This window comes from Nymphaea colorata, chromosome 10, assembly GCF_008831285.2.
Source record: "Nymphaea colorata isolate Beijing-Zhang1983 chromosome 10, ASM883128v2, whole genome shotgun sequence".
Classification (NCBI taxonomy): Eukaryota; Viridiplantae; Streptophyta; class Magnoliopsida; order Nymphaeales; family Nymphaeaceae; genus Nymphaea; species Nymphaea colorata.
In genome coordinates, this window is record NC_045147.1 from 14943465 (window position 1) to 15086469 (window position 143005).

Here is a 143005-nt window from a genome sequence, read left to right on the forward strand (position 1 = left end):
CGCTTTCTAGAAGTACATTATTAACTCCACAAGATGCAGGGGAGGAGTCCAACGCAGTTAACAATGATAGAAACATTGGGGGAAATGGCCCAAGGGAGTAAAGCGATGGGTTTTCTGTACTCTAAAGACTTAGCAAAGTGACCTTATAGAGCAATGTAAAACTCGATCCAAGTTGGGGGAGTTTGGAAAAACTCATTGATGTCAATTGACCCCTTCCATTCATATTGCGAACTTATAAAAGAAATTTGATGCCTCAACTTTTCGAAATACATTCAGATTTATTTTGCGTCCCGAAAGTCACCTGTTCAAAACGAAAAAAAGGTTTATTTGCAGCAAAGTTGGAACAGAAAGGGAGATCAACTAGGTTCTTCAAGTTTCTCATCTAAATGAGAACAAATTCTTGCCCTAGCAAGAAGAGAAAATTATAACAGCTGGATATTATTGAGAAAAATATGATCACACTATATGGTAGTCATTACGAAGAGAAAATCTTTGGCAACGTTTGCATATTAATCTAGAGCTAATTATGCAAACATCCTTTCGGAATTGAATGAGAACGAAGTCCACACAAGGCGACCACAAGAAATTACTCTTTCAATCATCGTCTTTCAACATTTTCCGGTCAGTTAAAAAACATTATATAATCAAGAACATCTTCATGATTCATAGATGCATGATTCAAAGGAGGCGTGTAGTTCAATAAAAATATAAACAGGAGAGGCTGGAAACCTCATTGTCACCCCATGCCAACTCCAACGATTTGTACATCAACGGATAATTTACTTAACAAGTATGAGTGCACGAAAAATGAAACAAAATGAATAAGTCGACTTTCCACTTAATTGACTGGCAGTTAACAACCACGTACTCACATGCCGAAGTTCTGGTTATTCCTCAAATTTCAGAACTTCCTTTGTGGATCTAAGAAGACCATCGACACGGGCGAACTTACTCCGACACAAGGGACTTGGACACAAATAAGACAAAGCCAACGGAATACATATATTGCTGAATTAAATATTTACAGTTTTCACAGTTAAATGAACAGAGCATCATGACTAACTGGAAACCAGCGATCCGGAAGCTGTGATAGGAAGCAAGCATATGACAACAATTGATCGTGTGTTCTATAAGAGAAAGAGAGAGGAAGAAACAGAGAGTTGCAATTACAATAATAGTTTTCATATAATTTACAGTTACATTCGCTTCCAAGGGCAACTTAGGTTACCCAAACTGTGAAAGTACATCAAAATAAAACGGTTTGAATGACGAATACAGAAAATATGCAGATTAAATTCTTTAAAAAATTTCCTAAGATACACATCAGGGAACAGATCTTCAACTGCTATACAACAACAGCCGTTACACCATGTTCAATAGACTTCTCCCAAGGCCTTCGTCATATGGTTTAACAATGGATTTCTTCTATACAAGGTCCATCTGCAAAAGGACCGTACGGGATATGTACAATGGGGAGCTGCAAAGCGATTACGCCAACATTTGAACCCACTTCTCAGTGATGTAGAAGGAGATGAAGAGATGGCATCTCATGCAAAAACGATGGCATTTCAACATCTTCAGGTTCAACAGATGGGATGGCTTGGGATAGATCTTCGGCAGAGAACGGAATGCTGCAGACGTAACATCAACTTGTGAGAAATAGCTGCGATCAACTAGCTCAAGAGCTTAAGGTATAGATTAGACACCTAAACACGAAGATATCCTTCAATGGAACTATATACTTCATTCAAAGATTTGACTGTAGAGCCCAATTTGCCACCAGAACCTTGGACGAGGATGACCAAAAAATGTAGAATGAATTTTATTTCGTTTGCTTTCTGTCAAAACCCTTTCATTTATCTATTTATCCTATGAACTTCCATTGAAGAAAGGTTATCCTCTGGAACCAATTATGGTTAGGAGTGAATTTTATTTATCACTTCAACATGAGAGGTAGAATATTTTACAGGCGCACATCAAACTACAGCATATGATCATGGTACTAAAGCATACTAACTTCAGAGTTGAGGAAAGTAATTAAACCTGGTTTGGACTGACCATACAGGACGAAACAAACTTGACCAACAAACCCCTGACATCCCCACCGCCAGATAAAAGTGGATACGATCAAATATTTGCACCAGTGCATTTAGGAATAAAGTAGTATCACATTTCACAATAAAAGTGTGCCTCAAAGAAAGAAAAATTAGCCAACATTTTCTACGTGAAGATTTCATCATGAAAATATGCTATTGTCTTTGCGTGTGGCCAAGGGATCCACAGATTTGGAAAGATATCATCCCTAACCAAATGTTGTCTGGCCTATCCAAAAGCAGAGCTGCGTCAGAGAAAAGTGATGGATGCAAGACTATCAGAGGCGAAAATGTACAGCAGTACCCAAACCACTTGCATCAGGTATGCAAGAGTGCATAAACAGGTAGGTGCATGATCTTTAATCATGCAATTGAAGGATGCCATAAGTTTCGCAAACCTACAACATAATAAGGTGCACTTTGGACCACATACCTCAACACGTTTGTGCAGAAAGGATACACTGTAGACAAATTAGCAATTTTTTCCATGATAAAAGAGTGCCACTATGCTTGAAAAATGAAAAGCTATCTCCATAAGTCTAAACATTACAAGACAAACCCTTCTATTATTGGCATCTGACTGCAAAGTAGAAAAGACAAAAAGAACATTTCACAGATGTGCATGTGAAGACAAGTTTGCTAATAAAAATAACGAGACTAGAATGAATACACCTAACCCTTTCAGTTGGAAAAGAGAACAAAATAGAAAGAGACATGTTAAAACAACTTTTGAACATCACACATAAATTTACAATAGAAAACTAAGTGTTCCATAGCTGCAGCCAATAGATGCGGTTGCAGAGAGACAAAAAAATCTGGATGCTGGAAAGATAAGTTTTAATTAGATAGGAAAGAAAGGGAACCACATATTCTGAATTTAAGCAAAATACATCCATTTCAAATCTTCCAGACTAGAAGGCATTTTAAGCACATTTTAAAGGTAGCATAATCAAACTTCCACAATGCAAAAGAACATATCCCTATTTTGCTCTGTATATGATCAGTGTTCAATTGTTCCATCAAATGCCTCAGAACTTAATTCCAATGAATTATATATCAAGAAAAACAGAATACCAGGACATCAAAATTTAAAGATAAGAACTGCTATAGCTATAAAAAATTTTGTTGCAACTGACCTTAGATCATCATCCAACAGAAAAGAATTTGTCATGAAATTTGAAGAGTCCTTGCTCACAATTTCTCTCATTTGAGCAACAACCTTAGCCACAAGCAAGCACAGAATAGCCTTTTAAAAATGACCATACAAAGAAAATTGCAACATAATATGGTATCTAGATCACAAAGAGTCACCTCGTTTGACACACTCTGAGTTCCATACTTATCATCCCAGTACAAGGTGCAGATTCGATAAAGTTGTTGGATGGTCAAAGCCTACGCAAGATTTCAACAAACAACTTTGGTTGAGTTTAACAGAAAGCAGACAAACAATTTCAGCCAAAAATCAAAGTAAAATATGTATGTTGCAAAATGAAATTCTGGTCAAGTATATATCATACAGGACAAAGATCCTGTCTAATTTCATTGAGTGTCTTCCTCCTCTTCTGATGTATCACCTGCAGCAATCCAACTTCAATCAGATAAAACAAAAACTGATGTAGATATAAATTCCTAGGTAGACCTCAAAGAAAAAATTATGAACTTACCAAAAATCCAACAGCCTGTCTGATGTATTTGAGCTCATGCCAAGAGGTTCCTGCATACTAATATTAAGTACAAGTCAGTGAAATAGGTCAATTCAATTTAATTATTTAAGTCAGTACACTAGATTTCCTTCATACTTCTTCTGTCACATCAGAAATCCAACGCTCCAGTTCCGCAAGACCAGACTTTACATATTCCCCATTGGAAAAAGTGCAGCATTCACGCCGCAACAAAAGGCTGTTATCAATGATAGACATTAAGTGACAATTAAAATTGTACATAAAAGAGCTACGGAAATGTTTTTGAAGCACTGATGACCATACCTGTTAAAAAGTTGTATATTAATGAAAGAGAAGACTTGAGTAATTAGTTTGCGTATCAGAAAAGAGGGCACCTGGTTACATTCAAATTAACGCCCAATTCTTTCAGTTGGCATTTTCACCATGAACAAATACAATGATTACAGATAGACACACTATGAAATAAAAGCTTTTAACTGATTACTGACACAGCCAATATACGAACATTGTGCACGCACTACATTAAAATAGAACAAGACATGAATAAGTAGGGACAATACACAATTTAACTAAGACTCACATCAGGAATGAACTTACCAATTTATAAACAATAAAAAACATGAAAAAGCATTATACCTTAAAATGCAACTTTTGCTTACATTTAAAACAGATGCATACAGACATGCATGCGTGCACACATTCTCCCATTCTCCCTCCCCCTGCCCCTAAGATATATAACTATTTAATGTGTCTAATGGCACTCCCCTTTACTGTGTATACATGATGTAACAACCAACTCCTCTGGATTTTCACTAAACCTTTAATGAAAATCTAGATATGGTTGAATTGATGGTCAATGCTGTATCCATCTAAATTATAAAAGAAAAGCATAAGTTCCCGATATCAAAAAGTAGTGCTATGAATCAGCAAATTCTATTATTAGACAAATATCTTCCATATTCTGAAAGTATTTCAATTGTTATTCCCATTTGGAAGGCCGCTGATGATATCAGCAAAATATAGAGAAGCTTTTAAGATATAACCAGAAACAACAAATATCATGATATTATCACGATGTCAACTCAAGATTTTAGAAAGGATCCACTTTTATCAAACCTGTAAGCATGTCATTTTTTTCCTTTTTGTTTATTTTTATGTTTTCAAAAAGCATTTCTGCTAGTTTCTCCAAAAAATTACTAGAAAGCCAATTATAACAAAACCTTTTCCTTAATACTTTTCCAACTTAGAATCTTCCAGGGTTTTTTCCAATATTTCACAAGGACACTCATACTATTGACAAGAACCTCCAAAAAATTTCTTGTAGAGAAAATGCCAAGAACTATATTTGTGATTGCAGTTTCACTTTCAGTATAATAAATACCATAGCTATTTAATGAACAAAATGTTCCACAAAGTGGCAAACCGCATTAAAAAATGTGCAACTAAGAACCATAAAGCACCAAGTAGCATTTTCATTAACTTGGTTGAAGACACTAAAACTGAGGTGTGCATAGGTCTAGTTACATAGGCTTAGGCACTATATATAGATACAGACACACACAGCGAGAGAAAGAGAGAGAGAGTGTGTGTCTATTGTTTCACAAGTTATAGTGTGCCTTGCATGCTCTAACATAAGATATAATTAACACAATATGATCATATAAATAGAATGAACATAAATTTTTCTAACAAGTCATGCTCCAAATCACACTTTCAAGAAATAAAATTATACATTCTGAGTCATTGATTTGCTATGTCCTTGATTTTCTCCCCTACACATCGAAATGATCCAAGGCATAACTTGGATATGTTAAATGGACTATGTGAATCACATCCATCAATGTTTTTTCTTACCTTATGAAACTGAGTTTTTCGCTAATTTTCCGACAGAAGCACTGATAGAAATTCAAGAGAATGTAGAAAGAAAACCCAAATAATTGAATGTATATATTCATTCAAAAAAAACTCAAGGCAGTAGCATGATATTTTCATTTTGGCAATTAGCAAGATTTTCAACATACGTTTTTCTCTGTTTGCTTATTTTTGACATTTTTGCAATGATATTTCATAAATATCACCACTTTCAGGGTTGAACTTCTAGGAGATTAAATAGGTTCAGAATGTGAAAGGAAAAAACATTTGTTAAAAGAAGCAAGATTGAAAAGTGTTTCCCACGACACGCAATTTCCAATTCTAGATGGAATTTCAGTAACCCCAGCAACAACTGCCAAGGAAGTTGGTTAGCAAGAAAATTTAGTCTATGAGAGATAAATGAAAGTTGAAAACGCAAAGATGCTTCCACTGAACTGCCTCAAGAAACATCAAAATGAGCATACTCACATAATTTTCCCGTAAACTATCCATTAATGAATCCAAAAATTTGATGATATTGTCCCAATGACTGCTGAGAGACTGCTGAGAAGAGCCAAGTGATGATCTTGATGTCTTTCCAGGAGGTACCTTTGCAGTTTTAGGTGCCTTGCAGACAAAAGGAATCGTAAGAAGCTCATTGTAATATTTTGCACCCCAAAGACAAAATGATTTAATTTTAAGCAACATAGAAGTAATCTAATATGTAGGGAAATTATGCAGTATTAGAGTCAAACAATGAATTTTGACTTTAACAACTTCCACTACAGATTATTTATAGTTTTTTCAGGAAACTTCTTCAGCACAAGTCACTTGGTATTACTATTGTCAAGCCACATATAGAACATTAAGAACATGAATCAGTAAAGTCATTGATTAGTATTTGGAGCTTACTATTGTTATCAAGCCTCTTGAAAAAATATCAAAACATGATCCACAAATTATATGTATATTTTCAGTGAAGAGTGAACCAAATTTAATAACCGGAAGAGAATGGACTCTAGAAAAGGTTTTAAATGGTAATCTTTGTACCAAAAAAAGGCTCTTATGGCTAATGAAAGATTCAAAATTATACCATAAATGGGTGCGAAAGGATAGATAGATACAATACAATTTGAAGAGAAAAATGAAAATACACCTTCAAAGACCAAAAAACAGACGTTTTTCAATTGAAATGCATGTAGGACAGTAGGATGCTTTCCAAAGAAGCATCATACTTGGGGAGCAAAATATAAAAATATGCAACTCAAAAGTTTATGAATCCATCCTGGAAGAACTTGCACGTAAGAAAATGTACATGGATGACAATAATGTCAATATACAGATCCGTAGTTTAGAGTCTTTAGACAGAATCTTAAACCAAGATTTGGTCGTTAACCCAGTCCAACGAATTAGGCCATCAACTATGGAATAAAAGACAAACAAGAGTTCAAAAACCAAATGTTCGTGTGAAGCAATAAGCTACTAAAAAACAAGTCACTCACTAATTACATAATAATTGACGAGTTGCTCAAGAGCAGATTGTCAAATGTCCATAAAGCTAAAATAGCAGTACACCCACAATGCCATCAAATCAACTAATAAAAAAGCAGTAACTATGATCAGGCAAACCAATAAATAAAAAAAATATTACCTGAATGCAGAGACTTAACATAGGCAGTATGTCCTTTTTAACATTATCACGAATCAAGCCAAAGATCTTTTCTAAGCAAGCAGTAAGTTGTTGCTTAAAGAGTATAGCAGGATATCGGGCCTCTACATGAAATGCACAATCACGAGTTCCATTAAGTAGCAAAGAACTAGCATTTGAAGGAGATTTGAAGCTCTGCGAAATTGGAAAAAAATCATATTCAGCAAGGTGAAGCCAACTTGCATTAAACATATTTTATCTAAAGCACCAGATACAGCTTCAAGTGGTGACTTGAGCATGGCACCTAGGCAAAACTAGGTGCATTACACAGTCAACATAAAAAGGAAACCAATAATCTACAATATCAAGTGTTAAAATTAACAATAAAACTGGACTATTTTTCAATTTAAAACCTATGATGGTCAACTAACAACAAAAGAATCAAAGTGCACAATGACATTGACACATTAAACATTCCATAACACGATAACCAACATAATTTGAAGTGTGAAAAATCAAACTTAATGAAGTTGAAGAATTAAAGTTTCACGGCTGTGCAGCATAAGAAGAGCAAATTTACAATTTTTTCAATGTTATAGAGAATGCAAAGTCTTCTAATTTCCTAATTACCAAATATTAAATCTCTAACTACAATTTTTATAACCACAAGGCTTAAATAAAACTTAAAGTACAGATCTAATGTTAAAAAAAGATTGAAGACAAATCCTCAACACAATCACAACTTCCATGTTAATATTGCTTGTCATAAATTGGTTCCTATTATAACTCTTGCAAATAAGGAAACCTTAATACCATAAATCCTTGACATCAAAGTCTTGCATGCCCTCAATTTTTTGTTTCACATTAACAAACCTTCAGTTGTAACTCTCTCTCTCTCTCTCTCTCTGTGTGTGTGTGTGTGTGTGTGTGCGTTTTGGGTGCATATTCATCTCATTCATTCTGCTTTTTCCTTTTCTGCTTTGTGAAGCTGCTGTTAGGACCTTCCAAGTTTCCAACAGCTACCCTTCTAGGAGTAAGAAGGTGTAACAGCTCGAGAGGCCACGCCTTGTGTAAGATTTGGGACTATTGTACCTTGTTTCACTTATTTTATAGCATTGTTTACGCATTATGCTTGTCCAATTAGAGATTCATCTTCCCGTTGGTAGTGTTTTGATCTATGTCACACGGACACGGCAAAATAACCCACGTATCCGTGTTGACACACGGACACGGGTGCGGACACGGCTAGGACACGGCAAAAAATAAAAGTCATTAATTTAATGTTTTTTTTTTCATTTTATCAATTTTTTATGATGCATCCAATTACTTCCATGAACAATCCTTTCAGATATTCAGTACTTTTGTGATAAAACACATTTTCTAACAAGATTGTAAGAGTGAACTATTAATTTAATGTTTTTTTTTATCTTATCATTTTTTATAATATTTAATGTAGCCGTGTCTGCGTATCCAAAAAAATGAAAATTGCTGCATCCGCACCCGTATCCGCACCCATATCGCATCCGCACCCGTATCCCCATATCCGCACCCGTATCGCATCCGCACTCGTGTGACATAGGTTCTGATGCACATTGAGTGTGAGACAGCCCCTGTGAGATTGGTGATTCTCCAACATTGATCTTCTAGATGGATTTTTCAGGCGTTCCAGTATAGAGCTGAGCTATAACAGCATACTCACTGAAAGAAGTCAGACCGTATCAAGCGCTAAGACATGTTGCTGTAAAACAGTTGAAAAATCAAGTAATTTTTATAAGGCAACTATGCAAGAAATTCACGAGGGTTCGACTCTTTCCTACATTATTATGTTCAAATGCGCAACATTAACAAAACTAACATAAACAAGAAGACAGAAACTACCCAAGAACCAAATGGACAGAAAAAAAAATACAGTAATAGAAGACAACTCACCTGGGCCATCCTTCCAATCAATCCTGTCGAACCTGTTCGACGCTGGGGAGTTGAAAGAAAGCCATTTGTTTTTAAGTTCTTTTGCAGGAGGCACAAAAGAGCCGAAGCATTGGACAGCCAGTAAGGGAGAATTTTCTTCTCATCCTCAACCTGGTATAGATGAAACTAATGAGGTACATGGTGAATAATAAACAGGATGTCAGGATCAGATGCTTGTGTCAGTGCAATACTAAGTGCCTTAACAGAATGGTTATCTAAACTTCATCCAAGTAAAGGAAAAATAACACAGTTGGTACATCTGGTTGATTGTGTCATAATGCTAAATAATGAGAATAAGAGGTGAAACCCATGAAGAGAAGCATAACCACATTTGCAATACAAGCAATAAAAACCAAGTATGAAGCTCAAAATTAAATATAAGAATAACAAAAGGAACAACTATCCACCTCAAGGACATCATTTATGGCCTCAATTATGCGGTCAAAAATAACGGTCCTTTCTGCTTCAAAGGCATGCCACCGTAGAAGGCATTTGAAAATGCTGCAAGCTGCTACAGGTTTGCCATTTATATACCCCAAATCCTCTCTAACACACCTCAGAACAAACTCCTGATTTTCCTGGAAAGGATAAGCAACTCAAACATGGATTACATTCTTGAATACACTAACTACTTTTATGGTTGCAAGAGAGATGGATCTGTTCTGAGGGTTTCCCCACTTTCCATTGTACCAGTCCAACTGTGACCGGACATTTAATGCATTTAGCTGTCCCTGATCCATCTCGGTTGCAAGTTCTTTTTTTACTCAAAGGAGAAAAGGTTACCTGATGCCTCTCACTGCCCACTTTCGACCGTCTGTCTGTCTGAGCAAGTGGAGCAGCTCTAATAATTCGAGAAGGGGTTGGTGATTCCTACAAGAGTGACAGATCATAGATGATGAGTTTTACCTGCATAAACTTACAGAGCACACCATACACAATATATTAATCAATCAACCTGACACAGTAGAGCCCTAAAATATGCATTTATATTTTATATTCACACCAATCCTCCATTTTTTAGAAATTATTACTCTCTCCATTTTGAAAAGAGCACAAGGAGATTGGCAAAATATTGTGACTTTTTCAGAACAATGCCAAAAAAGTATATTTCATAATATTATATCAAGATATTTACAATCATTTTCAGGGACTCTAAAGATGCCCTTTTCATATTTCTACCACTTTTCTCGCTTATTCTATGTTTTCAGAAAGTTATTCTACTTATTTTTTTATATTTTTTCAAGAAAAATAGTAGAAAACATATTATGTCCTAATTTCAACATTCTTTATATTTTGCCTGTCTTAGATTAGAAGTTCCAGAAGTTCCTAATTTCCTTCCGAATAAAAAAAAAATACATCTTGTAAAGAACTTCCAAAACAGCAGTGCCAAACAGTTGCCCCTTTCGCAAACAATTAAGAAAGGATATCAAATGAACGGACAAAAGACTTAAGCTAACTTACAAAAAATTCCTTCCGATCTACCATTGGAAGTTCATGCTTCTCAAGGTACCCCTGGTTCATCATAATAAATACACTAGGTAAATGAATGGCTCCAAAGAATATTCTTCCCAAGCTATGACCAAGTACAAACAAATCATAAAAACTAAAAGACAAGGAAACCATAAAAAATCAGTCTTCATTAATTTGGAACCAGAAAAGTCCGACAGCAAGTAGGCAATGACTGCAGAAAAAGGAAGACACAATAGGCTTTAAGAATGATGAATAACCTCTAGAAAAGATTTAGCAACTCCAAGTGTTGCCTGCCTGGTACCAGGAGAAATGCTCAATGCTTTTTGACGCAGGACACGATTCTCATCCTCCAGGTTCAACAACTTCTCCTCAAGACTAATATGAATTGAGGGTAAACAGGAAAAACACACAAAACAAGAAGCATATTAAGACAACAAAAGACAAAAACTCACAACATGACAATCAGAATATTGCATGAGAACAATAAATAGACAACTCAATCACAGGATAAGTTTCATCATCAGCAAGTTGCACTGATCACACTTCACATGAAGGTCCATAGCCACATATATTGTGTCTTTTTTGAAAAAGAAGCGATAAAAATGTGAAATACATATTTAACGATGAAACCTGCTAAATATCGCGTATTATTTAAAAATTGGCACATTAAAGAAGACACGAAAAAGCATGATAAAATCGTGTTTATTTCGCGTCTTATTTATACTTCATTTGAAATTTTGTAAACGGTAATCGTGTTTTCTCGTGTCTTATTTATAGTTCATTTCAAATTTTGTAAACAGTGGCATGACAGTAAAATTCAAATGTTTTAATGTTAAAGCAGAAAGAAGGAAACCCTCATTATTTTAGAGACAATTATATCGTAGAGTTTTAGAGGAAACGAGTTTTGGGGACGGGAAGAGGCGAAGTTAGGTTTCATAATTGATTTGGGAGACTGCGTGGGTCGTGTCTGCTGCATTTAAGAAGGTAAGTCTATCTTGTCTGTGCTGATTGTTCTTTATTTGTTTGTACTTTGTAATAGTTTATTAATCAAATGGAAGTAAATATATGTTATTTTGACAAAAACAACCATGAAAACACCGACATACTTGTATTGGGTGAACAGGAAAGACATTGCTTCTGCAAACAATAGAGAAGAGCTAGTTTCAGCCTCGCAAGAACAGGTAATTTAAGCCTTTAAGCTATCATAGAAGTGCTTCACAGTATACCAGTTATGGAACTACCAGGGGAGTAATGATCAAAAGAACTAATTTATTCTTTTAGGGTTATTTATTAATTTTTTAAAATTTACCTTTTTTTGGATGAAAACAACTCATCGTATTATACCCGAGAAAAACCTTGCCGCTTAAAACCCGAAAACAGTATATGTGACTATGTGAAGGTCACAATATCAGACTTGCGACTAAAAGTCATAAGACTAAAGAGCATTCCTTGAGGCAAACCCTCTTGTACTTTTGCATTGTTTGCATGAGAACTTTGGTAGTCAAAAGATGCAAGTAGGTCCCATCTAGGTTTTCAGCGCACAAGTCTAGCATCTGAAGAGAATGTGAATATTTTCTTTGTTTTTTTATTTTCTCTGTAGAAAAAAGTATCTTTGTTTCTTCAATTGCTCTAAATTATATCACTAGTTTAACTGTCATCACTTTAGAAGTCAATTTCAACAATTTTCAGTTAATTTCCAATTTTCAGTCATGACTAGGCTGCTATATAGACAAAAACGTGTCTGATCTCCTCAAACATACATGTGTTTAAAATATAAGATTTAATAGTGAATTAACATAATGTAGATCAGGTCCATGTACTCAAATTCAACAACATAAATGTGAAAAAATAAAAAATCGCAAAACAGAAGTAGCCTCAATTGTCCTATTTCAGAAAAAAAAAAAAAGTCACTCTTAATACCCAACTCCTGAGGCTTTTTTCTTCTTAATTGTGATGCCGTACCCTTAACAAACAAACTTCTATTATATATTGTGGGTGTGAAACTTTAACAAAGAGAGACCCAAAAATGATCTAAATAGAAGAAAAAAACTTCAATATTTTGAAAAATAATAATTTCCACCTATCTAAAAAAGAACAATGGCTTAAACTTAGCAAGTAACCCACGCAGAGGTAGTGCAGGTAGGTGCCTCCTGTTGCTTGAGTAACCCAAACTAAGAGGAGGAGGAAGAAGAAGATGGGGTAGGATGAAGACGAGGACTCAGAAGAACCCACCAGGCAGTAGCAAAGGGGAAGGGAGCTGACGCGACAAAAGAGGGAAGGGTGGCTTACAGGTGGAGAAGAGAGAGAGGAAGGGTGAAAAAAAAAAAGAGACGAGAGAGTTTTATCAATTTCCGTCTCTACTTTTATTCTATCTACCACTTTGTAGCTCACAAAGAGACACTTAATCTACCAAAACCTTTACAATCTACAAAGCCTTCTTTTACAGTTTACAAAGTCATTCTTCTCACAAGTATGCATAAAAACACATACAAACATAACATCCTCACCAATGTGACATAGCTATTAACAGTTCCATTTTCAGTGAATCCAGTTAACTCAATCTATAATACACAGCAACAAATGCAGTCATATATACGACGTTGAAGCAGTAAAGCACAAAAACCAACCCTATGAACAAGAATTTAAACCATAAAAACATTACTTACATAATTTGATGTCATTCCAAAGAAAAACAACACGTGTCTACATCCTAATCAAGCAAAGTTGCATTCATGGTTTAACCTTAAATACTATGTTGCTTTGTTAGGATGCAATGTTTTGGTTTCAAATTGTATTCCTTATAGCTACCAACAAAAGCATACATGGTGAATAGACGAGGAACAAAGGCAGAAAAGAATGAATATGAAGGTATCCTCACAACATTAATTAGCTGAATATTCATAAAAGTTCGAAAAACCTTTGCATGTTCTGCTGAAGTTGTAAGCATTTGGACTCTGCTTCATGCATTTTGTGTTCTTTTTCATCAATATTTCTTTGAGCCAGAAGAAGCTCATTCTCTAAAATCATATTTTTCTCGCGCAAAGAGTCAACCAAACCCTGCAAGAGGAAGAAGCATGAACTTCATGAGAGATTGTGATAGTACGAAAAGAAAAAGGTCAAAAGAAGATGAGAGCTCTACATTTTAATAGCCTTACATACCATCTCCACCAACAGAATATATTTGTTTATCCCATTAGTGAAACTTAATAAGCAATACCAAAAGGAGAAAAAGCCTTACCGAGGAACAGAAGAAATCCATGCACTACGGAATTGTATTGAAAATGTGTTGCCTTTTATTTACTATGTATTAGTGCCCCTTGGCTAAATATTTCTAGCTCTAGCACTGCATGAAAATGATTTTTCTGACAATAGTTCTTCTTTTCTCATGAGTGCATTTTTTTATGCTATTAAATAGATGACATTACAGTTATGGGAAACGAAATGAGTGTTCTAGTCTCACTTAAACAGGTTAACTGTTTATTTGAGTCTACTCAATGATGAGGATATATTTACTAATTCATTGAACCGTCAGCCTATCTGTAAACCATTGGGGAAAACTTGGTAACTTCCAAAGCGACTTATTGGCCTTTCTGAGTAGACTCAAGACTGATTTCAACCAGGTCTCTATTGAGTGAAGCAGGTATATAAAGTTATAAACTGATACATACATTTACATGGCATGATTCTAGGCATGTATATTTACATGCAGCATGTTCATGACATACTAACATATCCCCAACCACCCCTATTCTCAAGGCCTTCTCAACACTCATCTTTATTTCTTTCCTCTTAAATCACATGCCCACCTTTCTTTTTTCTTCGATGCATAACCTATACGCCTTCTTCTCCTCCTCCGTCTTCTCCTTCCTCTTCTTACCCTTATTCTTCTTCCTCTTATCCATATCCCTGCTTCTTCCTCCAATATCCTCCCTTAAGTGTTTCTTCACCGTGTCCCCCAAGGGCCCAAGCTGTTACCCCTCGTATTCTTCATCTACTTTCTTGTCCTTTTTCTTAAAATTTATTTTTAAATGCAACTAATTTTCTGTTAGATGTGCTTTTACAGATTCTGCACTTGCTCTTAGTATAATCAGATGCCTGGTTTGTCCTTTTCTTCAGATCTATTCCCTGTAGAACTCAAATAACATTCATTATCAGGATTGTAGATTGGCTATTATTATCACAATTTTTTTACCACCAATTTTCCCTCCAGGCATCTAGGAAATGGCACCTAGCATTCACCTGGACCAAGAAGATCCACCAATTAAATGCTTAGTACTTTTGATTTAATAAAAGATTTTCACAGTGATGAATCTATGTCACACAAGTGCGGGGTGTGAGTACAGGTGTCGCATTTTTCAAATAAACATGAGAGCAGGTGTATCTAGAAACAACAAAACTAAAAATTAATAAGGTACACTCAATCAATGATTTAACGGAAAAGAAAGCATGCACCAGCAATAGGTGGCAACGGTTTTGAAGAGTCTGTGTGACCTAGATTGAAAGTTTAGTAACTTTACATAAGTGACACAATAACATCCGTGCATGTCAACTATCCACAGTCCAAAATATCAGTCTTGGCTATACATCAGTAGTGGGAAATGATTTGGATCTTAAAGATTTATTTAACAGATCTCAAGAAAGTTGCACATTAAATTTCTGGTACCTTCACTGTCTCACAAGATCTTCAATCTCTCTCGATGTCTCACATTAAATTCATAGTGTCTTCAAAATCTTGTTTGTAGTCGTAACTAGGTCGCTATTGTGTGATATAAATAACATCACATGGTTGAATGAACTGGGATGACGTGTAGACTTTCCTAGAAATCAGCATTTCTAATTTTGAGAGTATAATTGTTTTCAGGGAAAGAACATTACATAATCCTACTCTTTTTGTAAGTACCATGATTTCAAATTGTAGAAACACGAACCACAGAGAGAGAGAGTGGAGAACAAACACACAATCTACGTGGAAAACCTCAGAGAGAGGTGAAAAACCACGGGGAGGCTCTGACCTAGGGGCTCACCGCAACCCTAGGAGAGAGAAAATTATATTTCACATAATCCAACACTAAACACAAGTGACAATATAAAGAGGGAGAGAGGAGAAGCCGCCTAGGGTACCGAGCCCGCCTCGGTACCCGCGCCCCATAGAACCGGGTCCAGATATGGACCCGGTTCCCATAACAACATATTCTAACACTCCCCCTCAAGCTTGGCATACATGTCAAACATGCCAAGCTTGCTAACATTCTTTTCAAATGAAGAAGTACAAAGCCCTTTAGTTAAGACGTCTGCAACTTGATCTTCAGACTTCATATATGGCAGAATCAGCTCCTTTGAGTCAATGCGTTCCCGGATAAAATGACGGTCAATCTCCACATGTTTGGTCCTGTCATGTAGAACTGGATTATTGGCAAGATTAATCGCAGACTTGTTGTCACAGTACATCTTCATTTTATCTCCCAGTTCCACACCAATATCAGTCAAAAGAATCTTCAGCCACAGCATCTCTGTAACCCCCATTGCAACAGCCCTGTACTCAGCCTCAGCACTAGACCTCGAACATACTTCTTGCCTCTTACTTCTCCAAACAACTAGGTTACCTCCAAGAAAGATACAATACCCTGTAGTAGACCTCCTTGTGTCAGTACAACCTGCCCAATCTGCATCTGAGTAGCCCTCAATAGTAAGTTTGTCTTGTCGAGTATACAGCAGCCCTTTTCCTGGGTCATTCTTTAGATACCCCAACACTCGTTCTGCACTCTTCCAATGACAATCCGTGGGAGCATGCATAAATTGACTTAGCACATTTACCGCATACGTGATATCAGGGCGAGTTAGAGTAAGATAGATAAGCTTACCGACTAGCCTCTGATATCGCCCTTTTCCTTCCTCATCCAGAGTGGTGCCCGTCTTGATACTTATCTTAGTTCCCGACTCCATAGGAGTAAGATAGGGCCTACAACCAAGTTTACCTGTCTCCTTTAGTAAGTCAAGAGTGTACTTCCTTTGATTCATAACCAGCCCTGTCTCTGATCGAGCAATTTCTATCCCCAAAAAGTATCTCAGCTTACCCAGATCCTTGAGGTCGAATTCTTTAGCTAATCTCTCTTTCATCTTTCTGTTTTCTTCTTCATCACTGCCCGTGACAATCATATCATCAACGTAGACAAGGAGAAGACTCACCAGACCATCTCTCTGCTTTATGAATAGGGTATGATCTCCATTTCCTTGCTTGTACCCAGTAGACTTCATAACGATCCTTAGTCTCTCAAACCAAGCTCTAGGCGACTGCTTCAAGCCATACAAAGCTTTCTTGAGGTGACAACATTTTCCCTCTTGAACATACCCGGGAGGCATGCTCATATAGACTTCTTCCTCCAGATGGCCGTTCAAGAACGCATTTTTAACATCAAGCTGGTCCATGCGCCACTTCTTGTGCACAGCAAGAGCAAGAATAACCCTCACAGTCTTCAACTTTGCAACAGGGGCAAAGGTCTCAAGATAGTCGATCCCATACTTCTGGCTGAACCCCTTTGCAACCAGACGAGCTTTATATCGATCTACAGTGCCATCAGGTTTGTACTTCACGTTGTAAACCCACTTAGAGCCAACTAAGTGTGTCCCTTTAGGGATATCAACAACTTCCCATGTTTTGTTCTTAGCTAACGCACCCATCTCCTCCGTCATAGCATGTAACCACTTGGGATCATCCTTAGCATCATCCACCGACCTGGGAATAACAACTTTGGATAAGGTTGTGATAAAACATTTGTAATTTGTACTGAGCTTAGCATAAGAAACAAATCTCTGAATAGGGTGAGAAGTACATGACCTGGTGCCTTTGCGCAAAGCAATAGGGAGCTCTTCATTCGATGGACTTGGGTCATCCGGAGAGATCACAAGATTGGGATTGGTTCTATCCTCATCACCAACATCTTCCACAGTAGCTTTCTCCTTTCTGACATAAACCTTGCCAAACAAGTGATCCCGGGCAACAGTGGGCTGAGCATCCACCGTGACCCCTTCCATATGACTGCCCTTCTCATTACTGACCGTGACCGTGTCAATCACACTGGGACTAACCTTGTAATCCAAAAACTCCATAAACTGAATCAGCTGATTAGAGGAATACTCTTCCCCTTTGTTCCCAAGACACTCCCCCTGAAGAGTATTCACCGGAAAATACGACTCATGTTCATAAAATGTGACATCCCTCGAAACATATACTTTGGAAGTAGTGGGATCCACACATTTATACCCCTTCTGAGTGGAAGAGTACCCCAAGAAAACTCCTTTAATAGACCGGGGATCAAGTTTTTTGAGAGTAGGGCTATGATTATGCACAAAACAACTGCACCCAAAGACACGAGGAGTAAGAGGCCACGGATTCTGAGTAGGCCACAGGGTAGAATAAGGAGACTGACCATCCAGCACTCTAGTAGGCATACGGTTAATGAGATGTGCACTAGTGAGAAGTGCGTCACCCCAATACCGCTTCGGGACATGACGTTGGAACATAATGGCCCGTGTAACATTCAATAGATGACGATTTTTACGTTCAGCTATACCATTCTGAGGAGGGGTATAACTACAAGAGGTTTCATGAACAATACCCTTTCCTTTCAAGAATTCATCAAGGGATTGGGAGACATATTCTCTTGCATTATCCGTACGGAAAGCTTGAACAGTAGTATGGAATTGAGTCTCAACAAAGGCAACAAAGTTTTTCACAACTGCTGGAACCTCACTACGTTCTCGCAACAAGTACACGAACGTGCATCTAGAGTAATCATCAATAAGCGTCAAAAAATAGTGACAACCACCACACGTGGGTACTCCAGAAGGACCCCAAACATCGGAATGAACTAAGGCAAACGGATGAGTGGATTTATTCAAAGAAATAGGGTATGAAGCCCTGACATGTTTAGCCAATTGACACACTTCACAAGCGAAGGAGTCAATGGAGACAGAAGCAAACAAATGAGGAAACAACTTCTTTATTAACTGGAAGGGGAGATGTCCAAGACGCTCGTGCCATCGCAGAACAGTAGATCTATCATTCACACCAGACAAGTGACCACTCGTGGCAGAAATCAACGCTGAAGCAACTTGTACCGGCAGCCTGTAGAGCCCATCAGTAACCGAACCAATCCCAATCTTCTTCCCCGTCACCAAGTCCTGCAGGGAACAATGATCAGCAGAGAAAATTAGATTACAGTTTAATTCTTTAGTAATACTGCTGACAGAGAGTAAGTTCACAGGAATATTTGGAACATGCAGGGCATTGTGGAGATGGTATTTGTTCAGCAGGGACAAGCTCCCTTTCCCAGCCACAGAGATAGAAGACCCATCTGCCATAGACACGCGTTGCTTGCCAGAGGAAAGTTGATATTCTTGAAAGAGTTTAGAGTCCCCTGTCATGTGGTGAGTGGCTCCACTATCAACAATCCAATCACCAAGAGAAGGGTTACCTTGATCAGTCGAGGCAACGAGGGCTTGGGCTAGCTGAGCCCCTTCAGACGTGGAGGACTCCTCAGGGGTAGTAGATAGACGGCTGATGTACGCCTGTAGCTCCTTGAGTTGAGCAGGAGACAACTTGGACTTTGCACTACTAGAAGAATTGCTCTGACTGGAATCAGACACAGTAGGGCTACGCTTGCCAGAGGGAGGACGACCTCTGACCAGTCTCTTCTCGGGATGAAGATCCCAACAGAAATCCACCGAATGCCCCAACTTGTGGCAATGAGTGCAATGTCGGGCAGGACGCTGCCCAGTCCCTGAGGCACGGCTGACAAAGGCAGAAGGGCCATGACCGGTGTCAAGATGCATCACCTGGCGACGTTGTTCTTCAGACTCAACACGAGCATATACTTCCTCTATCCCCGGAATCTCATCACCATTAAGAATCTGGCTACGAATAGACTCAAATTCATCCCGCAGGCCTCCCAAAAACAGAAACGTACGGTCCATCCATTCCTTTTCCCAGTAGAGGGAATGATCTGAACCGCACGTCCACTCATCAGTCACATGATAATCTAGCTCCTCCCATTTGGTCTTCAGGGCAGCATAGAAGGCAGCAACAGACAAATCACCCTGTGTCAGAGAGTAAATACTGCGTTTAATCTGATAGGTACGCAGATGTCTCTTCTTGCGACCATACATCTTTGCAAGCACAGTCCACATATCAAAAGAGGTCGGCTTCCGCAGAATGAGGGGCTGGATATCGGATGACACGGAGCTGATGATCCACACCTTCACTTGGCTGTCCTCCAACGCCCACGTTGCCCATTGAGGATCAGATTTGATGGGCGCAGGTTTGTCGCCAGTGATGTAAGAGAGACGCCCACGGCTAGTAATCCCAATCTCGAGAGCGGCAGACCAAGATAGGTAATTGTCCTTGGTCAGACGGATGGAGGTGACCTGGAGCGGCACGTTCTCAGTCTTGGAGGCGCTGCCCGTGTCAAGAACGGCATCTTTTTGAGTCCCCATCGCTTCTGCCATCACAAACAAGCACACAGCAACAAGAGGCACAGCAGCGGGAATGAGGCAACGGCGACGGGAAGGAGGCAGCGGCGACGGCGGCGGGAATGAGGCAGCGGCAACGGAAAGCAGGCGACGGCGCAACACAGAGGCCACCCACGGTGGCAGAAACAAAGAACGGCCGAACGGAGGACCGCGGAGGCGCAACAGAGGACGGCGGAACAGAGGACGGCGGCGGCGGAACAAAAGGACGGCGGCGGCAGAGCAGGGCGACGTCACAAGTGCAGCAGCGGCGCCGGAACAGAGGACGGTGGCGGCGGAACAAAGGACAGCGGCGGCAGAGCAGGGCGACGTCAAACGGGCAGCAGCGGCGCCGGAACTTCAACGGCGTCGGGCGACGAAAAAACTTGACGATCCTCGGAAAAAACGCTTCTCCAACTCCGCGGGCTCTGATACCATGTAGAAACACGAACCACAGAGAGAGAGAGTGGAGAACAAACACACAATCTACGTGGAAAACCTCAGAGAGAGGTGAAAAACCACGGGGAGGCTCTGACCTAGGGGCTCACCGCAACCCTAGGAGAGAGAAAATTATATTTCACATAATCCAACACTAAACACAAGTGACAATATAAAGAGGGAGAGAGGAGAAGCCGCCTAGGGTACCGAGCCCGCCTCGGTACCCGCGCCCCATAGAACCGGGTCCAGATATGGACCCGGTTCCCATAACAACATATTCTAACACAAATTATACTACCACAACAAGGTCAAAATTATGCATAAGTGTGTCTTTGTGTGTGTGTTTGAGAGAGAGAAACGACTGGAAGACAGAAACATACCTTCAAGGACAAGTTCTCTTTCCTTTCTTCTATCATGGAAACAAGTTTTGTATCCAATGATTTCTTTTCCTTTGCTACATACTCTAGATCTCTTTGAAGCACCACGTTTTTCTTACATTCTTCAGCTAAATTTAATTTAGCATCATCCAGTTCATGTTTCAAATCTTGCAAGGCATTCTGAAGCTTTGTCATTTCCACCATCTTCACCTCTTCAGTTGAGGCCTACAATTGAGATGAAAACAAAGACATCACAACTACTTTCTCTAATAAGAAACACAGAAAGAGAGGAGTTTGACATCCACATGCAAATAAGAGGGACGATAAAAAAATCCATTACGGATATATGCACTAACAGTTTCCTTGCAAGATTAAGAACATAAATGGATGCATGAAATGTGCAAGCAAAGCAGACACCAGGAACAATACCAAGCAGAAGTAATCAACAATCAGACAGTCTGGAAGCATAAGTTAATATAACTCAGTTAAATTAGGGCTGGTCATCGGGCTGGACCAGACCAAGGGTTATGAAGTATGCCGCCTACCAGGCAGGCCGGCAGCCTTCCCAGCAGTAGAGCCCGAAGGCAGCGAACAGTGGTTTTCTCGCTGCTTAATTAGAAAGGAAAAGTAAAATATAACAAATTAGACTTCATTTACTTGTACAATGTACATACATGGACATGAATACATTATCAAACATAAAAACAGATAAACATCTGTTTGCTTTCGTGCATCTCACATGCAAATGCATTACACATTCAATCCCAGAGGTTCATTTTATTTATATCATTGACAGGTATTAGCAATGAACAACATGAGCAAGAGCAGAACTTCCTACATCCAAACTCCAAAGTGATTGTTGAGGAAGCAGGTTATTTCCAGATTCTAAGACAACCTCCCTTAGCAGCAGCCCAAAGACAAAACAAGCTTATATTAAGCAGAGCAAACAAAGAGATCAAGTCCAGATGAAAACAGAAACTTGATAGCACTGGACATAGAAACATGAAGTGAGGGACACCTAGGCACAACTTTGACTCACAATTACTAAAAGCTCATAGTGAGGGCAAAGCAACAAAAACTCTTGGAAACAGGAAAAGAAACCCACTCGCAATCTTTTCTCCAGTTGAAGGCGCAAACTAAGGTCTTCCAACCGCTTCTCAAGCTTAGTTTTAGCTTCACGCAGTGCACCGGCTTCATTTGCTTCCTGGAGAGTTAACCAATTTACCATGTAAAATGGCAGGACATTATAAAAGAACATATTTTCTTAGAAAACAGTCATGTAGACCACAATGTATAGGACTCTAATTGATCAACAAAAAGAGAGCAACTGCATAGAACGAAGCCATCAAGGAATAAAACGAAAGTATTTATATTTTAGTAAATAAAATGATGTGATACAAAAATCTCACAAATATGAAAAGAATAAATTTATTAAAAGGGAGAATCAAGGCATATGACAAAATTTTAACATTTCAATGAACAATAACTATTCTCAGCAAATAAAAGAAAATCATCATGAAGTCAGGAAGGTGTATTGCCAATATCAATTCTAGAATCAGACAAACCAATATGCTTAATGCATACTCTGAGTTATGTTCCAACTTCTAAGGACCTTTAGCAAGTCTGCCATCTGCTAATAAGGCTCAGAAGCTCATGACTTCACATTGTCTCGAGATGATCTTCCAAATAGACTCAGCAACAAAAGCCCAAATCTTACACATATATAAATGAACAACTAAGTCACAAGGGTGTGCCAAACGTGGTGACGCACCCAAGCCGACATGGGTGCGAGTGCGCCCCGACAAGGCACCAGACTTTCTTAAACCGAATCGGGTGCTGTTGATCGCACCCGCTCCCTTTTTTATCTTGTTTTTCTTCTCCCATCTTTTCCCTCTTTCCCTCTCCTCCACCCTTTTCCCTTCTCTCTCTCTCTCTCTCTCTCTCTCTGATGAGGGAGAGATTCCTTTTCAAAGTATCAAAAACTTGCAAGTCCTTTTAAAGGACATCAAGTTTTATTGGTCTATATCTTAAATTTCTTACTGAAGGTTACAAGCTCGATCATTGTTTTTAAAGGACAACTAAGACAATTAACTATCCTCCTATAAGGAGGAGGACCAGGTCTCTCATCCTTTCATTATTTTATTTAATGAAACTTTGAATTATGTATGAGATTAAGGTAACCTTGATAAAAATTAAAAATATAGACATATAGAAATATAGAATTACTTACATGACATATATATATATATATATAAATTGGTAAAAACCAGACACTTAGGTCAGGGATAAAACCAGACCCTTTAATTTTTTGCTAAAAAATTATTTTCAATAGAATATAAACATCCTAATATACAGTTCACAGGAAGCAATGCTACCTCAGAAAACAAATCAATTATAGGGAGTTTGATTTCCTTAGCCAAGGGCTAGCAAGACATGAACCAGAACTAGTATATGAAACAACAAACCAGGAACCCATTCATTCCTAAACTCAATGCACCTACCTACAAATGTCACTTATACTAAGAAGTCAGCAGTACAAAAAACAAGTTTTTCACAACCCAGAATGAGCATAAGCGGCCACGTCATCGAGTAAAGCAAATGAAAGAAAATATCCCAGCAATAATCTTCAAAAGAAAGGTGATGCAAAAATGTAACTATTACACAACAGACACCTATACACTGTAAAAAAAAATACCATTTAATACACGTGATTTCTGGAAACTTATATTATAGACCCTTCCTCTGTTAAACATGTTATATATATATATATATATATATAAAATCCTCCAGCATACGGATGTCTCACACACACAGCCGAATGCAATGCAGATGCGTGTGAGACGTCTGGATAGACAAAGGATTTCAACCTTTATAGAAACTAGATTCAATACTCAGACTAAGGGTCTCACACATGCAGACACGTGTCCCTTAAAAGGGTAGATTGTAACACCCTTAAAGCTTTGTCCCGTATTGAGAATTTTGAGAGATTTTATGGGCTTATAAAGGGTGTTATTAAGTGGTTGGTTGTCCTGATTCCTAGGTTGTCCTGATTCCTACCCTTTAGAAGGCTGAAACCGAAACTGATACGGGGCTGGTCAGTATGCGTCGCACCAAGGGCCCGAGCCTAGTGTGTTACATGTATGTTCTCTTGTTAAACATTATTTCTTTTTTTTTTTTGTATACGTAATTTTGTTTATTAGGTGAGCTAGTAACTGCCTGAACTGAGCTAGCCATCAGCTAACTCCACCTCAGCTTGATACATGGCCTGTAATGTCTGTTCTCTTATGAATTACTGACAGTTATGAAGTGGTTGTTCTTTGGAGTGCTCTGGCTTCATGTCCTAGGTTCATGTGAGCCTACTGTTTCATTCGGAATCCAAATCTCTTTTTGTGTCTCCCCATATGAACTGATTACCTTACCAACCTAGAAAGCTAGATATCAAAAAGGTGATGAAGATGCCACTCCATGCTAGTTGGAATATTTTACAAAGAAGTGTTGCATATACCAGTCTAAGCCTTCGAAGTTCTCTTTTAGAAAGCTTCCGCCTCCAAGCACATTGAATTGCTATTACTGAAGTACGATATCTGTGGAAAAAGGAATAGGCTTTCCTCATCCTCCAAGCACCCTTCATTCACAACAAACAAACAACCGAAAAGTCAGTAGCCAAAAAATTCTTTCATACACACTAAACAAACGATTAAGATGTTCATCAGCTACAAGTCAACTCAAATGCATATAAACAGAAGCTAAGGTACAACGAACAGACTAAGTACTTGAAAGAGTATTATTTACAACAAATAGAACATGCAACCATGTTTTCATCCTCCAACAAAGGAGAACCAATTAAAATTTTGTATTTTGCAAGTAATAAAGCATTTATGTGTTATCTTATAAGTGCCAACTTGATAAGAAAAATGAAGATTGGGAGACAGAAAAGCAAAACAGATCTGATATTATTACCATACTTTTGCTAACTACCTGATCTTGAAATTTGAAGCAATTTTTTTTCTTTAAATATTCTCCCTGTGTTTCATTCTCTTTCTAAGTCTGCCCACCTATCTAGGCTATTAGAACAATATTTCCACGGCCTTATTGTAAAAGCAGGAGAATACAACACATTGATATAATCATCAAGATAGAAACTTACCCAAAAAAAAAGTTCAGGTTAATGATTTCCCAGAGATGAAAACGTGGTTAAGGCAGTACTCAATTGTTTTCGTAATACATCTAAATATCTAATCATAGCATGAAAATTTTCAACTATAATGAGAATGTCAAGACAAGAAGGAGCATCACTCTCAGTGCTACAAAAGATTGAAGGCATGACACACTTGAAGAACATGAAGTGAGGATAAAACATAAGCATCAGGAGAACATGCCAAAACTACATAAAAAATGTTTTAAAAATAAAATAGATGCAGTAGCCAGAAACAATTAAGAAAAATGGTTACTAGCAAAAATGATTACTGACAATTCATCTGCTACCTTGTTCCTGCCAAATACAAACAGAAACCCAACACACACACACGATGCTCACCCTAATCCCAGATAAGGGTTCCCTCCCAAAGGGATCAGTTACACCCAAAACTCAGCCATAACCCCAAATTACTCTCCCGACTCTTATTTATACCCATTCCCAGATCAGTCCATTGGACCCGATCTGCTACCCAGACTCAGAGACAAGGTACAAAAAGAGGGCTAATCACCAAAAATGAATCAGCAAACTATAAATATAAGAGAATAAGGCCTTACAAATGCATGCGATACAATATGTCACTCAGCCTCACTCCACAAACCACAGCATACATCCAATCACCAGCCGTCCACAAACGCCTACCAAATGTATACAATCCCTACACGAGCAAATAAGCCTGGGCACCGGGCCAGGTACCCGGTACCCAGCTCGGCTCGGGAACGGGCCCGGGCCTTAAAAATTTCAATTTCGGGCTTATTGTGTCGGGCCCAGCCCAGCCCAGTAATTACCGGGTCGGGCTCGGGCCCGCGTCTGTAATTGTCAGGGGCCCGATAAGCCCGACAATATTTTTCTTTAAAAAAAAAAAGAACTTGGCTTAGGTCTTAGGGTTTTCTTTTCTTCGCCCTTCAAAGACTCACTCCGCAGTCCCCACTCGGCCACTCCCCAGAGGAAGAACAGAGAAAGAAAAAGTGAGAAGAAGGGGCTCGCAGAGTTGCAGCCCCGGAGGATGCAGGGAGAGCGGCCGGAGAGCGGCAGCGTCGGCGAGGAAGGGTCTCGAGTCCCAGAGGAGGAGGCGCTGGCCAGTACGTGACAAGAGTCTTGACCAAAAAGTTTTTTCTTTTTTTCCACTCCCTCTGTGAGAGGAGCGAGTTGCCTACCTCCTCGTCACCCATCAGCTGCCTCCTCCGGTCCTCCCCATCGGATGCCTCCTCTGGTTCTTCAACTTTTAGGAAGGGTGATGGGAAGAACACAAACGGTTCAAGGTGCTTCAAACTTGTGGCGTTGTCATCTCAGACGTATCTAGCTGTCGAGCAAGGATCTAACAAAAGCCTAGGTGTCTGGAGATCCTCCCTGCACAATTTCAGAATTTTTGAAGTTCATGGGAGAAATCTATACATTTTTTAAGTACCGTCTGTCTTCAAGAAGCCAGCTGCGGACTGCTTCCCCATTTCTGTTCATATTTGGGAATTATTGCACCGGTGATTCGTTTCAAGTTTTCAACATTATCCTTACTTTGTAACATCTGTGAACTCAATTAATATGTGAAATGTGTTATTCTTATTAACTATGAGAGACGATTGGGCTGAAGAATCACCTATCCTCTGTTGTGGAAGAACCAGGGAGCGTTACAGCAAGAAAACCCGGCCCTGCTCGGCAATAATCGGGTCGGGCCGGGCCTCGGGCATACACTCAAGCCCGAGGCCTGACCTGGTTAGAAACGGGCCGGGTCTCGGGCTGGCCTGATGGCAATAACGGGCTTGCATTTGAACATTCCGGCCCGGCCTGATGCCCAGCCCTACGAGCAAACCACACCCAATACACTGGGAAGGCTAGGAAAAAGGTAAGAGCTTGGACTCGACCTCCAACTCTGGAAGTCTTCGGCCAGTCTCACAAACTCAATGGCCGTAGCCCCAAACCACCCGGAACCCATGTGACTATAGGGTCAAAGGATAGTCTCACAGGCCGGTTCCTTTCCCAGCGACTACTCCCCCCTTTAAAAAAGACACCTTGTCCTCAAGGTGTCAGAAGAGTTCTCTTTGTGGTTCGGCACCCTTTTCAATTGTCATTTGCTGAGCACTTGATGACTTTCTTCTACAGCTGTTAGTTCGCTTGTTAGTTTGAGTCTCAATCCACACAATAGGGTACCTGAAAGTTTCAGTTTGAATCCCACAAAATGATCGTTCCCTCTCGAGAACCTCTGCCACCAGGTAAAAGTTTCCAATCAGCTTCTATTGTTGACATTCCCCTAGAGAAATAGGTCCACCTGCTGCAACACGCAAGAGCTGCCTCCAAATCACCAACCACAACAATTGGTGTTAAGGATGAATATCCAATCATTTTCTGTCGCATTTGTTTTTGGTCCCAAGTCTCCCAGCCAACGACCAGCATCAAAAGAATCAGAATGGATGGCAGCAAAATGAGATGAAGGTCACGAACTTGATCACCCAGAAAGGAAGATAGATTTGTCAGCTCATCTCTTGTTAACACATTTAGGAAATTTGTGAATGTATCCCCATTGCATTTCTTTGTTATTATATAAGGCCCGAATTTGATTGCTTCACTAGCGTCATTCACTGATCCATTTATTCCAGCTGTCCTTTCAAACTGTTTCATGCTCCACAGACCAAACTCAGAATCAAATAGCCTAGAATGACCAGATTGTCTGACAAAATTTACAAGTGCCTCTGAAAATCGTTTCCCATTCCGTGGCAAAATTCTATAGGCACGATTTTCACAAAAGAGAAAACCACTTACTAAGCTGCTAACCAACAGGAACATGGGCCTTCAGAGGCGATTAAACTCTGCACAGTTAGTTGTAAAACTCAAACTATTGACTGAAAATTCCAGTCCTCCTTCAACGTATATCTTAATGACATGATTAGCAGTGAGATAGACTGGGATGCTACCAGTACCAACAGGAAGCTTTTCATCTTCAGAAGGGAGGGGCATGTTATGAAATGAACAGATTCCCATCAAGCATCAAAACCATCTATCAGTGTCTAGTGCTATACACGCTCCCTTCCATACTAAGTCCCTCAGCCCTAGCTTTTCAATCCAAAGCCCATGCAACCATTCTCTAAATTCCCACTGTCCTATGCAATTACTTGCGCACCAACATGAGTTGTAATGGTCATTGTCTTCACCTAGAAAACTGGATAAGTAATTGATATCCTCAATTTCTTTCATTCTCTTCAACGCCATGAAGTCCAAGCCCTGTGATGCTCGTTTTTGCTCATACACAATATTCCAAATGCATCCCATCTCTTCTAGTGGAATGTGTGCTGACTTGGCCTTGTATGCTGATTCTAGGACAATGGATAGTAGAAGGCGTTTTTCTATAGTCAAAGTTATGGGAGTACCTCGATCATCATACTCAAGCAACTCATGCTCAATTGAAACATCAAGGTAAATAACGTGCATTCCCAATCTACTATACAGTATACACTCTGTCATTAAATTTCTCCTGCAATGAGTAACAATTTTGTTAAAAATTGAAGACAGGAAAGTAGCTACCTTCCAATAACAACTCAATATAGCCTAGGAAGTAGAGAACAGGGAGGCGATTTTGACATCTGCCAATTATCCTTCAGCATTTCCAACATTTCCCCACTCTTCAACATGTACCAAGACAATTGTTGACTTCACAGAGATGTCATCCATGCAAAAGTCAACTCCAAATTCAAACTGCAACCAAATTTCCTTGAGTAAGAAAAGCTGTATCTGGGTTGGAACTTTGTTTGGTGGAGCGTTAATGCATAATAACATCAATGCTCAAAGAAATCCTTCTCTATTGTATGAGATGAGTAAAAAGGAATATAGTTGTATGGCTAAAACTGGTTGTGCATCAGCACTGCCGAGTGGCACACTTCCTCACATTCTTGGCCACTAACCCATCGCTCGTGAGCATTAGTTCCAAAGTCCATATCTCTTCTATAGCTGAATGGAAACAGGGTGGCAATTTTCATTCCATTCCAAAACACCAGGGGTGTTGTATTCTTGCAGAAATCACTTTATATTTTTCCCTAATAACAGCTGTTGAAAATTATCACTCAAAAGCATAGTCAGCACATGAACAACATAACCATACATTCGCCACTTTTCCATTTCTCTTGTGTAGCACTCAGACAAAATCCAGCATGCACACCAAAGTCCCAACTGATTGCTTCTCCCTCCACATTCAGACCTCTTGGTGATGTATCAGGTGCAATTAATGCAACATCCTCGATAGGAGCTGCACGTTGAGCCCCAGACTTGATGATAAAGTTCTCATCTGAACATGTAAGTCGAGACAACCAATAGAGCACAGGGAGCTTCTGAGAGTCCGGAGAAGGAGGGAAGTAGATATAGAAGGTCATAGAGCAGCCGAGTGTTGGACTGAAACGGCGGTACCTCTTGTTGTAACCCCCAAAAATCTTGGAGCTACCAATCTTCGTCAATCCTTCCATTTCCAGCAGAAGATATCTCGAGGATTCATAGAACCCTAAACCTCCCTCTCTTCCTATGTCCAATCCACTCAACGCCCCACCAGCCATGGGGGTTGGTCGTTCGTAACTTGTTGGTTTCCCACTTTTGTGAGCATGTTTTGGGAGTTTCCCTCATTTCACCCATGGTCTTATGTTTGATCTTATTTGCAGGGCTATTGCCATAAGAGCTATGCAGTAGTCCTCCAACAGGCTCTTCTTACTCATGAGTTCAGTCCAAACGTCTATGATTATCCTCCAAATCCCCTGGCTTTATCTGCCCTATTCATTTCACTCATGCACCATACCCTTTGTGCAAGGGTTTCTCGACTCCCTCCCCATCCACAAGAGAATTCCCAATTCCGTCAGGGTTGCCTAAACATATCGACACAGTGGCCAAACCAGCCATGAGGGTTTTCCTGGTTGCAATACGCGCTTTCATCCTTGCGTAAGGCTGCAACTAATGTTATCCGTATCGTACGATACGGACGCGTATCGTACGATACGTATCGTATAGGTCGAAGAAACCTATACGATACGTGTTTGATAAGCGATACGCGTCCGTATCGTACGCGTATCGTCCGTATCGTGCAATACACCCCCGTATCGTACGATACGGGTTAAAACACATTTTTTTAATTTTGAAAGTTTAAACACTCCTCCCTCTCTCTCTTCTTATATTTAAAGACTCCAAGAGACATAGGAGGGAGAGATTTTGCTCATTTTCATAAAAAATAACCGAGGATTCATTAATTTGAGAGATATTATCGTTGAATCATGAAAGATGATAACTATATGTTTTAAACTGTGATGTAATCTAAGTCCTAAAACTCCAAGTCCTAAGATTCTATAAAATTTTCAAGTTTAAAATTGTGATGGATGCTTATTATGTTATTTTGTATATCTAATTTCTTATTTTTGAATGTGTTGTTGATAATTTGATATACATGAATGTTTCTTATGAATGATGATCTTTTTTATATTTGAATACTTTTTTCTTGGTTTCTATTTTTTTGTTCATTTTTTCAGATTTTTAATGATTTTTCTCTATTTTTTCTGATTTTTAAATATTTTTTAAAATTAAAAAATTAATTTTACGATACGCTACGCTACGTTTGCGATACATTACGATACGGCGTATAGGTCGGCCCGACCGATACACGATACGCTATGCCTTTTATAACATTGGCTGCAACCAAAGCGCCCTGGCGCTCCACCAACAACTCCTCTCTTGAGGGAGCTGTTTCTCCTGCAACTTGTCCATCCCGACACAAAGATTCCATAGAAACGTCAAAAAAATGGTGTGTACATTGTCTTTTTAATGTTGGCTAGGACAATGCCCCCATAGCCTAATCGATGCTCACCAAAACTGACAATGGCTATCTCCAGCATGAATGGACAGGGGCGGAAACTGAAAAGAGGTATGGACCAGTTCTTACAGGGTAACAACGGAATCTTTGATTTCCATCCATGTCGATTCATGCTGGAGACAGCCATTGTTGATTTTGGTGAGCACCAGTCCCCCCTGCATGAACTGATCTATACCTCTTTTGGCAGCATCAGCAATTTCTTGGCGATTTTCCTGTAGGTCCTCTTCTTCGTTGCTTGTTATCGCTTGCTTAATGAACTCCTCATGAGGAGGTTCGTTGTTGCTATCGCGAAACGCGAGCAAATAGAAGATCTATTTAGCCGTCTCTTCATCTCGAGGGACCGGCGCTATGGTTGCTTGGTGCATCGTTTGCTTTAGTATCCATGTATAGAATCTCTGAGGTATTCTCTGTTTTGTTCCCTGTTGAGCAATTGTTCCAACAAGTCACTGAAAGCCTTCTATCCAGTCATCATCATCCCCAATCTCCGATCAATGGATTCCAAGGACTGCTCAATCTTCCCAAAGCTCCTTTCCATCGCCTCCAGATGATTGACCATCATTTGGCACTCTTCATCGATTGTTTGCGAAAGGATTCAAGAGTTGTGAGATCCTCAATAGTAGACATTATGAAGAGGGTGGTCCAGCTTGGTGAGAAAGATGACTGGCTCTGATACAAATTGATAGCGTTTGTTACCTTGTTCCCACCAAATACAAACAGAAACCCAACACACGCACACGATGCTCACCATAATCCCATATTAGGGTTCCCTCCCAGAGGGATCAGTTACACCCAAAAGTCAGGGATAAAATGAGAATTTGGAAAATACTATTAATAATACGAAACCCGATAATAGAAAATGAACGCATATCATAGTGAGCAACAAAAGCTTTTAGAGAAAGTAAACAAATAGAAACAAATTGCAGTATTTGATATTTTGCACATACGGAATATAAAACTGAAATGTGCATATGTGTGCACGCATAGGTTGTGTTGCATGTGCGTGTTTTCCTCTATGTATACAGATACAGGAAGAGGGAACAATAGTAACAAAGGGGTGAGAATGTAGAAAGAAAACAAAGTTTAAAAGTTAAATTAAATTAGTTATCTCTACTCTATAATTACTAAGATATCATTTTTATCATTTATGTAGTTAATTTTTTCATGTTTTCTTATTATATTTTGATTTATTTTTTAACTAATTTTCAACATTATTTTCTTTTAAAAAAAATTGCAGAGATTTTTTTTGAGAAAAACAAGGTTGCCAAAAATTTACATGAGAAAATGACATAATGATTAGAGTTCCTCACTCTAATCCCCCAGGAAAAACACCAGAAAGCAAGAACAGAAGGGGAAAATACAGAAAAAGAAGGGAGATTGGATAACAAAAGGGGAATTAGGGTTTTTAATCAACAATTAGCCCTAAACAAAAGAAATAGACCGTTTCAAGAGGCCTAACCCTTAGATCCGAATTGGATCTTGGGTCCAATAACTAAGAAGATCCAAACCCAAAAATAACATCAATGTTCAAATAAACCTAAACAGATTCGAATATAAGAAACGATCTGCTCAAAACTATACTGCGTCAGCAAAGTTGTCTTTTAAAACCTGAGAACCATTGTGACAATTATATACATACACACACACACACATATATATATATATATAGTGTGTGTGTGTATAAGAATGCAAATGCAAAAAAGGAAGTATACATTGCAATATCTATGTCCTGGCAATCTTTTGAGAACATTGGTATATTTTGTCAGTATTTTCATATATAGAGATACTTTGCAATAAAAACATGCTGTCTCAATATAACGTTTACATTTTATGACCATGGGACAAATATGAGGTACATTTCCTTGTGGCATGCGTTCACGAAGTGCGGACATGTTTCTTTTTTTTTTTCCTTTTTTCGGAACTCTGAAACAAGACATTTTTTTGTGTGTCTGCGTGCATTGAAGCACAGTTTTACTAATAATGGATATTTACATTTCTAAAAGTCTATAGGAATCAAACTAGTTTAATTTGATTAAAATTTCAAATGCCTTAGCATCTTACTCAAGAACTAAGGAAAGAAACAATGCACTACTGGGTTATGTATCAGATTGAGGTTTTGTTTCAATATCAAGATTCTGAATCATACTTAACCAGTTGCACTACCACCCCACTCACAGATGCTAATTGGCCCTATTGCTAACAGCATGTAACTTTTTATCATCCTCAGATGTAGACTTTTTACCTTTTCCCAAGTACTCTTTCTTGGTGAAAGTTTCCATTTTATGATTTCTAATTTTTTTCCTCCCCTAAAATTTTCAGCAAATTCTTGCTACATTTTTCTGATGTCATGAGAAACCAATAGGATATCGCTAATTCTGGTTACTAGAGTTTATGACATCACATAATCTATATAGACCATAAGTATGGATGGCAGCCAATTTTGCCAGAAAAAGAAAGAAAAAAGGCGTCCATGAAGGAAATAAAATTCAGAAATTGCCAAACCCAGAAAAAATAGCAATAAAAGCAATCAATAATAGCCACACAATAAAATAAACGACTTAAACAATGTCATGCTAAGAGCACCAATCTGCCTAAATGCTGGCAAAAATTTAATGTTTCTGAAGGCATCAAATAACTAAAAGCTAATCATCATATAGAACCAAAACTGAAACTAGTTAGCATGTCACCTAACTGACATGGATACGGCAATTTAGCCGCTGTGCACATGTCAACATGCTGACATGTGGGCATGGGAACAGCAACACACTTGGACATGGTTTCTTAAAAAAACATATTATTTTTTGCATTTTTTTATATTAATTTTATCGTTTTGTATATTATTTTTGCATATTAAATATTAATTATCCAAAATGTATTTTTCACTTGTTTCACATTTTTCTCACCTGCTTTTTATTGTGAAATTTTGCACACACATACATGTATATGCATATGTACTTTTTGGCTTCCCTGTATCCATAATTTTGCCGTGTCCATATCCACTTCCCTATACCCGTACCAGACTACCAGTATCCGTGTGACTTAGCTTGTCACAACTGCGGAAACCAAAGGGATGATGCAGTAAACTGTTTGTTGAGAGTCAAGACAACAACCTGAATCAGTGTAGCCGCTCTTTGCTCCTTTACAAATAGGAATTTTTGGCGCACAGACAAAGCACGAATACAGGCTTGTACGACAAGAACAGATGAATAAACTTGCAAATAGGCATTCCTGAGCAAGTAACCACGAACATATTTCTGAATTACAATGGATGCAAAATATTTTCTCTTAGCCACATAAATGCTTCGTGCAACAAAACCTGCAAGATGAAAGACAGCAAATTCATGCTCTTCTCATAAATGATCCAGGAGAAAAGAAAAACAGGTATCTTGAAGCAGCATGACTATCTTTTTGTTTAACTACAAAGACAGAAAATTGTTTCAACCATTGTCATAAATATCTTTCCCAGGTATTATTCAACGAGTTATTTTTCCCAAGAAAATCTCAAGTGTCCACAAAATTAAAAAATATATAAAGATTAAGGCACACACAGACATATATATATATATATATATATATATATATATATATATAAAATTAATACTTTTTTAATTTTCTACAAACTTATCAATAAGTATTCAAAATAGTTTTTAAAATTTTAATGTAAAAATGGAAATATACACTGGAAATACATTAAAAATAATTTTCATAAAAAATAGAAATACATCACAATGACATTATGATGTTACAGCAAGAAATATTTTCATGTGATCATTTGACAATATCATAAGATTTCCAAATAAAATGTCTTTCCTCTTCGTGGTGACAAAAATGCAATACTTGCAAAAATATGTGCATATCAATTTGTGACTATCGATCCAACTCAAAATGGTACAGGTGCAAATGGAGCTAAAAGGAGGTGTAACATAAAAGGGAGCATACCACGACATGCAGCTTGAAGCTTAATGGCAGCAGATTTCTTCAACATAAAGTCTTTGTATGCAACAAATGTACGCCAACACCCTTGGATAACTTTCGCTGCATTATCCAAGACCTCAGCGCGTTTACCATCCAAAACAGCAATTTGGCCAGCTCTAAGAAAAGCTTTACTTCTACCCAGCTGCAAATGTTTTTAATTATTGCAAGGTCAATCAGTAAAAAATATGGAAGAATTTAATAGTAAGAGCAACTTGATACCCCAGAATGTTTTTTAATTGAATGAACCTGAACTTACTTGGTAATTTTCAAGTCCCAGCTTTCGAAGAAGCTTGTCTGCCACATCCTTTTCATCATAACTGATAGAAGGTTTTATACAACATAAGTTCTATGTGTGGTAGCAGTACAATGAAACCAGAACTCATTTAAATGAAGGATCTAGACATGACAACAACAGAACAAATACATCATACATGAGCTTGATTGGACAAGCCAGCAAACACAATCTTGGTACATCAGCACATGCAAATAGATGACATACATACAAGGGAGTGACAAGCAGCTATCAGAGACAATCAAAGGCAATAACCACTACCCATACATGTCTGCATATACATGTGCACATAGATACATACTCATAAAGCACCATAGCATCAAGAAACCAAAAAAAAAGAAAGAAATGTCCAGAAGATGCATAGAGATGCAAGTATAAAACACAGTAAATAAAAATACATAAAAATAATGACAAGAATATGTACAGGTACGATTACACAAATGCATGAGATCATGTTGCATAGACACTCAGACAAGAGCATCATAATAATGTGAAACCAAAAAAAGAACTGAACATGCATTACACCTGAGACAGAGAGATGGGAGAGAGAGAGAGAGAGAGAGAGAGTCTGTATGTGTGTTAATAACGTGAATCAAAAAAAGAAAAAAACAAAACATGCATTTGCGTGTGTATGCCTGAGACAGAGATAAGAAGGAGTGTGTGTGAGAGAGAGAGACAGAGACAGAGACAGAGACAGAGATAGGACCATCTAAACTCTTTTAAACGATATACAGAATGCAGCACAGAAAAAGAAGATCGATTTGATTTTGATAGGTGATTTAAGAATAGAAAAGGGGCTGAAGGGACAGAAAGGCAGTTGGCATGACACAATCATCACAAAGTTTACGATCTCAATTAGTAGCCAAGACATTTTTACTGATAAATTTAGTTTTTAGCAACACATGAACAAAAGATCCAATTTATTTATAAGAAATTGTGCTGTAAACAGCCTACAAAATGACACAAATTCAGTACCATACACAATAACGCTAAGTTCATCAAGATATTAATCATTCTACAATTTCTGGTCATGTAAAAGGAAACTTACAAAAGTTCAAGCATTACCTTCCATCCAGAAATTCTGGGCCCAGAATTCCAAATCGGTCCAAAAATTCTGCATAAGTCCTCCTGGTTGGGTAACCAGCAAGACTTATCCGCACAGCTTCAAGAACACCCTGGCAAGGAGGAGGAAAAAATGTAGTCTCATGGTAAAAAGAAACTAAGTCATCATCATCCAAAGAAAGAGTAGCTGTAGCATGTCAAAAGAGCCAGAAATTGTTGGAGCAGTAAAAGTTATAGATTTGTCATAGATAATTAAAAGAAAATGATGCAAGATCAACGTAATAAACCACAAAAAAAGGATATGAAAAGAAAAGCAATGTAACAACTCTATCCGATCAATAATCCCACCAAATATCCAAAGCATGCACATATCCAATGGAGGAATAACGTCAATGAAGGTAAAAAACAACTCCAGCAAGTAAATAACTGCGTCATTTCTAGACAGATAGCTATTATTTTGCCCTCACATTGTCCGTAACGAGTCACAACAAAAGTAGAAGAACACCACAGAAGTAAGTCCACCGTGTCATTTCTAGACAGATAGCTATTATTTTGTCCTCACATTTTTTTAACTTAAAACAGATTTTGTAACATTGTCCTAAAACATTTGCATCAGTTGATCAGCTTGTATACTAGCAAGGGATTTCAAAAGTACTACAACGTTTGCATTTTATCCTTCACCTAACACTTTTTACAATGCATACATCAACAACCCACTAATTCAGACTGCAACATTTATGCCTCAAGCATATTAACACATACACCTCGTTTTTTCCATGTGTTACACTTCGAAGCAATGCAAGTTAGTTTGAAATATAAATGAATTCCAAGCATTATTAGTATTGATATGCAAGTTACATGCTTCATAACGCATTTCCTAACTCCTAGTCGTCCAAGGAAACTTCAATATACTTCTACCATCAGCTTTTCAATTCACCAAATATACAATAAGCCAGAGCACTAGAGATCTCTAATGCTTTAAAAGGAGAGCAAACAGCCTATCCAAAGTCATCATGCTTAGTTCCTTAAAATTACATTCACCAAACTTTTGCACTGATCCTATCAAGATCAAGATGTTTATGCTGATTTGGAGAGAATCACCTTTTGAGCCAACCTTTCAAGAAAAGAAGAACCATTCTTATTAGTTCAAAAACTTGATGTCTAACTTCTTGATTGTCGAAGAAAACCAGACTCAGAGAACTCAAGGATCCAAAAGTTAATTTTCACATAATTGACAATGTAAATATGTGTAAAAGGTCAGTTTACAAATTAGGAAATTGAAAAAACAAATTCATGTTGTATGACCAACAGATTTGCATGGTATGTGCCAACAAGAAAATCACACCCCACTAAATTTTGATTCGACTGCATTATTGTGAGTTTATATGATAGCTCTATCATTTCAATATGACATACAAGTTGTTTCAATGTCATGAAAATAATATAATCAACGCAAGGAGAAAAGGCTGTCAAAGTTTTTTCTGAAGTAAAGAAATGATACTAACTCAATCAGCAAAGATCAGAGTTTCATTTTCATCTCAATATCTGCCTTGATTGGAAAGGCTTAATACAATCATATAGATGTGGAAATGGCATCTTACCATGCTATCTTTAATGAATCAGAAGAATCGGATGTTAAGACTACAAAATATCAATAATCAACAATCCAAGAACACAAAGCATGCAAAATAAGTAATTAACCAGATCAAGTTTAGTTTAACTTTAATGAATCAGAGTAAATACAGCTAAATGGAAAAGGTTTAAATGTGGTACGTCTCTCTGAAGCTGTCATATGGGCATGGACAAGTTTATTTAGTTACTTTTAAGTCTGTTCATCTTACCATTCATTTACAAACGAAACAAAAGAAACCAAAAAAAAAAAGAGTGTTCCAAATTCATGGCAAATTTGGAAGCTGGACTAACATGCCTCGGGTGTGTTGACTGCACCAGACACCATCACAGACATGTCTGGGCTGTCTCTGAAGCCACACTTATGTCTAAGCATGTCGACACTGGTGTGGCTCCTCTGTAGAGGTGTCTGTGACTCATAGCACTGAAGGTGGATGATGTTAGTGTACTCAGAAAAATGGTGACTGATGATGGGGCATGCTGTTGGATATGGTTCTACAAGCACGAAATTAGTGGTAGTTGTTGCAATGATAACGCTTTCCCCCTACCCAAGAAAAAAAAAATATAGTGGAACATGATAATGTGTTCAAGACTGATGATGGATATGCTGTTAGAGATGGTTCCACAAACATGACAACAAGGTTTCCCAACATCACAACAATAGCGGTCATCACAGCTCACAATGCAAGGATAAACTGCTAAGCATTAAAAAGAACCACCAATATTGTGACGCATTTTATTGGTCACATATAAGAAACTGGAAAAGAAAATGCTGCATTGCATCCAAAGTAAATCTAGGTAGTCATGAATAAGAAGCCAAAACAAAATACAAAGTGACAGCACCTTCAACATAGGACACTTACCCCACATCGCAACTGATGGAGTACGCTCTGATTCTCAAATTTCTGAGGCAGACTATAAGAGTTTGGTTTAATACAGCGAACATAGTGAGGCTCTGTAGACTTCAATGTTTCCATCAATGCTTGAAGTTGTTGCTGCAAAAAGGTATTATAGATTAAAATCATTGTTTATGTAAAAAGCATACATCACTAAAATATCAGGGCAAGTGACAAGCTACATCCAAAAAATATAAACAAACAAATGGACATTCATATATCTGATTATACAAGAAAGGCTTTACAGAAGCCACTGAAATAGCAAATATTTTTAACTCGGACTCTGCATTACCAAAAAACTGAATTTAAATGTCAAAAGTAATATTGCCAAAAAGCAAGGTTGCATAAATATCATAGACAACAAACAAACGTGAACCTCATAGCACACTTGTGTTTTCCAGATTATAATGCCGCTCATTGATGACGAAAATTTTTTCCAACTTAGAGAACAAGCATGCTATACACCTATGCATGTAATTATAAGGATAAGAAAGCAGTGGGAAAAGAGACAGGAGAAAAGTAAGATAGCGCTAATCTTTGATAAGTTTATGAATAACTATGGTATGGACAAGCTTGCAGAAGTTGGCAGCAATTATAACAAGAGTAAAACATCCGACTACAGCAGAAACCACCAGCAAGCATCTCAAACCCTGAACAAATAACTCGATGATAATTGACAAGGGGGGCAAAAAGATATGGTGTAAATAAAGGTTCTTAAATAGACAATTATTTATATGATATATTGGATGCATTTGTCAGTTATGAACAGTGCATATATGAATATCAAACAGTTTAAAATGAATTACAGTAAATACCTTGAATTTAGTAGCAACTGATGAGAATTTGTAAGACGACTTGGAAGATTCTTCCGGTAATGAAGGGAAAAGTCCAGCAATAAAAGTGCACTTTGATGATGACATTAGGTTGTGATGCTCCACAACAACATAATCCCGATTCTTATCAAGAAAAGATTCAGTTTGATATGTCACCTACAAAGCCAAAGTGACCTTTAATAGTGAGAAAATGTCAGCATACTCCTATGTACTTCAATAAACTTAACAACAATGATCAGCAACAGAAGACCTACTTTGCCTGCATAGTGAGAGATAGTAAAATCAGTAGGTGAATACTTTGGCTTTTCAATCCTAGGGTTTCCACGAAAGCTTTGGAACAGCCTGGTAGAGAAACTCTCGTGTGTTGACTTCGGAAACATGCTGCAAAATCAGCATATAGCTTGAGGCACGCAAACACCGATAAGAAAAATACAGAAATACATATGAAAAAGTTTATAGTACCATGCTTCATTCAGTAGAGATATGATCCCAATAGGTTTCTGCATGTGAAAAGGCAAGAAAATAAATAAATAAGTATTAATAGAGAATCAAATAATGATATTGCAAAACCAAAGTAAACTAATTTCACAGTGATGGAGGTCCATAAGAAGGAAAAAAAATACTAAAATTCAAATGTCTTGCAATAATTCAACACTGTGCACATTGTATTTCTCGCACATTCAAATTTTCAACCAACATTCATCTCCCTCCAGCCATCTTTCATGTCCTTGAGCAACCAGCATTTATATATAACTCTCTACATTTTTTATAAATGGTCCACGCTGGAAGTATGTGGCCAACTGGTTAAAAAGCAGAATTTACATCTTCTCATCCATTGAGGAACCAAGAGGCTTTAACAAAACATAGACATTAGACAGCAAAACAGATCAAGTGCATAATCAAACTACTAACACCGATACAGTGCAGCTGCTAAAAATATGTTTCAGATGTGCTGGCACACAATATTCCTTAGTTCCTTCTAACTCCTAAGGCTATTGCTCCTGATGGACAATAAATAAGTCCAACATCTAGATCCATATCAAATTGTCAATTCATGTACACTGAAATAAAGTACCCTCGGTGTATGATATACATTGATTCAACGGACAACCCTTGCCAACTTTATTTTTCACATAAAAAAATAATAAAATAATAAAGTGTCCTAAAGTTTCTTAATCTCTATTTCTGCCAAGTTACTTGATGACATCAGCGTCTCCCTTCCTCATCAAGAAAATGCAAACATCAAGAGATGCCTTTCTAGCAGGCAAGAAGGTTCCCACAACTCTAATTATTCTCAACATCTGTTAAAAACTTAAAATGTAACCTTCCTATATATGAACGTCAATTTGTTGAACTAGCCAGTAACTAGCTGCTGACTTAATGGTAAGTGGGATTTTGGGCTGAAGGTTAGTTGATCGACAGTTAAATAAACTGACTGGCTAGTCGAGATTTTTACTACAAAGGACACCAAAAGGACTAGGAATTATCTTGTAAAGTACCAACACAAACTTTTGGAATTTAATAGGCATTTTAATCTCAAATTAATTGAAGATTAGGAGACTTATTTGCATTTAATATTGCAATGATGAAAAAACTAAGCAAATACATAATGCATTTGTGATGACAATGTTTGATGATTATTAGTAGTCTATGTAACATGAGCACATGTAATAGCATGCCGCACATGTGTCGATACACAAACTGGGACACAGGTGCAGCAACACAAGCAGGTGGGTTTTCTTATAAGGTATGGCTTAGACCAGGTCCAAAAGGTATGGCTTAGACCAGGTCCAAAATGCTACCTTTTAAAAAGAAACAAACTCTGGAAACTGCTCACAATTTAGGAAAGAGGGGAGGAAAAGAAAAAACTTTGCCTGCTGCTCATGATCCTAGAGAGAGAGAGAGAAAGAGAGAAATACCAACTGGTGTTGCTACAGCTGCACAAATGGTGCTCCATACAGCAAACACTGGACCACCAATGGAGAAGAAGCATTCCTCCATATGTTAACATGGTTAATACACGTCCCTAACAGTGTCCTTTTTTCTTTCCTCAAAAGACATGGGTTCTTGCAGGCACAGATAAAGATCATAATCACAAATGCCCAAAACATCCAATCACAACGGTCAAGAGGGGAATGAGAGGGAGGATGGGAGAATGCTTTCAATAGAGAGAGAGAGAGAGAGAGATTAGGAAGTTCCTAATCCTTTTAGTACTTAATTTTTGCTCATACTAAAAAAAGAAGCTCGAATTTTGAATTATGGTCACTAAAAACTGTTGCAAAAGGTGCCTTTGTGATGATACTTGGTAGGCCATGGTTTTTAGCAATGGAATGCACCTTTTTTTAGCGACACAAAATTTTAGGGAAAAAAAACATCCAACCACAGAGGTAGCGGGCTGTTTTCAATTTTTCTATGTATGTACGTATATGTGTGTATGTAAACAATCTAAATTCTACACTAAGTATATATCAAAACTTAAACAATCTCTATGTGTGTACACCCCCACATTTTTAGAATTTGTTGTGTCTGCACCGGCACCCATGTGACTTAGTACCTCTATCATAGTGAGGACAGCCTTGGAAATTGATGCAACCATCATGCCTGAAACTAACACATATACCCATGCGGTGGATCCTAACCCACTGATAGCCCACTTCAGATTGCACCTGACTATAAACCAGGATGCAAGGTTGTCCAAGACCATGGACATTAATATATTTCAAGCTTTTAAGTACATAACCATTATTGTGCTGATCGCAATTTCACCCCCAAGGACCACATATCACCATGTACGGATCCCAGGTCTGTATGTTGACCATGATACCAACACCAACTATAATAACTCGGCTTAAAAGTAAACTGAGTGCTATGCCAACCCCGCAACAGGATGTCACATTCAGGAATTGTGCTTTTTATGATTCATAGTGGGGCAAAAACACTTATATTGAATAACGTGTAGAGCCTATTACAGATATGGTGAGGGAAGCTGATGCACACCCACTTGGAACGCAGACAGGAGCAGTTGAGAAGGTTGCCGAGGGCGTTGAAAATGTCTCGGTCACGGTTGCAATCGGGGCAACGGGAGACCGCAAGCGCCAGTGTAGTGAGGATAACGGATCAGGTGGGCAGATCACAGCAGAGGGACTACCACAGAGTAAGGGTATTATACGCACGTACAACCGACGACGCCGAGGGGTAAGCGCACAACGGGGCAGTAGTAGCGAGCTATTGCGGACCGAAGTAGTCTAGGATGGACCAGCAGGAGAGAGCACAGACCAACTTGAGAGCGTGGCGGCAGGGACCAACCTGGACTGATTCTTTCTATTTTCTTTTGGTTTGTGTTTTCATTGTATTTTCTTTCGATTTTGTGTTTCGATTTTGTGATTCGTACTGGCCTCAGACTGAGACGACGGGTTATGACATGGGACAGTCCAGTGTATATAAGCTGGAGACTGCGCACAAATTGTATTCTTATGATTTTGATATCAATGAAATTGAAACTTTCTCTCCCGCGCGAGAGTTCTTGCTGCTGGATTGTGGCGCCTTCGCCGAAGAAGATGAACAACTGTAGAACCAGAGGAGAGGAGCTGGGAGCTCTACCGAAACTATAGGCAACGGAATTTTGAGCAGCTGGGCGAATCCAACCGAGGTGCAGATGTCTTCCATCCCAGAGACATCTAGAGGCCAGGGCGGAGGAAGGAGACTCGGTTGAGGAGCGTGGATGCCGATCATCCGAGCGCTTTTCTGAATTGTTGCACGATAGTCGAACGATCATCTCTAGTGGTAAGATCCTTGTCTCTGTGGATTCTCACCGTGAGGATGACTTGTTGATCCGATCGAAAGAGAAGAAGATGTTGACGCTCTGATCGATTCAAGATTTCTCGTACGAAAGGAGTAGCTCGGTCTGATTCATCTTAGATCAAAGGATTGGAGGAGGAGTTGAAGTGCTGGCAAGAACGATCCCTGTTACAGGCAGATCGCCTAACGTCTGGCTTAGATCGGCTTAATTTCTTCTAAAAATCGGATCTTTCATGTCGCAACTGATGCTTACTTGTTGTGGATGATTTGCGACGAGCAACGAAGCTGAATCTGTCGAGGAATTGGAAGATTGAAGACGAAGAACAGACGCTGAGTTTCTATTCTGAAGCAGTGACAGAAATCTCTGATAATCTGTAAATTCCCGACGATCGGAGACTGATATGAAGGCAGAAATGGCTCAGATGTCTTCGTAATCATTAGAGGATCAATCTGGTGAAGTTTTGGAAGAATCCGAGCTGATTTGGATAGTTCACCAAAGCCGATCGGAATCACGGCGGCAGATCGCAGAAATCGACGGCGTTGTTCCTGCGATAACCAGACTTTGGCCGAATTTCCTCCTCAACGAATGGCCAATTGGATACGAATTTGGGGCTGGTTTTTGAAGCGTCTAACCTCCAGATCTTAGCTTCCTCCAGACCAAATTTCGCGATTTTTGAAGAACTGTATGCCGAGATATGATTTTTTGAAGGAGCAGAGGTCTGAACGCTGGTTTCACACCTGCGAGAGGGATTCTTGCCAGTTTCCCCTATTTCTGTTACAGATTTGGGTGAAATCAATTCTCTGGTGCATTATCCATGACTCAAGCTTTGATTAATTGAAGAATATACATCTACTTGATCTCTTGATTCATTTGCAGCACCAGATCCTTTGTTGCTAGCTAACGCGGTGAGCTGGTTCCTAAGCAAAACCTGTATTTCTAAAGAGCGCGCTGCCGGCGCTGAACGGGGCACCTGTTTCCCCCTTTTTCAACAATCAACAACGGTTCAATCGATCCTTGGTGACGCTCCTAACCTCCTGAGATCTCCAGATTATCTCTGTGTCAATTTCTGCAGTGACTGCTAGTTTCTATAAGCTGCTGTCACAGAATTCTCAGGCGAGCAGGGACTGATCAGCAGGAAGACGACGAGCTGTTGTAGAGTTGATCATCGAAGGGATGAACGTTGGCGTCTAAAAAGCGTCTGCTACCCCCTAATCTACACAAAACAAGGGTTTCTTACACGATTCGGTGAAGTGCAGAACCACCTTGAATTTCTGTACTTTTGGTTTATCAGTTCTTGATCTGTTGTGTTCTTGTTGAATTGAGGTGAATCCGAAGAAGGCGAACTCAGCTAGAAGATCACTGCAGCTGCTGATCGAGGAGGCGATTGCAGTGGTGAATTGCTGAATACCAAGGATTATTTGGCCTTCTTCCTCGGTGAGTGCTGGACTAGCTCCAGCAAGGTACACACAAACCCCCCTATAGCTGTGTGGGAGGGTAAATTTCATTTCCAACCAACCTGCGGGTTTGTAGCTGATCGGGGATCCTCCAAGGCACGACTTGCCAAAGAGACATTCTCAAGCTACCAGACTTACCTAGGGCAAAGGTTGTGGTTTGCTCCACCTAGGGATTGTATAAATGGTTTGGCATGGATGTATATGATGGTTGAGTGAGTGAGAGAACAATTTGTATCGCTAACACTTGTAAAGCCTCACATTCCCACTCTTGATTGTAGTAGGTTGAGACTTTTGGGAGGGAAAATCCACTTGTATTCCAGTCCTAAGGGATGTATTCAGTCGGGGATTCTGTCCGACTTGGGATCGAAATTTGTATTCCCTATTCTTTTAACCTCCCTCGGCGTGTCCATCCCCAATAGATCTTGGGAAGCGACTGCAACTTGGTGATACTTCAGCAGCTGCAAGGGCAGGTCGCATCAAAAGCTAACAAATAACCAGGCTTCACAGAAGATTATGAAATGTGAAATAGTGCGATTAAGAAAGCAAACTCAAAGCAAGAGAAAAAGAACAATGCAAACTATATCAACAAGCTTGTTCAACCCAAAGAGAAGGTAGTTGCTTTTAAGTGAAAACTTGCGAGCACATAACCTATTTATGATTTACAAATGATGGCAACTAGCAAGAGTTCAAATGCAGAAAAGAGCAATTATGCGCTACTGAGCATCCTATAGCAGAAAAAAGCATCACCGCCCTTAAAGGGCATTCTACAGTATCTTAAATAACCAGGACCAACAGTGTCATGAACCAACCCTCAACAAATGCATCAATAATATGCAGAAGTGAATAGCCAACAATGTCTTATCCAAATCAAACCATAAATTGCATGTCTAAAAGCAAGATGACATTAAAAAATAATGAAATTAGAGAATAAAGGAGCCATCAGTGTGGAAACTAGTGAACACCTTTTCAATCAAATCTAAGACATCCTGATTGTCAATAAATTCAATATAGCTCCAGTTGATCTTCTCATTTGAGTACTCCTCTTGCTCTGTCTTAAACACATGCTGCCAAAAAGGAGCAGAAAACATCAAAAAATGTGAATAATAAGCAAAGAACTTCAACCATAATTACAACTCTGGATGTCCGTACCTCATTGAAATGCTGCTGAAGTTTTTCATTGGCAAAATTTATACAAAATTGTTCAAAACTGGAACAAAAAGAAATTTAACTTATTAGAGAATGATCAAGTCTAGAAATTTTAGAAAACACTCATGAACAACAAAAGCAAAAAAACTTAGAAAAGAAGAAACTAGGAAGATAAGGCAAGAACTAGAAAAGAAAAAACTAGTAAAAGATGCATCAAGTAAACTAAGATGCCATTGTAAAAAAATTCATTAGCTGCAACAGTATGCAGATAAGAAAGAGACAAAAAAGGACCAAACTAAAAGCAAGATGAGATCATTGTGCTTCCACCCTAAGAAAACATAAATGATAAAAAGTATAACTTCATTCAAAATAATTCTGAGTACCTCCAGTCCCCAGTTAAACCACCACCGTCAATTGCACAAGGCCATAAATCAGTTCAAAATGATGCAGGAAGATGATAAAAGAGAAAATCACACATTAACTAAGTGCATATAATGAGAGGAATCATGGTTTGGAAGCTTAAACACCAAGCTTTTTACAAAGAGGAAGCTCAGGGAAGCTCAAGCTCAATTTGACGGAAGTTCATTCCCTTCAAAATGAGAAACCACCTTCTCAATTGGCACACTTTTGCTGATTAATCAATTTCCTCATTCTTTCCGTTGAATTATCCATGCTTCAACTTACATTTTATATTTTTTCCAATATCACATATGATACTCTATCAATATCTAAGCTCTCAAACAAGCACCCAGGGCCCCCTAGACCTCAAAGCTTGACTAGCAGCCTAGGCTAGCACACTTGCTAAGCAACCAGCTACACTAGAATGACTGGGCCATCATCTAAGGCACCTAGTCAGTAGTCACTCGAGAACTAGTTTTTTTCCTTCAATACAATAGATTTTTTTCCTTCTTTTCCTTCTGCTTCTTGTTTTTCCGTTTCTTCTTCTGCCATCTGAGGCAGATCCTTCTTTTCCTTCTTTTTCTACTATCTAAAGTATTTTTTTTTCTTTTTTATGAATATTTTTTGAAGCAGATCATTTTTCTCATCTTATATGAGACTGCATTATGTACATAGGTGTATGTACTTTCAGGTATGGTTACAATTACAGCTCGTGTTATTTTTTTGTCATTTTAAGTCTGTATTTGACACATACATATATGAAAGACAATTAACACGCAAGGCTAACATAGAAGCTGTGAGAATTTATTTTCACTCTTTTTCTTAACTAGATTGGCATTTTCAGGCTTAGTTTAGGCTTTTAAGTTGCAAAGAGTCAGATAAAGGGTTTACAAGCTGGTTTTCAGGAAATTAGAAGATTTTATATGCTCTATAACATCGAAAATTGCTGATGCCGAATTGCAAGCTTGCTCTCTTTGTACTACAGAACCATTAAAGCGTAATTATTCAATTTCATTTAATTTGATATTTCAAACTTTTGATTATTTTATCATCGTTTCATGGAATGTTTAATATGCTAATGAAATGTTATCATGCATTTTAATTGTTTTTTAGTTATAAGTTGGTAGTTGACTAATTGTAGTTTGTTTATTGAATGTGTTTCATTGCTAAATTTTAACAAACAGCATAGCTTTTGATTGGGTCTAGCTGCTTATCCTTTAGAGGGAAGGAAGGGAGGCTAATGTGCCTTGTGTTGCCTAACTCCCGCTAGGCTAACCCTTAGCTCTTCTACCAGCAAATATTATTTTAATTATATACATTATTCTTTGGGTATCAGACTTTTACTTTCTTTCACAATTTTAATTTACCATTTTCACTTGTACAAATTTTTCCTTAATTAGCTGTTTTATAAACACATTTGGCTACCAGCTGCACACCAATTTTTTACGCTCAATTTGCAGAGCATTTCCTGTTATATAATATATATATATATATACACACACACACACACTTAGGTGTGTGACTTAACCTGCATCGTTGGGCCTATAGATACAAAGTCATATGATACCACCAAATTGCATCACGATAACATACTGCAACATAACATCAACATATTCTAAATTTATTTCTTTAATTCAAAAATCTTTTTTGAAAAAAACAAAAATAGCAATGAAATTCAGGGAAAAATCAAGAAAAATATGTTCTCTACAAAAAACATGTCATACATAAATATAGGCTTATACAGCTATGAATATTCATCAATTTAAGTATTCAACATAACATATTCTAATGTTGTAAGCCATAACACATCAAGAAATAAGTTTTACAGCACCATAGATCACAAGATGAAATTGTTTAATGGCAAAGAACAAATGAAAATATCATCATGATTATTCTTCATCTTCATTATCGTTCTCGTTGTCATTTGCACCATCTTCTTCAAATTGAATATCTACACCGAAATATCCAAGCACTCCCTCAAATCGACAATTCCTCCCTCAAAACACTGATTTCTTCTGGAAACCAGCAAGAATTCTCTCTCCTTCAATTCCTAAAAGTGTTTACAATTGAGCGGAGGAAAGGGTTTAAAACCCAATTGTAAAAGAGGTGACTCGACCCCTATTTTTGTGTGTTGTCCTGTATTGTAAGTTACAGTAGCTTGTATCCTACGCTATAAGGTATGTATCATATGATATGTATGACACACATGTAATACACTACTGTTTAAGATGTGGGTGGTATTTTAGTTTGTACTTCCTAAAAGATATTGTACATCTGTATAGTAAAATATGCACGACACTGCATATACATGTATTTGTAACATATGCGTGTTTAATTGTGTGCATTTATGTGTATGGCTTGCCTGATTCATAATCACATTGTTTTTACTCTTTATCACATTTCATATTCACAAATATTGTTTTTGTGTTTTAAATGGCAAGGTTTTTCTTGGGTACAATATGGTGAGCTTGAAAAAAAGGGTAAAACTAAATTTTAAAAAAAATATATAAAACTTAAAAATCGGGGGAAAATAAAATAAATGATAAACTAATAAAACAACATCAAAAACTAAGTATATAAGCAACAAATAAAAATTAAAAAATAGAAATGAGCAGTCTGGCGTTAGAAAACATAAAAAATAGCCTAAAACGAAAAAAATGTGCAAAAAACATTTTAATTGCATTTTTTCGTTTTGGCACATTTTCAAAAACAAAAGCCGTCTTTTTGCTGTTTTATTTGGCGGACTTTTGTTTTGCATTTCCAATGTGTTTAAAAAAAACATTTTTTTGTGACTATGTTACATTTCACACTTTAAATATACAATTTAATCAACCATCTGGTCTCAAGTAGTCTTTCTAGGGCACTTTGACCCACTTGTCTTTGTCTTCTGCTTTTGACAACATGGACTTGGCTTCAGTTTTCAAATAAAAGATGTGTGCTTGTGCATGTAATACACGTACATGTACACGGCTATATATGTAATTATGTATATGTGTTTAATGTGTATATTTGTATATGTGGTTCATCTTCTTTTAATTTCACACTGACATTTTATGTCTTCTACTACTTTTGACACTTCAAAGTTCAAAAATCCTTTAGTTGATTTCACTTCAGTCAACCATTTGGACAAAGTCCCAATTAGTCCTTTTAGGTCACTTATCAACTTACTCTCAGACTTCCCATTTTAACAACTTAGAATGAGCTTTTGTTTTGTAAAGTAAAAGAAAGTGTGCATGTTCATGTGCACATATCTCTGCGCGCGTGTGTGTGTGTGAGAGAGAGAGAATGTTCCAATAAGATAATTCAAATACCTGTTCTTCTTGAAGCATTCAAACCCATATATATCCAACAATCCAATCTGCACCACAGAATCAGGATCTTGCCCGACTGACTTGTTGATTTTGTCAACTAGCCTGCACATCAACAAAATGAACACTTGAATACAGAAGGCCAAAACAGTACCCTGGGAACCAAATTTGAAAATCTACCAACCAATCAAATAAGCGAGAATAAACTGTCTTTGCTAATGCATCTCGACTGGCCACTGCAGCATTACAATCAAGAGCTTTTATGATATTGCCTTCACGAGTCTGTATTGAGCGTGTACACAATGTCGCAAGCAAAAGTTTGGTATTACACCTGAATCACATAAGGTGATAAATTTATAAATTTAAGAGAAAATTGGTACGCCAGAGATGGTAGATGAATACTTTAAACAACTCGGAACCCTGTTAGGAAGGAAAAACAAAATGGAATTATGAGAAAATAAGTAAACAACTGAAGGACACTAGCAAGCAGCATGAGGAAAAACGCCATGGCATAGTAGCTCTCGAATAGTTATGATTCAAGGCAAATATACTTGTAATGTTCAGCAATATGAAGAGCTGACATGCAGCAGAACAGGGACCAAAAAGAAAGGAGGAGGTTAATGGCACTGCCATGAAAAAAAAAAATAAGTGGCAACAAAAAGTCATTGCAGCAGTATTTTTACAACTTGGCATGGTGGTAATAAATCCTTTCTAAAATAACTAGTTAGAAATATTCTATTAATACTGCATAAAACAACATCATCAACAGTTTGACATATGTATTGTTATTATCAGCTACCGACCAGACATAGATACATCTGTATTTAGAGGGTTCCAGAATCTAATTACTGCATCCATTACTCCTCTCAAATAAGTTCAAAAAATAACACTTGCAGGCACTACAAACATATGGAGACTTTCTATTGCCTTCAAAATCTCTTTATTTCTACTGTATTTTGCAGGAACCACTAGTTTTGTATACAGGAAGCATAATAAACTAGTAAAATACCATTAGTTTCTTGTACTTCTAACCACCGGCTGGCTCCCCTTCCCTACTAGTCGATAGTTTATCTCCAAGAGGACTTTATCATGCACATCTTGCAAATAAGTAAATTAGCAGAAGTAGATATGATGTATCAGCATATCTGACGTAAAATACCAGGTCTGAAACTACTTAGCTTGTGCAGACAGAAGAATAAACCAAATATATGCTGTGTTCTTTTTGTTTTCCGCTCTTTAACATTGTGTTACATTGAAGTAATGACCAAAAGATAGCCATCCCAAAATAGTATTGATCGTACATTTCATGGTTGTCTTCCAAGTTAACATGGGGAACCTCTATGAGCTAAAAATTAGAGAATATTCTTAGAAACAAAATGAACATTTCAACCGTAGCCAAAAGTATCATTCATGGCTGTTTCTAAGGAAGAATATTCAAGGGAATTTCTTCAGAAATAGTTTCTCCTTGAATAAGCTCTGGAGGTTTAACATCTAACAATAAATAAATATATAAAAAGATATTCCCAGTTACTATGAATAGGTATGGAAGAACGCAACAGCATACAAACAGTAGTGGTACATTGGAAAATGGAGTAATGAAACCTACACACAGAAGCCAGTGATGAATCTTGCACAAACCATTACCACCAAATACAACTTGCTAAATGTAGCGCACAAGTTTAAGACCTTGCTCAGTGGAGCCAATTGAAAAACCTTAAATGAATTACAACACAGTTGAGACATCCTAAGTTCCTTACTTAAATAGATCAGCTGCCATCTGCAAATGAAGGCTAGATTTGTTATCCTTAATAGTTGACGAATCATGCTCCCTACCAGGAGAAAATTGAATGTTTCCAAGATGTAGGATAGCAGCCAGAGTTCGAAATATTGCTTCCTGTCAAAAGCAAGAATGACAATTTTGTAAATATATCATATCCTGCAACTATTTTTAGTAACCAAAAACAGGCAACCTTTTCAAGCAGACCTGATCTTCAAGGCTAATGCCCACGATATCCATTGCCCTCCTTGTCTTCAAGTACTCTTCTGCATTATTAACTCCATCTAGCTCATAGGTTTTACTCTGATTCAAATAATAAAATGAGCTGGGATTTCCAACCTTGTACTTTTCAGCATCCTGTAGGAGAGCCCCTTTAGCCTATGTATTTTGTGTAGCTAGCAACATGTTAACCTTTAATTATTGTGTATAAATTGTTGTTAGCAGATTATACGAAAATCAATATGGCCTTCCTTATCATTATTCTATAAAAGCTAAAATGAGTCAAATGACCACAATAAAATAAACAAAAGTGATATTTCCCACCCTAACAACAGTTTGAATTTAAACAAACAAAGACCTGTCTAAAGCTTTCACAGGATGCATCTTGAGTACTTTCATCATCAGCCGAACTTGCACTGGACACAGATGGATCCGGACAAGATACCAACCTTTGACATGCTGCACCAGACCCAGATCCATGTATTTGCAAAGCTACTACAGAAAGGAGATCCACAGCATATATAACATTCATGTGTGCAAGACAGTAGACCCAGTCTATAGATTATACTAGCTAAAAATAATATTTTACAATTTTACGTTAGAAAACTGTGAGACTCACCGTGTCAGTTGAACGTGGATCCAATATCAAATGTCATAACAGGTAAAGCACACTTGGACTCAAATAGCAGTGTTGCGAATATTCATCAATGTATGTGTTTGCTCACTGATAAGGCATATCAGCCGATATGGATCACTGAGCATCAGTCTGTTTTAATTTTTGGATTTTCAAAAAAGGGATATCTTAAATTGATTAAAAAAAAGAAAAATACCTTGTATTTTGTTGTCAATGGATCGTTCTAGCAATACATATACAGACAGATATGGAGCAATATTAGTAACATCAGGCTTATATATTAGTAAGTCAATCCCTTTCATTGTAGTCAAACTTATATTGCAACAGGCTTTGTATAAGACAGCTATGGGTCGGACTTGAGCCACCGATACCAATGCATATGGCATTATTTGCTTGGTCCCAAATTTTGATCCAGGTAACCGTTAAGAATGGAATTGGACTAATATGTCCATCTTATTCTGAAACATAGTCACAAAAAACTTCCTCATATTTTAAACAACAAGGTTTTTCTCAGGTATAATACTGCGACTCTGTGAGCTTGAAAAAAAAGGGGAAAATATGGTAAATTTTTAAAAAATTAAAAAGAACTAAAAATTAGAAAAAATTAAAATAAGTGAGAAACTAATAACACAAACATCAAAAACTAAGTAGATTTGCATCAAATAAAAAATAGAAAATGAAAACAAGCAGTTTGGCATTAAAAACACGCGAAAATTTTGAACACTTTTTTTTCGTTTTGGCACTTTTTCAAATAAACTGCATTCTTTTAAAGTTTTAAACCACTGACTTATTCATCATGTTCTTTCACATTTTTTTTCTGAAAAAAGCACATTTTTTGTGACTATGTTTCTAACATTTTTGTATTATTTAGGGGTAAGATTTTTCATGAATCTAGTGCTTTTGGAGTTCAACAGATCCAACCGATCAATCATCCAAGACTCTGCCAGACAACACTGATCAGGACTAGTTTATCCAACTCGGTCCAAATTGGTTCACTATAGAGTATAAATAAATAAATATGTACATGCATGATTGAAATAATACAAGGACACATACATCTATACACATCCAAATATGCAGGTGGACATTAGCACCAGTACGGATCATAACAGAAAAGGTTTATGTTGAATAATATGTGTGAGGTGGTATTTTTGAATATTTAAGAGTTTAGGAAGAGCTCTTTATAAATAAGTGTTTTATTTGTAGACCTCTTTTGTAATTTGTTACTTCACCCTAATTCTCATTTAACATGAGATTAGGGCAGCTTTAGTGAATACGACAAAAAGCTCTCTCTCTCTCTCGTTCTCTTCTCTCCTCTCCCTTGGCTGCACGTAACATGGTATCAGAGCCCAACCTTCCTTGGGACTGAAACCTCTCTCACCGTGTTCATCCTCTGTCTCTTTCTCTTCCTCTTCTTCTATTCTCGTGGATAGTTTTGAGAGCACGACAGGCTGAACGTGCATATTAGGCTCGATCTAGGGTTTTCTCAAGCAAAAGATTAAAAACCCTAGATCGATACCTTGTTGAAGTGGACGTGGATGGAAGTTGCAGGTGTCTCCCTCACGTGGCAGAAGTTTCCTTTGTGGTCGGTGGTCACTACTTGTTGAATGGAAGTCGCTGCAGCCGTGGATATTGCAATCTTTTTTATTAGCCGTGGATCTGCCCTAGGTTTCTATCAGGTGTGGATCTGTCCTTCCTTTTGTTGGATGTTGCAGCTGTGAATATGAATTCTTTTTTATCGTGGATCTGCCCTTGCCGGTGTTGGATGTTGCAGCCATCGATCTGCTCTAAGTTTCAGTCAGCCGTGGATCTGCCCTAGGTGATAAAAAGGCCGTCGATCTGCTCTAAGTTTCAATCAGCCGTGGATCTGCCCTAGGTGATAAAAAGGGTACATTTTTTTTGTCTATCGTAGAAAACCCCTTATCATTTGCATACTTTATCATCCCTTTCGGCGGTATATATTAGTGTTGTTCTCTTTTTGTGGGACTTGCAATGGAGCCTGGACAGCAGTCTAATATGGGAGACAATTCTAAGATCGAGTCTCATACTGAATACAAGGTGGTTGGGAATCCTTTCTTCTATGGTTCTACTGTGAAATTAGATGGTCACAACTATGAATTCTGGTAACGAATGTTTATGATATCTGTAGTAGGACATCAGAAAGACCACATCATTGAAGAAGATGAACCGAGTGTTAAAACTGGGAAATATACCACATGGAAAGAAGATAATAGTATTGTTATGTCATGGATCATGAACAGTGTGCAGACGGATATAGCTCCAACTCTTGCCTACTATACAACTGCCAAACATATGTGGACGTTCTTGAGAGAAACATATTATCATGACAAGATTGTCTCAAAAATTTTACAAGTTGAGGAACAGTTACTCAAACTGCAGCAACGTGAATTGGAACTATCTCAATACTTTGCTTCAATTGAAGTTGGGTATGAACAATTGAAAGCTCTTCGACCTCCATACCAGGCATGTTACAAGACGCATTTTGAGTAGACTATGGTGGCTAAGTTCTTGGCTGGTTTGTCCCCTAAGTATGAGGTAGCAAAAGTTCAGATGCTTACTGGAGCAGAAATTCCAGATCTTGCTGAGGCATATAATAGACTCAGTAGATTTGTATCTCTCTCTCAGCCCCAGAGTGAGTCACGTTCTGCAGCCTTAGTTGTGTCTGGAGGGCATGGACAAGCCACTAGGGGAAGAGGCTCAGGTCGTGGTGTAGGGGGCAAAGGAAGATTTCAATGTACATTCTGTGAAAAATTGAGACATTTGGAAGATAGATGTTGGGAGTCTGGGACAAACATGGTAGACCGGCTTCTACTTCCCATGGTAGGGGATCTAGCACTTTAGGGGGGCAGAGGGACCTTCTCTTCTCATATTCCTCTAGGGCCTGCCCGAGCTGCTACACCACTTGGAGACACTCCTTCCTCGACGAATTCTGAGAACTCCACAGTGACTATGAGTAAGGCAGAGTTTGATCAGCTTATGGCTCAACGATCTCTTCCTACCACGATGTCTACAGCTACCTCCTCGGTCATGGTGGATTCCTCTTTATCTGTTGGTAGTACTTCCCATGAACCAGGTACTATGTGGATTATTGATTCTGAGGCTTCGAAACACTTTTGTAGTCAGTCTCACATATTTACTTCATTGTGTCGTTTTCCACAGCCTCAACATGTTAGGCTTGCCAACGGAAAGCTTTCTTCTATTATGGGAATTGGGGATGTTAAACTTCTTGGTTCTATCCTTCTTTCTCATGTTTTATATGCTCCAAAGTTTCCTGCTAACCTTCTATTTGTTACTCAGTTGACAAAACATTTGCATTGTAGAGCCATATTTGATCTTGGTTCATGTGTTTTTCAGGACTTGCAAAATGGGAAGACGATTAGTGGCGGCCATGAGGACAAAGGAGTTTACCTACTGTCTGAACCAGTGGAGAGCATGGCATCTATGGCTCTATCTAAGCCTACTCCATATCAGTGGCATCTTCGACTAGGCCATCCTTCATTATCCAAGCTGCGCAGTGTTCTCCCTAATATTTCTGTGTCTGAGTCATTCCAGTGTGAGGCCTGTCAATTGGGCAAACACACTAGAAGTAATTTTCCTTCTAGCAGTAGTATGTCGAGTCATGCAGTTTTTGATCTTATTCATGTTGATGTTTGGGGGCCCAACCGGGTTGTAAGCCGGGCCAAATTTAGGTATTACCTTGTTATTGTTGGTGATTTTTCTCGTCTTAATTGGGTGTTCTTGTTAAAAGAGAGGTCTGAAGTTATTTGTATTCTTCAAAATTTCATTATTGAAATAAAGACTCAGTTTGATTCCATTGTCAAAAACATTCGCACTGATAATGCTTGTGAGTTCAAATCCAATACCTTGCTACAGTTTTACACCAAATATGGAATATGCCCTCAATTCACTTGCCCCCACACTTCTCAACAAAATGGTATTGCCGAACGTAAACATCGTCAGCTACCTGACATAGCTCGTACTCTAATGATACATAGTTGTGTTCAGGCGCAATTTTGGGGTGATGTCATACTCACTGCATGTTACCTAATTAATCATCTTCCATTCTCGTCTATTGGCAATCAAATTCTCATTCAAATTCTCTATCCAGATAGACCTCTGTTTTCCCTTCCACCCAAAGTCTTTGGATGTACTTGCTTTGTTCACATCCTTGGTCCTAATAAAGACAAACTTGGTGCACAATCAATTAAATGTATTTTCATTGGTTATCCAAAACACCAAAAGGGTTATATTTGTTTTGACTCCCACACTCATAAGCAGTACATCAGTGCAGATGTTACATTCTTTGAGTCACGTCCTTATTTTCACTCTACTCCATCACTATCAGACACGTCGTCGTCTATTCATTTACCTATCCCACTGGTTCCCCTACAGTCTGTTCCTTATGATTCATTCCCTAGTGTCAGCAGATTCCATGATCCCCCACTGGTATACACCCTCCGACACGTTTCTGCTCAGGACTGTCCACCAGTCGCTTCTCAGGATGTAAGTATTTCTGATGTATGTTACTACTCCTGCCCAAGATGCTCCTGACGTGTCTTTAGACTTAGCCATTGCTTTACGCAAAGGCAAAAGAGTGTACTCTTCATCCTATATCTCAGTTTGTTTCTACTACTGGTATTGGTGGGCGTCTACAGCAATTTGTGTGAGCCTTGTCAGTACATTCTATTCCCTCCAGCCACCAACATGTGTTACTTGATCCTAGGTGACGGCAGGCTATGCAGGATGAAATGGAGACTCTAATGCAAAGGGGCACATGGGAATTGGTTGATCCTCCATTTGGTTGTGAAGTTGTGGGCTCCAAATGGGTATTTACCATCAAGTACCTATTTGATGGCTTAGTGGAGCGCTACAAAGCTCGTCTTGTAGCAAAAGGTTATACCCAAACCTATGGGATGGATTTCTTTGAGACTTTTCTCCTGTGGCGAGGATGGGCACCATACGTCTTATTGTCTCCGTTGCAGTACATTATGATTGGCCCTTATATCAGCTGGATGTCAAAAATGTCTTCTTATATGGAGATCTTGATGAGACCGAGTATATGCAACAACCTCTTGGCTTTGAACGTCAGGGGGAGTGTTGTAAAGTGTGCAGGCTAAAGAAAGCTATATATGGCTTGAAACAAAGTCCTCATGCTTGGTTTCATAAATTTTCAAAAGTTGTATTAAAATGTGGTTTCAAGAGATCTCAGCTGGACCATTCATTATTCGTCAAGAAAGGATCTAGAGGTACTGTGGTGTTAGTGGTGTATGTTGATGATATTGTGTTGACAAGTGAATGTGAGCAGGAGGTAGCTCATACAAAAAAATTTCTACAACACTTTGTTACCAAAGATCTTGGCCAACTACGATACTTCCTTGGCATTGAAGTTGTTCGTAGTAAGGAAGGAGTGGTGTTATCACAAAGGAAGTATGTTCTTGATCTGTTACAGAACACAGGGATGCTGGGAGCTAAACCTGCAACTCTTTCTATGAACCCACGGGTACACCTATTTGATGTAAGGTGGGAGTGCACCTAGGCTCATGCCCAGTCATGCCTATATAAGACAAAGCATGCCTGCGCCTAGTCCATAGAAGTTGAAAAGACACTCAGTGATGCAGCGGGGTTCTTAAACACTCTTTAACAAGGACTAAATAGCGCTTGTGGAAGCTGAAGAGATAGTCTTCCACTCTTTCTTCAACATGGAAATGGCTATTTAAGCAAGCGGAACGCCCACATTTCATTCATGTTCAACTTCAGCCTTCTGTTCCTAGCCTCCTGCTCAGTTCAGCAGGTTTGCAGCCCTCCAATGCTATAAACTTTTACACTTGTCTTCAACATACAAGTATAATATAAATCATATAATATTGACTGTCATAGGTTGTCGCTATATATCACTATTAGTCATATTTTATAACTTAATCATTAATAACTTGATAATTAATTTATATAATTTCGGTGGCATCCTTCTGCATTGGCGGTGAGTGGAGTGCCACAATCCCGTTCTGGTTGGGCAGTGTCTGTCCTTTTCACTTCGTATTACTCTTTTTGTTCACTTTTTCTAACTAACCTATATATTAACTATTAAGTTATATATGACAATGTGACATATTATATAATATAAATTATATAAATGTAATACACACAGTCATATAACTCATAATTAGTGTAACAGTCGCTTAATTGCCCCTAGGCACACCCAGGCGTTAGGTGCAGCCTGTTGCCCAGGCTGTGCCTAGCAACTTTGATAACATTGTCATCCAGTGAATGAATGTCCTCCAAGATTTGAAACTCAATCATATAATGAACTTATATTATTTGAAACAGATTTAAAAAACTATGTTTATTAAAAAAACTATGCTCCCTGCATAAATAACTTAGTAATACATAAATCTCAATGCACATAAAAAAAGTACCTTTCCAGAAGCACATAATTGGTAAAAGCAATGGTAATTCCTTTCAGGGTCTGTTATTTGCACCACCCGTGATCGCTCCAAGAGGTAGGTTCTTATTGCAGCACCAGAGATTCTACCACTTAAGTCAAATTGGATTTCAACAAATTTTCCAAAGCGACTGCATAGAAGAAATTCAGGGGAAACGTAAGCGTGACAACTAACAACTGCAAGCACGAGAACTCAAGAAACAAAATGAAAGGTATAAATGATTATTACATCCAACATCAACAAAACAAAGCCAAAAGCATGAATCTTAGATGAAAATTCATCAAAAGGAAAAGAAAAAAAAAAATACTACCTCCAATTTAATCAACAATTGACATTACAAACTTATATGCCTATAAATAAGCCTTATCACATATTAGTTAAACACACGAAGAGTAAAATAAATACGGAAACAAACTCAATTCAGAGAGAGAGAACAAAAATCATTTACATTACAAAGATGCACAATTCACCTTGAATTGTCATTCCTGACCGTTTTTGCATTACCAAAGGCCTCTAACAGGGGATTTGACTGCAAATAGGAGCTTTAAATTAATTAATGAATGTTCACAATCAGCCGTGAAACTAATGCAAAGTTCATAATATGATAAAGAGAAGATGAAGAATCTGACTTCAAGAACTTGCTGCTCCACTGTACGATCATCACCAGCAGCACGACCACCCACATAAGTAAGATATTGCATTATCAATTTTGTAGTCTCCGTTTTCCCTGCCCCACTTTCTCCACTAACCAAAATTGACTGGCTCCTCCCTTCATTCATCATAGCTCTATTCTCATAAAGTCAATAAGGAAGCAAATGAGTGTCATTCGTGGAAACAGGTGAATTCCAACATGTGCAAAAAAATAAACCTGTATGCAGCATCAGCTACGGCAAAAACGTGAGGACTCAATTCACCGAGTGGCTTGCCCTTGTATTGCTCCATCATATGCACATTATAGAGATGAGGAAGCTTTGTGAATGGATTTACAGCAATTAGGATGCTACCAGTGTATGTCTGTCCAAAGAAAATTTCTTTGAAGCTCATAAAGGTCAGACAATATTAATATATTCATATGAATATATCATAAAAGGAACAATTGACATAACTTTGTTATTGATGGTATAATAACAGCAGCAAACAGCATTGTCACCATTAAACAAAGATGCAACAAGAATCTCCTCTTTTAACGGCAGGTTAGCAGTAAATTTGCCAGTAATTTACTTACGTAAATATCATTCAGTGCATATCTTCTAGCAAGGTTATGTAGAACACCAGGTTCATTCAAATATGCTAATTTGGTCATATCATCAACTCCACCAAATTCAGTTTCTGGATCTCTCAGAAGCACCTGCTTTAAAGAAGCAGAAACCTGCATAACCAAGTCATATCCATATTATGGTGAAGAAACTTCTAAAACAAACAGAAGGGAAAAGATGAAAACAGAACAATTTACTAACATAAGGATGACACAGGAGCATGGAAATGAAAATCTCCCACCACAATCTTTGAGAGTAAAATAAGTAATAAGGGCATATATGATGTGTAAATGTTGAAATACCTTGCTTCCAGAAACTGTCACCAAGGAGACATGCATACCACTAACAGTGAGAACTTCAGCTTCCACCCATGCATGTTCTCTATCTTCAACCCAAACTTTGGATCCCTTATGAATATTTGGCTTAGCATCCTAAGATCAGTGATGATATTTACAAAAGTAAGAACCAGAATTTTGACTAATTGAATTGACTGATAACAGAAACAATATGGTTCATGGACCACTTATGTCAATAACAAAAGACATGCAAAACTGCCAACTGAAGTTTTGAGTAATTTATAATCATGAAAACGAACTATAAGTAAGAATAAAGAATTTGCAGTCTGTTTATGATTTCCACACTTCAAAAAAAATAAAGCTAGATATCCAAAAGAATTCCATGCTGAGGAACTATAATTAGTAACACTGATTAATTATGTGGGCTGACCTTATCTAGGAGAAATTAGTGTCTTCTGATTGAAGGTCATTTTAACTTGCCAGTTTGTCCATAAACATTGGCCTAAATTTATTTGAGATAAGCTCAAGAAAATCAGTGCGTTCTTGGCTGTCCCTTGTTCAGTAGCAGGCCTTTGCAACTCCTTCTCCTAGGAGCACTATTGCAACCCCCTACCTCCATTCCTTAGCAAAAGAAAAAAGACCAACTAAAGAAAAGTAGGGCACATGAGATTCTTTTTATACAATTTCAGCTGATCAGTTGGTCTACATATTGGAAATTAGTATCCACGGTTTGTGAGTCATCTGATTTTTTCTTTGTGTACTTACAATAGATGAACATAAAAAATTAAAATCCAAATATTTATTTTCTAACATCTTTTTTAAGACATATGAGTGTATCCAGATTCTGAACAGCTTTCCATGGAAAAATCAAACGTCCAACTGTCTTTAATGGTTTTTTTCCGTAATGACTATTTTTCATATGCTACCACTGCAAACCATCTCCTCATCCTATCCAAATATAAGCTGCACCTGGTCTTCCCACATGAATGCAGATTAACTAACAAACACCTTCATCACAGCTATTAATCGTGCATCTTCGCCCATCAGACATCAGCTACGCCATCATACTTTGTCATTCATTATCGCTGATTGATTTCCAAATCTATTTTAACAGAAATCAATGCTGTGCTTCTCTTAAATAGGCAGCAAGCCTATTTAAACCCTTTCCATCTTTGTCCCTAGTAAACTCGCTGGGGACTGTAACATTTCTCCTTTTCTCCATTTAGATATAATTAATGTCGTAAAAATCATTAGTTACTGGGCCCACTGATCAAATTAGGAAACAAATAGCCCCTCTAAAAAGTCCACACCATGCATTGCGGCACGGATCGATACTTAACTCATCAACGACATGCTTAGCATTTTCAAGTATTTTTTCCGCAATAAATCGACGAAAAGGAAAAGAGAGGGCTTCCTAATTTTAGTAAATAAAGACGACCGACCATTAGCCATGCACACTAATGGCGACGTCCACTCAAGCACCCGATATTCCTATGCCTTCTAATCATGCAGCATCTCATTAGATGCAATTCAAACCAAAAAGGAGAAGACCTTTCACTTTGCAAGCCCCACAGGCAAAATGAAGAAAGGACCAACGGCAAGAAGCAGTAAGTTATGCAAATAGAATAAAAAAAGTAAAATAGAAAATGAAACCGAAAAGAGGGGGGAAAAAACATAAGCCGCTCCTCCAAATGACAAAATTAATCATAGTCTTCAATAAGACGCCAAAACGAACCAAATTCTAGTGTCTGAAATCGTAAGAACCACTCCGAGAAGCGATAAACGAAAAGAAATATTCGGAGTAATCATACCATCGCCTGGACGCAATTGCGCTGCCCGTCTAAGGACGCCATTGAGCGCCAAATTCAAAACGCTCAGCAAATCGCAGGGAGATGACCCTCAGGTCTCAAGGAAACTCCAACCATGGCGTCATACGAGCACCAATAACTGGAACAAGCGACGTGGAGGAGCAGCACCGACCAGGCCAACAAAAGCACGCTTCAAGAACAAACGATTCCAGGATCTCCAGAACAGGAAGGAAGAGAAACCGGAGAATAATCTCAGAAACCCTAGCAAGGGGCTGTCACGGAGTTCCCGACACAGGGAAGAGGATCTTCGCTAATTTTCAGCTTCCCGCTCTAGCGGGCTACTTGTACTCGACGCAAGCCGAAGTAACCGCCCTCGTAGCGGGGGAAATTTTCCGATATACCTCCTCCGGCTCCCGCCCACGCTGTTTTGTCTTGGGCGTTCTAACCGCCCCTCGTTTTGAGCGTAAATCTCAAGCATGCCACTTTCGGGAGAGATGTTTTTGCGGGAGACAATGGGCCAACCGTCACCAGCAAGGGGATGAAAGTCCCATCGCTCCAAAGCAACAGCACCGTCGTCCTCTTCCCTCGGCTCATGGAGGACGACGGTGCTCCCAACGTTCCTTGTGGACATGAAAGGTAGATCATACTTCTTTCATGGCCGCCTGCGTGAGCTGCTTCGCCCAATCTAGGTATCATATCATGATTATTGTTGAGAGTAGCATCACTGTGTCCTTACAATAACCATTGGTTCCCTAATATAAACTTTGGAGTGGACCATCCTGTCGCCCACTGCCTCACATCCAGTTTGTAGTGAACTCTGATGCTCTTGTGGAACAACGAATTCACGCTCAATGTTATTCTAATCATTTAGTTGTCCGATACACCTCACAGCGTACTCTACTTCATTCATCTTCCGGCTGCTCATTACCTTCTTATGTCATTATTTGTTTTGAGTATGCTTAAATACATGGAACTTTACTATAGATCTGGAGCTTTAGTTCAAATTCGATAGAAAGTTTTACCTCTAGACAAACACGAGACTTTAGTGTGGGAGTCGGGAGTTTTGGAGCCATTATGGAGCCTTGGTGTCAGCATTAAAGTTATACGAAGACATTTTTTGTCTGTTGACTTCTCAATGCTTATAATAAAAGTTCCATGATATCAAACAATTTGGGTAAATGAAAGGTAGAACAAAAATTCCATGATAAAGGTATATCGTATTAAATACCCAACCGGCATTTAGTTTCAGGTATTCAAATGCTACCTTAGGAACCAAATGCGTGTTTGCAAACTTGGAACTAAATACCTGGCTAAATGGAGGGTATAAAAAATAATGTTTGTTTTAGCATTCACATTATGACACCGAATTAAGCCTTTCCTACTTGCGGTTATCCTGGCTTTCAAACACATCCTAGTTTTATTACTTTTTCTTGGCTTGCATAGAAGTGTGTGGTCTTTCACCTAACATAGTAGCATAGACAAAATTAGTTCTTTGTCATTGCCATCATTATTTTCAAAAGCTCCTCGCCACGTGACTTGTTTAACATATATTACAAATGCATTTGTACCGAATTAATTGACGTACTAAAATAAAGCACGCAAATATTAAAACAAATATACTGGGTATGCTTCCAATGCACAAGATCTTGATATATAATATAACTAAACTTTGCTCCATATATTGTGATACAATTATTTCGCTGAACTCCAAATGTCGTGAACCAAGCATTCACACTGCTTTCATTTGGCTGCTATGTGGGCATTTACTTCCACATTAAAAAAAGGCCAGACAATATATCAAAATGATATATATTTATACAAGATAACTATACAACTTGTAGCATATCATGGTGGGCCATAACCCAAAGGTTCCATGATTGAAACCTGGCTCTTATACCAATATAACAATCTGATCTACTCTCACATCGGACCTAGCCTCCTGGTCTGGTGGATCTCAACTTGCTCTAATACAGTTTTGATTCTAATATAAAAAAAAAATGTTAGAAACCAGGACAACAAATCACTTAAGTAACCCCCTTATAAATTTCATAAATTTGTTCACAATTTTAGATACATTACTAGACAGTTTGAAGTGGGGTGTTACAATTCATTCCCTTAATGCATATAAGTTCGCACATGTAAAACCCCAAGTTTGAATGTTGAACATACTCTATAATGATTCAATTCACTCCCATGGTTTCTAGTTTAACATATCTAAATCCACCCCAAACAACTTCAGTTATAGTCTAAATAAAAATTAAAAATCAAGACAACCAATCACTTAAGTAGTCTCTTGTAAGTTCCTTAATACTTCATGTTCTTATATAGAGTACTGAACTTTTCAAAGTGGGGGTCACAACTACACTAGTTGTTTACTAGCTTGGAAGAATCCCAATAAGCCTCTAATAAGTTTACTAGCTTGGAAGAATCCCAATAAGCCTCTAATAATCGACTATCATCTTATGTAACCATCAGAACTGATTGTAAAGATGTGATAGTGAAACAACATTTCGTGCATGTTAATTATCAACCCTTTTATAGATCTTCAATAAAATAAATTAAAGGCGTCTTACATGCATCTTGCCAACCGTAGTATGGTCTTTGAAGGCATTGCGACTAAAAGAATAATATTAGAAAGACACGCAACTCCTAGTCATGACTAAACAAGGACACTGTAAGGACCCGATAATTCCCCATAGAAAGAGTATATTTTAGCAAAGTTCTCATGTCTATCCTATTAAAAATCTGTTTTTTTTTTTTAGTGTCACTATCCGGCATATTCCTCACATTCTCCTCACATTTCCAAGCTCACCTTATTATACTTGAGAAGAACCTTACCATTTAAAATTCCAAGACGTTATTTGTGACTATACTTTTAACTTGCTCATTCGCCACCCCCTATCCGCTGAACCCCAACGCCAGAACTAGTGAAAACTTATTGTTCATGATCCAACTCCGGCGACCACGTTGCCCGCTACTCCAAAATATATTAGATCTAATAACATGCGACGAAAAGCATGCCTGTAGGCAGCCAAATTATATTTAAATACGTTTCAACTCAGATCTACACCAAAAATTGTTCATATATAGAACATCGGAACTTAGTCAGAGCCCGGATTAGATTGGAATCCGATGAATATATGCAAAAATTATATTTCTTCATTTTTTTATCCGGAATGATGCTATATTCTGAGTAGAGTCAATAGCAATTGTAAACCCAAAAGACTTCAGAAAAATCAGAAAATAGCAATTGTAAACCCAAAAAACTTCAGAAAAATCAGAAACTTGAAGCTCATATTTAAGGCGATGGCCACATTGCAGCTTTCTCCGTCCGCAACTGAACACTGAACGCTCAACCCAAACTCCGACGGCCAGTCGGCGATTGGCCCCCCGGTGGCGTTTTAGTAAAATTTTCAGTGCACAACGTCTTTCTTTCTATTATCTGAATTGAAGGGCCGGTAGTTAAGAACGCCACGTGTCGTCGCGGAAGGCCGCGGCTCTTTCTTCTTCAATTAAATGAAACTAATGAAACGAGTTAAGTGCCGTGCCCCTCCACCAAGAAAAAGCGTGCGAGGGAGAGAGAGAGAGGAATTTATTCGAACAAGAAAGGATGTATAAGAAAATATAAAAGAAAAATGAATGCTCGAATAGTTGGTTGGTCCACACTGACTTTAACTTATAAATAATGCTAATCGGTGCAAAATTTGATATATAAATATTTTTTGAAATATTACCGAATATTTTTTTATAGGAATAGAAAATAAACAGTGAGCAAATCTATATGATGTGTAAGTAAGTACTGACAATACCGATTTTAGGGTTTCTAAAGAAAGCCATCAGTTCAAAATGGTCAGCATGCATTCAACCGCATCACAAACTTAAGAAGGACTTTATATAATCACAAAATTCAGGTAGCATCAAATATTAATGAAATCACCATAGGTACAATGGCTACTGGGGCACCACCGGATCTCGATTTGAACTTTTTTTTTTTTCCCCAAAGATTTGCAGCGGGAACACGCAAACTCCAACGGCTTTCTTTATTAGATAAAGCCGCCGATGGTTCGCTGCCTCAATCAAATGGCTCAGGATGCGTTTCTCCAACGCGTTACTTGTACGATGCTGTTAATTTAATAGTTTCACGGAAGAACTGAATTGATGGGGGTGAGAGAGAAGCGAAGGGGTTCGTTTTCTTCTTCGCCAAGAACGTCGATGGATGGGCAAGCCCGTAACTTCCTTCCCATGGCCGCTTCCCCTTCGAGGGTGAGGTCGAGCCTCTAGGGTTCGGTTCCGCGACAAAAATGGGACTCGAGCCAGAAGGCATCAGCTCGGTAACAGGTGGATTCTCGCCGGACGCCGCGTGGGCGGTGAGGCTTTGTACCTTTCTCTCTCGTGTGCCGTCAGCCGGCTTCCGTCCGGATGCCAAGTTGTCGCCTGGTTTTGTGTCCGCCGACTTGCTGCCATGGCTTTTTGTTCCGGCGTGGAGAAGGGAAGCTCCCTGTATTGGAAGAGGAGCTTGGTCTTTAACTCGGGTTGCAGAAGGGTCCTGAAATGGTCGAGTCTAGATTGGATCCTGTACAGCCAAGATAAGATGTAAAAAACGATAGGAACCAAAGAAGTTTTGAAAAATATTCACGATAAAATTCAAACATAAAAAGGGGTCAATCAGGAAGCTTTTTCTTCGGAGAAACAATTTTCTGGGTAAGGGTGCTTTATGGTAAGAACAAGAACTTGTTTGAGTTAAGTTAGGAACTGTTTGATTTCCCACCTTAAATCTCTGATTCTAATAAGTTATATGTGTTTGAGAACTGTGAATTTAAGATCGCCATTATACTTTAACATGGATCTCAAGTCATAGCGAAGTGAGGTCTGACTTGACGCTTTTAAAATGGAAGTCGTAATGTAATTTTTTCATCTTTCAAACGTAAGCTTTTATATTTTTGTTACAAATAAAGATCTTAAATCCTCGAATTTAAGACCAAAACTATCATAGATCCGAAGTAATCAAGCACACTCTTCTGTCATTTTGATATGCCAAACAAATGGATAAAATGGACGCCATGTCCATTTCGAGACGAGCCCACATAGACATGAGATGATAGTCTTCATGCAAAAAAAAAAAAAACATCGAAGAACGCGGTTCATGTGTTTCCTGCGGTTATTCCATTAGCGCCAAAATGGTTGTAAATTGTGTTTAATTCAAGAGGGCCCCTATTACCATAGTCTGGTATCTAAAAAATTAAAGCCAACATTCAATTAAAGTATTTACATACATTTAGTTGATCGAAGTCTGGTCTGTTTGCACTTTGCACTTTCTCTCTTTATCAGGGTAAAGGCGAAGCTGACTTCCATGAACATGTGGTTTTAAAAGCTCGAACCTTCATTTTTTCCAAAGCAAGACAACTTTATTTTACATGCTTGAGAAGCCCATTTTCCAGGACTATGAAACTTCTTTTTAATTTTTTTTTTATTTCCGATCTTATTTCTTGATCAAACATGTCAAGAGTTTCAAGAATAATTAAGGACAACAAAGTATGTACAATTGATTACTATAGATGATTGTTATGGTAACATGAAGTGTCACAACCAACTGCTTGGACTGTATAAGCATAGACGATGCACGACGGATGCAGCTCATTAAAAAACCTGCGCTCATTTGAGAAGAGAATAAATTCAGAAGAAAAAGAACCCTGCAGGAATCATTTTCATTACCTCTATCTGCTTATGTAGTCTCCTTTGTACCTCCATTTGCATTCTCCGGGCTTCTGATATGTGCATACTCCTACCTAGCAGAATACCATTTAACCTGATCACTGAATTTCTTATGGGGTTGCTTCCGTAGCCTGAATCACTACATGGTAGAGCCACTCAAAATTCAGGTATAACAAATTAGTGATGAAGAAGCAGGTTAGTTAATATCTTGAGAAAATCACGTCCAGGAAAAAAGTGACAGAAGAATAGCCAATACGACCACCACCAAATGCAAAGAGTAAAGCAAGAAAACTAACTGGAGTTTTCAACTTTTACTTTGGTGATTCTAGATCACTTTCAAAACTCATGCCATGACCTGCAAGCAAAACTCATTGATTAGCAGGAAATCCTGTTTACTTTGGTTACCATACATTAGAAAAGCCAAAATAGGTTAAATTACCCTTCTGAGAATGCAGCAGAGATGCATATACCCATGAAGAATGTGAAAATCATGGATAAAACTTGGATGATACACTTTCTCAAGAAAGCTGTAGTATATGGTTGTTGAATATAAAAGCAACATTCACAATCATTGAATCTTTCTTGTAAACAATTGCTTGACCTGAATTGAACAAATGGCTGTAAAAAATGCTTTACCTGGTTTAGTTCATCAAATGATTCAGTGAACAAAACACATATTTGACATGTTTAACAGATAAAATTAGACTTATTTTGCTAATATTTGACATTCTTCTGCAATAGGATAAAGCTACATATCACAATATTCCTCCTTAATCTATGCGACTGGTTTCACTTATTTGAATCTAGTGTCTTTGAGATCATTGTAGTTTTAATACCCATGTTGGAAATTCAAATCTCTATCACCAATCTTCTTAATTGCCTCAATATCTTTATGGATTTATGCATGTCTGCAAACTTCAGAGTCTACTGCATCAACTTAGGCGAAGTGGCAGCATGTAGTCCCATTAGAATTTCCATCAACATGCCTTTGACAGAAAAGTGGAACTTGTTCAAAGTTTTTCATTTTACAGACCAATATGCACAATGTATTACATATTTGGTCAGTTGCTGCTGCTTCTGAAGAGATATCTTGTTCCTTCTTTTAGTATTGATAGGCCCTGGCAGAGGGAGAAAATGAAGGACTGAAAGCATTTGCTTATGTCTGATGTCAAGACCATGCAGAACAGTGCTATTAAATTAAAAGGGAGACGAGGAAAAAGATCCATTTATCTAGTCACTGTCTGACCTTTGATGATATTAAGCAAAGGTGGAACGGTGGATTCCTTCTTCCATTTAAGAAAAAGGAAGGGTTTGAGCTAGTAACACTTTTCCAAGAAGGCTTATCCATGTAAAAGAGTTATATATATAAATACACACACACACACACACACACACACAAACAGAGTATGGCATTTAGACGGATTAATATATAGCATGAGACTAAATTTAAGCCTTAAACTGTGATTGTATTTGTATGCAACATTATTAAGTGCTTCTAGAAAACTACCACATAGATGACAACATTAGACAGTTATCATTAAAATGTGTTACGTTTTGGAAAACAAACCTCTGCTCAGATTTGGGATCAATGGACCGAATAGTCAAGAAAATAGGGTAAGAAAGATTCGCCATAGAATCCCCTTCACTTCCTGCATGTCCAATGCCTTTGCACCTTCTCCAGCCACAGCCTGTGTATGAGAGGGCGAAGAGATAGAGAGAACTTGAAGGATCAATGGTGAGTAGTGGGGAGGAGAAGACTGGGGTAGAATGGTCTAAGGAGGCAGGACTCCACCATCATTTTTCTTTTTTTAGTTTAGAACATCTTCCTTGTCAATATCATTTATCTTTTGGAGAAAGAACCGAGCATGATCATACCAACATTAACAGTTGCAGCCAGATACAGTCGTTTCCTGTTGCAATCCCTCAGATTCTACTGCAGTTTCATAACCTCCCTTCTAAACCAGATGGTTTTCCACTCTTCTTCTAAACCTGTGGAGGATGGGTGCAGATGATACTTTTAGTGATTTACGATCATGTGAGAGAAACGGTCTGAAAGGAAGTGTTGACCTGAAAGAACAGGCCCTGATCATGTTATGGAAACTGCAGAAATGAAGGCAAATAGCTCGCTATTATTATAATCTATCTATGGTGAATATCATTGTTGAGAAGAATAAGGGCACGCCACTGTCAGATCTACTTTGTGCTAAACATAACCTTGGATCAGGTTGTCACATTCAGTTCTACATTCAAGCAACAGAAGCACATGGAAATGTAGCTACTAATTTCACTGCTATGGGAGAGAAAGTACTCACGAGTCATCTTTGTTTTCTTCAAAGGGTACAATCTCAATCCTCATTGGTAGATATATGGGTGAAAGTACGTGCATGGCCTTATATTTCTTAAAAGGTTTCATAACAATTTCGTTAAGTGAATTTTTCAGTAATTTGTGGATCCTATCACAGTAACAATATAGCTATGGGATAAATTGATAATAGCTTCTAAGGCAAAATGTCAGAAACTGAGAGTACAAAGGGACCTTGATTCTTAGGAGCTGCTAGCAGAATCACTCAGTAGGTCTGACGTCTAAACACAATAACGATTCCAGCTGCGGATCTCATTTCTCAAACAATACTACTTTAAATTGCACTTAGATACCACTTCTTAATTGTGGATTTGTATTGATTTGTCAATAGTTCACGTAATTTCACATCACTTTTTAATAGTTTTCTTCTTTACTTCTCATTCAGTTCAAAGTACGTTAATTGATGAAGTGAGAGGGGCACTCGAATGATTTTCTCAATCCAGGGGGCAAGAAACAATACAGTCCTCCGCCATTGGCTGAAGGAGGGGACACAGATTCCCTGCACTTGCCAAATGTGTGTGTGTGGCGATCAGGCCTGAAGGGATTTCAAGTGTAAATGGGCCAAAAGATGCTGGAGATTGGACTAGCCAATGGTTATTTGGTGGCTATAGAAGAAGAAAAATGCTGAGCTTCATGATAGAGGGGAAAAGAGGCAGAGGAGACTGATGGGACATTTACAGGGTGGAGTGATTCGTTTTCTCTGATAGAAAGTTTGTGGGGCAGTCTCAGAAAATTGCAGTGACACTGCGATCGGCTGCTGCGTACTCAAGGGCTTCGTTGAGATTTGGAACTTGGAAGTTGGGAGGCAGACGAGCTATTCGATGGCCTATTGGCCAACTTCTCTTGCTAAGTGGATGCATTGGAGTGCAGGGAGCGGGGAGCCCCTTCTCATTGGAGGCGGAAACTGAGAGATGCCATTCTACTCAGCATGGAATTGGGCTGGCTGGTTATTACACAGCCCATAGATGGAGTTTATAAATTTGTGATTTTGGAATCAAGTCCGGATACTAGGACAATGCAGTTGCTGAATTTGTGTAAGAGCTGGTTCATTATCAGATCTTCCAGCGTGCAGGGGTTCTTCATCTGTTGTACACTGCTGGTTTTTTAGCTGCAACAAAAGTCTTCTAACCTCATAAGCATGTCAGCTAGTACAATACTTTTAACCCCTTCTTCAATAAAGTTGGTTATATATGTCACCTCAATCAATACACGTAATTTTATGCATCATTTTAAGTATAAAAAAACCATGATTATTATACAACAATCTTTTTGCATGAATAAAAAAAGACAAAAAAAAAAGGATTTGATAAAGGAAAAATTTGTAGTTCATATATATCTCGTTATAACTAATATACTCATTTAAATAGTAAAAAAACGTTTTTGCTTTTTTGTCTCACTTATACCGTTATCTCATTATCTCTAAATATTTTATTATCCCATACTTATGTTTAGTGCTATCTCATAAATCCATCTATTATCTCATTGTCTTATAAATATTTTATTATCTCATAAATATTATATCATACTTATGTTTAGCGTTATCTCATGCATATATCTATTACCTCACAAACATTATCTTATACTTATGTTTTGAGTTATCTCATACATTCATCTATTTGTTATCTCATTATCTCGTAAATCTTTTGTTATCTCATAAACATTATCTCAAACTTATTTGTTATTTAATGTATATTTGTTATGCATGCACATGCAATGTTTAGGTATAAAAGTAAATGTACATGTTGGTAATAGGGTCCACTCTTAGCTATTTTTGTATTGTATGTCTAGGTGGTGCACGTAACTCGATCTCCTTTTTCAACTAGAGATCACCTTATACCTATGAGAATTCAATCAAACACGAACACATGTCCGAACCAACTATCAGCTTGTCTAGCTATGCTACACCTCTTATTGGAGCCGGTGTTGCGTACACTTTATTTGGAAGGAAACAAGTTGAAGGGACAACTAGCCTAGAGAGAAAATAATGTCCTTCCATGGTTTGGACTTTCAACTTTTTCTTTGACTTTGGCACGTTAGGATGGTCAAGTGGTAGTCGAGATAGATTCATATGCAAAGCAGGTTATGTGTATGTTCCTGTGTGTGCAATAACCAAAGCAACCTCATTAAAATAAAACAACTTTTTAAGAGGGTAAAAAAGAAATGGTCAAAAAGTGAAAAGCCTAACATGTCTACTTATTTTATAAAAAAAAAATCAAAAAATACCCCCACCCCCCTTGGGTACATAAGTGGTCTAAATCACCTGTCTACATTGCAAAGCACCATTACTCCAAGTTGATAAGGTGGAATCGTATTTGGTTCATGGAACGGAGATTGTATAAGCCAGCCTTGTATACATAAACTTTTAGCTAAGATGCATCAATAGTTTAAATTAAGTTTGGGCGTTGGGCCGGGTAGGAAAAAACCTGGCCTGGGCAAGACCCGGGCCTGATAAGCCGGCTCGGGTCCGCCCGGCCGGGCCCCACCCGTTAAGCCCGTTTAGATTAAAAAATTAATTTTTAAAATATATTTTATATTAAAAAATTATTTTATAATTAAAAAATATTTTTAAATTTTAAATGGGTCGGGCCGGGCCAAAGATGAGACCCAAGCTATTGGATCTGGCCGGCCCTTACCAGGCCGGATCGGGCCAGCCGATGCCCACCCTTAGTTTAAATTGTAAATTTCAAGGGTCACTTATTATATAGATAAATAAAAATGAAAGAGGCAGCCAGATATAAACAAGCCAACTTTTATGAGCTGGTTGGCCTGCACCCGCCTCCCCTACTGGTGCATGTCATCCTGGCTGCCACCAACAGTGAGTGCCCTATTTTAGACTACCACGTGCTACTGTCATTAAATTTCAAAATTAATTATTAAAATTTTCATTATTTATTTATTGTTATAAAAGAAAAGTCTTTAAATTTTTTCTTTTTTTAAGGCCTATTCATAACGACAAATCAATTAGTTGGAACCAGCAGCCTTACCGATTTAGCTCAAAAACCCTTCACTGTTGAAAAATGATTGAAAAACAATATGTGGCGCCTCTCTTGAATCGCCCCACAGGAGTGAACTAGTTTTTGATCTCCATTCATTCAATCCCCGGAAGGTAACCGGGAACAGCAACCTAATTCTTGCTAATCCAGACAGCTCCTGCATCAAGTTCAAGTTTGTTGCCTTTTTTAACCAGCCGAACTCGAGGCATCGACATCCCAGATGATCTCAATGATGCATTAAAAGAAAAACTGAAACATAGAAAGCTATTTATTATTACATAATTCAGAGTAGAACTCGAGAATAGTTACTAGGACAAAGAACAGAGTGGATGGCCTCATCTAACAATTAAGGACACCATCCTAATGAACCTTATTTCATAGACGTGGACACATTCATGGTTTGGAAGCATACAATTTTCCAGACTTAAGCAGCAGTGAACATCAGCGCTGCCTGCATGAAGAGCTCATATGTGAAAGTAGCGGAGCCCGGGCTTCTCTCCTGCTCCTTGAACGTTTCAGTCAGCCCCTGCGTCAATGGACAACCACTCATCAGTTTGCAGGTTGTCAATAGAGTGCCTTCACGACAACCACCGTGAAACTCTCTCTTTCTTTTTTTTTTTGTGTGTGTGTGTGTGTGTGTGTGTGTGGAGGGGAAAGGTCGGGACAAGGTCCGCATTAGGCCACACTGTTGCCTAACCACATTTTTTCTGAATTGTCAAGATTGTGGATGAACTGCTGAAGAACGGAAAAGTAAAACTGGTCTAGAATTAATAAAGGCCTGACAGCTAGTAGAGCGCCTGCACCGTAGATTGTGAATATATGATGATACATGAAGATGCTCTTACCTTAACAATGACGCAGCACCTGCAAAAGAAAGTACCATAAACTTATCAGTAAGGCACATATTTAACCCACAGAATGCTGTGAACAATTTAGGGAAGGAAACAACAGAAGCTACATGAGCTTGAAAACCAGAGCTAATCCAAGCTCCTAAAGTGGGGATCAATGGAAACGGGCATCAGCAGGGGCATGGCTTAAGTAAGCAAGCGTTAGAGTAAGCACGATGAAAGGAGAGCAAGAGCATATCCACTATCTGGTGTTTTATGTAGTTGGCAGTATTAAAATATCCTTGTTTTGGCATCTCAGCAGTTCATGGCATGCATTAAGCAATCCTAAAGCCAAGAGCAGGCGTTGAGATGTCAAAACACAGAAAATGCATGCCTTGCATATTGCTTGTTAATTTTTCCAAACTTCTAATTTAATTTTCTGGCTACTGTTATGGGACTCTACTTCACCTAATCAAGGAAAAGCAGAGGGTTCTTCGTTTAAGTCTAGAAGATGAGAGTCAGATGATGAGTACATACTGTATGAACTTGTCGTATGGAACACCGTTGCTGCGCTTCTCGCGAATGTACGTAGCGATCATGAGATTGACGGCCTGGGGAGAAACGGGGAAACCCAGGCTGTTGAGAGCGGTCCTCAGTTCATTGCCGTGTATGACTCCATCCCTGTCCTTGTCCGCCTTGCAGAAGACATCCTGCAGATCGAACCATACCGAAACAAAATAATTTGTTTGCACTGAAGGAGCACTAACTTAAGTACTTCAATGAAGCCATTCATGAATATTGACGTACCCTCCATCGCTTCAGACTGTTGAAAAGAACCACAAATTCCCCGGGCCCTGCAAGTTGAACACGTAGAATAATTAAGCAACTCAAGTTTTCAGTTCGTACACGCACAATCCTTTATAGATTCTGATGATATAACTCACATACTGCCTATTTAACATTTTTCTGAAGAAACAGAAGGTTTTTCCTAAAGTGGATTACATAGTGGATGAGTTATAAATCATTAAATGAATTATTCAGACGATCGGGCGTCTAAAAGGAGAAGAGTTGTACAGAGCAGAAGGGGAGGGCGAGCTAATTTACCAATGCGGCTGCGGGTGGCGTCCTTGGAGAAGGTGCACATGAAGAAGCGGACGGTTCGGTCGGTGAAGGTGTGGTTGCACTTGGTCAGCGCCGTCCGCAGCTCGCACTCGTCAATGGTGCCACTGCAGTCCTTGTCCACGGCGTCGAAGGCCTTGATGACCTTCTGGTCCGTCCCCGGCGGGAAGGTGCAAGGTTGCGCCGCGAAGCCGAACGGGTCGTACTTTTCGCCGTCGCGTTGATTTTGGCAAGAGGCCATCTTGGGAGTGGCTGCGGAGAGCTTTTAGATCTGCCTGTGCTGTATCGTGAGAGGAAATCGGTTGCTAACTCTTGTTGGTTCAGCTGGTACTCTGTGTTCGCCCTGCAGCGCCTCCTCCCCTTTATATGGAGGAGAATGCGGCCACCATGAATCGGCGTGACAGACACGCCATTGCGAATTCTCTTTCTCTTCCTTTCCTTGCGGATGATAAGGCATTGCAGACCAGGGCCGGAAGTACTTTGAGCTTTTCTATCTTATCGTTTCCTTCCCTTCCCTAGTCAAATTCGGCTGCCATTGTTGGCAGCTGGTTGTTTTAGGCAGATCAGATTGTTCACATTGCAGACTACACAATAATAAAATACCAGAGAAAGGAAATCTCATGACCTTTGCACTATGGTAATAAAAGTAATTTCCTCTCAACTTAAAGTGTAACACTACAATTAGTTTTTTCATTTTTTTTTAAGTCAACAGGCTGCTAGCTTTGATCGCCTAGATTATTAGCTTCCATGCACTTTTTTTTTTAAAAATTATATATTATCTTTCTTTTCTCTCTTCATAAAAATTAAATATTTGTCCCAGAAGGCACTTTGCATGCCCCACCTAGTAAGCTAAAAATATAAAATTGTCCTCAGAATCAGGTTTAGTTCTATATTTGAAATGTGAACTTGTCAATGTTTTTTCATATGCTTCTGAACATATTGAAATATCATAAAATTTATCTATATCCATATTTTTCTTAAAATAGAATCCTGTAAAATGAATTTAATTTTTCCTCATGAACGAGGAAATAACAATAATTTTGTCATTTTAGCAATAATAGATTAAGGAACTTTGGTTTTCTTTTCTTCTAATCAACAAAATAACAAATAAATTTGGATTAGGTGAGGTTTTTAAAATTCAATTTGAATTTCTTGTGGTCTTGGCAAATCAAAAACAGGAGCCGAAATTTAGTTTGGGAGGCACTAGACTACTAATGCAAAGAAATGAAACTATTTGTTTGAACTGAAACAGTAACATTCAGCATCAAGAACCATTCAATGAAAATAAAATTCATCAGTCAAACCTTGATTCTGTAAGAGCTTGACAAGTTCTCTTCTTTCTTTCGAAAAAGTACTCATTTCAATCTTGAAGGTCATTTTCAATGAAATTGTTGAAGCTTATGAGGGTCAGATAAATTAGATAAGGCCAAAGCAAAGTCAGCAAAACCTGCTTATAATTTGTGAGCTCATCACTTTTCGTAAGCATACTCGCAAAGCTATGTTACTAATTAATTTTATCATATTAAAAATATATAATATACTAATAAAGTTTCCTCTTTCTGGATTTTTTGTTGCCCCTTGCTCCATCATCTCCACGACTAAGAAGTAGCACTAACAGCCCAACACTTGTTAACTTTTCCTTTCGCAGACAATATCAATCGACTTTCGTGCAAATCTTTGTTTGTTCTTCAAAGAAAGTGTCGAACGTAAGAAAATTTTATTGCAGCACCATAGGTGGCAGTAGATGCCGCCAAGAAATGGACAGCTCGAATTCAATCGGCGCGCTTTTGTTCCATAAATCATAGCATTCACAACCCCATGTAATTAATTACGTCTAATGCATGAACCACTGGTTAAATAAATTCATGAAGACATAGACAGGGACACCGATAAAAGACTTTATTCGAAGGAGCCAAGTTGAAAGGAGCACTGAGCCTAATTGAGGAGGGAATAATCCATCCATCGTTGCGATCTTTGACCCCTTTTTCTCTGATTTTGGCGGTATCTGGACGGGCCGAGGAATCGATGCCTGTCATTCCACCCTTATCAGAAGTTAACTTTATCGTCTAAATCAATTATCGAGGTATCCACGTTGCCAGGCAGAAGGTGGAAGATCTATGAGTGCAGGTGGCAAGAGATGAGGCGGAATCGAATTCGATTCCATGAAAGTGAGACGACGATGATGAGGTGCACGCCTGATCCATCTCTTCTTTAGTGCAGCGCCTCACAGCCACCGTCAATGCGTGGATAAGAGTCAGGTGGTTTTGAGAGCGGAATCCCCAGACAGGAAGAATGAGCGGCGAAGCTAATTTTTCCTCGCAGAGTCGAGAATACCAGGCTTGTTGCCGTCGAGCACGAGAAACCTCTGTGTGCTTCGCTCTTCACATCATCGACTCTTGAGAGTGGGATGGTTTTACTTTTCTAAGCTCACTAGAGAGCAGTTAACAACTTAACATGACAAAGAAGGGGATGTTTTTGTAATTAAAAAAAAATGTTTTTTTGTAGTTATTTCATTCTTTTTTGTTTATTTTGATTTTTATTTTACTAAAAACTTGTTTTCTTTAATATGAATGAGGGGTACTTTTGTCATTAATTATACTGACGCAAAAAAAATTCATGAACACATATAACAACCAGGTTTGTAAGCTCACTTGTTACAGTTTGGGCTTTGAGTGTTTTTGGGGATCCTTGAATAATTTTTTGTATAATACCCTTTTGATCATTTTAAAACTTTTTTTTTTCACTTTATTAAAGGTATTTTATTCATTACACACTCTCACATCATGTGCACAACGATGTGCGTATAACCAGCTTGAGTGTTCGTTCGGTAAAAGTGAGAACTCTACTTATTGAATGGAAGCATGGTCACATATACACTCATGTGCATTTTGTGTACTTATACATATAAAGACCATGTGTATGATTACTACTCTACCAATAGGCATAGGCTAAAAAATTTTAAAATTTTAAAAAGCACCAATATGTAAATGAGAAAAAATATTTAAAATATCAATATAAAAATAAATAATTTTTTTGAGGTCCAAAATACATGCACGGGGGGCGCTTAGGCCATGGTCCCACCCTAACTAACTTTAAAAAAATAATTACATTAGAAAAATAAAAAATTGTTAGTTATGCAATGTATTTTTTTTTATTAGGGTTCGGTTTGGTCTTATCCAGATCGAAGGTTGAGCTATTTGGCCCGTCTCAAAACAAAATCCTGGCCCTGCCCCTACCTGAACAGAACACACACCTACCTCCACCCATGAGAGTGAGTTAGATAGACATATGTCATGGGGGTTAGCGCTCTTTCATAAATTTTGATAGGGGAAAATTAAAACGCAAACACAACTCTAGATACTCTCGGAAATATTCAAACAATTACATGCTTCAACTCTAGATACTCTCGGAAATATTCAAACAATTACATGCTTCAAGATTTTACGACAACTCCTTCGCAGATTTTGACCGTAAAGCCAGGTAAAGGCAAAGCATTAGGAGAAAGGGACGTCGACACCGAATTTTCTCACAAACGGTACTGCTGGTGTTAGCGGAAAGCGACGGCAATATCGAAGTATCGTCGGAAATTATTCTCATAACCAGTGTGTATCACTCATAATAAGATTGTCATGATAATTTTCTGCTTTCTTGAAGCTATCCTTCATATTCTTTATCATGTTAAAAAAAAATGAAAAGAGGTTTAAAGGGAAACATGAATCTTTCACGGGTTATTATTCTTATGTGCGAATCTAAAGCTTATCGGAGAATAAAGAAGGGCCATCGGTCGGCCGCTTTCCGATACGGAAAGGACTCCTTATACTGATAAATGCTGCTTTTTCCTGAACCGAAAGGGGCCGTCCGAGGGCCCAGAAAATTGAAAAAATGGAGCCATATGAAACTGTAAGCACCCCTTTTCACTTAGATCTTTCTCTTTTCCCTTCATTATCGAATAGAACTTTGTATCTGCTTCAGAAAACTACACAAAACCTATGCCAATCCAAAGAGAACTTTACCACCCCCATGCTAGAAAGGCACTCCTATGACAATGTCTCTATCTTCGTCCTCTTCAATCCATAGGCCGCAGTTGTGGTTCAGTAAAATTTCATTTCCGAGGAAGTGAAGTATATGCTAGTTTGACAGAGATTGTCATCAGTCCGTAGAATCCCGTTAAAAAAATATAAAGTTATATTGTGCTATAGTCTCAAAAAATACGAACAAAACGCAAGAAATACGTCAGCCATTTAACAAAACGCAAAGGACGATTTTTTTTTTTAAATAGCAAAAGTTTGTTTTTTTTCACTTTTTTAAATGCTAACTAGTTTTTTCAGTTTCTAACTTTTAGTTGTTGCTTATTACTTATTTTTTTTATGTTGTGTTATTAGTTTCTCATTTATTTTATTTTTTCTTAATTTTAAGAATTTTTTAAAATTTACCATATTTTCCTTTCTCTAAAGGTTGTCTTATTATACCTGAGAAAAAACCTCGTGACTTAAAATGCAATAATGTTTGTGACTATGTATTATATACAGTGGGCTAGTACCAGAGGTAATTGCATATTTATATATGAATCCGGCATGGAAATTTAGTTATTTACATATTGTTTACCCCTTAAAAATAAAACTTAAAGACTTAATGCCCCTTAAAATTTTCAGGCTCCACCACTGACGTACAAATATTATAGAGTTAACATCTTTGTCAAGTACCGTAAAGAGTTGAGATCCTGGGAGCTGGATATTATGTTGAATCGAATATGAAACCTGAGGTAATCAAATGAACCTCTTGGATAATGGCAGAGATATATATTTATGTCTATTATATATCTATGTCAAAAGGGGCTTAAGGTGGGATGGTAAGAACTGGATCAGATCATTTTTCACTTAGATAATGGCAGACATAAATCAGATTATTGGGAGTAGAAATTTTGTAGCGAAGCATGTAAAATGGAGTTTGTTGATTATGAAAAACACACCTTGGTTTTCTATGGTTAACTAGTTGAAATGATGCATAAGTTTATTTCTATCAAGCAAAAGTCCTATGTTACCTTCAAAAGGAGCACTTGAGAAATATACCTAACTTCATGGATGCACCAGATTTCCCACTGCATAACTTTTGAGCAGAAACTAACAAATAAAACTAATTGGATGCTATGAAAGAAAAAATTAACCAAGTTAAACATTTGATATTATAGGTATAGTTAAAGAGTCAAATTCAAGCTAGCATCTTAATAGTTATCTTATATATATGACTAGTAACTGATTTAAGTTAGTGATTGACTTGCTTTAAATTGACAGAAATGATTTTTTTTTATTAAATAGTGCAATGGTTAGGTATCCTTTGTTTCACTGGGGCGCCACATCAAAAAGTTAAGCGCGGTATTTTGTCATCGTGTAGCCTTTGAATGTGAAGTAAGCATTTTCTGCTTAAAAAGACGAAGGACGAACAACCGCAGTGGAATTTGAAAAGGAGAGGGAAGGAAGCGACAAGACAGAAAAGCTACACGTTCGATCCGCCCCTGGTCTGTAATGCATTATCATCGGACCCGGATAGGAAGACAAAGAGAGATTCGTAATGGCGTGTTTGTCACGCCGATTCATGGCTGTCGTTCGCGTTCTCCTCTATATAAGAGGGAGGAGGCCTAGCATGGCGAACACAGAGTAGCGGAAACAACAGGAGCACCCGATTTCCTCTTAGTGTTCCCAAGATGGCCTACTGCCAAAACAGCCGCGAAGACGAAATGAACGACCCGTTCGGCTTCGCCATGCAGCCTTGCACCTTCCCGCCGGGGACGGACCAGAAGATCATCCACGCCTTCGACGCCGTAGACAAGGACTGCAATGGCTACATTGAGGAGTCCGAGCTGCGGACGGCACTGTCCAAGTGCAACCAGACCTACACCGCCCGAACCATCCGTTTCTTCATGTGCGCCTTCTCCAAAGACACCACCCGCATCGGTAAATTCGCTAGACAGCCCCTTCTACTGCATATAACTCTTCCTTTTAGACACCGGATCGTCTTAAGAATTCGTTTAAGATTTGATCCCAACTCTCATCTATTATATGCATAAGCAAACTTTCATTCTATTGTGTTTAGGCGGAATAGACACCAGGAAGGTGCATCGATGAGAAAGTAATTAACCATCGATCATTTGAGAGAGTTTGACAATAGGAGCACTTTGTTAAATCTGTCTTCATTGATAGACCTCCCACCCAGCTAGTTTTCCATAAATGTTGACGACAAATTCGTGGAACACTGCAATGTTCGTGTTCTCAAACATCCCTTTTGATTTCACGTAACCTTACATCCCATCTCGTGCATGGGGGCGTAAAGTTGAGCAGGAATTCACGTTGGGATGTGGTTTATGCTTCTTATTTATTGATTAATTTCTTATGCGACTTCAACTTGCAGGACCCACGGAATTTGTGGACCTTTTCAATAGTCTGAAGAACTGGAGGGTACGTCAATGTGAATAGTTTGCATTAAAAAGTACTGAATTAATACTCATTTAGTGCAAACACATTCGTAGGGTCTCATAATTATGTTGAAGATTGGTTTCGTTGGTTTCTGCAGGATGTGTTCTGCAGGACTGACAGGAACAGGGATGGAATCGTTGATGCCAATGAACTGAGGACTGCTCTCAACAGCCTGGGCTTCCCTGTTTCTCCCAAAGCCGTGAATTTCATGATCGCTACGTACACTCGCGAGAAGTCCAGCACCGGAGTTTCCTACGACAAGTTCATAGAGTACGTGACATCTGACTCTCTTATCTCCTAGACTTCAAGATCAGGAAGCCTTTGCTTCAAGTTCGAGAGGTAGATTTGTTTAGATGAAGTAGAATCCCTTAATAGTTGCCAAACTACATATAGGAAGTACGTAAGAAGCATCAATATGCAAGGCATATATTCAGGAGCGGAGGCTGGTGTGGGTACTATGTGGGCAATTGCCAACACAAACTAACAAAAAAATATTCATTTTTATATCGATACTTCAGGGTAATTTATCTTTCTCATTTACATATTGGCGCTTCTTAAAAAATTTAACAGTTTTTAACTAGTGCCCTTAGCCAGATTTTTTTCGCTCTATCTTAAGTACATGCCATACTGATAAGATTGTGGTAATTTGTTTTGCAGGTGCTGCGCCATTGTTAAGGTAAGAGCATCTTCACCAATCAACTATTTACGCATAAACTGACAGTCCAGATCCGGAGGCGCTAATAACTATAAGTCCTGCACTTCTAGAGAAGTTTTTCTTTTCCATTAATCCTTTAGCTGTTCAAACAACAGCTTTGAGAATCTATGATTTCTTCAATGTTGTTCCATAGGATCTTAGAGCCATCACTTAACCCAACTGAAATCAGGATACTGCTCCGTATGATAGACCTCATAATATGGACCATACAAATAGTTACCACTCTTGATCTCCCTTGATAACCGTAGCAATGTAATTGTATCGAGGCAAGTTCCAATTTTTCACTCGATCGTTGGCGCATCAACTTGCATCTCAGTAGTATCAAATATCACACGACTGGTCCTAACTCCTTTAGTAAAATAAACTGGTTCCAAATAACTGATGGCATATATATACACATACATATATTCAATTGATATACATTCTTTCTCTATATAATCATTGTCCGCATTATTCACATGACTGTATCCAAGTATGTGACAAACTAAAACAATCTCATCTTAGGCTAATCTTACTTTGAGTCTAGATAACCAATCATCACCCAAATGAATTGTATGCAGGGGTAGGGCTAGAAATTTTTAATTGTACGTGCCAAACTATAGTTTCAAAATTTTAACAGGAGCTAAAGTATAATTTTTTTTATATATACTAAACTATTTTTTTTTAAATTTAAGTATAAATTTTTAAAGTTTTTAAAATCTGAAGGGGAGCCAAGGCCCATGCGAGCCCTCCATTCCCTCTGCTCCTGACTGTATGTGGTCCTATTCTAGCGGCCTGAAGCTCACCTCAGTGCCTTGTCGAGCATATTCAGACTCACCTTGTAGCTACTTTGATTTGGAACCTAAAAGGACTGGATGAAGATTCAACGACTAAGTAATGAATTCTAATTACATAAATAAGACATTGTCTTTGATGGGTGTTAAAACTATTTACCAGTCAAACTCAAACATGTGCAATTGCTGACTACTCTCGGGCTGATTACGATGTTTGTCTGTTCGTTGATACAGGGACTCAGCGAAAGGTTCAAGTGGCAGGAGAATTGCCCGGGATCCGCTACATTCACGTATGAACTCTTCATGCAAGCAGCTCTGATGTTCACTGCTGCTTAAGGCCGCAAATCTCTACTTTTCCAGGACATGAAGATGTTGAAGTGGACTAGCTAGGATGGCATCGACATTTATGAAATAAGGCTTATTATGCTATACTTTCCTTATAACAAAATGTGGCTATCCAATATATGATGTTTGTGGTAGTAGCAACTTTGGAGTACTATGAAATTATGCAATAATAAAAGGCCTTTTTATATATCATAACTTCCATGGTCATTGAGAATTCGAGATTATCAGGGATGTCAATGTGCACCAGGGCTCTGGTCAAGAAGCATGGCTAACTTGAATTGGTTAAGCCAAAGTCTTGTTACATTTTCGTTTTTTTCCCACAGTCTTAACGAAATCCAAATTCAAGCACCTGGTCAGGTTAGCTTCAAGTTAAAACATTCTTCTTCATATTTGACAGACGGGGTCAAATTTGTTTATAGAAAGTCGAACCTAAGACTGAGATGGACCTAAATCAGGTTAAGCTGAATCCGTATGAATTTTATTCGCTAAGGCACAAATCCAACCTATGGCTGCACTATTTTCATTAATTGCTAGAGGCGTTTAAACATATATAAAATATGCTGCCATCCAAAACCATGCCATCAATTAGTCCAACAAGCCTCTTGTATGCATGAACATGTGTTCCCAGTACATATTCACTGGTTCTTGTCACATGGAACTAGCGTCCAATTTGTTAAGAATGAGGCACTCTCACATTGTCTTCATGCACCAAGAAAATAAAAATCCGAAAAGAAAGAAAGAACACACAAAGATTTATGTGGTTAGGAAACACGGTTCTCTTACATCCACAACCACCACACAAAGCAGTTTTCACTATCACAGTAGAATACAGAGTTTAAGGCAAAATCCAAAAAAACAAAAAAATAACATAAATGCCCTTACAAAAAAATCGACTTAGGAAAGCCTATCAAATATGGATCGGGCTCCACAGCCCAACACATATGTCCAGTGCTTGTTTAACATCAGCTGGACACACCTGTAAACATGTCCAGTGTTTGCCTCTACTGCATATGGAAAACACGGACAACTATGTATGGTCATTGTATGTGCCGGCGGCCTATCTGACTTTAGTTTTCTGGTCAGTTCATAACTGTCTTCAAGAAATGCATTTCACCATGACCAAAATCAAAATGCAAAGTCGATACTTTCCACAGAATTTTGGCACGATCCACGTTGGTGCTGTGAGCAAGGGCAGCCTTTTATATGATAGCATTCAGGTATGCGCTGCTTTTTTGTGTATGTTATGGTATAGCAAGTGACCTTTCAGCATGACTACCTGGTCGAGTTTAGTCATTCTTCTTCCATTATATTTTGTATTTGAATTCATAAGTTGATCCTTTCTGCTTTTCTCATGTCTGTCATTTACAAAATTTGCTATATAGTTTATATTTTGTTTGGCATGTATAGATGGAAAGCATACGTTCTTATTGGAATAAGGTGCTGCGATGGAAAAGAAGACTGCTGATTTTGGCAACCGATTACCTGAATAACCCTAACTACACAACTGAACCTCTTAAAAATAAACCACAGTAGGCCATCAGCTACAATTGCAAAACGCTGTTGATCAACGCTGGTGGCATTTGGAATTTTTTACGTCGTTAAAGTTCAATGGATGTGAGCTATTGTTTGTTGATGGCACAATGATATGCCATTAAATTCACTTTAACATCTGAATATTATAATCAATGATGGAAACCATGTTGTACTCATCAAAGAACTCATCCAAATGAAGCATAATTATGTCAACCGGGAGTTATTGTGATTTAATATGACATCTAAACACCCCATTTTTGACATCTCCAAGCAGAGACACACACTCTCTCTTGTTCTCTCGCTTAGGTAGCAAAAGAAAAACTATGCATATTCATGCGAAAGGATTGGGCTGCAACTTTGATTCGCAAATTGAACATCATGTCGCGTCTGTAATCGAAAGGGCATGCAGTCACCCTTAATGACGACTGTGAGATAAGTATTAGACTTGCAACCCCAAGATAAGGCTTAGATTTAGAAGGCGCCAAAGTCCAGGTTGGAATCTTCATAACTCATAAGGATAAACATCACCACCTCCACAGCTTATCCATAGAATGGGAGAAACCAAAAAGCTACGGTCAGCAAGCTGCGGCTCGCCTAAATATGGGAATAATCCAGTTTGCCTTTAAAGACGTAGAGAAACTCCACTTTTTCTTTTGCCATCAGATAGATTATTTAAAATTAGATGCCAAAACTGCTTCCGCAGGCATGGGCAGGTAAAAAATTGAGGTTGCGTTTGGATGACAATGAAAAAAAAAGGTTTATGTGAAAACTTGGATTTGTAAAAACCAGGTTTTCACTTTCTAAAACCTAGTTTTTGTTTCACTTTCACTTTTTAAAAACTATATGAAATCTTTAAATATTATCTATAAGATATTATTTCTATATTCTTATCATTTAAGAATAAAAGAAATGGGAAGGGGCTGAAAAGTACCATGGTGATGCCTAAAGGCACCGTACGCTGCTCAGAGTTTAGATGTCGAAGCTATGAGGCATACATAAAATCCATCTCAAATACTCAGACGATGTATGCAAATTAATTAAGAAAGAAATTAAACTTTATGACATCAGCAACCATTAAACTTCATGGCGTGATCCTTCATGGCATGGATCAGAGGATTTTTTTTAGGGGATTTTTTTCAGGGGCGAGCGAAACGGTCTATGGGTCGGGTCAAACTAAAAAAATTGATTTTTTCAATATAATTTTTTTTTTTCCTGTGCTCACCCGAGCCATGGCCCAAGCGGCCCCCCTCCCTCTGCCCCTTTGCATAGACAACCATGATGCATTAGTGAGAAAACATTACAAAAGGCTCATTAGATCTGAACATGTTGGAGCGTGGAGCTTGATCCCTTTGTAACTAAATTCCACCTTTTCTGTAGACACCATTAATTTAAAGAGGGCCAACATTTTTTGTACTTGTTCAAACCATGTAAATTCGAATGATAGAGGGCCTTGTCTTTAAACAAAATACACACAAAGGTCAGCACCCTAATCAGTAGCGGAGCTATATGCAGGTTGGTGTAGATCACATTTGCTAGATGTATTGATGCGGCCCATAGCAATTTGCACCTTTGTATATATCGGTACCTTTAAGAATCTAAAATTGTTTGGATTAATACTCTCATACCAAAATTTTTGACTCCGCCGCTGACTAATCCGGAACCTGTCATTTACTAATTTTAACATTTGACGGCCAAACTATAGCCTACATGTATAATATATTTCCTCAAATTCATAGCCAATGATCCGATCGACTACCGGTTGCAAATTATATATAAGTTGTTGAACCCATTTTGCTTGTCCTAACGGCGACTTTACTTGGAATACTTCTGGTGACACGAATCTAGCGATTGAACCAATTAGTGTACATTAATTCTTTAATTAGAACAGCGAAAACGGCGGACACATTCGTGTATTCTTCAGAGATTGAAGGAAAAGGTACTTAGAACACTTGGTTCGAGGGGAACCCCAATCGATCGCAAAGGGATTGCTCGGGTGCCGGAAAAGATCAGAACTTCTTACCAACGGCCTCCTTATAAAGCAGAAAAAAGTAAAAGTGATGATACAATTGGAAAAAAGGTTGGAGCCAGAGTACTAAAAATGGTAACAAACTAATGTTAGGAAGAAGCCCACTTTTTCTTTCCCACTTACAATACCTGAGAAAAAAACCAAAAAAAAGAAAAGAAAAGAAAAAGACAAATATTTTATGTGGTTTGGAGACAAATTCTCCTAGGCTCATGGCTGCATAGAGTTTTTTAATATCACAGAAGCATCAAAGAATGCAAGAGACCGTTAAGGTTATGGCAAAACCCATAACAAGCAAAATTACACAAAAGTCTTTATAAAAAAATCATCAATAACAACTAAAATAATGATAAATCAAGCTCCACACTCCAACAACTAAAATAAAGAAACACTACGCGTGTAAAAGCCAAAGGAGTAAATGCGGCACCTGGCCCTTCCCTAAGCATACGATAAGGTCTACGATTCCCAGAACGTAACGTCCTTCGTCGTTCCTGGTTGGTGATACGGTTGTTACTACAAAGTAACACTGCGAATTCACATTGACAAGTTGCCATCTCTTACATCAGCGGATTATAGATCGATGCAAGGGTTTCCGAGTCCTATCACCGCTTCTGAGTTGAAAAATGATGAAGCTCAAATTTAGCTTCAACTACCTAGTAACTTATGGGCTGAATGTAATTGAAGAAGGTTGGAACTGCTGATCATGGTCAGTGAATTTTATCACCCATATATAGACATGCACCACCAGCTGTTCTTGTCATTAATTCATGGAGGCTTGGCACCTGCTGGTCGTGAAATCTGTCATGGACGTTATGTGATGTAGTAGTTACACAAACAGGACGTGGAAACCCGACCTGATCAACTTGGAGGGCATTTTCCTGCTTGGTTTTTGGGCCGACGTCAATTAATATAGTTTCCTTCTTATCTACATTGTACTCTTCTAACGATAGCATTAAATTCACTTTGACATTATAAAACGGCCTGCGCAGTGGCTACAGAAAGGAAATCAACGCCGCCTTCGCCCGTTCTTTTTTGTTTCGAATATGGCTTCTTACCCCCTGCTCACGTTTTTCCTGCCTTTTCTCTTCCTTTTCATTGCTCGCCTGTTCAATGTTTCTGATGCTCAACTCCTCTTTCAGGTGAAGTCATGAAGCTGTAGGAGAGAGCTCCAATGAGTTTAGAGTCATGCCTACATTGCTGGCGTAATGAAACCTTAATTTAATTTGTAACCTGGCACATAAGCACTATTAAGCCTTGATGCCTCTTTCTTTATTTCTTTTTGGCAGGACTAGTATTAGAAGATGCGGATATGTTTAATCAATGCTTTAATGGGAGTGAGTTACATGCCGCAGTTAGGTGCACGCAACCCATATACGCCATAAACACGGAGGGGACATTTTTGTATTTAAAAAAAATGTTCTTCCTTGTCTTTTTACTCTTTTTCTTTTCATTTTTATTCTTACAAAAAAGTTTTCTTTTTTTGAGGGTATTTTCTTCATCATAAATACACTGGTTCATGAAAATTTGGTGCCCTGCCTTGCTAGATTAGTGTGGCCCTAATGCTAAGCAAGGGGAAGATATCATGAGGACTCTGAAATCCCTTCTTTTTTTTTTCCTTGACGTCAGGGTTGAGGGTCGACATGAATCATTTACTGGACTTTCACCAGTTCACCGGTTTCATCAGCTAGATTATGCCCATAAGGCAATATATATATATGTGTGTGTAGGATTTTCTATTTGTTAAGATATATGTTTTTGTATTAATTGATACCCTTCCAATTTGCCCTTAAAAGGGGTTCCTTTTTCTCTTTTTCCTTTCAATTCTCTTTTTTTTGGCTTCTAGTCTTCACCTGAACCTTTTCTGTTGTCAAAGGATGCTGCATGTTCGCATAGAACACTATTCATGTGCTCGACCCCTCACAAAGCACCACGTCATCTCTCAAAAAGAATGATTTTATAGGCTTTTTGATTTTGTCCTTATAAATGGTGCATTTTTTGTGTTTCTACATTCCCGAAATTCGGTGCTTGTGACGTGAACAGCATCTACGCCGGATTTTGCAGAGAGAGTCGATTGGGTTAATAATTTCCAGCGACAATTTGCATCTAATTTTTGACTGCGTATAAATGTTCTAGAATTGTGAGTTAGGATGTTCGTCTTCGGTAGAAATGGAACCATGCACTTGAATTAATTGTTTTCAATGTCAAAGTCACGCCTGGAGGAGGAGAAGTTCAAAGAAATGCATACTGATGCAAGCTGCATGCTGAATTATACTGATAATATGAACTGATATTTTACAAGTCGATATTTGTAACATCATATGTCTCGATATAAAGATGTACAGAGAATGATCAGTACAAGTTCACACGCTTTTGATCTGCAGGGGTTCAACTGGGAATCATCAAAGAACCCACAAGGATGGTATCGAGTTCTCAAGAACTTGGTGCCACAGATAGCAGAAGCGGGCGTCACTCACGTATGGCTTCCTCCACCCTCGCAGTCTGTTTCTCCTGAAGGTAACCCAAATTCACCTACCATTGTTTTATTCTCTCATTTTCATGGTCCGCAAAACTACTGCATAGTTGCTTCTACAATTTGAGGCCAATTTTGCTTCTTTAGAGGGGACCAACTTTAGAGATTGAATTATCACAGGCCATCAGTCTTCAAATTACCAGAATTCAACCTGCAGAAGCAAAATACTTTTACAGGCATCAAAACAAACGGCTATATGCATGTATACATCCTTAATTTTTCACACAAACAGTGTCTGCCTTCCACTTTCTCATATTTTTTTACAGCTCAAGCCTCAATTCTATCGCATGCATTAATTAACCTTGTAGAATTCCTCCCATAATTATAAGTTCTTTGTTATAAATCATCGACATAGGTTACCTGCCGGGCCGATACTACGATCTTAATGCATCAAAATACGGCAACGAAAGGGAATTAACGGACCTCATAAGGACATTCCAGGCATCAAATATCAAATGCATAGCCGACGTCGTGATCAACCATCGGACGGCGTCTCGGAAGGACAGGCGCGGCGTATGGGCTGTGTTTAGTGGTGGGAAGGGCGACAGAAGCCTCAACTGGGGGCCCTGGGCCATATGCAAGGATGACGTTGAGTACTCCGACGGCACCGGAAACTACGACACAGGAGATGGCTACGGTCCGGCACCGGACATCGACCACCTGAACCCCAGGGTGCAGAGGGATCTCACTCAGTGGCTCGTCTGGCTCAAGACCCAAGTGGGGTTCGACGGCTGGCGGCTGGACTTCGCAAAGGGGTATTCGACCGCCATAACCAGAGGCTACATACAACGGGCCACGCCGCAGTTCGTGGTGGGTGAGGTGTGGAGCTCGTTGGGCTCCGACCCAATTCAAGGCCCCGAAGCTCACCGGAGGGAGCTGGACAACTGGGTGAAAGAAGCCGGCGGAGTGGCCACTGCATTTGATTTTACCACCAAAGGAGTGCTGCAGTCTGCTGTGACGGATGAGCTATGGCGGTTGAAGGACCCACAGGGAAGGCCCGCCGGTCTGATCGGAATCTCGCCAGAGAAGGCTGTGACGTTCATAGACAACCACGATACAGGATCCACACAGAAAAACTGGCCTTTCCCGCCGGACAAAGTCATGCAAGGATACGCCTACATTCTCACACATCCTGGAATCCCTTCAATTGTGAGTACTATATTCACTTCTCTTTGACCGCAACCTCCTTAATGTTTTCTTTTCACCAAAATCAGCATGACGATCCACAGTTGCATATCGTATATGCTCCAAGCAAAAATCTTGTCAGTAGTCAAGAAAGTCTTGGTCGAGTAAAACACAACAAAATTTATGGGTCTCGAAAAATCATGTGAACTAAAAAGTTTTGCATTTATGAACATGTAGAAACAAGAAGATGCTTCAGGTCGTGCACACCTTTTGAAACATATAATGCTTTTGTCTATACCATACCACCCTTTGTAAATTTTGCAGTAATTATGAGTCCTAACTTTTTGAACAATAAACTAATATTTGTAAATTGTACACAACCAAAGGATGTCCAGACCCTTTCAACTATATACTAGCATTTGTAAATTGTACACAACTAAGATAGTTTGGCAACAAGAACACTATGTTCCTGTTCCATGAATTCACCCTTGGGGTGTAACACTAAAACAAGTATTCCATAAACTTACTCTAATGATTGAAATAGATTAATGAAACACCTACATAGTATTCCTTTTGCCAAACGATTTGCAAAGCAAAAAAGAAATAATGGATGACAGGTAAAAGATGTCTCGCTAACTGGCATATGCTTATACAGTTCTATGATCATTACTTTGACTGGGGTTTGGCTAAAGAGATAAAGATGCTAAGCGGGATCAGAGCGAGGAACGAGATCAAGCCTCAGAGCTCGGTTGAGATACTTGCTGCAGAAAGAGATATCTATGTTGCTAAGATTGATGGGAAGGTCATCACAAAAATAGGGTCAAGGTATGATGTTGGTGGTCTGGTGCCTCCAGGGTTCTGCTTGGCTACTTCTGGGAAGGATTATGCCGTATGGGAGAAAATATAGGCAAAAGAGATTTGCTACTTACGTGTTTGGAGGTTTCCATTTCTGTTCATGCAAGTGAGGAGACACTTCGTTCACTCATTCATGTAGTTGTGTTTTTTATGAACTACTGTCAGCATCATTTGAAAGATTGGATGAGTGAGTTAGTAAATAAATAAAAGAATGTTAGACTCAAACTTTGCAATGAATGTATCTACAAGCATTAATCCTCCAAAACGGAGGACTTTGGAGATTCAAAGAGTTGGCCTAGTGGCAGCGACCACAGCTGTTTGGCGGCAGTTAAGCTTCTGTTCTCATAAGCGTCAAACTCATTATACCAGACAAATTAAGGCGTATTTTTTAAGATAAGGAACATACACATGGGTTTGACTACCATGTGTATAAAACGCACGCGCACACACACATATTCATAAATGATGAATTGGCGTGGTTTTGCTAATTAGCAAGTCAAAATTTCGACACTGAGATCAAGGTAAAAGGTCTGACCTAAAATTAGAGGAGCATTTAAGAGTAAAGTTCATGGATTCCAAACGCCCATGAGGATCATAGGACTAATCAAACCATGAGAATCTCAGGACTAATCAAATCAGAAGTAATTAATTCCCCCTAAGTGCCTTAAAATGAGTCGATAGTAGGACACTGCATCCTTCAAAACCCCTCTTCACTCTCTCTCTCTCTCTCTCTTCCTAAGAAGAGAAAAAGAAGCACAGACTTCTGCATCTCTACTTGCACATTGTGAAAAACTGGCCTGCTACTTATACGTATGGGATGCAAATTTAAGTCAAGCTCACTATGAGGAAATGAGTCCTTAGCAGACCAAACTACTAATTGAAGATCATTATAAACATTAACTTTAGCCATATGGTAGGGCGCCAAAGCATAAAACAAACCCCATCAACCACCGTTTCTTCTTCTTATGACTTCCGCCTTTAAACGTTGAATTTCTCCTGATCACAACCTATGGAATTTGACAACCTAATAACAAAAAAGTGTAAGCAAATTAATTTCCTGCCTGATCTATGGACCAATTTGAAATCGAGAACGTTCATTTTACCTTCATGATCAACTTCACGTGAATCCGCTTTTATGATATTCAAACAACAAAGGTGTTTTCATCTACACTACTATCAACAAGAAAGTGAAATAAATCAATATTTTAATATAAACATATAACTAAAACAAATCAGGTTCTAATATAATACAAAACGTATGTCCTGATCCGTGCCCTTTTCAATAACAAAAGCTGATATAGATTGTTAATGATTACTTTACTTCAACAATCGGCACTTCAAAATCTAGTCAAATTGGAAATTGTACATATAGTTTGACCGTGTACCCATTCCGATGGCGTCAAACTTTTCCGATTGTTAATTTCCCTGGTTTCAGCAAACAGGTGGTGCGTGGGAAGCGTGTTCAGTAATCGTTAACTTTCCTGGTTTCAGCAGCTTCCAGCATGAGAACGGAGGCCTTTTCCGTTATAAGAAAAGTTTGAATGACAAGAGGAGGCCAAATTAAATTAATAAATGTTGAAGTTGGATACATACATGATTAAGGCCCTGCCATCCAAGCATGGCCGACCCCATGACCAAAATGCCATTGAGCTTATAAAAGGAGCCACTCCATATGAAGAAAGATGAAAAATATGCCTTTTTGCAAAATCTTAAATTTTTAAACATTTTGAGAAATCATAAAAATTAGAGAAAAATAAAGTACACGAGAAACTAACAAGACATCAAAAGTAAGTAGATAAACAATAAATAGAAAATAGAAACAAGTAGTTTGACATTAACAAAAAAGTAGAAAAAATGCCTACAATGAAAAAAATTTTGAAAAACGAGTTTTTTCCGTTTGTTTTTTTGATATATATATATATATATATATATATATATATATATATATATATATATATATAATGCCTTTTTACTCATCTTGTCGGCTGACTTATTTTTCATATTTTTAACTCAATTAAAAAAAAACACGAATTTCATGACTATGATTTAAAGTGCCACTTACTCTACTTGAGGAGAGCTGTTTGACAGCTGTAACAATTATATACTTTTTCATGAATCTAACTAGTGGACAAACTGGTCTACGTTAACTTTAGCTATTTTTTTTTTCTTTTGTTGAGGGAGTACTTTTTATTTTGTTTAAATGTATTTCCTTCTTTGTTGAGAAAGAAATTATTTTGCTTTTTTATTTGGTCTTTACACGAGCTTTCCTTTTTTTTTTCTTTTTCATTTGCAGAAGGATGATATAAATTTACTACGATCATTTTTTTTAGAAAAAAATACATAATAAAATTTAACCATTTTCTGATTTGAGGCCATGTTACAAGTTTTTTTAAAGTAAAATTAAGTGTGTTTAGTACACATTGTAAAAATTAAGAGAAACTTTTTTTCTAACAGTTAAAAATTATTGTTTTATGGTTCTCCTCAATAAAAATTTAGTTGAGCATTCTTTAACCGTCACCACGAAACATAGCAAGAAGAAGCAATAGCAAGAAGAAGCAAGAGGCAATCCTGCATGGCATCTCTAAACTAATCCACGGTCACTACTGAAGCAAAGCATGAAACAACCAAGAAATGAGCACAAAGCTCCTTACACGACGGAGAATGAAGCATTTCATAATGATGAAAACACAACATAAACCAAAACAGCAACAACTTTAATCGGTAGAAAAATAAAAGCTCCAAACAATTGAACGCGACAATGAAAAAAATACAAATATGAACCCATCGAGACGTCAACTAAAATCCGCAATGAAAAAGGGGCTAAAAGAAATCCCAAATCAATAATCAATTAAGTCCCCAAATCAAGAACCGAAATGGGCAGATGCAAAGAACCAAAGAAGAAGAAGGGGACGTGGGCGAAGGCGGCTACATGGGGACGAGATGTGAAGTTGGTTGCTTGGCGTCGAGGATTTCTTCAAAAGGAATCGACGGTGAAGGCGGAAGGGATGGGAAGGCAGCTGCTTGGCGACGAGAAACACCATGAGAGAGGAAGATAGAGAGACGGGGTGGGGAAGAAATAGGGTCAGATACAGAGATAGAGAATGAGATGACGTTGCGGAAGCAGGAAAACGTTGCCAATGGAGCCGGAAAACGTCCAGTTGTCGTTGTCAACTTCCGGGAACCCTGTGGCTGGAGCAAGGCAGCGGTGAGGCATTTATCATCTGAGGTAGAGACGAAATGAGTAGATGCAAACCCCTGAATCATAGACGATGACGGTGAAAGTTCATCCGGAGGTCGGACTTTTGAGCGGGTGAACTTTCACCACCCTATTGTTTGGTAGGTCGTGAGTACAGCGAAGTAAATTTCACCTCACCGTATAGTTTTTCCCCTCCCCTCTCGTTTTATCTCAGCTACCCATTCAATATGATTTGCTTATGTTTCTGGGCCACAATAAGTGGTTGAAACCTTATCTGGCTATAAATATACATAAGGCCCGTCCTCGTGTGCGTTACTTTAGTCATCAGACACTTTGAGCATATACAGAAGATGGATTCAACGTGGAACGATTCTTCTTATTCATTTTGACTTATCCTTGACCCCTCTCAGGAAACTTTTGGTGCTTTGGTTTTTTTCTTTTTTAATCTCTTATGATACCTTGGCATTAACTCAGTTCGTTTCACATTATAAATACCCCTTTGTAGAGACCTAATGCAGGGCAGCCCATCCCATTCAACAGCTTTCCTTTTCTTTTCCCATGGCTCCCCTAAACAAGCGATTCTTCTGTTCACTTCTTTCTCTTTCGATCTTAATATCCTTGCAGTCTTCCTATGCGCAGCTTCTCTTTCAGGTATAGAGATGTTGCAGAAAGGAGCGGCGCTCAGATTCATCTTTGGTTACCTTGTTTTTGGCTTTTCGTGTATATAATGACTTACTGGCTGATGACTCTTTTTATGATGGTGTCTACATATTCTACGGCTTTTCTTTCTTACCAATAAGTTTTTACGTATCAATTTGAGTAGTAGACTTCGCCACCCACTTGAAGGCATTCCATGTAAGCAAAATCATAGATGCCTTAAGTTTTGACATGGTCTACGCCCTCGCCGGTCAATGGGTTTTTCATTATGACTATCACCGAGAGCTCGTGACATATTTTACACGCCGTCCTAGACGAGATCAAGTTGAGTGCACTGGGTGGAGCATGAAACAGAGTATGATAGTCATTTTCAAAAAAATGTCATTTTTGGACTTTAACTTTTTCACCATCTTTTTTTGTCTTGTAAGAGGCTCTCCTTTCTACATGCTAAAATGTATTTTGGTCATTACATACTTTCATGCGAATTTTTTTTTTTTTTTTATGTACAAAGATGTGCACACAAGTTTCAATCTAAGCAGTGGGGGGAGATAGGTGGGTGGGGCATGGGCGGTTTATGCCCCCACAGAGCCTATTATCTAAAAGCATAACTTGGTTGAACCTGATAGACCTAGGTCGGTCTAATTATACAAGACTCTCAGGTCACTATTTCATGAGACTCGGGTCACTGTCACACAACCAATTAAAATTTTATTAACTATATATTAACGTCTCATAGACTTTTTTTTTTTTAAACTTGACCCCTGGATCTATTTGGTGTTCCCATTCGTTGAAAAAGCAAAAAGTAGCTAATGGGGTATACGTCCTCTATCCATTTAATTCTCTCCCTGCGAATACATATGGGAAAGGACAGGAACTTTGATCAGTCGATGTGTTAAAACAAGTAATTTATCTCTTTGCTTAGTGAAACCATCCATAAATAATCATATGAAATGAACCTTCACAAGTTTTGTCACCAATGAAGGCCACCATATCACAGCATCGTCGGGCTAAATTCCATGGTCCTCTCTTTTGAATTTAATTTTTCTCCCTTCCTTTCCGTTGACGAGTTAGTAGGACTAATCCGTCCATGTTGAAACCTTCTTTATTTTAGTTTAGGAAAGTAACCACGTGTTATGTCTGATGGAAGAAAATGCTGAGCACCACTGACTAATTGTATGTAGATTCTTTCTGAGATTATTCCGTAATAGTTCCACACCTTATTAATTTACTTTAAGCTCATCCTTCGTGTTTTATGCTTTCTGAATTCGTGTTCTTCAAACATAATGTATCCGTCCTTCCATCTTTTACCTTAATGGATTGCCTAAAATTCAAATTTTAATTATTATGGGTTTGTGGGTAGAGAAATTAAAATCTGTTCACCCTGTACTGCACTTTAACTTTGTTCCCTGCCCTGCATGCATCTTGTGTATCCATATTTGCATGTGCTTTTCATAATTCTGTCGTGCAATATCAAACGGAGTCCAGGAGTTTTGACAGAAACACCATGCATATAGATTTTATACTTAATTTGTTCTCCAGTATTTGCATGAAACTCATATCTCAAACCGTGCATGAAATTTGATTAGTTCATTTGTTCTCCACATATCCGTGTTGTTGGTTCAGACCTTCAACTGGGAATCGTCTAAGAACAGCCAAGGGTGGTACAATGTCGTGAAGAAGTTGGTGCCTCAGATAGCGGAGGCTGGGGTCACTCATGTCTGGCTCCCTCCACCCTCGCAGTCGGTTTCTCCTGAAGGTAGCCATTCCTGTTCTTGATCTCAGTCGCTCACCTTCATTTGTTTAAATAGCGTATCTGTTCATGATCTTTACGTTCTTTGTGATCTCTAAATCTTTTCTAAGATGAAACAGATCCTTCTTTTCACTAGAAAGCGTTCGCCTTATTATCTATAAGTTTACCATCCTTTTAAGTAAGATCTTTGAGATAATGAAGCTCTTCTTCGATTGTAAAGCTGCTATCTTAGCTTGACTTGAAACATAAAAATGGTAAATCAACTAACTATGTTTTGAAACGAAAAGAGAACAGTTACAAAAATCAAGCAATGACAAGTTGTTTTTTAAGTTATGCAGGCTACCTGCCTGGAAGGTTATACGACCTGAATGCCTCAAAATACGGGTCGGAGTCCGAACTAAGAGAACTGATAAGCGAGTTCCATGCATCGAACATCAAGTGCCTTGCGGATGTGGTGATGAACCACCGGACGGCAGCCAAGAAGGACGGGCGAGGGATTTGGTGCATCTTCGATGGAGGGAAGGGCGACGGCAGCCTCGATTGGGGTCCCTGGTCCATCTGCAAGGACGACAGAGAGTATTCCGACGGTTCCGGCAACAATGACAGCGGAGACGGCTACCCTCCGGCACCGGACTTGGACCACCTTAACCATCGAGTGCAGGCCGAGATGACGGAGTGGCTCAACTGGCTCAAGACAGACATCGGCTTCGACGGCTGGCGTCTCGACTTTGCCAGAGGCTACTCACCGGACGTGACCAGGGGCTACATTGAGCGCGGGGAGCCCCAGTTCGTGGTGGGCGAGGTCTGGACCTCGTTGGGCCAGGACCCTGTTCAGGGCCCAGAGCAACACCGGCAAGAGCTCGACAGGTGGGTGAACGGCGCCGGCGGGGTCGCGACGGCGTTTGACTTCACCACCAAAGGGGTGCTGCAGATTGCTGTCAACAATGAGCTGTGGAGGTTGAAGGATCCTCAGGGAAGGCCCTCCGGGCTGATCGGAATAGCACCGCAGAAGGCTGTGACGTTTATAGACAACCATGACACAGGATCCACTCAGAAAAGTTGGCCCTTCCCGTCGGACAAGGTTATGCAGGGATATGCTTACATTCTCACACATCCTGGGATACCATCCATTGTGAGTATGATATAGTTCAAATTCGTTTACTCGAATTTAGTAACGAAATTTGGATTCCATCAATGACCAACTTGGTTAAATATATATATATATAATATGCACTTTCATACCAAACATGACTCTGAGCTCCATGTTCGGTTAAGTCCAACCAAGATCTAACCAGATTACATATAAAGACAGATCTTATGGTAATTGGTTCTGTATTCGAAGCTCAACTCTGAGATCGGTCAAATTTTGGGGTTTCTTTGGACTTAAAATAAAGAACGGGGCACCTAATTGCTGATAATGCAGTAGCCAATATCTAATTAGTTGCCATCAGATGTCGGACCTGATAGTTGAATGTCATTTGTGCAAGGTTTCTTGTGTGAATAATCATTAAACTGGGAAATCTTCATTTTGCTCTTAATTTGGGCTTTTGCAGTTTTATGATCACTACTTTGACTGGGGGATGGCGGAAGAGATCAAGAGGCTGACGAAGATCAGGGCTGAGAACGGGATTGAGCCGGGAAGCTCATGTGAGATACTGGCTGCCGATGCAGATCTTTATGTAGCTAAGATTGAAGGGAAGGTCATCACAAAGATCGGGTCGAGGTACAACATGGGGGGCTTGATACCACCTGGGTTCCAGTTGGCCGCTTCTGGCAATGGTTATGCCGTCTGGCAGATGAACCGTTAACTAGGCAGACTGCCTCCAAGTCCCGCACCCATTGCGTCATTTGCGAGGAGACTTTTCTTTTTTTGCTTTTCCAGCGTCCTTCTTAGTTTCGAGGCAGGATTTTCTTCATTTACTGCATCTCTGTAGTGCGGTCACCCTATACACTCGATCGTTAAATGCTTTTCTATGTTCGAAAATGGTCATCAGGATAACATTTGTAGGGATGTAAGTGCAGTCAGAATCAGTTCAATTAAGGAATTACATCTCCAAATATGGCTACAGATACATCTTCATTAGGTCTGGATTTCGGTTTAGAATTAGGAGTTAGTACTTGAAAGCTCATGAACCATTTATGCGTGCAACTTTAACGTATAATTAATAGGCTATGGGCTTCATATATATACGGTGTCGAGTCACTCAAATTTACTGACAACAGTGCAGCCTCCCTGCATCTTCTCACCAAATGAATACTCCTAGTTCGAACACTGAAATTTTAATTTGAAGAACCCTGTGCTTTACACCGTTACGTACAGGGAAGGGTAGTACACGTCAGATGATATATCTTGAGGGGCGCCATTTAAAACACTTCCTCATTTGAAACACTGTCTCACGAGATATTTGGCATCCCTTGTATATTAAAAGCTCTGAAATTGGTCTCCCTGTATCACTTCTTTCGTCCAATACAACTGAAATACACTCATGAAACGTTCAGTCTGACTTCTCTCCCTCTCTTTCTTTCCATTATATGCACAACTTTGTCAGTCGATGTCCAAAATATTAAAAAACATGCAACTTCATGATTGCTGGTTCAGAATTATGACCTTGGTCTATTCAATATTCGATCTCCAAACAAGCACAAAATGTTTGGATGTTCATGGTGCACATAACCACCTTTCTGAAAAAGCTCCCTATTTTTTTTTTTTAGAGAAAGACAAAAAATGCAACCCACAATGCCGCATGGGCGGCTTAATGAGTTGACAACTGGTTTCATCCACTCGAACTTGGAAGTATGTTTGGGTGCAAGTGCTGGTGGCTTAGAGGCACATGTCATGCTGGGGCCGAATTCATTGACGGTGAGTTGCAACAGATATCAGTCGAAAGAGAGAAAGGGGTGGAGTACTTTAGAGATTTTTTTAAGAAAAAATGCCTGTCTAGATTTTTTAACTTTTTCATTACCCTTTTTTTTTTGTCTTTTTTGGAGGATCTCCTTTTTATTAATGGGGGTTATTTTTATGAACTGGAGGTAATCTATTTCTGATCATTGTATCTGCTGATAAATGACTTTTTGTCTATCCGTCCGCTGGTGCATATATCCATCTTCCAAATATCTGACCACGAAGGTTCAAGACGCCTCAACCATAATTTGTCCACAACATTTAATTTTTCTGGGAGTTTTCGGCAAGTCATAAGGCCATTATCAATTTAGCCTGTATGCCGCCGCCATGAATGGTACCTGCCCCAGCTTCTCTGCCGACCTTATGTTATCTTGGTTTCCACGTTTCTCTTCCTGTGTCTAGCCGGACGTAGTCGGCATACGTAGCCGGAATATCTTGGATAAGCTTCACGCGCACGCACTTGGATAGGGCGAGGGAGTTGTCGGCAGCTCAGCATTAACACTTTCCGTGGAACAACTAATGCAAGCGTTTCTAGAGTTATTTCGCCTTACCATTGAAGAATGCTGGGTACAGAACGTTGAATTAGAAACGTACAAATGCTATATTCTACGGGTCTTGTATCCAACGTTTACATTCATTTCAATGGATCAAATATATACACTATAACCCAAGGTCGAACGAACTGAAATTTCGCTCCTGCTTCGTAGTTGTCCATAAAAATGCGCCTCCCTGTTAACAAGTTTTAAAAATTTAGATCTGCTTTTCATAATATATGTGGCAGACAGATTGCAAAGTGTTAGTCTTATGCAGTCATCCATTTTAACGAACAGCATGCATCTGATCTTTCCTAAATTCACATTTATGAGTCATATAACTTATCTTCAGTATGCTTTTCCCTTAAGTGGACTGTAATATATAAACTCCGAAAAGAGGTGCATAATTAGAATCCAAAAGGTATAAAAGAAGCAGAGCATATATATATAATCATAAGTGTTACAGCTGAAGTCCAGGCTTATCTGAAATTAGATGATACAGAGTGAATGCAACAAGTTGCAGACGGGCGTGGTAAACGATCAGTGTGTATCTAGTGCACCTGTTTCTCAGCCACGCATGGGGGGTGTCATCTGGCAGCAGCTACTGCACCGCTACCGACTACTCTACCCAACGTGGCTGTTGTAGTCGACGTTGTGGATAACGGTAGTTGAAAAAGGGAAAACAAAGATCGAAAGGTTCTAGCCAAGCATCTTATCCACAGACTCGAAGAACTGCCAGCAGCGAAAAGTGGCGGCCATTCTCCTGATCCAAGAAATTAAACCTTTTCATGATAGTCGGTTTATTTTTTCGACTGCCATTAGTTTGAGAACTTCAATGTGTGCAGCCAGATGAGAGCAGATAACCAAGAAACTCCCCAGCTAAACAGTGAGCACTAGTCGGCTCCAAACAGATCCTGAATTCAATGATAAACACGTTATCACACAAAGAAGCCGGACCAAGATTTTCAATAAATGAAAGACTGAGGTATGCTTTCAGCCAAGTCAATGGCCTATACTCAAAATATGGATCCATAGAATGTGGGTTCCAATGAGACCCACAAAATTAAAGAAAACAAGGATGCTGCTTCGAGAGGATTACATATAACGGGAAAACAGATTGTATGCGTAATACATACGTTCGTCCCGTGGGAACCTTGACTCAGAATTTTTGGCTTTGTATGATCAAAAGCGTCACTCGGTTCGCTCAGCTAGGGTAAAGCGACCGCCAACAAACTCAGGCCATGAGCTCGCGAATTTTGAGTCTTCCTACAGGCTTGACTGGGACGTTGGTTATCCTTATGAGCAACCGACTTGGCTCTTTCTACCTTATCTGCATTGTCGTGTATGCCCGCTAGCATTAAATTCTCTTCTGCTTATAAAAAGACGCCGTCCGTGAGCAAGGAAGAACAAATCATAACTCTTCAACAGATCTCATTCTTGCTCTCGCTCTTTGATGGCCGTCCAAAGCAGGACATACCTGCTCACTCTCCTTTTATCCCTTCTCTCCCTTCTTCTTCTCCCCCATTTCTCAAATGCCCAGCTTCTCTTTCAGGTAATCATTTAGGCTATACGTGATGCATCCGGTTGTATAATAATATTGCGTACATTGAGTTGACGTAGATTGGTTTTGCTTAGGGGTTCAACTGGGAATCGTCCAAGAACAAGCAAGGTTGGTATCGCGTGCTCAAAAATTTGGTTCCACAGATAGCAGAAGCTCGCGTTACTCACGTGTGGCTTCCTCCCCCTTCGCAGTCGGCTTCTCCCGAAGGTGAGGTTTTATTTTCTTTTGACCCAAAATTTCCAAAATTTTTTGTTGGCTGTAAATGCTTCTTATACATCGATAAAAAGTGATTTTACTACATGAGACGCAGGTTTTCTGTCGTGCAGAAAAAACATGGGTGGCATCATTAAAATTAAAAAAACAACATTATACAAAATTGTTTTTCTACACCCAGCTGGAATTATAGGTATAAGCAACCCACAATATATATATATATATATATATATATATATATATATATATATATATATATATATATATATTCCGACATCTGAGGAAACAAGTTGGTCATTTTCATGCAAGTCTTTGACTGATCGATCTGCGGATAGTGACAGAAAATCGTAATATAAAGGCCCCTCCCTCTCTTACACCGTGACTCCGTTGCTTATTCTGTATTTGCTTTTGTCTGGCGTGACGGTTGATTAATTCAGGATACCTGCCGGGAAGGTATTACGATCTTGACTCGTCAAGGTATGGAAGCGAAGCGGATCTGAGAGAGCTGATAGCGGCGTTCCACGCAGCAGGAATCAAATGCTTGGCTGATGTGGTTATCAACCACCGGACGGCTGCCAAGAAGGACGGGCGAGGGATATGGTGCATCTTCAATGGAGGCAGGGACGACGGCACACTGGACTGGGGTCCCTGGGCAATCTGCAAGGACGACACCCAGTACTCGGACGGTACCGGCAACCTCGACACCGGCGAAGGCTACGGTCCGGCGCCGGACGTCGACCACCTTAACCCGAGGGTGCAGAAGGAGCTCACCGCCTGGCTCCAGTGGCTCAAGACCGACGTTGGCTTTGACGGATGGCGTCTCGACTTCGCCAAGGGCTACTCGACGGACGTAACCAGGGGCTACATCCAGCGAGCCCAGCCCGAGTTCGTGGTGGGCGAGATTTGGAGCACTCTGGGCTCGGACCCAGTTCAAGGTCCTGAGGCTCACCGGAGGGAGCTCGACAACTGGGCGAGGGGTGCCGGAGCGGCGGCGTTCGACTTCACCACCAAAGGAGTGTTGCAGGCTGCCGTCAACAATGAGCTGTGGAGGTTGAAGGACCCACAGGGAAGGCCCTCTGGTCTCATCGGAATCGATCCGGAGAAGGCCGTGACCTTCATAGACAACCACGACACGGGCTCCACCCAAAACTACTGGCCTTTCCCTTCGGACAAAGTCATGCAGGGCTACGCTTACATCCTCACACACCCCGGGATACCTTCAATTGTAAGTATATTATATGTGAAAATCAGATCGACGAGTTATTATTTGGATTAACATAAGGAATCTTTTCTATCTGTCCGTGCATGTTGTTAACATTTGATGAAAAAAGGAGGTAGAAAGAGTTGCTTGAATTGTGATCTTGATTGTAATAAAGGGAGGATTATCTTGCTGTTGCAGTTCTATGATCACTACTTTGACTGGGGATTGGCTAAAGAGATCAAGATGTTAAGTGGGATTAGAGCGAAGAACGGGATCAGGCCTCAGAGCTCCGTTGAGATACTGGCTGCAGATAAAGACATCTATGTTGCCAAGATTGACGGGAAGGTGATCGCAAAGATAGGGTGCAGGGTCGACGCAGGGGGGCTCATTCCTCCTGGCTTCCGCATGGTCACGGCCGGGAAGGACTACGCGGTGTGGGAAAAGATTTAGGGAATTGATTATGCCCATATTTCAGTCTTGTATTTACTGATGTTTTTCCTTGTTTGGAAACGAAATGTTCATCGGTGATCTCGTTTTGCGAGACCCGTGTATCCTCTTTAAATGGGTAGTCTTAGTCATCTTTTGCAATGCCACTGTGTCTTATCGAGAAATTTCTATTGATGAAGCAACCTTGTCCAAGCTTATGCATCCTTACGAGCTCATGATTTTCCATCTGCAACTGGCCTTCGAGCCCCAGATGAATCATGACAAGCCGCAAATGATTCAAATACGAAATTAACGTTTTTGAGAATGTTTTTGGAAGACCCAAGACAACAAAAATCTGCCATAAAAATAAAACGTTTGCATATTATAACATAGAGAAGTGTTTCTGCAGTAAAATATCTGTAATCAATGTCAAGTATTAAACTGAACAAGTGGATATGGACATCTTATTGCATCACTTAGCGTATAGGGCTCAGATTGATGGTGCGGCTATTGCATGGTGCTACTGGTTGGTTTTGGTTTCACATCAGAAAGTGCTCAGTATCTATTTACATGTATTAAGGTTGATATTAGACAGGCACGAGCCCAACTCAGAAAAGCCCAAACTAAGACTCTATCCGATTATTAATTGCATACATATATTTTAGTTGCAACTGAAGCTGGATATCATCCAATCAGTTGACACCCTTAAGCAAACAGGTTGTTCGTTCAGAAACACAGAGGAGCAGTATAGGAATGCACAATAGCTGTAGGGATAACTGGATAAGTAGAGGCACTTTGACACCAAATTTTACATTTGATAGTCTCTTATTTTTCTCCGATACCAATTTTGGCCAGCTTAAAGGGCCTTGTTTCGCGGTTAAATTAACAAATTCATGCTTCCTCAGAAATTTTCACTCCCTCCAAAATAAATCGTTATCTTTCTCTCTCTTTCCCTCTTCTTCGGTGGACGTGTAAGGAAGAGGACGACGAATTTGGGAGACGGGAGGGGCAGGAACCTACGGCTCCACGGCCTCCTTCGTCGTGCTCGATTACCACTTTTTCCTAATCGTCTTAGCCTTTCTGTTCTTCTTTCTCCACAAAATAGTGTGGTTTAACTTTAGAATCTGTTATTAATGGTCAATGAGGGAGGATGTAGATCCCCACAATCGATAACTTAGCGCCTCCTCTCTCTCTTCTCCCTTCTTAATCGATAACTTGACGCCTCCTCTGTCTCTTTTTCCTTCATTGTCTGCCTTAATAGTTCTCCCTCTCTCTGTCTCTCACTCTTCCAGGTTGTTCATTGTACTAGTAAAGTCCAAACGAGAAAGAGCATCATCCATTCTGGAAACCCTGCAGTCGTTTTAGCTGTGTTGTCCCAAACTCGATCACTGTTGGCGACAATATGGTGATTGATTCCTTTTCGTTTACTCAGTTTCCTTGTAGGAATACGCTATTACTATATTATCGGAATATGCTACCGCTAGAATCATGCAGGAACTGCTAGAAAGAGCAAAAGAAGATCCCTTGACAAGCTGATCTGATCCATCACGCCCAACGATTTCAGTTGTGTACCAATGCACAATTCACAATGGGCATTTTGAAGCAGTAAAGCATAAAAAACCATCCCAAAGTTGCAACTCCTTGAACAGCAGTCATGTTAACCTTTGGACTCAAATGTGTTAACTATGCTAGGTTAGTCATCCCCAATTTGCGAAAGACAGAAAAAGGGCATAAAATTAACAAGCGGAATGGGTGTCAAACTCAACTAAAGTTGCGAACAAAATAGGAGCAAACAGAGGGCTTCAAAAGGGCCACCGGAGAACTGCCCAGTCAGGTAAACTGCCTGGCGGGGTACGGCCCTGAACCTTTATTAGCCAAAATAGCGAAGATATTGGAAGTGCCTAGTCAAAATTACAGAACACTATTGGAAAGAGTACCCAACGTTTTCTCTTGGAAAATTTGTTCTCTGTTATCATTGAATTACAATAATATCGATTTTTAACAGCTGATCAACAACATCATTAGCTTTCGATGTTGACGATGTTCAATATCGAGGCTGCAAATCTTTCTCTGACAACATTCGATGGAGCAATGTTGCATGCCCACTTAGGCCAGCTTGAGCAAATGCATCCAGCAGCCTATTCGTCAAGGATACGTCATAACATGGTGCTGTAGATCGCTTCCATTCATCAATGATCTGTGCTGCTTGTTTTGTCCGTCCAAGCATGATAAGTGAAGAAAGAATACTAACATAATTTCTACCGGTCATTTTCTGCGAAATCATCTTCAACGACTTCCATATTTGAGAAATCATTTCACCGTTTCCTAAACCAGCATAAAGGATAATAAGAAAATCATATGTAATCCACTCCCTCTGAGTAATTTTCTTATCAGTTTCAACAATAGTATTCTCTGTATTCTCAAGGCGGCCAGCAGTAATATAAATATTGACTAGTCTCACGTACATTTTCCAACCATCACTGAAGTTAGGGTCACAACTCATTTTATCCAGGATTCTCCTTATGCTATTGATATCCAAGGTAGCTGCACACGCACTTATCCAGAGGTTGTATGTGAACAGGTCCGGTGAAATCTGCTTATCACTCAACTCTTCAACAAGAGCAGAAATTTTATCATACCTAGATTTTGACATGTACAGTGTCATCATTTCATTGTAGGGGAGTATACTCAATGTTGAGTTTGATTTCTTCATCTTGTCAAAGAGCACCTCAGCCTTTTCAGTAAGCTTTGCCGAAGCATAAGAATGAAGTAGTGCAGTGTAGCTGGCACACGTTATTTGTGCTGGGGACAGAGCCTCAAAGTACCTTTCAGCAGCATCAATGCCATGGACTTTAGTAATCAAGTCAATTTGATCGGCGTAGTCTCCAGCTGATAATGTGTATTCATGATGTTTCCCCATCCACTCCAATATCTGCAGGCATTTACTTTTTGTCATGCCCAAGATGTGTTGCTCGATTCAGGCTTGTACAAGATGTATTTCAAACTATAAAATGAATGAGTCCAAAAAGTGCTTAAAGTAATGATGCTGCTGACATATGCAGTATGGGTTATAAAGCTTCTTTATCTACTCTAATATCTGCAGACGTTTACTCTTTGTCAAGCTCAACATACATTGCTTCGTTACAGCTTAAACAAGGTTTATTTCAGACTATCTAATGATCACATATACAGAATGGCTTAGACAGACTTATGAAAGATGTGATGAGAAAATAAAGATGAAGGACAAGCTATGCTATTAAAACATAAAATAGAGTGGTGGGCATGATTATATTTATGGTAACATTGGGAAGAAAACTCAAGCGAAGACGATTAAATAGGAAACCGTCAAGGCCATAATGTATCCTAGAATGCTAGAAATCGTGTCCCCAGTAAATTCCTGCGTATCTAGAAGCATCTTCCAAGTGACTCTCAGTATTTGCAGCTAAAAAAGGGTGAGACTTTCTCTGAACGTTTACGGCATGCTTATTTTGTTTTACAACTTGGGAAGTCTCGAGCATAAATTACAGAACAAGCAACAGAATCAGTGGAAGCAACGTTTACGACATGCATATTTTGTTTTACAGCTTGGGTTCATGCACAGTTTTATGCTATTAAAAGCCTTTTCTTTACCACGAGGTTTCTTATCTGGTAGAGGATTTCATGTAAATGAGAATATTGCGATTCTGATACATCTTTCTCTGTAATCTCCATGGCCAACAGAAAATGATGCTGCCATCATCCAATATACAGTTTTCTTTAAGTTAATTGTAGTAGAAAGCACGCAAATTTTGTTACAAATCCTAGCTTTCTTTTTTCCATATTCCACAAAGTTGCCAGTTTGCTTTTGGAACTTCTGCGTCTTGCAACATCAACTGGCACCAGAGCCTAGAATTGAAACTTCTCAGAGGATCTACCTCTTCTGTATAAGAAAGACCATGTAAAAGAAGACACCGGGAGGAAATGAAAGATAAGTGTCTTCACCTCAACATTGATATTATTAAGATCACCTACGTATCATGCACAAAGAAATTACGCAGATAAACAATCACAAGAAAAATCCTTTCCCAAATGCCGGATTAATCCGAAATTACGATCACCACGAATCCAAATGAGGGAAAAAAAAAAAAAGAGGCGAAACAAGAGAGAAATGATAGGGAATGCCTAACCTCAAGGGCGTGCTTATAACGACGGCTTCTGGCGAGCTGCTTTACTATCCCTCGGAGCTCCGATTGCTCGACGGTGCCGCCTTCGGCAATCCACTTCTCGATGGCAGCGGCCGCACTCCGCCTAGGAGTTCCCAACTGAAAAACCCTTCTTCTCAGATCGTCCTCGCCATTGTTGTCCGCCGACGCGGACACGGAGTCTTCCTTCTCCTCTGTGACAATCTCGCTGCTCCTGAAAGCGGCGAAAGTCCCTCTAGGCGGAAGAGAGAACACGCTCCCTCGTCTGAGAAAAGGAAGAGTCCCATGATCTCGCTGCACAAGTTTCCCATATCGAGAGGCTCTGTCACAGATAAAAGGGATCAGAAACACAGAGAGAGAGAGAGAGAGAGAGAGAGGCGGGGGAAGGTACTACCTCAGCAGTAAGGAAGCGAGTCCATGACGGAAGGCCGCCACCATGGTTCCCAGTGGTCGAGATGGGGAAGCGTTTCCTGATTTCAGGCTTTCTCCGATTCAAGGTACCGAATGGGTGATTCTACCTGTGTATGAACCGGATTCGATTCGTGGGATCACTCAAGTCAAATTTCACTTACCGTATATCTCCGATCTGCTGAAATCCGTGGTTTTCAAGTCCAACCTCCTTCTCATTTTAGATTCATGCTGTTTTCCACATAAAGTATAAGAAGTTGATATCTATGATTGCGGTAGATGCTGAAATCTATCATGGATTTGAGATTTCCTCTGAACTAAGATCTGTAAGGAATCAAACACAACCTTACGAGCTTGTCATTTGATAAAACTCTGGAAGCACAATTCATTCAGTTTCCTTTAAATAAATATAAAATTATAACATTGGTCAACACCGATGGGAAAATGCTACTTTGCCTTCAAAATGCCCTCTTATATATGTTCCAGTGACAAACCAAACTGACTTTGTGAAAAACTCAATTTCGATAAAAAGATGTTTGAAAAAATTACTTAGCAACGCTCAAGTTTTGAGCCAATAACAAAGAGACCCTCAAGGATTAGAAGTGAACAAAGAGAACCCTAACTTTTGGCGTATATTTACAAATGGCCACCTTTGTTTATAGAGAAGAATAGAAAATGTTTTATTTTTCTTTATGACAAAAGTACCCTGCTAACTTGATGGTGGCCTTCCTTCCGTTCACAGCCATTAGTCGTGCATGAGGAGGTCGTACATGAGGAAGTCCCTGTTGCCCCCTCATCCTGCATAGAGGGAGGCGAGGACGACATGCTCTATAACAATTCGATTCACTCATGGGCTCGAGCCTCTGGTTCGACGGATCCCAACCCACCCTCTAACAGTTTCGGTGAACCAAAACAATCATCTTATTAATGACATCCTTTTATAAGTCCTTGAAGATCTCTCACAATCTATACATAATTAAACTTTTGTGTTATAGGTTCTTGTCTGCCTTGGCATTTATTGCAGTAAAAAGAATTGGTGTTTACTGAATTTTCTAAGGTGAAAATGAGTGTTGTTTGGAGGCACCCTGTTCCTATAATGAGAAATTTGAGGAAGGGGGTGGCTTTCGTTGGGGCTGAGGAGCTCAGAGAGGGCTAACATGCTGTGGAAGCAATGGCTCTGGAGATCGTCTTTTATACGTCTTTGCGTTCTTTGGCCATGCGATGCCCAAATCGGTGATGAAAAAGAAAACAAAATTCTAGAATAGAGATGAAAGTTTCAGATTAGCTCTCAGCCAATGGTTGTGTTAGGGCAGGTCACAGTTCAAGATCTTACTGAAGCTTGCTCATTATTTTCCTTTCATTTTTTAAGAAGCATTGATGAGAAAGAGAGATTAATTGAAGCTGTTGCTCGGGGAAGACACGCCAGCCAACAATGCACTGCTTGTAAGATCCCAAAAAACCATCTATTTTTTTGTGTCTTACATCTGGCTTTTACGGATTTTGTACTGAAATTTTCAATTACAGATCTGCAACAGGTTAGTGGCCAGTTTTGCAACACATTGGCCTGATAATAAGGGATCTTACATTACTTTACTGAAGCCGCCACTACATTTTTTCAGATTATGTGTATATCCTTTTGCAATAATTTTGTTATTCAGATCAATGATTTAATAATCTCTCCCTCTTTCTCTCTACCTGCAAACTATGTCACAGTGAACACATGACACAAGCTACGTGTACAACCATAAAAGACTGTTCGTTACTGAATGCTTTCGTTGGCATTTCAACAAACAAATGGAGGCATTGGCAATGAGCGTCTGCCACAAAAAAGATATTCCACGAACGAACATTGTGCACAAAGATGCTTCATTTTAAGAAGGATTCACAATAACAAAGCAAAAACATGCAACCGACGAGGACAGTATTCTCAAACGAAAGGCTGTCGTATAACGTGGCATTCCCCACCCATTAATGAGATGCGACAGAGGGCCGGAAGAAAAATAAAAAAAAAACAAAAGAAAATCTCTTTTTCTGTTTCAAAATAAGGTCGCGGGTCCTTTCTTTAACTTTGGTGGGTACTTCAGTAAATTTGCTCATCACGAAACGTTTTTGGTTGGAAGCAGTCACAAATGTGGTCATTTGTGAATAGCTATTAAAATTTGAGGGCCCTTTTGTGCACGCCCAAAAGGTGAGGAGCATTTATATGTAATTTTTTCAAGATGTTTATCAAAGGAGATGAATAATCTACGGCACCATGTTCCATTCAACAAATAAGGTTTAAAAACAGACTAAAAGTTGTTGTGGTAATGAATGACAAACTTAAATTTAAAAATTGCTTAAAAACATGCATAAAGTTTTACACCATTAATAAAAAATTACTCTTAGGCAAAAAATTTGAAGACAAATATGGTAAATGTTTTTCTTTATAGAGTTGGGTAGTTATATGATCAGATCTAACCATACGGAAAAAAATAGAGTACAAAAATTTTGTATGTTTATATTCAATTCACTATATGATTTGATGTTAGAACAAGTAATATCCAAATAGTCTAATATAACAAGAGCTATATTTACATTCACATCCTCACTCATGATTGCAACATGAGCTAGAGAACAAGAAAGAGCTGGATGAATCGAGGCAAAGATCCACTTAAAATCTCGGAATATGTGAGTTTGGTCATGCCGGAAATTTTGAAAGGCTAGTTTAAATGGACCCCAGGCTAACAGGGGAGGGGACATCTGCCATTGCCTCTTTAAAGTTGCAATTTAATGTTATTAGCGGCCCTCATTGATGAGATATCTCTAATTCCTCTCGTTCAAATATTTATAAATCTACCACTTCTTTAATATTTATAGATCTACCACCTCTTTAGAGGTGAAGGTACAAATTTTTTGTCACAAAAGGCCAAACTCAAAATTTTAATAGGAGCTGAAATAAAAAATTTTCAAATTTTTTTATGGATATTTAACTAAAATTTTTAGATTTACATATAAATTTTTAAAAAATTTGAGGAGGGCTATCCCTCGGCACGGCCACCATCTCAGTAGATTCTATGGAGCATCCATTATGTATATGCAACATTTGGATTATGAGTTATCCAAAATACAAATCGATCCACTTATCGGAATTTGACAAAACTATAATGAGGCGGCGGATTTAGGTGGTCAATTGACTGCTCAGGCCAAACCTTCCTTGAGATTCGGTCAAGATCGAGTACTTTCTCAAGCCGGCCCATCTGAACGTTTTATCTTATCGTTATGGTAACTTTTTGCTTCAGGGAAGAATTGAGATCAGGTGACTCGAATTCCATCGAGTAACATTAGCACATCTGATTCTCTTGCGATTTATACAGCCAAGAAAACGAAGAACTCTCATAGCTGACCGACTCTTAATCTTCTTAAGGTGAAAGATGGGCAGAAGTGAGAAGACAGCCGGTCGGAGGAGGGGAGAGGCACCGACCTCCATCTCAACGATGAAGCAACGATCAAGGTTTCCCTTTCTTTCTTTCTTTCTTTTTCTTTTTCTTTTCTCTCTCTCTCTTCAAAGAGCTTAACATAGCTGTTCTGATAAGAGTTGTGAGATGAGACACATCTCGCAATACTCTTTCTTGTAACATTGAGATTGATAGGGTCAGTCTATCTCTGAAAATAGAAAACCAACAACCCAAGATTGTAGTATAAGCCATCATCATCTTTCTCTCACTCATATGCGTACACACAAAATCACAATTATTATTACAGGTTAGATGATTATATATATATATATATTTGTTCGTGCAAGCATGGTAGAATAACTCTGTCATTTTTTTTTACTTCAGAAGTTGCATATTTAGCTGTTAGCACAAGCCATTTGTAACTTCTAATTAGTGTGGTAGTCTTTAGCAGAACTACATAAACATACTTAGACCTGAGTTGGGTACTTTCTAATGTCAGAAGAGTCTTTCTTTTTCTTTTTTAGAGAAGTGGGGGCGATGGGAGAGGTGAGACCGTGAGAGATAGGCGATAAAAAAGTGATTTGCTGTAACAAACCCAACCTAATGTAAAGGTTCACTAAATAGATAATGGGAAACATCTTCGTTGGCTGTCTCTAGTTGGTAAAATTTTTGGAGCATTTGCCATTGACCCGAAAGTTATTACAGGTTTTTATTGTAAAATATTAAAAGTAAGAAAAAATTATGTTTCTTATGCTTTTGGTTAACTTGGCATTATTCGACTTTAGTATGAGCTTTGGGTCTCTGTTTATCAGACCTTGCCAGGCATCGCCAATCACCGACACTCCACTGCCTTGGTAGTTGAATCTTTTGCAGTACTGTTGACGATTATACTTATTATTATATGAACCAAATGATAATAAACAACTATGTGTGGACAATTAGGATTTATATAGATAAGGTGTTCCCAACCACAAAATCTGATAGCTAATACAATTCAATAATGCGATTTCAATAGTTTATTTAACAACCAACAATTTTAAAAAATGCATGGGTTGTTGCGGGAAGAGGGAAGTAAAAAAGCTTGGTTCACTTCGCCAAGACTTATGTGTGAGGAAAATCAATAGCATAAGATATCAATGGCTTATAAATCTTGGTGGTACATTTGGGAGGAACTCAACATGAAGGTCTTGGCAGCTCTTTATGATCGGATTTTGTGGCATGTTTTATTTCATTCTTTTATTTTATTTTTAGGGTTTATTATTGTAATTAGAGGACTTTTTGTCTCCAACTTTTTATTATATATATACATTTTATCAACTTTTTATTATATATATACATTTTATAAGCTCTCTCTTCCCGTATATATATGGTTTAAAAGATCTTCACGTATACGTATGGTAACTTACATTCAGGCTCAGGTGCATGAACGGGTTTTAAGGTCAGGCTGCTGCGCGTGGGCCGATTTTCAGGGCCGTTGGATCAAAACCAATAAGCTCAAGTAGATTCAGCGCCAAATAGGAACACTATAGTTCTCGACGGCGAAAAAATCTCGCGCTTCTGCAACCATGCTTGGGAAGGATACTATTTTATTTCGTCTGAAAATTGAACGTGTAAAACTCACATGAAGGTTATAAAAACAATATAAATGGGAGTACCCAACATTTTGGTGAATACATATTAATTAATTTCTACGAAAAAGGTATTTTAACTGCCAACTGGTGACAAATGGACCACCGGCGGATCAGTGCAGTGCAGGAGAAAAAAATAAGAAAAAAGTTGCTGAAACTGCCGAGTTTGAATGCAACATGCTCGGCTTGTAGCCTGAAGAACCACATGTCCATATAGGGTGCGCAGAAGAACAATATCATTGATCAACAACTTACCAAATAGACAGTGAAGTGGCTTGGACTAGAATGGCACAAGTGGATGATTCTGCAGTGACGGGTAGACATGGTGGTTGGAAGGTTGCCGAACATGGCGCCTTCCTTGACATGGGCCCAGGGAAAGAGAAAAAGGAAAAAGAAGACGAAAGAAGCCCGCTTACCCGCTAACCACATTTACCAACAATCTTTCTCGTGTTCAATCTCCTTCAATATGATATGGGCTGAATAATTTTGTCGTATACAGATGAGTTTTATTGATGGGGACATGGGAAACCGCAATATTTTTCCGTTCTGTTATGCTCTGTGAGTTCTTTCTTCCTCTCTTGGTTCTGCTCTGCGAGCTATTTCCAATAGTTACAGGGCCTCGCTGGATTAAGATTATTCCGCATTAGGGAGATGTTCCTGTTGCCCACCATGGTCCAGCAACGGGAATCATGCTCTTCTGCCTCTGCTTTTTCTTTATTCTCAATTTAATAATACCGACGTCAGGAGGAGGAGAGCGGATCCACTGGAGACCATGAGATTATCGCAACTTTAATGATCATAATGGTCGGAGATTTACACGATGGATCCTCTCTTTCTCTCTGGCTTTCTCTCTTTTATCTGCTGCTCCGTTATTCTCCTTCCCCTTTTTCTTTTTCCTCCACGCTTGCTTCGGTTACCACGAAAAGCATAAAACTCCGTGCTTTTGTCCTCCTTCGATTTTGTGGGTGATTATTTATTTGTTTTTGCTGTTTTTAGTTCTTTTTGGAGATCTGGGAAAATGGGATGCTCACAAAGTACGATCAGAGTCGTCCTCAGTGGAGAATGGACGGAAGATGAGAGCGGCAATGAGGTCTCTGTAGCGTCGGAAGGGCAGGAGACGAAGATGATGCTACATAGGAAGAAGAAGAGGAAGTGGGGGTTCAAAGCGAAGCTGCTGGGTTGCGGAGTGGAGTTGCAGCAGGAGGAGGATGAGGAGGACGCCTTACCGGAGAACGACCACCGGGCGTGGTTGCTCGCCTCTGCGGAGGGCGATGGGAAGAGCACCGCAGCGGATGCTCCGGACCCGCAGTCGATGCACTCTTCGTTCCGTTTCAGCTTCGGGTCTCAGGCGGAATTCGACGCCCTGAACCCCAACGCCACCGTTCTGATGCTCAATCTGGAGAGGAACTCGGAGGAAAAGACGCTAGATTTTCAGAGAAGGAGAATCCTGTCGCTTGAGCGGAGCATCTCCACCGTCTCGGAGTCGCTCCTTCGATTCACTTACGGCGAGATCCGGTCGGCCACCAATGACTTTTCCCGAGGTGGGTATCGTCCCTTCCGCACCAATTTCGTGTCCTTTCATCCCTTTCAACTTCTTCTCAGTGGAGAGTTCGTCTTCTCTTGTCTTCTTCAGCAAAATCAGGGAGGCTTTTCGAACACCATTTTGGGATCCTAGTTCCAGTTTTTTTTGGATTCCCTCTTCTGAATGCCGAATGCGGATAAAAATTTTTCACCCTTCTTCTCGTCGACCTTTTTCAGCTTCGTTCCCGAGGGAAAGTAATGGCTTCTTCGATTTTGGGTAGTAATCGTCCTTTCATTCTCTGTCTCAGGGAGGGTTTTGGGAAGAGGGGCACACAGCTGCGTGTACAGAGGGCGGCTCCGGCTAGGCCGCGCCGTAGCCATCAAGCGCCTGAATAACGCCGACAAGGAGTGCTCCAAGGACTTCTGCAGAGAACTGATGATCTCCAGCTCGCTGGACAACCGGTTCGTCGTCCCGCTGCTGGGCTACTGCGTCGACGCCGAGGGCCTCTTCCTCGTCTACAAATTCGTCTCCGGCGGCAACCTCGAGCACCACCTCCACGGTAACATTCCATCCCGTGGTTTCGACGGCCACGATTTACAGGTCTTAACTCAGGCGCAGACGAAAGAGTCATCGGGTACCGTTGGTTCGAAAAATGCAGGTAGGAAAGGGAGGGCCTGCCTCCCCTGGTCGGTGAGGTTCAAGGTAGCTCTCGGTGTGGCTCAGGCGGTGGCGTACCTGCACTATGGCATAGAGAGGTGCGTGGTGCACCGAGACATCAAGCCCTCGAACATCCTCCTCTCTTCCAAGAAAACCCCCAAGGTGCGACGCTAATAACCAGTCAGTTGTCCTCCAAAAGGTCACGCTGATTTTTCCGTTGGTGTTGCTCAAAGGGTTGTTTTGGTAAATTTTTTTAGCTGTGTGATTTTGGGCTGGCGACGTGGACGTCCGGTGCTTCCATTCCCTTCCTCTGCAAGACCGTGAAAGGAACCTTCGGGTATGGATGGAAAACAGAGTTCTTTTTGGTTTGGTTTGGTGTGTGAGTTCGATGGGTTTGTTTTGATCCCTCGGTTTCTCGTACCGAGCAGGTATCTGGCGCCCGAATATTTTCAGCACGGCAAGGTGTCGAACAAGACGGACGTGTACGCCTTCGGAGTGGTGCTCCTCGAGCTCGTCACCGGCCGGAAGCCCATCGAAACCGGACGCTCCGCCGGCGATGAAAACTTGGTTCAGTGGGTGAGCCTTCTTGTACCTTATCTTTACTTTGTTAACCCAGTTTCTATTTACTACTCATTTCTCTTATCAAGACTTTAGTAACCTGCCTTCTAAATTGGAAACTATTGCTTCATAAACATTGGCTTGATTTAGGGCTTGTTTAGTGTTACGCTTTACCTTTAACAAAAAAAGATTGCAAATAAAAGTTCTAGAAGGAGAGGATAGGACAGCTCCGGGTTCTATTTCTGTTCTGGTTTTATCAAACAGTGTACAGATCCAACTGCAAATGCGTTTTGGATGATGCCAAAGTGTGATAAACTGTTTGGATGATGCCAAAGTATGCGTGCATCAAAGGTTTTATGAACCGTCAAAGCTACGGAATTCCCAAGGTGGTGAGACTTTTTTAACATTTATGAAGGAAAAGGAAATGACTTTGAGGAGTCGGGCGTTTGGAATTTAGCATGTCACACTGACCATAGACGTGAAATGTCAAAAGAAAGTGAACAAAATCACTGTGTTGGGAATATTTTGACTCGACTGGTTCTATGGACGACCTGTCATTTGGATGGTCCTGTGAGTGTGACAAGAAAACTTACACCTTGATTAATATGGTTGCTGTAGTTTTCACCTTTTTCTAGAAAGCATTCCAACTCATTGCACCTTTGGAGACGCTTGTTTCACCTGCTCGTTGTCGTGTCATAGGTGTAAGTTTGGACTTTTTTGTACCTTGTTTATGATTATTCTTTCTAAATTTCTATGGAAATATAGATCTATTATTTCTTTGCTGACAAGCTTGAAGATTTATATCAGGAAGAGTTGGGTTTCACTTTAAATTTTGTTTTGTAAAGGATTAAACAAGGATTTATAGCGCAGAATTTCAATAGAAGAACAAAGGAAAAAGAGAGAAAAATCTCTCTTATTCTAGTGCTGAAAGGTTATACCAGAAATTGATATCACCCTTTTCTAATACAAAAATCAGCTTTTTTTCTTTGCAAACAAGCTCATATTGCACTAGCATCTGTGGATGAGGTCACCGGGTGGGCGACCAATCTCAGATTCTTAAGGGCAAGGAGCACCCAATCCATCTCTGCTTTGATTTTCACAATGCCTGTTTGGCTGTTTCCTCTTGGTGTCAATTTTCAACCGTCACCCCGCAGGTGACCTGATCTGCTCCCTGAGAAACCCCTTGAGAGGTGCTGTAGAGTCACTTTCACAGGCTAAAATTTCAAACAGAAAGCTACTTGAAACCTGAAAGTTAAACTCCTCCAACGCCCATCGATTCTCAATCTCACCTCATGTTGTTCTAAAGCAATGGACTCGTCAGAATGAACCATTTCATCTTGAGAATTCGATTAACTGGTGGCAGATTGTCATCTGCTTGATGGGTCTGGTCGGTGACGTTGGCGGATTTGGGTGTTGCAGGTGAGGCCTCTATTGCTGGGGGAAGGGTCGGTGACGCGGCTGGTGGACCCGCGGCTAAAGCGTGGCTCGTACAGCTTGAAGCAGGTGAGCCGGGTGGTCCGGACCGCAGCCGCTTGCATCAGCAGCGAGGAGTCGAGTCGGCCGGGCATCGACCAGGTGATCAGGATGCTGAGAGGGGAGGAGGCTGCGGCCGGCGAGGAGGCCGTCTTCACGGAGACGGGTCTCTACGGTGGGAAGGGCGACATGGGGAACCACCTGGCTCTCGCCATGTTGGGCGTGACGGAGGCCGACGACGGCGACCAAAATCGTTGGTAGTTAAATTGGAAAGATTTTCCCACCTGTTCTTATTTTCTCTCATTCCCACGATATTCTTTTCTTGCTTTTCTTTTTTTTTCTGTTTTCTTTGTTCTTTGGTTGATCCACTATGTAGAAAAAGCGTGGAAAAGGAAAAAAGATGAGAAGGAAGTTTGAAGATTGTACAGATTTCTCCGTGATTCTTCATGTTCACTACATTTTCTCAAGTTGTTCATAAAATTCTGCTATTGGCTCTAGGGGACGTGACCAAGCACTCCAGCTGGGTGGTTAAGTAGCTTTTTCTCATTAAATGAGTTTCATAGCATGAGGGGAATGGGTAGACAATGTTACTTTATAGACAAGTATAATCCAACTACTGTAATTAATTTGGTAGTCGAGTTTCTAGGTTTGAAGATATTCAAGAGCACCAATAAGAAACTTGTGTGTCTTTCAGCCTCAAGTTATACACCCATACATGGTATAGTGGGTGTAGCTTAGCTGGTTGGGTAGGCAGGAGTGTGAAGGTACGTCACCTGCAGTGGCTGCTACTTTCGGAGACTGTAAATGTAAAACTCTAGTTGATGGGTACATTGTATTCCACCCAACCCAACGGATCCCTTGACCTTGGTAGTAAGGAGAGTGGGAGTTGTTAACCTTCTGTTCATTCAGAGTTGCCCATCGAGATATGGTAGATTGTTAACTTCTTCCTCTACCGAAACTGCGCACCCATATTGTGAACTTAAAAGACAGTGGGGTAATAATCATGACATTTAAATAATGCCTATCCCAGTAAGGCAGTCAAGATCAAACAGTTGGGTTGGGTCTGCCTATTGATTGAGGCAACAGTTTGGTTCGCTAGATGAGTTGCTATTTTAATGGCGGAAGGCTTTCCCTTTTGCTTCTTACACGGGCAGATACTTCATTGCGATTGAGAGAGCCTTATAATAAAATTTAGAGCACCACGTTACCACGTGAACAACACTTCCTTGTGGGGCTTGTTTGCTCACGGTCGCGTGCTTGGAACTTTTTTTCTATTCGAAAAGTCGCTTCTTAGTCTCAATCTACGATATCGATCCGTGGACTTTTTTTTTTGTTTCTGCATGTTTTGAAAGCAAGCTCTGGTTGGCTGGCAGGTAAATTTTCTTTGCTTTTTCTTTTCACAATCTGCTGCTAGATTCGGCTTGAGTAAGAAGCGAAATTGGGTTTTCGATCCCCTAAGCGTAAACATTTTATACTTTCAAAGACTTTTTCCAGATGGAGCAGCGCCATGTAAAAGAATAGTGTTCTTTAAAGATTGTTTTCTTCTTTTCATAGAAATTTTCTCGTATGTGAATTTTAAAGTATAACAGCGGTTGGTTAAGAGTAGGGGAGAAACAAGGTGAGATTCCGAGAATGAAAGTCTTCCAATGCCAAGTACAGAAAAGAAAGCAGGATTGGCCAGAGCAGTGCAGCTCCTTCTCTTCTCTTTACTTATTTTCATCCCCTAGCATGTGAGGAGATGCCAATTAGGAGTACTTTTCCAGCTTTCATTTTTTTTTATTAAATTCATTTTTGTAGCATGAAAATTTCCAACTTTATTCCTGTCTTATTGTAATTGACAAAGTCAGCTCCTACATATGCAATAAATTCAAATTCATCAACTCGTCATTCTAGCCGTGACCGTGAGTATTATTTCAGCCTAGTTTTCACACAACCAAGTAATTGTGCCATCGGCCAAGATCTTCCTGTACCGCCTACATCATGTTCAATCAAGGTCTATATAAGGGTGAGCAACAGTCTAGGTATCCGATGGGTAGTTGGGTATGATGGGTAGTTGGGTACGCAGCCCATAGAGGGCCGAGCTTGGGTCGGTGACTCCTTTATAAACTGGTATGTTGTCAAGTGTTTTTGAGAAATTAAATTATAAAATGTTAAGGATTTCAAATATGGATAGATATCGAACAAGTACCCGATGAGCATACAGTTGACGATCCGATCCGGCCAATAACTAAGTGGGTCACTGGCAAGAGCTTATGGCCAGTCCGAGCCCGGCTTTGACGAGCATTGAGCCGGCCTGGCCCAGCCCGATGCCCAGCCTTAGGTGTATCGTTGCCATATCCATTTCATATGATGTTCATATATTCACACTCAAATGCGAATGAAAAAAAAAAACATAATATCACATCCCACTTTAAATTTGAAATTTGAATCCGATGCAAACCCAATTTTTAAATTCACAACTGAATTCAAATCTAACTCTGAACCATATCTGGTTGCAGGTCAATTTTTAGTTTTGAATCCGTCCGATTTCTTACTCAGATTCGTTTTACATGTATCCCAATTTCTTTAAAAAGTTCGATTCGAATACAATCCATCGACAACTTCGATGCCACTTGTTCCTTTAATTTCATTGTTTCTGCATGGTAGTTAGACATTCTATTAGAAAATCAGCAAACTCAATGCAGATTTAGTTAGAAGGTTTTAAAAATATTTAGGATGGTAAGTGGTGGTGACGATGTACATGACCTGTTCTGCAGCATTAGATTGGGAAGGATGTCCCACAAGTTTGTATTGGTGCCTGATTTCCTCAAATGACGTGCTCTTCACAAGGTCATCTGATCAATCTTTCAACTCTCCGTCACTCTGCTTGATGTCACCCGCAAGAACTATCTAATCAATTTGAACATTGAGCGGTGGTTGAAAAATCACAAGATCGATAATAGTTCATAATGGCCAAAACTCTTGCATATGATATAAGTCAAAAATTCCTAGAAAGCAGCTGAAATATGCCAGAGAAGAGACTGAAAGGTAAGGTTGATAAACAACTAATCAGTAAGAAACTCTGCTCAATAAATGCCAGAGTTGAAAAAAGTAGAGGTGGAGGAGGAATGAACGACGACAAATATTAGTGGTTTAATTAACTCACAAGGCTTATATCTATAGAAAAAAGCAAGCGCTTTGCAGCCGTTTGATTTATGCCCAAATTATTACAAATTAAGCTCCAGGCCCTGCGTCAGTTGCCCAAATATATATATATTAGTATGTATATAATATAAATAATTTTGTGCCTCATCCAAAATTGAATGTTATACACGATTGCCCTCCTAACTTGATGCTTTGCCACTGCTTGCGAGAGAATGAGTGTCTTTAAGATAAAAAAAGTCTACCTATTATTCCGACCAAGATGCGTTTCCAGACATGGAACCGTTGGACCTTATAAATTTAAAAGTAGATGGAAAGTTACAAAGTCTTTGTTGACCAACCAGAAGGTGTTGATGTATAGAATCAAGCTACTTTATAAAAAAATTACAAGCTCTCTCTCTCTCTTTTCCTGGCACAGGTCCTTCTGATATATGGGGGTTGTTTGGGATAGTTAGATGGGGTGTCTGTTAGACTCTCACACTCCCTTAACCCACCAAGAGAATAGAAACTAGAAGAAGAGAAAGAGAAAAAAACACACAAAAATTTACCTAGTTTGAAGACAATGTTCTCCTACGTTCACAGAGCAATTTCACTATCACAGTAAAATACAGAGTACAAACAAAACAGTGCCCCTCATAAACATGAGATTAATAATGTCAAGGACATTCTGTCTAAGAGACTATACATGTCAACGACAGAGTATAATGTATCTTGGAGCTTATTCTTTTCCTTTGTAAGTGGGACAGAAAAGTGAGACGCACAATGAAAAAAATAGTAACCAACATGAGTGTCATTGGCACCTAGTCTGCGCATCATTATACTGTTAAGACAGATCAAAGTTTCCACAGTATATTAAGGCACTATGACAAAGCCACCACCTTAGCAATGATAACTATATAAATAATATATCCTTTGTGAAAATAAGTACCGATTCTTGTGATATGGTCGTCTACTGGATGGAGCTTTAATGTGTGCGTGCTTGCAATAATTAGGTATTATGACTGCCAACCTGCTGTCAAGTAATCTGGCCACTTGAATGGATAATATGAGCGCAGAAATGTGAGAATAAGAGAATATAGTTTTTTATATGTTGATCATATTTTGCAAGTCCAAACTCAGGCCACAGAATTTTAACACTTTATATATTCTAGTCCATCATTTGAAAAAATAGTTATTTATTACTCTTGACATTTTTAGGCAAGTAGAGTGTGTATATATATATATATATAACTGGTGGATATGTGGCAGAAGTTGACGACACTAGCTCTTATTTATTCAACGGAAGTATGAAACTAGCTAAAAATCCCCCATTTTTTTCCCTATTGGTCATGATCAAATAGTTAGCAATGAAAAATGATTTGCAACAACCAGAATTTTTTATCATTATAAAAAATTGAAACCAACTCCCTTTCTTTCTCTCCTCATCTTGATAATGGCGATCATTATACTTATATATGATTTTATGATGAAAGTTGGTACATGATAGACCTAACTAGGCAATATTTCTTTTGTTGCCTAAATGAAGTTATTTAGATAATACCTGCTTGTAGTAGATATAATCAACCACCGCGGATGTGTCCACTGCCCATTTTGGGAGTCTAATCTACCAAGTCGGATCACAGTTTCACCTAAGCTTTTGAAACTATGAAAATCTTTTGGGGTCGATTATTTTGTCATTCTTTTGTGTCATGCCTTATTCCCTTTTCTCTACTTGGCAGGGTTCCGTCATTTGAGATGGCTTAATTAGTGGTCTCAAACAGCAGTTTTACCCTAATTTTTCTTTAGCTTTAGGTTATCTACGTATATCTTATAGCTGGTGCAGGTTTAACGCTTAAAGGAGATAAACAGAACAACCATATCTCTAAGCCTTTTTATCTGTTACGAGAGAACCCACATCAGTATATTCAACCAAGAACATGCTCATGTGAATCAAAAGCCGTGAGAAAGTGACTGCCATTAGAGGTTTATCATAATTTTTCTCCTCAGGGCAATTCGGCAAAGGTTCCCCCATCGATGTTCTATATGAGTTCAAGTCAGGTTTTGCAGTTCGATTTTAAAATTTTGAGGTCGAGCTTTGTTGGTTTGCCTTTGCCCTTGGTATTGGCGTTCATAATAGTAGTGGTAGCCTTTCTCATCACAGAACTTGAGTAGAAAGACCCCTCTGAATCTTCTATACCTTATTTAAGCATACCGCCCAAGAAGATTCTCATTCCCAGATATATTGTTCAGTGGACTCTGAGTTTTCGCGTTCCCAAATTTGCAGCAGAACGGGAGTGGCAAAGTTTAGTTCACCATGTTCAAGAACTTGGGTTTTTAAGACATCGCCGTTCAAAATGCCCAAGCTTCTCTTTCTTGTTCCCCACATTTGATTCTAAAACAAGGAAAAGGTTTTCTGGGAATTCATCTGTTCTTTGAAAATTTGTGAAAATGTACACAAAAAAGAGAAAAAGAGGAGTGAGTTAAAAGAACTGTTTTCTCATGCAATGTAAACCTATGAGGCAATTTGAACTTGGAGTGTCTTAAAACAGCGGATTTCTAGAGAGTCGCCTATTAAACAATTGCCCATAAAGCAATGATGAATCTCCCAAAAGGCAAGAAGACAGAAGATAGAACAGGCTGCGTGGGAAAGAAACTTACTGCGCATGCTAAACTTAATATCTTCCAACTACAAGACTATTTGTTGATCCCAAACATTTGAATTATGGATCAGACTAGCGGAACCACCTCCAATTTTGGGACATGGAATGCAAGGACACAGAGCAGCTTTCTTCACGGCTGCCCTTTCCAAGTTGAGGATAAGGAAACAATGGCTTCAGCAAAACTGTCAAGAACAAGCCATCCAGCCCAAACTCTGCAGCAAATCTGCCCTCTGGAGCTTCTCCGTCACTTCTCCCGCTGGATTAGCCTACACCAACTGCATGAGACAACCACCTACTTAGATCATAATTAAAATTTCATATAACAAGTATTGGTTGATAAGCTTGTAGACAATCATCTATAGGGTGATCTTCTCGACTTAGTAGATCACGTTTGCTATGGCCAGCCAATAATTTATGACAGTCCAGATGGTTTGGCTGAAGTAGGAACTTAGTACAATTCTTGTCTTTTGTTATACAAGAACTTGCGTGACAGTCTCCAAAAAATAAGGAAAACGTCCTAGTCCAATCAGGCAATCTGCAACATAACAGGACTCCGATAGAATAGCACTTAATGTAGCAGTAAATTCAGTTGACCGACCGAATTAATCACAAACAAACAAAGTTCGGTAAGTAGACGAGATATACAGGTATGTATGCAAATATTATAGGCCATATTAAATCTCTCTGCAATAAAATGTGAAGAAATCGGACACGTTTGGTCAGTTATTTGGATGCATTATCATCTCCATAGTAACTTCATAATTTTAAAAGTTCTAACATAACCAGGGAATAGAAGCTTAGAATGTTAGCCTGTTAAAACAAATTATTTTCTTGCATAAGCAAATCGAGGAAGTTTTTTAAGCGAAACACTTCGCAAATGACGGAATACTACATACAGTCAGAGAATAAGCTCAGACAAAAGAAATACTAACGGTATATAAGAAAAGAACCTAGACGTTGAAAATTAATTATGATGAATTTTTCGAACCCATTTTGAATAACATTTTAGATTCAATACCTCTCAGAAGAATCTAAATAGAGGAACTCTGTGGGCGAAAAACTCATCCCGGAATCTGTGGACGTGGAAAGCCCTCTTTCTCTTTGGCATACATGCCATCCCTGAGTCACTGCAACCCTCTCTTAGTCTCCCTCTCTGACTCTGGCGAACACACTGGCGACCCTTGCTCACTTTCCGGTGGCCGGGCATCTATAAGAGTCTAGTGACTGGCCGGCATTTTGTCGGCAAGAATGGTACACTGAAGAACAACCATTTCACGAACCATTTTGTCTTTCAAGAGGGAAGGGCCTCCAGCTGATAGACCTTCCCTCTTTCTCTCCCTACTGCACGAATAGTTGCCAAAGTCTCTCAAGAGGGGGACCTTATTTCCTTTATATTCGTTGTTAACATTCATAAAAGAAATTTAACATACCTTCAAAAACAAACAAACAAAAAAAACATGCCTGAAGTGCCGCGGCTCATTTCATCCATTAAATTGATGCGTACACCTCACTAGAGTGAGAGATCGAGTTGCATGCACAGAGATGTGCATGCAACATTATACAGTCAAAAGAAAAAGAAGGGGAATTGAGATATTTTAGAAAATTTTTATAACGATACGTACATTTTAATCTTTTAATATTTTCATAATCTCCTTTCCATCTCCCTAAAAAACTCCCTTTTTTAATTACACAACCCTGTACATGTTACCAGTTTCATTCTAATGAAGCATACTTGCGCGTTCAACCATTTCCTAATGCATTGGGAGAGCTGATGCACTGCAATGTATGTGCACCACGCCTTAATGTGCACACACTTAACAACACTTCTCTCCAAATTGTAGCTGGTCGACCATGACATCCATGGGACATATGAAGGATGCAGCAGTGGCCACATGGACTCTGTAGGAAAACTTCACCGAGCTTCAATGAAAGATTTACCTCCTCTGCTGCTGCAGTTGGCATACGAGTCTGCGTCATAGCAGGCAAAAGTGGTGTAATAGCTAGAGCGGAAGCGGAGGGTCACACTGAGGGCCAGGAGGATCGGGGGACTGGCAAATCAACTAGCAGAACGTGCAGCCAGAGCAACTTCATCCATCTTCAGAGAAAGGTTCACGCACCACATGCACACAGCGTGGCCTAAAGTGGAAGAGGAGGGTCATGTAGAGAGACCTAGTTGTGTGCAGGTACAAGTAGTATACACCAAAGGAGGAAAAAAGGAGGGTTGGGGTATCTTTTACAAAGAAATATTCATTTTAGACTCTTTAATTTTTTTTCATAAACTTCTTCTTATCCTTCTAAATGTTTCCTTTTTCACTTTAATGGGGTATTTTTGGTCATTGCACACTCCTGTGCATAATGTTTTCTGCACTGAAGTGTGCACATAACCAGTTTCGCCATGAAAAGGAGCACGAGGGTCTTTGTCTGAGTTGCGAGCACCAGTGATGTACCCATAGAGCTATGGTATTTTGGGGCTTAGAAAAGGAAATGGCGGCGACAGGGAGACTGGGTTTCCAGAAAACCAGTTTTGCGCATGTGAAAAAGAAGCCCCAATTGTGTTTCCTGTATTTTTTTTTGTAAACAGAACATGGAAAATACAAAGGGAAAAGGTGTGATGAAGCTTGGGGTTTTTCTTTGACCTTACGAGCTTGCTGCCTTATGGTCTCTAGATATCGCTAGTCAAAGTTGAGTTGTTTCTTAAAAGAGTTGCAATTTTAGCAGTAAAACTTCACAGGCTTTTGGGGAGTAAGCTTGGATAGTAAATCTGCTCTTTCTACTTTTACGGAACATATCGCTTTTGCCAAAGGACTGGACACGTTTGCAGAAATCTCCCGGAGACATTCAAAGTGAGAAGTTTTTAGTCATTTTATGGAACAAACCAAAAGAGAAACCTTCACTTGCACTAATAAAGAACCTAAGGTCTATGACAGAACTTCCTAAGGTAGGTTAAACGCAAGTCGGCCTGAATATTTAGCTTGCTGATACCTGTTAAAGAAGTCGAATACAACAAAACGCAAAAGTGCCAACAAGTATGAGACCCACGATGTAGCATCGCAGCTTTCAATCACCATAGCTCTGATACCATATCAGAGTTTTAAACTAGAGACAAATGGATTCACAGTGCAAGGATTAGCATGGTTCGACTTAGAGAAGTCTAAGTCCACGGTCTAAAATCTCCCTGACCGTCCTTCAGGATTTTTCTACGAGAGGATAGGTTCCCTTCACTAATATTATGATTACAAGAGACCTCTGTCCTTTCCTTAAACCCTGTTTGGATGGAGGGAAACAGATGGAAAGGAAAGAAAGGTGAGATACTGAGGTGTTTGGATGGAGGGAAAGAGAGAGGAAAGGAAAGGATCATAAAATCTGGTGTTTGGATAGGAAGGAATGAAAAAGGGAGAGAATGGAAATGAACGGAAAACAACTGGAGAGATTGGATGGAAAGGAATGGCTCTTTATGAAAGGGAAAATTCTACCCTGGCTTTTGGCGCCAATCATCCGCGTAACGCTTGAAAAGGACAGTAGGATCCTACAGTTACTGTACTTCAAACTCCTGGCTCCATGTAAAAGAAGCCATTTTCGTCCCAATCCAGCCAAATAATTAATCACTCCAGGAATTTGAGGATTCTTTGATCGACACATGGCTGAATGCAGTCCATCCATACTGGTCTATCAAAAAGGAGCTGGTTCCTGGTGTTGCAAAGTGTGCATGACAACATAGAGAGCGTTTGGCAAATTTTAATTTGCAGAGTGAAAAACACCTGTAGTGGCCCATTACCAATGTCGTAGTGGGGAGCTATCTTCAGATGTTATGTTTAACACCACCGTGGTCTTCCAGTGAAAAGTAGCTTTGCCACCACCATTTCTTTTGCACACATGCTCTTCCAGCATTCTGCCTAATTAGAGAATGTGACTATGCGAGGTGCAGGAGATACAGTACAAGGCGGATACAGTGGAAGCACACCACACACTACATAGAGGTTCACCCTTTCTCTCTCTCTCTCCACAGTCCACTTTGGAGGGGGTTTGCTCTCAGAATCCTACTAGTGGCAATGATTGCGCCCATCTCATAGCTAGTTCACAACTTTTGGGGACTAGAACTGCACTTCTGCTTTATATTTGTACAAAAGCTAGTACCTGATCTGGAGTACTTCCTTTTGCATTTTAATTTTGGCACCACGATTAAATTCTTGGGTTTGTATTTGATGGCACCATGATTAAGAATGATGATGTAGCACACCTGTAAGGATGTATTTTCTTGAAGAAAGATGCTTTGCAAGTTGTTCCTTTCTGCTGGTTGCATAGTTTTGGCAAAAGGTGAGCTTAATTGATGGCAAAAGATGGGCATACTGAGTAATTCCAAGAATTTCGTCAGTACTTAAAACCAAGGAACATTTGAGAGTGGTGACAGGACAGGAGACACGGACTAAAAAATTAGTCCACCATGTTCAAGAACTTGGGTTTTTGAAGACATCGCCGTCCTAAATGTCCAAACTCCTCTTTCTTGTTCACCATATTTGATTTTTAAAACGAATGAAGAGGTTTTCTTCGAATTCATCTCTGTTCTTTGGGAAATTTGTCTGTATACGGTCTACCCCAATTCTTTCTTTTTCATAACCAAATTATGAAAATGCACCTAAAAAGAGAAAAAGAGTAGTTAAAAGAAATGATTTTTCATGCGATATACACCTATTTTGCTGATAACATGAATTTGGAGTGTCTTAAAACCGGGGATTTTCCTGAAACATTTGCCAATTAATCAATTGCCCGTAAGCCAATGTGGAATTTCCCAAAAGGCAAAGAAGAAGAAGAGAAACGAAGAAGGAACATGATAGTGGGAAAAGAAACTTGTTACACATGCTAGACTTGATAACTTGAATTACAAGGCCATTGGTTGATCCCAGACATTTGAATTGTGGATCAGCAGATCGTCGCACAAGTTCGGGACTAGCGGAACCTCCTTCAGTTTTGGGCCATCGAATGGAAGGACACGGAGCAACTTTCTTCATGGCTGTCCTTTCCAAGTCGAGGACAGGGAAACAACGGCTTCACCAACTGTCAAGAACAAGCCATCCACACCAAAACTCTGCAGCAAGTCTGCCCTCTGGAGCTTCTCCGTCACTTCTCCCACTGGATTAGCCAACACAAACTGTACGCGAAAACCACCCACTTAGACCACATCTAAAATTTCAGCTAACAACTGGTTGAGAGGTTCCCACACAATCATACATATGGTGAACTTCTCGAGTTATAAGTTCACAGTTAGTGATTCCTCTTAATGTATGTATCGGTAGTGCGAAATGAAATGGAATTTACTCTTCAGAAGCTATCATGGACAATCGCTAAACTAAATACTATTTCTGTGAAAATCGTGTATTCAACTCGATTTGGCGAGTCGATCGAATTCATGTAACTCGAACTCGATTCATTTACTTGCTCAAGTGGTTGAACTACTGGCTCTATCTCTGCCCATTTAGCAAACCAACTATTGCCTCAAGCTTTGACTCATCTAGCAAAGGAAAGGGGCCTGAGCTAAGTCAACCTCAAGCCAATGAACTCAACCCTGCCAGTTGGTACTCGATCCGAGTAGTGAATCCCCTCTCGTCCACGGTGTGGCATTACTTGTGTATAAGAAAAAGGGTTGAATTATAATTTAACAGTCATATGTGCTCTCTTCATTTTACCTGAAGGCCTCTCTTGTCTATGGATTTTCTTAATTCCGTGAGCATTGAGATACCGCTCGTGTCCATTGTTGTCACGGCTGCCAAGAAATGGAAACAGAAAGATGGTCAGTCACACAAAAGTATGGGTCTTTTGAACGTAGAACTAACATTAATCAAAATGCACTACTTCGCTGCTTCCATGCCGCCTCTTTTTTTTTTTTTTGTTGAAACAAAAACTGGGCTAAATCTCTGCTGATTTGAATTGAATAGGTGGCAAATCGAATTGATTCTCAGATACAAGGATACCATTTACCTACCATTTGTTTTCATCATTTCATAAATTTTCATCTTCTCGTTCAATAGTTCAATGAAGAATAAAAAAGAGAAAAGGGTATACCAGACATGTCTAATACGATGAATTGTAGGCGCTCATGCTTCTGTTTGCAGTTCTCTTCTTCATCTTCCACCCACCTCATTATTCTGCACAACATGATTATTAACCAACTAAATGGGTCTCTCTCTCTCTTTCCCTCTCTCGTACATGCAAGCTCTTCCGAGGGAAGAAGATGAACCTACCTTTCTTGCAAATAAGAAGAGCTGGAAAAGTAGATGGGAGACTCGACTCGAAGGATCAGAAACCCTGGCACGTTCACGGCCTCCTTATAGTTGTCCTTGTTCTGGTAGATATCAGACCCGGGTATCCGCCCAAGTGCAACCGTTCTGGGCCTCGTGACATGAAGAAGTATCTTGAATATGGAGATGGCTATCTGCATCGCAATATGCAGACAGCAGAGCACCGCTGATGTTAGTGAAGAAGGGCCACAGCTAGCGAATTACAGAAGCTGGAGAATATAGAAGAAGAAGTAACACTCAACTGCAATCGCTAGACCCGCCTGAACAGATATGAAGATGACGCCAAAGAACGCAATCAAGCAGACGACGAAGTCGAGCTTGTCCACCTTCCAGATGAGGTAGGCGGCCTGGTAGTCCATGAGGCCTATCACTGCGGTGACGATGATGGCGCCCAGCACTACGTTCGGCGTGTAGAGGAAGAGAGGCATGAGGAAGAGGAGGGTCACCATGACCGTCACTGCCATCACTATGTTGGACAGTCCAGTTTTGCAGCCTGCGTTGTGGTTCACGGCTGATCGCGAGAATGAGCCTGTAGGCAATCAAGAACGACAACTGATCAGAGAAGGATTTACACGTGATCGGCTATTCTGAGCTGCAAACAAGACTTCGCCTTTTGATTGATTTACTGATCAAGCAGACAAAATCATGATGACAACACACGAGTTCATCCGGAAAATATACATATGATCTGGTGTCTAATTCAGTGTCTTTTTAATGATGTAACTGTAGAGATGGACAGAAATTCAGGAAATATGAAAAGAAACCGTGATTTTTTCTTTGCTTAGGCCTGATGTTTTATGAACCCAAAAAGAAAAGGACGTCACTAAAGTTCTACAAAATCCAACCTATGTATTGAAATTTGAAAGTTCATAACTTATTCAATACAACATTTCATCACATAGAGAGTGATGAAGAACTGGATAGCACAACGGCTAGATAAAAGAGGCAACGGAAATGCCATGCTCCTCTCTATTTCAAAAACTAGTCTTCTTGTGACTGCAGTCATGGTTAAATCCAACATCAGTGATCCGTTCATGAGAGGGACATTTATTTTGGCTTTTTAGAATTTGCTCAGTTCTACTCGAATTGAGAATTCTCTAATATGAAAATGAATGAAAACTAAAGGGCAAATCATCTTGCCCAATAGAGGTGGTACCAGGGTAATATATGCGTGGCGTCCATTCAGATTGTGGAGCCAGGACAATTATTTTCTACAAAACTGAGGTGGTCACGCGACTTCTTTCCAAAATTTGATCGGGGAGTCGAGGACCCTTTTCTACAAACTTAAAGCATGAAAATGAATTATTTCGAAAATCCAGATGGTTCCACCCTGGACTATGCAAAAGCACATTTCTTCTTCTACGCAAGTGGATAAAATCTGGAACAGATATATTAAAATAGTTCTTCCCTAGAAGCCGACAACAATCACGGTCACAATGATTTCACACACATCTATATATATAAAAGATTTTTGAATTCTTTCAACCATCCATTCATCTCACTTCTTATTCTTACTGCCCTGACAATGCATCGGTGACTGTGAGGGACCAGATGGATGGACATATATATATATATATATATATATATATATATATATATATATAATATAAATCAATTAATTATTAAAAACCTGCTATTTGAACGTACCAAGGCAATTCTTTATGATCAGGTTGTGTGAGATGGATGGATGGTTGAAAGAAGTCAATAATATTATATATATATATATAGATATATATATATATAATGTAAATCAATCGGTTAATTAGGAACCTGCTATTTGATCGTACCAAGGTAGTTCTTTATAAACTTCAAAGATTAACCTCTCACAACAATTTATATCGATCAATCACTTGAAACCAAGTACCAAGGTTGAGCTTTTGACTTAAAGGTTTGCCGCTATCGTTTCAAATTTGCTTCTACGGGCTTAGATTAGTCTCTCATTTTCTTTAAAACAGTAGCGCATCTTGAGCTCTCAGCTGCGAAATGTGATTGTCTTTTATGTTTTAACACAAGAAAGTAGCCTTTCCTCCGTCCTCTTTGTGAAGGGTGCTATTATGCATGGGCAAGGCAAAAAAATTAATTTATAAAAAAATCAGAAACTTCCGAACCTTTTCATATTCAGGTAAAATATTTAAATTCGCCCACCGATTGGAGCATTTGGTTTGTCACATGCCCAAACCTTATGACCTTAGGTTCATAGGGTCTGACTGAAGATCACAGGATCCTAGAACACCACTTTGAAGAAGTTTTCTCGTTTTTTTCTTATTTTGAAGAAGAAAATCCCTGATTATCGTGTGTTGCGATCAAATCCTGTTGTCTTTTCCTGCTTCTAAATGGCCTATAAAAGTATTCCTATAATAATAACAATGATTATTATCATCAAATTACTATTATCCTTAACCCTTTATTTTGGAAATGCAGGCCGACTAAATACATAAAATATTAGCAAACTAACAGTAAAAGGAAAACGATAATAAAGTTACTTGGCGCGGCTTTTGGGACGGTGTACTCATCTGCTTGTAAAGGCATCAGATACTTCTGCATGATTTGTATGATTCTACAGTATGCCCACTTGCCCTTAATTTTCAGAAAGATACAGAATCACTGGACCCCTCAACATGGAGACCAAACTTTTCGTGAACAATTTATACGCTACAGCATGCTGGTCGTCGCATTGTAACAAAAACCAACCAGAGGTAGCTGACCTATAACCTCATTGAGCCACCAACCATATTAAGAAGAATTAATTTTGAACTTCTGCACATATATAGGTAGCTAACCTGTGGTTAAATTTGTATATAGTGGCTTCACATCTCCAAATATTTAACTTGAGTGCCTGATGCTTGAGTTACAAGTTACAAGTACCTGGGGCAGTTCCATAGACTAGTGTAAGCTGTATTTGCATCAGGCCACTACTACAGCAAAACCAAATGCTTGACTTACAAATCCCTAGGGCACTTTCCTCATAGGTACATAATATTTGATAACATAAATTTCCCTAGTGAGAACTTTTACTTGCCTTCGTTATATGCTGTGTGTGTGTGTGTGTGCGTGCACGCATGTGTGTAGGTGCTGGCTTTTTGCTACACCCTCCCAACAAAAAGCTGAGTACATAATGTACTTTTTTTCAAGTTTAAGTCAGTAGATGTGTGTTTCAAATGTTTATTACTTGGAAGTATAGTTAGATCGGATGAGTTTGATGAAAAAAAGATGTTTTCCCCGGACAGGTTTTTTTAAGCAATTTCAGTGGCTGACTAGTCACCTCTTAAAGGCATATACGACCTCAGGAAGTAACTAATTAATTTACTTAGTGTTATTCTATAAAACACGATAAACACATCTATGGACCATAATTGAATTGTTGGAGTAAATGAATTAGTGTGTGCATGTATATATGTGTGTGTGTGAAAAATTAGATCTTAGCTTCTCCAAATGGAAAACCTTACTTCTTCTATCCTCCTCATCCACCTATTAAATTACATTGATTGAAGGGAGATAGAGGTGAGAGATAGAAATAAAAGTGGAGGCTAACAAAGGATATAGTGTGTGTGTGTGTGTGTATATATATGTATATGTTTGTGTGTTTTCACAAGTTTAAGCATTGAATATCTTAGACAAAAAAAATAAAGGACGAAATAAGAGGCAGCTATGTTTAGGTGAGCAAGGGGCGACAGCTAACACAAGATAACAGAATAGATGGTTATCGCGCATTGAAACACTTATGTCACATCATAGGTTTCTAGTTAGTGCTTAAAATTTTGGTATATCGGCAAATATCCTCTTTTTCTTGGGAAAGTAAGCTAATCGGTAGCTTCTTGGCAAAACAGTCTTTCATTTAATAGTCAGACGAAAACAAAAAGCAGAGCCGCCATTAAAGCGAAAATATGTGCCTGAACGTTTCACAATTATTTGCGCTCACCTGTTGTGACGTAGCAGGAGGTGCAAGCCCCAACCATGTTCATTAATCCGATGGCCATCATTTCTTTATTACCATCAACCTTGTAGTTCTTGAGCGAAGCAAACGTCCTGCCAACAGCAATCCCTTCCTGCAGCCCCACCCAAGAATAAACCAAGAACAAAGAAACAAAATCTATTAATTTTCACTGCCAGTGATATGGTTTTTCACGCAAAGGTGAGCTGCTCATTACTCCGTTCCTAACCTTCTCTCGTAAAGTATAAATGCTAAAGGATTTAGCCTGTTCATTAGTTCAACCCCAGGTCTCCTTTTTCTTTGTTCCATAAAATGGCTAAAAAGCTTCCCTGTCTCGGGGAGATTTGTGCAAACTCGTCCGGTCCTTTTGGGAAGATGATTTTTTCTGTAAAAGTTAAAAGAGCTGATTTACTTTACAAGGTCCCTAAAAGTTTGTGAAGTTTTAGTGCTGAAGCTATTGCAACTCTTTTAAGAAGCAACTCAACTTTGACTTAGCAGTAGCTAGAGTCCATTTGGAGACAGCAAGCTTGCGAGGAAAATGAACCAAAGTTCATCACGCTTTCTATCTTGCTATTTTTCCTGTTCTCTCTAGAAACTCAGTTGACAGTGACAGAGGTATTTGCCATTCGTGGAGGGCAAACTTACAGTGAGTGAAACGATGCCCGTCATTATTCCGGTTTTGACAACAAGCGATAAGTAACGGTCGTGGAGGTGCAGCAAGTCCCAAGAAGGAGGGTTCAGCCCTGCTTGCAAGTGTCCAATCTGAGACACAGACACAGAGATAGAACAAACCAAACTTGTCGTGATGTTATCACACAATTTAATGCTGTATGAAACGCAAAGCTAAGAGCGCCGTTAGAAGAAGTCTTTTGACATCATGATAAACATACTATGCTTATGCCATGCTTCTCAGCTTTGAACGCGAAGACCACCACTGTTGATATAACTACTGATGCTAACGGAGCGGCCGCTGACACCCAAAATAACTTTGGCCTTCTCAAGCTCTGCATGACACAGTTTGACTCATGAGCCAACACTACACACATATTATATATATATATATATATTCATGTTGCAAAATTAGATATCAACACAGATGGGGAAAGGAGAGTTGGATGAAAAAAAAAATAGAGAATTTGAAGGTACATACTATTTGCCTGGCACCAATGAGAAAAACCAAGAAACAGAATCCCATAAGGATAGTTTGCCAGGACCACTGTGCAGGGAAAGGTAGAAGCATTATTATACTGTCTAGTCACCATCGGAAAGTAAGAGGTGAAAGGAAACTTGACAAAACAACTGCAAGGGGAAAAAAATGTTGACCTCATCTCTCCTGTGAAACACCGAGCTCATGACAGGGACAATTGCCATTTCTTTAGCGAAATTTGTGATACCAAGGAGGCTCTTTAGCTGCTGGAGAGATACTATGACTGCAGCTCCGGCCATGAACCCTATCAGAGTTGCCTTGGACAGGAAATCTATAATGAAACCCAATCTGTAGCCAAAAACAAGACAACAACTTTTACCACTTAGGAAATATACATGCAATATACACACTCTCTCTCTCTCACTTACTCACCTTAGTAGGCCTAAAGAAGCTTGGAAAACACCCGCAAAGAACGTCGTAGTGAAAGCAAGTTGAAGAAACAAGAGGGGATCTTTTGTTGGGGAGACTTCTTCTCTAAGCATGGAACCAAGTACCAAAGATGCAATCGACACAGGACCAACAGCAAGATCCCTCGAACTTCCGAACACCGCGTACACCAAGGGTGGGGCAAAACTAGAGTCTATCAAAAAAAAGAGGCGTGGCGACCGAACACATGTTAAAGATGGAAAACCGAAAGCTTCTAAGCTTACTGCATGACGAGGATGGTCGAAAATCACATGCATGACAATGTCCAATTTTGTGATGCTCGAACCTTGACATTTTTACAATAAAATAGAAAAAGAAAAGAGAAATAAAGAACTTGTGGAGTTTGCAACATACACAAGCCAATTATTGGTGGCAGATTCGCAAGCTTGGCGTAGCTAATGCCCTGAGAGGAAAAATGAAGAACAAAAAGAAAATGGTGATATATATATATGATGAAAGGACCACATAAGGTACAAAGATTTAGTTCGATCATAGCAGCAAAAGTATAATTTGCTCACACCTGCGGAATGGCAAGACTTGCTATGGTAAGACCGGAGATGATATCAGACTTAAGCAGCTTAAAGCTATAGTTAGGTCCCCATTGGAGGATGGGGAAGAAATATTGAAGGGCAAGGATCCATTTTCTGCCGCATGACTGCCCTTTGAATTGGCGAAGTGGGTCATCCGGGAAGAAGGTCTCCTTAATCTTAGCTTTCAAGCGCTGCAGGGTACTTTTCGGTGGAGGCAAGCTGACTTTGTGTATATCTATTCCCACTTCCATACTGAGAGAGCTTGTTGAGTTTGTCTCCGGCATTGTGCTGTGGCTAGGGGCTTATGGTCAAGAACTGGCTCTACTTATCAAGGCGCGGAGGAGAATGAAATGCAGAACAATGTAAACCGCCTGTTCTTCTCCAGCTCCCTCCAGTCTTGGTTAAATCCTGCAATGGAGAGCTAAAGACCAAGGACTAGGAAACAAATGACAAGATGTTAAAGGTATGGGGCCGTGTGATAAAATAAAGAAAGGAGATGAGGGGATTTGCTCCCTTTTTTTCCTTGTTGGATCCTTATCAACCTACCCTTTGAGAAAGACCCACTCCACAAGGATAAAATCTCTTGTCATTCACATAGGGAGGGAAATTGCACTTCCCCTCCCATATGAGAAGCCTCTGAACATAGGAAGGCAAATGTATGAAGGCATTGATGAGCGTGCCGCGGTTGCATAGAGAGAGAAAGGGATAGAAGTAGGTATGTTGAAAGAAATAAATGTAAGGGTAAGTGGGGACAAAGAATAGAAGCTTCTTGACTCTTGACTCTCTCATGGCACAAGGGATGAAAGGCACAAAAAGGAACGGCTTTTTTTATTCTGTGGAAAACCAAGGGCTGAGTGAGGCGTTTGATCATGCATTTTGAATGCCACACGCCTCTAAGCACATTTATTTGTTTTATGTACTCTTCTAGACCAGCCCTTTATTGCTCTGAACTTGGGCTTGTGCACTTGCCTTTTTCTAGGCACGGTGGGTGGCGTCCGCACAGAAATGCCTGGACACGGGCAGCACATCTGTCGCCGCACATTGACCTGGTGGTAACGCATGTCACTATTTCCAAGTATCCTGTTCAAAGTACTGATCAAGAGTAAACGGAGAAAGAACTCCTCACAGTTTCTGAATTCTTTTGAGTGATGTGCTTGAAACTCTTACACCTTGCGTCATGTATGAGATGAAAAAGGAGTTGAAAAGAGGGTTATGATCGAATTAGCTCATCCTCAAGCACGAACTGGTGGCCATGAAGATGTACATTAACTGGTTCCTTGCTCTAGCAGATTAATGGCTTTTCAGATTGGACGGCACATCGTGAAGATGTCTGAAACGTTTGTCGCCACACCAAGCTTCTTGAATGTACTCTTCAAGAGATAAGCTTAAGAAATTGGCATCTGAAACGGTTAACATAGATAAATGATGGTAAAGCCACAGGAGCAAATTCAAACCAAAAAAAAAATCACCAGTAAAAGCTCTCTCTCTCTCTCTCTTTAGATCTCTTGCTGTTGGTAGCACATGCGAGATGGATGTGCCACTGTCTTGTCAAATTTTAGTTACCACTTTTAATATTTGCAAGTTTGACCACTGTATCAGATGCAGGGAGAGCTTGCAGCAACAGAAACTCCTTTGGATACATTTGTATACTGACATCTGGCGAGATGGTGTCATTTGTATAAAAGATTAAACCTTTTTTTTTTTTACATACACAGAAAAGCGAAATAACATTCTTTATCACAAGACATACACGGACTACTTTTCTTCCATTACCGTATCTCCCTTTAGTAAGTCGCCTGTTCCTTGAATGGGCACTTCGTTGCACCTCCATAGGATGGAAAGAATAGTGTGGTCCTTGGAGAAATTTGTGGTGGCTTTTGGTGCCAATCATTCACGTAACACTCAAAAAGAAAAGGAAGATCCTGAAGCTACTAGAGATGGATTCTCAAACTCTTGGCTCCAAAGAAAAAAGCATTGTTCCTCCTCATCCAGCCAAACGATCGATAACTCCAAAATTTGATTCAGTTCCTGCTTTTAATCCACAGATGGAAGAACGCAGTCCATCCATATTGGTCTTTTAGAAAGGAACTGGTCCCTGGTTCAGCAAAGTGCGGCATTACTAAATCAGGCCGGCGAGAGTGCCTGGCAAAATTTGTTGAGTTAAAGCCACTTGTAGTGGCTTACTACGCATACCATAATGAGGAGCCAGAAAGTAAGATCTGTAGCTATCATCAGATGTTATGTTTGAAACCACCATGGATTTTCAGTGAAATGTAGAACTCATGGATCCTGGCCAAGAAATATTAAAACCATGCGGGTACCGTGGAAGGAGGTCACCCACTGCTTAGAGAATCTCTCTCTCTCCACAGTCGACTTTGGAGGGGTTCCCTTTAGAATCCTACTGGTGGCAACGATTGTGCACAGTACAGATCTAGTTCACAGCTTTTGGGGACCAGAACTGGACTTCTGCTTTACATCTGCACGAAAAGTAGACAACCCAATCTGCAATTTGCTTTTGCATTTCCACTCTTAAATTCTTGGTGATTTATTCAACTTGCTTTAAAACTTTAATTGACCTTGATTTCTTTTTAGCAAAGGAATATTTGTTCCAACCCAAAATTCACATGAGCGTGCGCTTAGCAGATCCTAATCATACACACAGCCTGTCTTTGTTCAAAACAGGAAAACGAAAAAGAAACTATAATGTAGACATTCGGTAGTATGAGACACGAGTATGCAAAGAAACCGATCGAATAAAATTTCTCAAAATCCTAAACATAACAGTACTTTGAAGTTCTACACATGAGGTGTTACACTTCAACATCATTTTCTATTGTGAAATACTTCAGTCTTAAATCTTAGCTGAAGACATGATATTTATCAATATTATCTCGTGACGTGAAAGAAAGCCACTGGTCATCACTTATTGCTGGATCACATGAACTGAATGCCAATACTAGACATACAGGGAGATTCAACAATGTAAATAAAATTAAATGTATGGCATTGGATCAAATTAGCACACAAAGTCTTATACAGGTGGTTAGCTTTTATATATATATATATATATATATATATATATATATATATATATATATATATCATAGGCTTATGGATAGAAGGTAACTGGGTCTGTGTTGCAGCAATAACAATTTTTTGTTGTCTCACGTACTTGCCTAAAAAATTATGGCCGATTCATGGAACACAACACAATATTTCATGAATCTGCCCCAATTTTTCAGGTGAGTTTGTAAGACAATAACAATTTGTTACAGCTGTCAAACTGCCCCTTAGGATTGTGTTTATTATTTAATCTTTAGATCAGTCTAAAAAACTCAAACTCCACTGATCAGATCGAGTTTGAGCTTGACCTGTTATATTAATCGAACAGTTCACTAGGGAAAATAAAACAAGTTAATTTATCTTCTTTGTCAAATGATTAGGGATCGACTCATGGCTCTGAGTTGGAGCTGCTTCGATCGAGTCACTCAAATGAATCAAGGAACTGAACCTGGACATGCCTCGTTCACTTTTATCTCCAGTTCTTGACTCAGCTCCAGATAGTTGGTGGGGAAGGCCTGACAAAAGGTAGATAGCAAATTGTACATGCTGAATTGATATGAAACCCAGGTCCCATAGGATGCGTCATGTACCCAGAGTTCCAAAGTGAATCACGTATGAGCTAGCTTCTTCCAAGAACATGGAGGTGATAGCCGCACATGCTATGTGGTCCACATACCCGGGGCAAACATACCCTGGGGCGCATTTTGGACATAGAATAAAATCTCATGTTCTTATGGGTACTGTCCCTATTGATCCCCCAGCTTGGAGCATCTTCTCCATAGTTCGAAAAAATTCAAAAGAAAAAAGCCAGGAGAATTGCAGTTCAACGCTTATAAGTTCGGGTCCATCATAAACAAAAAGAAAAAGGAGAAGATTCCATTCAATAAATTAGATTTTGGCATCCTGAGAAATGTTTTTTTTTTTTTTTTTTTGGACCAAAACCTAGAGAATGGCTTCTGGAAACCCTTTTTGCGAATGTGTGGAAGCTTCATCACGTATTGATTCTCGAAATCTTGGAAAATAGAAGAGCACTCGGTTTCAATTATATCATGTAAGTCTGCATCGTTTTAGATAAATGCTTTAAACAGTAAATTTTTATGCTTTTCGCTGCATGAAGATAGACATCTACATGATTAACTAAGATTGAAAAGCACAAAAAAGAGAAGTTTAAACCTATCTGTGGGAGTTTAGTGGCTTAAAATTCAGATCCGAACTTGTCGATCGACTCCCACCGTCCCACGAGCCATTGACCAACTGAAGAGCGCGCGCCGCCTAGAGAGAAAATCCGCCACCCATGCCGACGTTCCATCTGATCGCCGAGGGAGAGAGAGATAGAGAGGGTTGCAGTTTGAAGGTGATGCTAGGGTGCAGCTACGTGGGACGTTGCAGCATTGCTTAAATGCCGCGCGGAGCGATCTCCTTTGGAGTGTGTTGGTGAACCGATAAATATGAAGGCGAACGGCGAGGGTCTTCCTGGCCCGACACCGCATTCCCTGAGTCTTAGAATTAGATCGACTCTTCTTTTTAATTTTCTTGCGCCTTCTTGTGCCGAAGGAGTGCACTCTAATTGATCGGATCGGCTGGACAATTGAAGTCTAGTTACGGCACTACTCCTTATTTATATATCTGTGAACTATATATTTGTAAACTCATAATAAATGTATAATATTTTAGTTGACCGATGTACAGCTTTTTAACCAAATTCTAAAGCAGCTTATATCCCAGAAATCAGGAAAAGTGGGAAGAACTATGGCCTCTTCTGGGTATCTCCCCCAACTGTACTTGATTTATCCAATGACGCTGCCATATCTTAGCATTTAGTGTCCAGAAAAGCCTGAAATAGTTCGCTATAAATTTGAGAAAGATTACATCTGGCAACCTAAACACTTGATTTTTATGAATCATTGCATGAGAATAATGTGTTACCCAGAGAAGAAAAAGGTGGTGATATATCCCTGCGTCTGATATGAATGTTAAGTGCTATTTCATAACATCTTCTGAGCACGAGAGGCTGGGATCAGTAAGGATCTAGTAACTAGTTACGTCAATTTTGAGGCTGTTTCCACAAGTGCTATTTTGAGAAAGAAAAGTGATTAGATTACAAATGGAAAAGTATTCAAATGCATTCACTTGGTCATGACAAGATTCAACAAAGTTTGGCCTAAATTTGAAGTGATAAATTAGGCTAGATTGGGTATTTTATCCTTTTACATTCCCAGTATTAATTTTATGGACAGAAAAATCAACCTCAATTTTCATGGTAGAGCCGTTCCTTGTTCAGCTTGTCTATTTTTTTCATGAATGAGGAAACAGTTTATATCTGATAGAATCGGCTTAACATGCCAGCATGAGATGCGTCACTAGCTTTCTTTCTTCTCACTTTATCAACCAAGTCAAAAGGAAAAGCTAGTCTAAGGATCACCATGGAAGTGGTTGAAATGATTCCAATCAAATGCCGCGTCTTTAAACTTGTGAATGAAGAAGCAACCGGAAGAAAAAAAGGGGAAACCAACTTACCAGAAAACAAAATGCAGGAGCACCAAAATAAAAACCCAAAAGCAAAAAATTCACACATTGGAAGCAGAAGAACATTTTTACATCTTGCAAGGTTTTCTTTTTTTTTGCAATCTCACATAGTTCAATTGTTATTGTAGTTAATCCCATAATCCAAATTTAGCTCATTAGGGAAATGCATTATTCTAAGTTCTTCTTTGTTTGAGAGGAAGAGGTAATCTAACAAGCAATGATATTACTTGCAATTTCTATTATATTTTACAAGTTTGCTACTCAAGTAAATGTAACACTTGGCTTTCTATTATATTTTACAAGTTTGCTACTCAAGTAAATGCAACACTTGGCTAAAATTTATATTATAAACTCTTAAGAGGCACTACAATTTGGTCTCCAAGCACATATGGTGTACTGAATGGCTAAAAATTAAAAATATGTTGCTAAAAAAAGTTGTCATAAGAGCATTAGCTAAGGTATGGTTGCAGCGAAGATTCATTATGTCTCAACAATGGGTTATAGTGCTTCCAGTAATAAAATTTTTATTTTAATCATCAATCATCCAACAGATTTGAATCTTTACATATCTTCATATATTAGCCATCAAACCCTCATATACAAGATAGGATGAGAATCCTATGGGCCTTCCATTTTATGGACACCGATTGGTGAGACTAAATCGAAAAAAATAGAAGACAAACATTATTTTCAAGATGGAAATGCCCCTCAAAAGAAGGCAAGAGACCTTGATTAAAAAAACAGATTTGTTTACTCTTATGAGGGTTATTTTCATTTCTTAAAAATACAACGTATTTTGTATTTTTTTCAACTTAAACTCTGCTATTCAATGTCCTTAAAGTCCATAGCCATGCTACTTTCATTTAATCTATCAACAGTCCATCACAATGGATTGAATGACCCTTATGAGTTAAGTGGGTGACCTTGCTTAGCAAGAGTCATTATATATATATATATATATATATATCAACAAAAAACAAGTGTTCGACCATATATAAGCTTTTGTTCTTCTTGATTGCCATTTGGAACAGTTGTAGGTTGTAAAAGGCTATTTGGCAATAGTAATGTTGTTACTATCATGTGAATCTACCCTTAAAAATAGGATGAATTCATGGAAACACCTGTGACAATGTTACATGAATTTGCCACAAATTTTTTTTGGGCAGATTCAGACAGGAAAAATGTGATACTATCGTCAAACAACCCCTAAATGTGTGTGTATATATGTATATATATAGATGAGGAAAACGTTGCCTTTTTTTTAATAGGT

General features: G+C 39.2%; 10 protein-coding genes across 13 annotated transcripts; 5 read left to right on the forward strand and 5 right to left on the reverse strand.

Moving 5' to 3' along the window:
- Positions 1–1143: 1143 nt before the first annotated feature.
- On the reverse strand, positions 1144–62743 carry LOC116262932 (protein OPAQUE1). 2 transcript variants are annotated; one of them, XM_031642470.2, is made up of 39 exons: positions 62301–62743; positions 60496–60624; positions 60163–60306; positions 59806–59951; positions 59567–59723; positions 59408–59466; positions 58911–59067; positions 51831–52001; positions 51604–51740; positions 50031–50177; positions 49850–49951; positions 46143–46200; positions 45956–46057; positions 40203–40240; positions 39995–40121; positions 39723–39896; positions 38875–39006; positions 36386–36495; positions 35285–35345; positions 34993–35170; positions 34164–34369; positions 24537–24656; positions 22137–22235; positions 21035–21256; positions 13630–13769; positions 10970–11087; positions 10704–10754; positions 10026–10112; positions 9650–9820; positions 9204–9353; positions 7278–7469; positions 6116–6253; positions 4079–4149; positions 3893–3992; positions 3758–3814; positions 3611–3667; positions 3405–3485; positions 3230–3312; positions 1144–1631 (listed from the first exon to the last, which is right to left on the reverse strand). In XM_031642470.2, exons 1-39 carry the CDS (start codon positions 62340–62342, stop codon positions 1514–1516), a joined length of 4632 nt encoding a protein of 1543 aa, XP_031498330.1. In that variant the 5' UTR covers positions 62343–62743; the 3' UTR covers positions 1144–1513. The 2 variants fall into 2 exon arrangements, with proteins under 2 accessions (XP_031498330.1, XP_031498331.1); XM_031642471.2 differs by having other exon boundaries at positions 51831–51980; positions 62301–62718.
- LOC126410468 (uncharacterized) lies at positions 18756–20617 on the reverse strand. Its single transcript, XM_050080226.1, has 2 exons — positions 19187–20617; positions 18756–18893 (listed from the first exon to the last, which is right to left on the reverse strand). Exons 1-2 carry the CDS (start codon positions 20214–20216, stop codon positions 18850–18852), a joined length of 1074 nt encoding a protein of 357 aa, XP_049936183.1. The 5' UTR covers positions 20217–20617; the 3' UTR covers positions 18756–18849.
- Positions 62744–73614: 10871 nt separating the features above from the next.
- Positions 73615–75672, reverse strand: LOC116262960 (probable calcium-binding protein CML49). Its single transcript, XM_031642510.2, has 5 exons — positions 75296–75672; positions 74999–75045; positions 74729–74901; positions 74210–74228; positions 73615–73890 (listed from the first exon to the last, which is right to left on the reverse strand). Exons 1-5 carry the CDS (start codon positions 75549–75551, stop codon positions 73789–73791), a joined length of 597 nt encoding a protein of 198 aa, XP_031498370.1. The 5' UTR covers positions 75552–75672; the 3' UTR covers positions 73615–73788.
- A 5291-nt stretch (positions 75673–80963) lies between these two features.
- Positions 80964–83800, forward strand: LOC116262820 (calcium-binding protein CBP-like). Its single transcript, XM_031642327.2, has 5 exons — positions 80964–81261; positions 81716–81762; positions 81878–82050; positions 82438–82456; positions 83503–83800. The coding sequence occupies exons 1-5, from the start codon at positions 81012–81014 to the stop codon at positions 83602–83604; spliced, it is 591 nt and encodes a 196-aa protein (XP_031498187.1). The 5' UTR covers positions 80964–81011; the 3' UTR covers positions 83605–83800.
- A 4405-nt stretch (positions 83801–88205) lies between these two features.
- Positions 88206–91891, forward strand: LOC116262711 (alpha-amylase-like). The gene is made up of 4 exons (XM_031642198.2): positions 88206–88308; positions 89551–89683; positions 90055–90848; positions 91480–91891. The coding sequence occupies exons 1-4, from the start codon at positions 88213–88215 to the stop codon at positions 91729–91731; spliced, it is 1275 nt and encodes a 424-aa protein (XP_031498058.1). The 5' UTR covers positions 88206–88212; the 3' UTR covers positions 91732–91891.
- Positions 91892–95433: 3542 nt separating this feature from the next.
- Positions 95434–99090, forward strand: LOC116262648 (alpha-amylase-like). Its single transcript, XM_031642133.1, has 4 exons — positions 95434–95526; positions 97156–97288; positions 97621–98414; positions 98836–99090. The coding sequence occupies exons 1-4, from the start codon at positions 95434–95436 to the stop codon at positions 99088–99090; spliced, it is 1275 nt and encodes a 424-aa protein (XP_031497993.1).
- Positions 99091–102008: 2918 nt separating this feature from the next.
- LOC116261930 (alpha-amylase-like) lies at positions 102009–104280 on the forward strand. The gene is made up of 4 exons (XM_031640882.2): positions 102009–102269; positions 102353–102485; positions 102929–103716; positions 103891–104280. Exons 1-4 carry the CDS (start codon positions 102171–102173, stop codon positions 104140–104142), a joined length of 1272 nt encoding a protein of 423 aa, XP_031496742.1. The 5' UTR covers positions 102009–102170; the 3' UTR covers positions 104143–104280.
- Positions 104281–105919: 1639 nt separating this feature from the next.
- LOC116261852 (pentatricopeptide repeat-containing protein At5g09450, mitochondrial-like) lies at positions 105920–108925 on the reverse strand. Its single transcript, XM_031640749.2, has 3 exons — positions 108694–108925; positions 108285–108621; positions 105920–107050 (listed from the first exon to the last, which is right to left on the reverse strand). The coding sequence occupies exons 1-3, from the start codon at positions 108735–108737 to the stop codon at positions 106163–106165; spliced, it is 1269 nt and encodes a 422-aa protein (XP_031496609.1). The 5' UTR covers positions 108738–108925; the 3' UTR covers positions 105920–106162.
- Positions 108926–114131: 5206 nt separating this feature from the next.
- On the forward strand, positions 114132–118404 carry LOC116263403 (probable serine/threonine-protein kinase PBL10). Of its 3 annotated transcripts, XM_031643146.2 has the most exons (7): positions 114143–114327; positions 114766–115310; positions 115599–115850; positions 115950–116110; positions 116206–116285; positions 116377–116524; positions 117926–118404. In XM_031643146.2, the coding sequence occupies exons 1-7, from the start codon at positions 114269–114271 to the stop codon at positions 118238–118240; spliced, it is 1560 nt and encodes a 519-aa protein (XP_031499006.1). In that variant the 5' UTR covers positions 114143–114268; the 3' UTR covers positions 118241–118404. The 3 variants fall into 3 exon arrangements, with proteins under 3 accessions (XP_031499003.1, XP_031499006.1, XP_031499004.1); XM_031643143.2 differs by having other exon boundaries at positions 114132–114327; positions 115599–116110; XM_031643144.2 differs by lacking the exon at positions 114143–114327 and adding an exon at positions 114334–114573 and having other exon boundaries at positions 115599–116110.
- Positions 118405–128568: 10164 nt separating this feature from the next.
- Positions 128569–136916, reverse strand: LOC116263312 (probable sulfate transporter 3.3). The gene is made up of 13 exons (XM_031643003.2): positions 136137–136916; positions 135971–136019; positions 135563–135770; positions 135307–135478; positions 135134–135199; positions 134874–134987; positions 134629–134745; positions 133972–134098; positions 130295–130581; positions 129996–130186; positions 129817–129899; positions 129441–129517; positions 128569–128905 (listed from the first exon to the last, which is right to left on the reverse strand). Exons 1-13 carry the CDS (start codon positions 136428–136430, stop codon positions 128762–128764), a joined length of 1929 nt encoding a protein of 642 aa, XP_031498863.1. The 5' UTR covers positions 136431–136916; the 3' UTR covers positions 128569–128761.
- Between the last annotated feature and the right edge of the window lie 6089 nt (positions 136917–143005).

What these genes read in the sequence shown, in the direction of transcription:
- LOC126410468 (XM_050080226.1), bottom strand. Translation starts at nt 20,216, where the DNA reads ATGGCAGAAGCGATGGGGACTCAAAAAGATGCCGTTCTTGACACGGGC. An exon ending in CGTTGCCTCGACTGATCAAG is followed by an intron (nt 18,894 to 19,186) that starts GTAACCCTTCTC and finishes TGTTCCCTGCAG; the next exon opens with GACTTGGTGACGGGGAAGAA.
- LOC116262932 (XM_031642470.2), bottom strand. Translation starts at nt 62,342, where the DNA reads ATGGCGTCCTTAGACGGGCAGCGCAATTGCGTCCAGGCGATG. An exon ending in GCAATTGCGTCCAGGCGATG is followed by an intron (nt 60,625 to 62,300) that starts GTATGATTACTC and finishes CACTGATCTTAG; the next exon opens with GATGCTAAGCCAAATATTCA. An exon ending in TCTCTCACTATGCAGGCAAA is followed by an intron (nt 39,897 to 39,994) that starts GTAGGTCTTCTG and finishes TTGGCTTTGTAG; the next exon opens with GTGACATATCAAACTGAATC.
- LOC116262960 (XM_031642510.2), bottom strand. Translation starts at nt 75,551, where the DNA reads ATGGCCTCTTGCCAAAATCAACGCGACGGCGAAAAGTACGACCCGTTC. An exon ending in CGCCACCCGCAGCCGCATTG is followed by an intron (nt 75,046 to 75,295) that starts GTAAATTAGCTC and finishes TTCAACTTGCAG; the next exon opens with GGCCCGGGGAATTTGTGGTT. An exon ending in ACAGTCTGAAGCGATGGAGG is followed by an intron (nt 74,902 to 74,998) that starts GTACGTCAATAT and finishes TTCGATCTGCAG; the next exon opens with GATGTCTTCTGCAAGGCGGA.
- LOC116262820 (XM_031642327.2), top strand. Translation starts at nt 81,012, where the DNA reads ATGGCCTACTGCCAAAACAGCCGCGAAGACGAAATGAACGACCCGTTC. An exon ending in CAAAGACACCACCCGCATCG is followed by an intron (nt 81,262 to 81,715) that starts GTAAATTCGCTA and finishes TTCAACTTGCAG; the next exon opens with GACCCACGGAATTTGTGGAC. An exon ending in ATAGTCTGAAGAACTGGAGG is followed by an intron (nt 81,763 to 81,877) that starts GTACGTCAATGT and finishes TGGTTTCTGCAG; the next exon opens with GATGTGTTCTGCAGGACTGA.
- LOC116262711 (XM_031642198.2), top strand. Translation starts at nt 88,213, where the DNA reads ATGGCTTCTTACCCCCTGCTCACGTTTTTCCTGCCTTTTCTCTTCCTT. An exon ending in GCAGTCTGTTTCTCCTGAAG is followed by an intron (nt 89,684 to 90,054) that starts GTAACCCAAATT and finishes TCATCGACATAG; the next exon opens with GTTACCTGCCGGGCCGATAC. An exon ending in ATCCTGGAATCCCTTCAATT is followed by an intron (nt 90,849 to 91,479) that starts GTGAGTACTATA and finishes ATGCTTATACAG; the next exon opens with TTCTATGATCATTACTTTGA.
- LOC116262648 (XM_031642133.1), top strand. Translation starts at nt 95,434, where the DNA reads ATGGCTCCCCTAAACAAGCGATTCTTCTGTTCACTTCTTTCTCTTTCG. An exon ending in ATGCGCAGCTTCTCTTTCAG is followed by an intron (nt 95,527 to 97,155) that starts GTATAGAGATGT and finishes TTGTTGGTTCAG; the next exon opens with ACCTTCAACTGGGAATCGTC. An exon ending in GCAGTCGGTTTCTCCTGAAG is followed by an intron (nt 97,289 to 97,620) that starts GTAGCCATTCCT and finishes TAAGTTATGCAG; the next exon opens with GCTACCTGCCTGGAAGGTTA.
- LOC116261930 (XM_031640882.2), top strand. Translation starts at nt 102,171, where the DNA reads ATGGCCGTCCAAAGCAGGACATACCTGCTCACTCTCCTTTTATCCCTT. An exon ending in GCAGTCGGCTTCTCCCGAAG is followed by an intron (nt 102,486 to 102,928) that starts GTGAGGTTTTAT and finishes TGATTAATTCAG; the next exon opens with GATACCTGCCGGGAAGGTAT. An exon ending in ACCCCGGGATACCTTCAATT is followed by an intron (nt 103,717 to 103,890) that starts GTAAGTATATTA and finishes TTGCTGTTGCAG; the next exon opens with TTCTATGATCACTACTTTGA.
- LOC116261852 (XM_031640749.2), bottom strand. Translation starts at nt 108,737, where the DNA reads ATGGTGGCGGCCTTCCGTCATGGACTCGCTTCCTTACTGCTGAG. An exon ending in CTCGCTTCCTTACTGCTGAG is followed by an intron (nt 108,622 to 108,693) that starts GTAGTACCTTCC and finishes TATCTGTGACAG; the next exon opens with AGCCTCTCGATATGGGAAAC. An exon ending in GTTATAAGCACGCCCTTGAG is followed by an intron (nt 107,051 to 108,284) that starts GTTAGGCATTCC and finishes AAATGCCTGCAG; the next exon opens with ATATTGGAGTGGATGGGGAA.
- LOC116263403 (XM_031643143.2), top strand. Translation starts at nt 114,269, where the DNA reads ATGAGTTTTATTGATGGGGACATGGGAAACCGCAATATTTTTCCGTTC. An exon ending in TTTCCGTTCTGTTATGCTCT is followed by an intron (nt 114,328 to 114,765) that starts GTGAGTTCTTTC and finishes TGCTGTTTTTAG; the next exon opens with TTCTTTTTGGAGATCTGGGA. An exon ending in CTTCCAAGAAAACCCCCAAG is followed by an intron (nt 116,111 to 116,205) that starts GTGCGACGCTAA and finishes AAATTTTTTTAG; the next exon opens with CTGTGTGATTTTGGGCTGGC.
- LOC116263312 (XM_031643003.2), bottom strand. Translation starts at nt 136,430, where the DNA reads ATGCCGGAGACAAACTCAACAAGCTCTCTCAGTATGGAAGTGGGAATA. An exon ending in CAAGTCTTGCCATTCCGCAG is followed by an intron (nt 136,020 to 136,136) that starts GTGTGAGCAAAT and finishes TTTTCCTCTCAG; the next exon opens with GGCATTAGCTACGCCAAGCT. An exon ending in TGTTTCACAGGAGAGATGAG is followed by an intron (nt 135,200 to 135,306) that starts GTCAACATTTTT and finishes TTCCCTGCACAG; the next exon opens with TGGTCCTGGCAAACTATCCT.